This window comes from Bombina bombina, chromosome 7, assembly GCF_027579735.1.
Source record: "Bombina bombina isolate aBomBom1 chromosome 7, aBomBom1.pri, whole genome shotgun sequence".
NCBI lineage: Eukaryota > Metazoa > Chordata > Amphibia > Anura > Bombinatoridae > Bombina > Bombina bombina.
The window spans coordinates 307,586,207-307,730,385 of record NC_069505.1 but is presented as its reverse complement, the minus strand read 5'-3'; the positions used below and the strand labels follow the sequence as shown (position 1 = coordinate 307,730,385).

The 144,179-nt window shown below is 41.2% G+C and overlaps 2 protein-coding genes across 2 annotated transcripts; one reads left to right on the top strand and one right to left on the bottom strand.

The window, feature by feature from the left end:
* Window positions 1-40,628: 40,628 nt before the first annotated feature.
* CHCHD4 (coiled-coil-helix-coiled-coil-helix domain containing 4) lies at window positions 40,629-52,382 on the bottom strand. The gene is made up of 3 exons (XM_053688980.1): window positions 52,299-52,382; window positions 50,239-50,337; window positions 40,629-41,556 (listed from the first exon to the last, which is right to left on the bottom strand). The coding sequence occupies exons 1-3, from the start codon at window positions 52,318-52,320 to the stop codon at window positions 41,258-41,260; spliced, it is 420 nt and encodes a 139-aa protein (XP_053544955.1). The 5' UTR covers window positions 52,321-52,382; the 3' UTR covers window positions 40,629-41,257.
* Window positions 52,383-52,654: 272 nt separating this feature from the next.
* Window positions 52,655-124,159, top strand: TMEM43 (transmembrane protein 43). The gene is made up of 12 exons (XM_053720922.1): window positions 52,655-52,747; window positions 59,672-59,815; window positions 76,325-76,459; window positions 77,277-77,371; window positions 78,809-78,858; window positions 78,996-79,065; window positions 85,625-85,695; window positions 86,943-87,064; window positions 121,379-121,453; window positions 122,787-122,888; window positions 123,077-123,194; window positions 123,332-124,159. Exons 1-12 carry the CDS (start codon window positions 52,736-52,738, stop codon window positions 123,532-123,534), a joined length of 1,197 nt encoding a protein of 398 aa, XP_053576897.1. The 5' UTR covers window positions 52,655-52,735; the 3' UTR covers window positions 123,535-124,159.
* Window positions 124,160-144,179: the final 20,020 nt, after the last annotated feature.

Here is a 144,179-nt window from a genome sequence, read left to right as displayed (position 1 = left end):
TTAGATTAGGGGTATGTGGGTGGTGGGTTGTAATGTTGGGGGGGGGTATTGTATGTTTTTTTTTTACAGGCAAAAGAGCTGAACTTCTTGGGGCATGCCCCGCAAAGGGCCCTGTTCAGGGCTGGTAAGGTAAAAGAGCTTTGAACTTTAGTAATTTAGAATAGGGTAGGACATTTTTTATTTTGGGGGTCTTTGTTATTTTATTAGGGGGCTTAGAGTAGATGTAATTAGTTTAAAATTGTTGTAATATTTTTCTTATGTTTGTAAATATTTTTTTATTTTTTGTAACTTAGTTCTTTTTTATTTTTTGTACTTTAGTTAGTTTATTTCATTGTAGTTATTTGTAGGAATTGTATTTAATTTATTTATTGATAGTGTAGTGTTAGGTTTAATTGTAGGTAATTGTAGGTATTTTATTTAATTAATTTAATGATAGTATAGTGTTAGGTTTAATTGTAACTTAGGTTAGGATTTATTTTACAGGTAATTTTGTAATTATTTTAACTAGGTAGCTATTAAATAGTTCTTAACTATTTAATAGCTATTGTACCTGGTTAAAATAATTACAAAGTTGCCTGTCAAATAAATATTAATCCTAAAATAGCTACAATGTAATTATAATTTATATTGTAGCTATATTAGGATTTATTTTACAGGTAAGTATTTATCTTTAAATAGGAATAATTTATTTAATAAGAGTTAATTAATTTCGTTAGATTAAAATTATATTTAACTTAGGGGGGTGTTAGTGTTAGGGTTAGACTTAGCTTTAGGGGTTAATACATTTATTAGAATAGCGGTGAGCTCCGGTCGGCAGATTAGGGGTTAATAAGTGTAGGCAGGTGGAGGCGACGTTGTGGGGGGCAGATTAGGGGTTAATAAATATAATATAGGGGTCGGCAGTGTTAGGGGCAGCAGATTAGGGGTACATAAGGATAACGTAGGTGGCGGCGCTTTGCGGTCGGCAGATTAGGGGTTAATTATTGTAGGTAGCTGGCTGCGACGTTGTGGGGGGCAGATTAGGGGTTAATAAATTTAATATAGGGGTCGGCGGTGTTAGGGGCAGCAGATTAGGGGTACATAAGGATAACGTAGGTGGTGGCACTTTGCGGTCGGCAGATTAGGGGTTAATAAGTGTAGGTAGGTGGAGGCGACGTTGTGGGGGGCAGGTTAGGGGTTAATAAATATAATACAGGGGTTGGCGGTGTTAGGGGCAGCAGATTAGGGGTACATAAGTATAACGTAGGTGGCGGTCTGCAGATTAGGGGTTAAAAAAATGTAATCGAGTGGCGGCGATGTGGGGGGACCTCGGTTTAGGGGTACATAGGTAGTTTATGAGTGTTAGTGTACTTTAGAGCACAGTAGTTAAGAGCTTTATAAACCGGCGTTAGCCCAGAAAGCTCTTAACTACTGACTTTTTTCCTGCGGCTGGAGTTTTGTCGTTAGATGTCTAACGCTCACTTCAGACACGACTCTAAATACCGGAGTTAGAAAGATCCCATTGAAAAGATAGGATACGCAATTTACGTAAGGGGATCTGCGGTATGGAAAAGTCGCGGCTGAAAAGTGAGCGTTAGACCCTATTTTGAGTGACTCCAAATACCGGAGTTAGCCTAAAACCAGCGTTAGGAGCCTCTAACGCTGGTTTTCACGGCTACCGCCAAACTCCAAATCTAGGCCTTAGTTATTAAACTCTCATTGAAATTTTGAACCAGAATAACTCAGCATAACCCACACATATCTGAATGAGTATCTAGCGGCAATTCTAATAATTTAATCTCAGTGTCTCTGAAGAAACCACGTGAAGAATCAAAAAGGCGGTATTAATAATACTAGGAGACACTTTGAATTAATAACTGAATTTCAGATAAAGATTTTAACTTGTTTGTTGTTTCCTATCTTTTAAAAAGGATTAATAAAAGTTATATTTTACTCAACAAGTCTCAGCCTTCCAAATAGTTTGGGCACATAGTGCTAATATAGTATTCTCTTTTGTGGAACTTTGTTCCAATAGTTTTTTTGTATGTTGAATGTATACTAGCACCACTCCTCATTACATCTAACATATCTGAGAGGAATAACAAAACCTCAAGTCATTTATATAACGAGAGGAGCATGCCTTTATAGTGCCCTAGTCCAATTTGTGTGTATAAATCATCTTGTTAAGGGTCTTATCAGACCCCGAGATCTCCCGCCATTCCCACCCCTCCAGACAGGCTGGCACCCCCCATAGTGTCCATAGTCTCATAGAGCCCCAGTGATATAGAGGTGGTGGTTTCGGGGTGATCCTGGGGGAGCAACGGCCCTTCTAGGGTGTTGTTGGAAAGCCCTTGGCCCCCAGATGCCACAGTCCAAAAAGGTGGGGGGCTGGAGCGGCAAATGATCACCCCACCTTGTGCCCTCCCTAGGGGGTACCAATCCCCAAAAGGGTCGCTGGAGAGACCTGGGGTAAAGGTTAGTGGGTATCCGGGGTGGTGCGGCCGGCCGGTAGTTCCAGCCAGAAAGGGGTTAGGCAGTCAGCAATCAGCTCTTCCATGAGGAGGTGCAAATAGTGAAACAAGAGACAGGAAGAGTTTGAGAGATCCCATAAGCCCTAAAAAAGCCAAAACTGGTGTAAAAAAGAGTGAGCCAGGTAGTAGGGGGTGGGGGTAGCCTTGGCAGCCTTGTATCTGTAACAGTGCTCCCCCCTGAAAAGTCTAGCAGACCCGGCTAGATCCACACACGGGTCGGCCTGGGTCTGTCCGGGGAACTCAGTTTTCCGGGAAAGTCCATCAGCATTCCCATTGCTTTTTCCAGGCCGGTATTGGATAGTGAAGTTGAAGGGCTGCAAGGCTAAACTCCACCGCAACAGGCATCCATTGTCCCTAGAGACTCTGTTGAGCCAGACCAAGGGGTTGTGGTCCGTGAGGACTGTGAAAGCCTTTCCATAAAGGTACGGTTGTAGCTTCTTAAGGACCCACACCAGGGTCAGGCACTCTTTCACCACCACCGCATAGCCTACTTCTCTGGGCAATAGCTTCCTACTGATTTAGGCTACGGGCTGCTTATGGCCCTTCTCATCCACCTGGGTCAGCACTGCTCCCAACCAGAACATGGAGGCATCTATATGGACAAAAAAACATTGGATGGAGGGTACACCTTATCTATAAATTGCTGTGGACCGCTAAAAAAGATAGGCCCCCTAAATGGAGAAGCTTTGTTACTATAGCACATACGCTAGCATTGTGGGAAACACTAACAACCAAGTATTCTCTGATACCTAAGGGGTCAAAAGCGACCCCTTTAGTGACACTATCTACCCATTATGACCAGACTACACAGGAGAAGTGGGCAAACAAAGGCCTGTATCGCATTGCAGATACTCTGGTAGGCACCAAGCTTATAACCTTCCACCAATATGCCGAATTAAATAAACAAGAGAGAGTAAGTTGGTTTCACTACCTACAATAAAGAGCGAGAGTAGACGAAATTTTAGGACAAAATCAGCTAACCGTTAGCTCCTATCTAGAGAGACTCTGTCTAGCTACTGAACAGATAAGAGGGGCGATCTCCAACTTATATATATTGTTTAATACCCCACCCAAGCTTAATAAATTACCATTTATGATAAAATGGGAAACGGAATTTAATTTTACATGGACCGCTGAAAAGTGGTGCGATATTTTAAAGTCTGGCACTTCTTTTTCTATCTGTGCACATTTAAAAGAAAACTTTATCAAAGTAGCTTATAGATGGTACTTTCATCCCTCGAGAATTCATGCAGCACGCGCGAACACAAGTTGTTTACGCGGTTGCAATGAAAGCGGCACATATGCACATATGTGGTGGAACTGTTGTCATGTTTCACGCATATGGTCCCAAACATCAGAGCTCCTAAGTGAAATCCTGGATAGGCAAATTAACTTAACTCCATCTCAGGCACTGTTACATGAGCCTCTTCCAGATTTCTCCCAAAAAGCAAATAAGTTGGTAGCACTGATTTGCACTGTAACCAAGTTAACTATTGCAAGGTACCCTCTTTTTTAATAATCAAGAATAAAGTTGACTATTATTACCAAATGAGCAGCGCCTCCGCAGATATTTTAGACAATAAAGAACAGTTTTTACTAATGTGGGAGCCCTGGATAATGTACACTAAGGCCAGAAACAGATAGGAGAGCGCAGAGGGACTAAGATAGGGGTTATGGACACAGCCCCTGCCACCTCCGCTCCTACCCAGCTAGTCTGGGTGGGTCACAACACATTTCCCTCTCCCCTCTCTTAGAGTTGAATCCAATTTCCCCGTAGCAGGGGCTAGAAGTCTGGGGATAATGTTCAGGCCGTACATGCTGAGCCAGGTCCTCCTCTACAGAGGTTCTAAATGAAGCAATAAAGTGTTTTAGGATTAGGGCCGTTAACTAACGGTCGCATTGAGCTTATTTACTCATTATTTATTGTCTGTAGTTTGGTGGTCTTTTTGTTGCATACCTTTAGTCACAGTGTTTAGTGGCAAGAAGATTTGTAAATCAATTGAAATTGTAACACAGTTGGTCTGACTTTATACAAAATGTTGAAAAATCAATAAAAAAAAATTTAATTAAAAAAAAAACATTGGATGGGTTATGAGTGGCCAGGATAGGGGCAGAAGTTAGAGCTGTTTTGAGGTTTTGGAAGGCGGCCTCATACTTGAGGGACCACAGGACCTGTCACGGGGCAACTGTTTGCGGGTCAGGTCAGTCAGGGGCTTGGCCAGGGCACTGTAGTTGGGGACAAACTTGTGGTAGTACCCTGCGGTCCCTAGGAAAGCTAAGACCTGAGTCCTGGTTTTGGGGGTTGGCAAGTTCGCGACTGCCTCAATTTTTGCTGGCTCTGGCCACTGTTTCCCACAGCCTACTTGGTGCCCAAGGTACTGGACCTCCGAGCGCCCTACCATACATTTGTCTGGCTTAAGCGTCAGACCTGCAGCCTTGATGCGGTCCAGAACGATGCCTACATGAACCAAATGCTCTTCCCAGGTATCGCTGTCGTCCAGGTATGAGCAGGCATAGTCCAGGAGGCCATCAAGGAGGCGATCAACCATCCTCTGGAAGGTCGCCGGAGTATTCTTCATCCCAAACAGCATGACCTTAAACTGGTATAGGCCGAATGGTCTGATGAATGCCGACTTTGGAATGGATTCCGGGTCCAGGGGGATATGCCGGTACCCCTTGAAGAGGTCTAGGGTGGTCAGGAAGTTGTCGCGGGCGATGCGATCTAGGAGGTCATCTACCCGGGGCATAGGGTAGGCATTGATTGTGGTTCTGTCATTGAGCCTATGGTATTCTATGCAGAACTGGGTGGTCCCATCTTGTTTGGGTACTAGTACCACTGGGGATGCCCAGGGACTGTTGGACGGTTCAATAACGCCTGTGTCAAGCATCTCCCTAAGCTTGCTGCGCCTATTATCTCTAACTGAAATGGGGACCTGGTATACTGGTTGCCGCAGGGGTGCCTGTCCCAGAGTCTCAACCTGGTGCACCGCTACTGTGGTATACCCAGGGTCAGTGGAGAACATGTCTTGCCAGCTCTCTAGCACCTGTCTGACTTGCTCCCTCTGCCTGGTCCCTAGCCTCTTGTCTAGCTTTATGTCACCTATGTCTGTGGGTGCCGTGTTTCACCCGGGTAGCTCCAGCATGGGGAGACTTTCTAAGTCCTCCATAGCCAGAGCACATATGGCGGCTACTTCCTCTGGCCTCTCCTGGTATGCCTTCAGAATGTTCACATTCAAAGGTCCGGTGGACCCAGTCATCTGAGTCACCTTGTCTTCACCTCACCGGGTTCACCGATCTGTCCAGAAGAGCTCCTCCGATGTCCTGATCCAAGCCCAAGCGGGGGGCTGAAGAGGTCCATGATCCGGCTGAAGTCTTCATCCAAGCGGGGCAGAAGAGGTCTTCCATCCGATTGAAGTCTTCATCCAAGCGGCATCCATCCGGAGCCGAGCGGCAGCATCCTGAAGACCTCCGACACGGAACATCCATCCTGGCCAACGACTGAACGACGAATGACGGTTCCTTTAAATGACGTCATCCAAGATGGCGTCCCTCGAATTCCGATTGGCTGATAGGATTCTATCAGCCAATCGGAATTAAGGTAGGAATATTCTGATTGGCTGATGGAATCAGCCAATCAGAATCAAGTTCAATCCTATTGGCTGATCCAATCAGCCAATCAGATTGAGCTCGCATTCTATTGGCTGTTCCGATCAGCCAATAGAATGCGAGCTCAATCTGATTGGCTGATCGGATCAGCCAATCGGATTGAACTTGATTCTGATTGGCTGACTCCATCAGCCAATCAGAATATTCCTACCTTAATTCCGATTGGCTGATAGAATCCTATCAGCCAATCGGAATTCGAGGGACGCCATCTTGGATGACGTCATTTAAAGGAACCGTCATTCGTCGGCCAGGATGGATGTTCCGCGTCAGAGGTCTTCAGGATGCTGCCGCTCGGCTCCGGATGGATGCCGCTTGGATGAAGACTTCAATCGGATGGAAGACCTCTTCTGCCCCGCTTGGATGAAGACTTCAGCCGGATCATGGACCTCTTCATCCCCCCGCTTGGGCTTGGATCAGGACATCGGAGGAGCTCTTCTGGACAGATCGGTGAACCCGGTGAGGTGAAGACAAGGTAGGAAGATCTTCAGGGGCTTAGTGTTGGGTTTATTTAAGGGGGGTTTGGGTTAGATTAGGGGTATGTGGGTGGTGGGTTGTAAAAAAGAGCTGAACTTCTTGGGGCATGCCCCGCAAAGGGCCCTGTTCAGGGCTGGTAAGGTAAAAGAGCTTTGAACTTTAGTAATTTAGAATAGGGTAGGGCATTTTTTTATTTTGGGGGGCTTTGTTATTTTATTAGGGGGCTTAGAGTAGGTGTAATTAGTTTAAAATTGTTGTAATATTTTTCTTATGTTTGTAAATATTTTTTTATTTTTTGTAACTTAGTTCTTTTTTATTTTTTGTACTTTAGCTAGTTTATTTAATTGTATTTATTTGTAGGAATTGTATTTAATTAATTTATTGATAGTGTAGTGTTAGGTTAATTGTAGGTAATTGTAGGTATTGTATTTAATTAATTTATTGATAGTGTAGTGTTAGGTTTAATTGTAACTTAGGTTAGAATTTATTTTACAGGTAATTTTGTAATTATTTTAACTATTTTAGCTATTAAATAGTTCTTAACTATTTAATAGCTATTGTACCTGGTTAAAATAAATACAAAGTTACCTGTAAAATAAATATAAATCCTAAAATAGCTATAATATAATTATAATTTATATTGTAGCTATATTAGGGTTTATTTTACAGGTAAGTATTTAGCTTTAAATAGGAATAATTTATTTAATAAGAGATAATTAATTTCGTTAGATGTAAATTATATTTAACTTAGGGGGGTGTTAGTGTTAGGGTTAGACTTAGCTTTAGGGGTTAATACATTTATTAGAATAGCGGTGAGCTCCAGTCGGCAGATTAGGGGTTAATGTTTGAAGTTAGGTGTCGGCGATGTTAGGGAGGGCAGATTAGGGGTTAATACTATTTATTATAGGGTTAGTGAGGCGGATTAGGGGTTAATAACTTTATAATAATAGCGGTGCGGTCCGCTCGGCAGATTAGGGGTTAATAAGTGTAGGCAGGTGGAGGCGACGTTGTGGGGGGCAGATTAGGGGTTAATAAATATAATATAGGGGTCGGCGATGTTAGGGCAGCAGATTAGGGGTACATAGGGATAATGTAAGTAGCGGCGGTTTACGGAGCGGCAGATTAGGGGTTAAAAATAATATGCAGGGGTCAGCGATAGCAGGGGCGGCAGATTAGGGGTTAATAAGTGTAAGGTTAGGGGTGTTTAGACTCGGGGTACATGTTAGAGTGTTAGGTGCAGACGTAGGAAGTGTTTCCGCATAGCAAACAATGGGGCTGCGTTAGGAGCTGAACGCGACTTTTTTGCAGGTGTTAGGTTTTTTTTCAGCTCAAACAGCCCCATTGTTTCCTATGGGGGAATCGTGCACGAGCACGTTTTTGAGGCTGGTCGCTTGCGTAAGCAACTCTGGTATCGAGAGTTGAAGCTGCGTTAAATATGCTCTACGCTCCTTTTTTGGAGCCTAACGCAGCCTTTATGTGGACTCTCAATACCAGAGTTATTTTTATGGTGCGGCCAGAAAAAAGCCGGCGTTAGCTACGCGGGTCCTTACCGACAAAACTCTAAATCTAGCCGTATGTTTCCTCCCTTGTACGAAGGTTTAACCACAATGTCTTCCCAAGAATTTATCTCTTGGAGTGCTTGTAATTCTTCCTTGCTTACATTGGCTTTGCCAGTTTCTCTTATTTTTAAAAAATCAGACATGACCATTTTGAGGAATACTTCGATTTGAGGGATCTTGTTTAGAGGAGGCATATATTGAGATTTGAGTTTAATCTTTTTATCCAAAAAGATTTCAGTTTCAGTAGAATTTCCTTCCTCATTCTCATTCCATAACTCAATGAGTGTGTCGAGTGTTTTTAATTCGTCAGTCAGATTATCATTGTGATTGGTATACATTTTTTTAAGGGCAAGTTTTCTACAAAAAAGATACAGATCTTTTATTAATTCAAACTTGTCAAGGTTAGGAGTGGGGGAAAATGATAGTCCTTTTGATAGAATTTGTTCATGTATTGGGGTCAAAATTCGGTTAGAGATTAATTATCTGCAGTCGGTCAGAGCTATCAACTACCATTTCTGTCTCTTGCCCCAATCGTCTCTCCTCCTGTAACTGTCCGTCCTGTACCCCCATTTGGCTCTGTCCCTTAAATTCCTGGTTCCCCCTTTGGCCTCTGCCCCTTCTGGTTTGTCTTTTATGGCCTTCTCGAGGTAATCTGTACCTCTCCCTAAAAAACTGTTCGATCTAGTTTGAGTCAGTATATTCTCAGAGTCACTGTCTTCAACTGCAGAGGATTCACAGTCTGATTGATTAGTACTTAGGGATGGCGGTAGACTGTTTATGGGTCTCCGTCTAGCTTGTTTTTCATCCCAAGTAAATATTTTTCCCTTCTCAAAATCTTTTAAGTCTTGTTTCATTTTTGAGCACTTGGTCTGAATAATTTCTTTTTCTTTATTGTCTAGTTCATCCCGCATTTCTTTATATGCCTTCTTAAAATTGTCTAGATTCTCAAATTTCTGTAGCTTAATGTTAAAATCATTAATTTCTGTGTCTAATTCGGACATTACTTCGGTCTCATAATCAGACAAGATTGCTACCAGAACCTCTGAACAGTTTATAAGGGCTTGCTCCCATCTATCTTTATAAGAGTCAATGTGGAATGAGAAGCTAGGAAATAAACGGACCCGTAAGCCCCTAGGTATTATATGTCGTGCTAGGTATTTGTCATAGGAACTCTTGTTCCAGAAGGACCTTGTATGTTTTTTAATGAGATAGCTTAAGGATTTTAGTCCCTCTTCCCAATTGTTAATTTCAGTAGGCGTAGGAGTGTCATTATCACAAAAAGAAGCGAAAGTTTTATCAATGTCTCGCATTCGTTGTTCCAGTCTGTTCCTGAAATCTTGTGACAAACTTGAGGACGTCATACTTAGATATGCCAATGTACGTAATAGTAAATATCCCAAAGAAAAAACTGTCATAAACAGCAAAAACCAATATGTTATATAATAAAGATAGGGATAGTTGGTAATGGAAGTTGTATTTAATGATTCCCCGTCAAGTATTAGCTTACCACAATTTAACCAATAAAAGTAGTCACCCAAATTGGGGACAATAATACTAATATCTGATATAATGAAGTATAGACTAGTAATACCAGGGGAGGGTGCTCACTGTTCAAGTAAATGTAGAAAAAATCGGAGACAAGCGAACAGAAAGTAGAGCACTCGCAAAGGGAGACTAGTATAAGTGGCTATTCACTTGTTTTGTTTTGTTGTAAGACCCACAGCCGCTCCCCCTATAAACTGTAATTCGTCTCTGTTCCTGGTCATGTGACATTAACTGACCAATTATGGGAGGACACTCTCTATTGGTTCACACGGAGGTGTGAACTATCTACACGATTTGATTGGCTACTTGCCCTATATATACTATGTGGCTACAGTCAGTCCGGTTAGCCTTTGAGAAAGCCAAGCCAGGCGAAATCTACATCAGGGAATCTTCCTACGGCTGTATCAACCACTAAGTGTAACTATGCAAGTCACATTACAATGTGTTTATTATAACATATCTATAGAATCATATTACCTTTCATTGATCGTATTTTTGGTTTAATTTGTGCTTGTGAACACTTCACTCTTGCCTATACAAATGGGTCTGTGTAATATGCTGAATGTATGGACAATGTGAATCTTGCTACCTACACTTCCCCTCTTAGTCACTATACTAATTTTGTCATAGGGATTATTTTGGACAGACCTACACCGGTCCAGTATTGCACTAGATAGTATAATTTTGTTTGAGGTCAATCCTCTTTTTTAGATAGATTTTGGTGCAATCCATGAACCATTTTTTGGTGTATATCTGCCTAAAAATCCCTCCTACTCTATTCTGCGTTTCTATGGTATACATTCTGGGGTCATTGTGGATATACAGCCGTTTATTATTTGTTTGTGTTTTAATCTAAGTATTAATCACTACTTATATAGTAGTTTTTTTATCATTTTTTCTTGAATAATAAATGTTAAGTTTTAATATTATATACCCACTGAATAGCCACTTATACTAGTCTCCCTTTGCGAGTGCTCTACTTTCTGTTCGCTTGTCTCCTATTTTTTCTTCATCCACATACCAGAATGATGAAGAAATTAAAATACATATTAGCAGAACAAAAATATTACAGACCACTACATAAACGTGCATCCCTTTATCAATAAGAAGAGGTTGAGCTGGGTGAGTTCTAGGGCTAACCTAATAGCGAACAAAGCTATATCTAAAGTTGTAGCCGTCTGCGAAGTATTATTGGGATTCACCAAAGGGGACAAACATGAAAGGGCAAGACCATCAAATAAGTTCCATTCCTGTGTGGTAAACTGGTTTGGATGCAGATAAATGAGACTTCTTTTTTGTATTATATTACTAAATAAATGAAAATGTTCCTCCCATTGCTAGAGAGGTCAACTTTTGGACCTAAGTTCTCTAATAAAAGTAGGATGTGGGAGGAGAGCTTATGAGTTGGCCACTCTCAGACCAAGGTATAAAGAAGGGAAAAGGAGTGCAGCGGGCAAAAGCCGCTCTTGATAGAAAAAAAAAAAAGGAGGGGGGGAGGAGGGACGGAGCTATCTTGAATGACCATATTAGTTTTTAAGGTGATAAGTTAGGGTCAGAGGCTTAGTTCTTTATAGGAGTACATATTGCAATAACATAGATGGATTCCTATATCAAAATAGATTAGGAGAACAATCTAGCTTAAATATTTGGGTCAGGTATATAATAGCGGGGGGGTCTCTATCTTCTTATAGGTGTAACGGAAGGACTTAGAGGATTATACCTATTCTTAATATGAGGTGTGTGTGTAAATACCCACGTGGCACAGATTAGATATGCATTTAGCTCAGGTTCTTTGCCATGGCTATGTCTTCCTCTGAAGGACCACGAGATGAACTTTGTATCTCCAATTATATCTTCTAGAGACAAGGTTAGATGACTATAGACACAGACATTAGGAGGTATAAGATATTGCAGTCTCTGATGTTTTAGGTTCTGCAAGGCAATAAGGCAGGGGTTAGCAGATAGGGCCACTTTAAAGTGTACGGTGTACCTTAAATGAGTAGTAAGGGGCTATGTAGCCTCTGACTTTATTAGTCACGTAAGTAAGGGCAGTATATGGGGGGATAAACTAACTAATGTAGCTGGAGCCTCTAAATGAAACATTCAAAACCACCTTAGTTATAGCATGTAATTCTTGTGCACTAGAGGACACTTTAAATACAGGGACCAAAGAGGAGGGTTAGCTTCTGGGAGGTTCCCTCATGGGCCTTGGGAAAGGGAATGTAGTACAAAATGAGGGAATTAACATAGAGGGCGCTTTGGAAGAGTGGCGACCTGATATGTCTACTTTAAGTCAGAGCAAGGTTGAGGTCAAACAGAAATGGTTTACTAGTCTGGGGACCATCTTATCTGATTTCTTTCTTAAACCTGGGTTTGTTCTATAGTAATTATCAGTTGCTAATGCTTAAGTATATAGATAGACAAATTATTCAACATGCACCAAGGTAACTTTAGATGTAAACAGGTTGCTTAATAGTAGTGATACGATTATGTTATGAGCTATATGCTTAAATGAAAGAAATGTGTATGGTTATATATTATCAAACACATCACATTAGACAGAGCTTCTCAAGTAAAAGTGATGTGGTACAAAACATATTAGTAAGTCCTCTATAATTGTCCCTTGCTCGGTATCCAAGAAATCTTACTCAGTAGATATAACACCTTGTGATAACTAAATAGGTACCTATGTATAAATCAGCATGCCATATAACTAGAAAATCTAACTATTTAAAACTAGGTTGTAAAACTTGCAACAAACAGAGAAAAAATAAAGTCTCAGACAAAGTTATTCTACCCTATTCCCAGCCTGCAGCATGAAGCAATCCGAATGGCTCCCAGATCTCTCACCCCTGTTACAGGTGGCTGTCTCGGTCTTCTTGAGGCTGTGGCGAGACTAGTCAAGTGTGCTGCTGCTAGGAGGCTCAGACGGTGTCAGGTCTGCAGTGGCCCCAGGGAGGACTCATATAGCTCCCCCGTGGTTAACATATTGATCAGGAACTCCATACAAGTGTGTATGTCCGAGGGGCTAGGTGACAGTGATGCCTCCGCAGGACATGTGGAAGTGTTGGGATCAGCGGTCTCTGACATAAGTAAGGTGAGAGCATCCCGCTCCATATAAGTGCCGGCTCCTGAAGCGATGTCCGCTTGCGATCTCAGCCCGCTTTCTAGGGCATAGCTGGGGGGAATGGTGGTGATCTTTTCACATGTACCGCTGACTAAGAGGCCCACTGTTTCTTCCTGCTCTGCAGGATGTTCACCTCTGCCAGAAGTAGGGTCATGAGTCGGTGTGGAAGAAAGCGTGTTCCTTTCAGGCTAGGCGACCCCTTCTAGATGGATAGGTTGATGAGCGGTCACAGCTGGATGAGTGAGGCCCATGTCAAGCTCGGACCCTCGTGGTTGAGAAGAGGAGGAGGCGGCGGCGGCAGATTGCTTAATGCAGGAACCGCATTTTCCTCCTACAGTATTTCTCTCTAGAACCAGCTCCTCTCGCAGCTGAAGGAAGTGAGAGTCTAGTTTGGCTGCAAGCTGTTGTAGTAAGCGTAAGGGTGTCGCCATTTTGAAAAAGTCTCAGCTCTCGTGATTGTCCCTCAGAAAAAGTGTAAATTCTCCTCTAGGCCACTGCTTCCCCTGCTGTTCCTCGGCCCCACAGCTCCTGCTATCCCTTCTGGGGTGAACGTTATAAATTTGATGCTAGTTTTTGGGAATAATAGCTAATGTATAGTAAATAGTGTCAGGAGCTTCATCGGAACATGTCCTGCTTCTTCAGTGGCTAGCTCCGCCCCCCTCCAAGATAATTTAATATCAATGGAATGCATAGGTTCAAATGGAACCCCTTGACTTAAGAACTAAATTCAAACTCCAAGGAAGAGCAATAGGTCTAAACACAGGCCTGATTCTAGTCAGAGCCTGACAAAAAGATTGAACATCCAGATATCTGCCAGACATTTGTGTAGCAAAATAGATATAGCAGAAATCTGTCCCTTTGAGGAACTTGCTGATAACCCTTTCTCCAAACCTTCTTGGAGAAAATCCTAGGAATCCAAATCTTGGATTCGCACCAATAAAGATATTTACACCATATCTTATGGTAAATCTTTCTAGAAACAGGCTTACGTGCCTGAATCAAGGAATCAATGACCGAATCAGAGAACCCTCGCTTAGATAAAATCAAGCGTTCAATCTCCAAGCAGTCAGCTGTAGAGAAACTAGATTCGGATGATGGAAGGGTCCCTGAATGAGAAGGTCCTGCCTCAATGGAAGCTTCCACGGTGGCAGAGAGGACCACCAGATCGGCATACCAAGTCCTGCGAGGCCACGCAGGAACGATTAAAATCACCGAAGCCCTCTCCTGTTTGATCCGAGCAATCACCCGGGGAAGGAGAGCAAACGGTGGAAACACATAAGCTAGGTTGAACGACCAAGGCACTGCCAAGGCAACTATTAGTTCGGCCTGATGATCCCTGGACCCGGATCCGTATCTTGGTAGCTTGGCATTCTGACAAGATGCCAGAAGATCCAGCTCCGGTCTGCCCCATCTGAAAATCAGGGTGGCAAAAACCTTCAGATGGAGTTCCCATTCCCCCGGATGAAACGTCTGTCTGCTCAAAAAATCCGCTTCCCAGTTGTCCACTCCTGGGATGTAGATTGCTGACAGATAACAAGAGTGAGCCTCCGCCCACCGAATTATCTTGGATACTTCTGTCATCGCTAAGGAACTCCTTGTTCCTCCATGATGATTGATGTGAGCCACAGTCGTGATGGTGTTCGATTGAAATTGGATGAATTGTGCTGAAGCCAACTGAGGCCAATCCTGAAGCACCTTGAATATTGCTCTCAACTCCAGAATATTGATTGGAAGTAGAGACTCCGACCGAGCCCACACACCCTGAGCCTTCAGGGAATTCCAGACTGCACCCCATCCTAGTAGACTGACGACTGTTGTCACTATCACCCATAAGGGTCTGCAGAAACATGTCCTTTTGGACAGATGATCCGGCGACAACCACCAAAGAAGAGAGTCTCTCGTCTCCTGATCCAGATCTATCTGAGGAGACAAATTTGCATAATCTCCATTCCACTGCTTGAGCATGCTCAGTTGTAGAGGTCTGAGATGAAAACGAGCAAACGGAATGATGTCCATTGCCGCCACCATCAATCCAATTACCTCCATGCACTGAGCCACTGATGGCCGAGGATTGGACTGAAGGGATCGGCATTGTATTCAGAATCTTTAACTTTCTGACTTCCGGCAAGAAAATTTTCAAGGATATAGAGTCTATTAGAGTTTCCAGGAAAAGAACCCTTGTCTCTGGAATTAGTGAACTTTTTTCTAGATTCACCTTCCACCCGTGAGTCCTTAGAAAGGATAGAACAATATCGGTATGAGACTTTGTCAGTTTGATAAGACCACATCTGGATCAGAATATCGTCCATATAAGACGCCACTGTAATGCCCCGCCAGCAGAAACCCTAGAACCTTCGTGAAGATCCTGGGTGCCGTGGCCAGCCCGAAAGGAAGGGCCCCGAATTGAAAAGGTTTGTCCAGGAAGGCAAATCTTAGGAACTGGTGATGATCTCTGTGGAAAGGAATATGAAGATATGCATCCTTTAAGTCCACAGTATATATATATATATATATATATATATATATATATATATATATATATATATATATATATATATATATATATATATATATATATATATATATATATATATATATATATATATATATATATATATATATATATATATATATATATATATATATATATATATATTTTGACCCTCCTGGATCAATGGAAGAAATGTCCGAATAGTCTCCATCTTGAAGGATGGAACTCTGAGAAACCTGTTTAGACTCTTGAGATCTAAAATGGGTTGGCACGTTCCCTCTTTTTTGGGAACTACAAAAAGAGTTGAGTAAAGCCCCAGTCCCTGTTTTGGAGCGGGACAAATTACTCCCATAGTGGAGAGGTATTTTACACAACGTAAGAACGCCTCTCTTTTTATTTGGTCTGCAGATAATGAGAAAAAAGAAACTTTCTTCTGGAGAAAGAATTTCGGAATTCCAGATAGAATCCCTGCAACACAAAATCTACTGCCCAGGGAACCTGAACATCTCCCATCCAATCCTGAATGAAAAAAAAACCATCTGCCCCATACCAGAGCCAGTCCCAGATCGGGGCCAGCCCTGCATGCTGACTTGGAAGTAGCAGCAGATACCTTGGAACGTTTACTCTTGTTCCAAAACTGATTGGGTTACCGGGTAGCTTAGCTAGTGGAAAGTTCCCCTCCTGCTTAGAGGAAGAGGGAGTTCCTTCGAATTTTTAAAAGGAACGAAAACCACTCTGTCGTCAGAAATAGCCGCAGACCAAAATCTCAACCAAAAGGTTCTGCGTGCTAAGATGAAGAACCCCGACTCTTAGCCACAAAATTGGTAATCAGCACAGAAACGTTGGGATGAATGAATTAGCTGACTCAAAAGGTTTATGAATCGCTTCCAAAGAAGACTCAGACTTAAAAGACTCTTCCAGAGCAGCAAACCAATAAGTAACTACACTTGGAACCGTAACAATGCCACCTGCCGGGCACAATAGCAACCCCTGAAAAACCTAGAATTTCATAAGGGGACCCACTAATTCCAAGTCCTCTATTCTTGAATGCGTTTGTTGCATCTTTCAGACATATAAGAAGAACTAACAAACAAACAGCTGAAAATCACATATTACAATGTACACAGAGCTAGACGTTACTGTTTCTTTAAATCTCAAAGTAACTTATTTCTTCTGTGTTTTTGTACCATCCTATGACACAAAGGATGAATTAACAAACAGCCACAATACTTATAAGGAAGACCCAGTAAAAACTTTACTGTCACTTCCAATTTGCATGTAAACCTTGCTGGAAATAGACGTTGCTATGAACATTAAAGCAACCATGTCCTGTGCCCACAATTCCAAATGAAAAATGCAAGGAACCGCAGAGCACCACATGTGGGCCAGAAAAAAGAAAAATATATTATGTGTGCACTTGTTGTGAAATACCAAGCTGAATTTCAAATAACAATAACCCCACCAACAAAAAACGGTACTGACTCTTAAAATGGAGAAGAACCTTATCTGTATTAGTGTGTCACTGTCTCCTTAAAAATTAAACTAAGAATATTTATTTTCTTGCAAACAGGAGAATATATCCACACAGAAGAGTCAGAGCAACTACGGACATTTCCGATAAGCTTGCTGGGTTGAGGCAACACAACATAAACAATCCATACTGAAAACGTCATGTATGTAGCAACATGACTTAAATTCAAAATCAAACATAAGTGTTTGTACAAAGGGTCTTAGAATGATATGACACACGTTACACGACTCTTCCAGTTGTAAAGAGAAGTAGCACCTTATTGTATACAAAGTGCAAAAACAGCAATATGAAGTGTGCTCTACTCTTTCATCTTAACACACGCATCAATTGCACAACTCCCCGAGAAGGGGAAGAAAAAGGGTGCGCTATGAACAGCGCAATCTTAAGGGCCGCCCATCGTGGGCGTTTACAATGTATAGCCAAACACTACGATGTAAGCCAAATACCGAGTGCCTAATTACGCTCAAAAAGAGCGATATGAGCCCAGAGAATGTCGGCAGATAGGAAGCTCCCGGTCGGCACGTATTGAAATAAAACCGCCGGGAGAACATGCCCCATATATGTGAATACAGTGGAACAGTACAAACAGTTGCCGCAAATAATATAACAAACTCCCGGTCGGCTTGTATCAGATAACCGCCGGGAGAACATGCCCCATATGATTGAATAAAGTAAGCCCATCAAACTTATGTGCGCTCTACTTTTTACAACCAGTTGCCGTGCAGTAAAAAACTAATATAACAAACTCCCGGACGGCTTGTATTAATAGATAACCGCCGGGAGAACATGCCCCATGTGTTAGTGTAAAACAAGCCTAACAAACAGAGGAATGTTGCTGCATTACATTGAAAATGACCATGTGGTTTATCTAAGGGACGCATACAGTGAAACAAACGGTTTGCCTGCTATAGTCAAACACTGAGTTCACACAAATACCGGAGACGAGCTCCATCCAGACCATAAGCGCTCCCACATATTTACATAAATGTGCCCAGAGCGATACAGACAATCCACCCCCACTACCTCCACCTTACTACAATGGAAGACCTGGGTAAAATAAGGGGCTTGCAGAGAAAAGGTAGCAGCGACTCCAGAGTTAATTCTGTACCAGGAAAAAAGGAGCTGCACATACCTTGTTGCTGATCGACAGCATGAAAAGACCCACAGCTATAAAGAAGTCTTCATTATCTTCTTGTCATTCTGTGGAGACATACCGGCCTTAGTTATGCATGTCTAAGACCATATTGCAAAAAGGGCAGCCTGTAGTATGGGAGGCGCAGTGAGAAATTAATCCCACCAGTTCCCAATGCCTTAAAGCCATCTGTAGTTTGCTAAAAAGAGGCTGATCAGGTCCTGGCTACACCCTGTAAGAAAATAGTACTCACAGGCACCATTTAAAAGTAATAAACTCTTGATTGAAGAATCTAGACTAACACCTCACTTTACCTCTTCCTATCACTAACACAGGCAAAGAGAATGACTGGAGTGGGAGGGAGGAGCTATATATATATATATACAGCTCTTCTGTGGTGCTCTTTGCCTCCTCGTGCTGACCAGGAGGCGATATCCCATAAGTAAGGATGAAATCCGTGGACTCGTCATATCTTGTAAAAGAAAAAACAAACAAAAAAGTCAGGTAGAGTGTCTGTAAATATTAATAATAAAAAAAACAGAAGGTGAAAAAAAACAACAACAAAAAACGTATGCGTTCCTTAACATAAGTTTATAGAAGTGGGCTTGTTAAAAATGTCTTTAGAGTTTACACACATATATTATATATATATATATATATATATATATATATATATATATATATATATATATATTAGTGTAAGGACTTGTTTGTGAGGATCAGACAGCAGAGGGGGAGTGGGTGTGTGGCCAAAGGTAGAGGAGCTGCTGTACTACAAAAAATGGCCCGTGTACACAGGCTTTAGGACTAATAAATATATATATATATGATGCTCAAATACCAAAGTATTGCAATATGCAGTGATACCTTTTTTTATTGGACTAACATAATATTTCAAAGACAAGCTTTCGAGAGTTTCCCTCCCTTCCTCAGGTCTGAAACAATACGGATCAATCTGATATAGAAACCCCCCACTACACACAACAATTGGAAGGGAGGGGGTGAGAGGGGTGTAAAAAAAAGCAGAGGATGTGTCTGAAGGAGAATATAGCGGAGAAAAGCCAGAAAGAGTAAATAAACAAAGTAGAGTACATAAGTAAGATGAGAGGAAAAACAAAAAAGGAAAAAGGGGGGGGGCATGGCATACACAAATAGAGCTACAATCATGAATGAAAACAAATGTATATAACAAAGGTGAAACGAGAATGTAGAGAAAAAAAAAAAAAGATTCTACATAAAGTCCTTCATTTCTGGTGGTGAAATGTGTGATAATTTTTATCTCAAAATGTCTTTCGTTCATGAGAGTCTTTGAAATTCCCTTTAAGAACTTTAATCCTGAGCTTTAGGATGGAGTGACCAGTCTGGGTGAAGAGATGACCAATGGGGGTACAATATTCGATTTCTTTGTGGTTCTTGATCGAGTGTCTGTGTAGATTCATTCTGAGATGCAGCTTTAGGCCAGTTTCTCCAATGTAGCAACCTCTGTCACATGCTGTACAGTTATCATGTACACCACATGAGCACAAATAAGATCCTTTAACATTGTATGATGTGTTATTGTGTCTGGCTGTGTTGTTGTCACATATATGTTGACACAGTTTGCAGAGTAATTTGTTGCATCGTGCAGTGCCATTCTGTGTAAGCTTCTGTTCTGTGGTTAATTTGCTGCGGACCAATCTCTGTCTCCGGTTAGGCAGTTGTTTGAATGCTAGTATAGGGGATTAGGAAATATTTTTTTGAGTGTGGGGTCCTCTGAAATTAGTGGTTGCAGCCCCTTAATAATTTTGCGTACTCCTTCCAGAGTAGGGTTGTGACTACTAGAGGGGTTCTTGTTTTGTTTTCCTTTTCTTTGTATTGTAGGAGCCTTTCCTGTGGTGTTTTTAGGGCAGAGTTTTTATTTTCTTAGGTATTGTCCTTTTCTTTTAGCCCTTTTGCCTAAATGGCTGACAGTGTACTCAGGTGCTGATCTCTGTCTTTTGTGTCAGAGCAAATGCAGTGATATCTGATCGCCTGGCTGTAGACGTTACCTTGTTTGGTAAGATTGGGCTGGAAGCTGGAATTGTGGAGGTAGCTGTACCTGTCTGTGGGTTTTCTGTATACAGATGAAGGATGCCATTGGTGACAATTATTGTGCAGTCCAAGAAATTCACACTATGATTTGAAAAGTCCATTTTAAGGTTTTATTGACAGGTGAAATGAATTAAATGATTTGTGGAAATCGAAAAGGCTTTCTTCTCCTTCTGTCCATATTATGAAAATATCATCGATGTAACGATAATATGTATAAGATTTGTGGGGCTGAGTAAATAAGAATCTGTATTCTAAGTAATCTATGAAAAGATAAGCGTTTTGGGGTGACATTTTTGTGCCCATCGCTGTCCCTGTCATTTGTAGGTAGTAATTGTTGTTAAAACTGAAAAAGTTGTGTGCAAGTGATTCTATAAGCTGGACAATAGTTGCACTATGATATTTGTGTGTTGGTTGGTGAGATGAGAGAAATTTACTGCAGGCCTCAATATCATCCTTATGAGGGATATTGCTGTATAAGGATTCCACATCAATAGTAACTAGTATAGTGTGTCCAGGAAGTACATTTATCTGGTTAAGTTTAATAAGGAAGTTTGTAGTGTCCTGTATAAAGCTATCAGTCTTAATAACTAGAGGCTTAAGAATGTTTTCTATTAGGTCAGATATTTGTTCAGTGAGTGTTCCCATACCTGTTATAATGGGCCATCCTGGGTTCCCTGGCTTGTGGCTTTTGGGTAGCATGTAGAAGGTACCCATCTGAGGATTGAAAGATACCAGAATTTCTAATTCTTGCTTTATGTGTTTTGGAAATGTTCTGAAAAGTTTTGTGAGATTAGCTAAATATTCCTTGGTGGGGTCCTAGTCCAGTTTTTTTGTAGTAGTTTACATCAGACAACGGTCTATAACCTACTGTAGTCCTGGGTGTTCATGATAACTACTGATCCACCCTTGTCTGCTGGCTTGATGATGATGATATTATTCATCAGGTTTCCCAAGGCATTTCTTTCCATAGGTAAGAGGTTGTAATTTTTTTTTCTCTCGTGTGGCGACTAGGGATGCCACTTTCAGGCAAAAACTTTCAATGTAACTGTCCAATTTGATGTTACGTCCTGCTGGTGGTATAAAATATTTGTTCTTTTTCCTACCATTATTATCCTTGTTAAGAGTGGTGTTTTTTGGCATAAAAGAATTCCTTAATTTCAATCTTCTAAAAAATTCTTCCAAGTCTGAATATAACTGGATGTGATCCAGATTTGTGTAAGGACAGAATGTTAGCCCCTTATTAGATAAGACTGATTTTTCAGGTGTTGATTAGAGAGGTTTAAAATCCCACTATTGTCCGTGAATTGTTCTTGGTAGTTAGCAGGCTCAGTTTGGTTTGGGGCATTGGTAGTTCTGGTTGGGGTTAGTTGGTTTTCAATGGAGCAATCAGTGGATTCTTTCATTAGGGCTTTCTTTGTGATGCGTGATGCCATCCAGTTTCTTATTCTTTTTCCTGATGAGATTCTGTTTCCTGTAGAAGTAATCCATTTCTATTTTCATTGCTTTGGTTTCGGATGTGACCTGTTGAAGATCTTGAAATAAGGACTGCTTATGACATAGTAATGTTTGTTTTCTGTCATAAAGTTGGTGAATTAGGTTGTTGTGTAGTTTCTCACTAGTCCGTCTGCAGATTCTCAGCGTATGGCGAGTTGTGGGTAGTAGAAAGTGGGTTCTTAATTTGAAGTCAATTAGGGATTAGAAACATTTTCTTACAACGTGTAAGAAAATATGTCACTGTTAGTTTGTGTTTCTTTTCTAATCAGTTTGATCATTTGCTTATTTATACAGCTGTATACGGTATCTGCCACAGTAGTGAAGATTGGATTAGCCGTATTAGTCCTGTAGATAAGTTGCTCAAATACCAGAGTATTGCAGTATGCAGTGATACCTTTTTTAATGGACTAACATATTTCAAAGACAAGCTTTTGAGAGATGTCCTCCCTTCTTCAGGTCTGAAGCAATACTGATCAATCTGATATAGAAACCCACTACAGTACACACAACAAAAGGAAGGAAGGGAGGGGTGTCATAAAAAGCAGAGGCTGTGTCTGAAGGAGAATATAGCTGAGAATAGCCAGAAAGAGTAAAACAAAAATAGAGTATATAAGGAAGATGAGAGGAAAAACAAAAAGGGAAACAAGAAGGGGCATGGCATGCACGAATAGAGCTACAATCATGAATGAAAACAAATGGATATAATAAAGGTGAAACGAGAATGTAGCAACAAAAAATATCAAAATTTCAAGTCCTAACCTAATAGCCAGGACAAAATGTTACTCGCCACTTCTAAGCCCACCCACACCACTACTTCCCCCCCTCTTTGCATATGTTAAGTCATTGTGAAACATTTTGTAATATTGTGTTTATATTATATCATAAATTAGATAGTGCTACATACAGTAATTAACAAAAAAAGCTCATAGCAGCTAGAAGTTCTGGAGAAGACAACAGCTGGATAGAAAAGGGATTTTTTTTTTTTTTTTAAATAATGATCACCTCTCCCTTCTACTATACTTAAAGGGACAGTATACACCAGAATTTGTATTGTTTAAAAAGATAGATAATCCCTTTATTACCCATTCCCCAGTTTTGCATAACCAACACTGTTTTATTAATACACTTTTTACCTCTGTGATTACCTTGTATCTAAGCCTCTGCAGACTTCCCCCTTATATCAGTGCTTTTGACAGACATGAAGTTTAGTCAATCAGTGCAGACTCCTAAATAACTCCATGGGAGTGAGCACAATGTTATCTAAATGACACATGAACTAGTACTGTCTAACTGCAAAAAACTTTCAAAATGCTCTGAGCTAAGGGGCGGTTTTTAAGCTAGGCTTAGCTTTTCAAAAATACCACCAAGGGAACAAAGCAAATTTAATGATAAAAGTCAATTGGAAAGTTGTTTAAAATTACATGCCCTATCTGAATCATGAAAGTTTTTTTTGGACTTGACTGTCCCTTTAACTATCTTTCTCGACTCCCTCCTATCTTCAATCTCTTTTTACCCTCTTCCCTTCTCTCTCAGGCTATATCCTCTTTACACTCTTTCCCCTCTCTCCTATCTCTTCACTTTTTCTCTATTCTCTCAAATCTACCTTCTCCAATCTTTCTTTCTCTGCCCCCTTTATCCTCTCAGAAGTAACATTCTAAGGACTAATGGGGTCCCTACAGCCCACTGTCATGGCTATTTAATATACCTTTAGATATTTTTTGTACATAGCACAAAATGTGTGTTTGTCACTGCTGCAATAGGAATGTACAGTCTACAAATGCAATGTGCCAACTTTGCTACTTACAACATGCCACCAGACTTCAGATTCAACTGATATGGCTAGTGGGAATTTTAGGAATATATATTTAGACACCAATCAGCAAGAGCTACCCAGGTGCTGAACCAAAAATGGACCGGCTCCTAAGCTTACATTCTTGCTTTTTAAAATAAAGATACCAAGAGAATGAAGAAAAAGTCATAGGATTAAATTAGAAAGTCGTTTCAAATTACATGCTCTATCTAAATCATGTGCAGATATCTAGACTATCCCTTTAACTGGTCTATAGCCTGGATATCTGCACTAGTTTGTCACTAGCCAACAAGCAGGGTCAGGTGACTCACTAGTCCTCTCACTGCCCCACTTCTCACATTCCAGTATATAGGCGTTTACTGGACTTGCACATATGAAATCCATGGCCTTGCTCTGTACCAGTGAGCCCATGTGTGTCATAAAAACATACCTACATGACTTGCTTGCATCAGACCCCTCAGCTGCTGCCCGTACCACCCTTTAGCACTTATTTTCTCTGCAGTTATATAAAAGATGCCATAGTACTGGGCAACGAGTTGCACAGAGATAGATAGATATATTTTCATTAAAATTATGGGGGGAGATAAAAAAAAATGAAATTAAAATGCTCCATGTCTCAAAATTAAATCAATGTAAATATTTGCATAGGAAAACAGAATTTATGCTTACCTGATAAATTACTTTCTCCAACGGTGTGTCTGGTCCACGGCGTCATCCTTACTTGTGGGAATATCTCTTCCCCAACAGGAAATGGCAAAGAGTCCCAGCAAAGCTGGCCATATAGTCTCTCCTAGGCTCCGCCCACCCCAGTCATTCGACCGACAGACAGGAGGAAAAAATAGGAGAAACCATAGGGTGCCGTGGTGACTGTAGTTAGAGAAAATAATTCATCAAACCTGATTAAAAAACCAGGGCGGGCCGTGGACCGGACACACCGTTGGAGAAAGTAATTTATCAGGTAAGCATAAATTCTGTTTTCTCCAACATTGGTGTGTCCGGTCCACGGCGTCATCCTTACTTGTGGGAACCAATACCAAAGCTTTAGGACACGGATGAAGGGAGGGAGCAAATCAGGTTACCTAAATGGAAGGTACCACGGCTTGCAAAACCTTTCTCCCAAAAATAGCCTACGAAGAAGCAAAAGTATCAAATTTGTAAAATTTGGCAAAAGTGTGCAGTGAAGACCAAGTCGCTGCCTTACATATCTGATCAACAGAAGCCTCGTTCTTGAAGGCCCATGTGGAAGCCACAGCCCTAGTGGAGTGAGCTGTGATTCTTTCAGGAGGCTGCCGTCCGGCAGTCTCATAAGCCAATCGGATGATGCTTTTAAGCCAAAAGGAAAGAGGTAGAAGTTGCTTTTTGACCTCTCCTTTTACCAGAATAGACGACAAACAGAGAAGATGTTTGCCTGAAGTCTTTTGTAGCTTCTAAGTAGAATTTTAGAGCACAGACTACATCTAAATTATGTAGCAAACGTTCCTTCTTTGAAACTGGATTCGGACACAAAGAAGGTACAACTATCTCCTGGTTAATATTTTTGTTGGAAACAACCTTTGGAAGAAAACCAGGCTTAGTACGCAAAACAACCTTATCTGAATGGAACACCAGATAGGGCGGAGTACACTGCAGAGCAGATAACTCAGAAACTCTTCTAGCAGAAGAAATAGCAACCAAAAACAAAACTTTCCAAGATAACAACTTAATATCTATGGAATGTAAAGGTTCAAACGGAACCCCTTGAAGAACAGAAAGAACTAGATTTAAACTCCAGGGAGGAGTCAAAGGTCTGTAAACAGGCTTGATCCTAACCAGAGCCTGAACAAATGCTTGAACATCTGGCACAGCTGCCAGTCGTTTGTGTAGTAAGACAGATAAAGCAGAAATCTGTCCCTTTAGAGAACTCGCAGATAATCCTTTATCCAAACCTTCTTGTAGAAAGGAAAGGATCTTAGGAATTTTTATCTTATTCCATGGGAATCCCTTGGATTCACACCAGCAGATATATCTTTTCCATATTTTATGGTAAATTTTTCTAGTTACCGGTTTTCTGGCTTGAACCAGAGTATCTATCACAGAATCTGAAAACCCACGCTTTGATAGAATCAAGCGTTCAATCTCCAAGCTGTCAGCTGGAGGGAGACCAGATTTGGATGTTCGAATGGACCCTGCACAAGAAGGTCCTGTCTCAAAGGTAGCCTCCATGGTGGAGCCTATGACATATTCACCAGGTCTGCATACCAAGTCCTGCGTGGCCACGCAGGAGCTATCAAGATCACCGAGGCCCTCTCCTGCTTGATCCTGGCTACCAGCCTGGGAATGAGAGGAAACGGTGGAAACACATAAGCTAGGTTGAAGGTCCAAGGCGCTACTAGTGCATCCACTAGAGTCGCCTTGGGATCCCTGGATCTGGACCCGTAGCGAGGAACCTTGAAGTTCTGACTAGACGCCATCAGATCCATATCTGGAATGCCCCATAGTTGCGTCAACTGGGCAAAGATCTCCGGGTGGAGTTCCCACTCCCCCGGATGGAATGTCTGACGACTCAAGTAATCCGCTTCCCAGTTTTCCACACCTGGGATGTGGATCGCAGATAGGTGGCAGGAGTGATCCTCCGCCCATTGTATTATTTTGGTCACTTCTTTCATCGCCAGGGAACTCCTTGTTCCCCCCTGATGATTGATATAAGCAACAGTCGTCATGTTGTCTGATTGGAATCTTATGAATCTGGCCCTTGCTAGCTGAGGCCAAGCCCTGAGAGCATTGAATATCGCTCTTAGTTCCAGAATGTTTATCGGGAGAAGAGACTCTTCCCGAGACCATAGTCCCTGAGCTTTCAGGGATTCCCAGACCACGCCCCAGCCCACTAGACTGGCGTCGGTCGTGACGATGACCCACTCTGGTCTGCGGAAGCTCATTCCCTGGGATAGGTGGTCCAGGGTTAGCTACCAACGGAGTGAATCTCTGGTCTTCTGATCTACTTGAATCAATGGAGACAAGTCTGTATAGTCCCCATTCCACTGTTTCAGCATGCACAGTTGCAATGGTCTTAGATGAATTCGCGCAAAAGGAACTATGTCCATTGCTGCAACCATCAACCCTACTACTTAACTATTATATATAAAAATCAGTGCGCCAAATCCCAATATATAAATTGGAAGAAACAAACCAACAGAGTATCAAAATTAAAATTAAAAACACCTATGCAGATATATACAAAGTGACAACTGCAAAAATAAAAACAGTGTGATTAAAAACCCAATCAAACCAATATTGTAAATGGTGGAAATATAGTGTTGGACAGTTCATCTAGTCCATAATCCAAATCCTGAAATCTGGAACGGATGGCAGGCTACTTCTTCGAATTTCTTGTTGGTGTCCCAAGATGTTAAACTCTGCAGAAGTGAATGATAAAAAAAAGAAGGCGCCACCATAGTGCACAATCAGATGATAATAACACGCCAATAAAACAAGTAAGACCGTACTTACAAGCTGTATGACACTTGAGAAGTGTCACAAACGCCTTCTGGACTGTTAGGAGTCGTCCAGCTAACTCACACTGATGGATTTCAGAATTCCTCTGGGGTGTGAGGGCGGCGATGGTCAAAAGCAAAACAGCATCCAGCAACAGAGGTTTCACAGAGCCGGCTCGTCTTGTACTATCCACTGTTATTGTAGGTACATTGATGGATACAATGTAACAGATGGATCAATGAGATGAGTAAATGAATGAATAAAGGAAAATTCGTGGCAAAAGTCTTGTAAAAGTGAACAGACTTTATTTAGAGTACATAAGCACAACGTTTCTCGGTCTCTCCTGACCGTTTCCTCAGGTGCAATATACATAAGTTAAAACCACAAACTTTTATTGCCGAGTTCTCGGCGTCTACTAAAAGGAACTGCGCATGCGTGAAGGTGTGACCACTATTAGAGCTACCATTGGTCGCTGATATCCAATGGTAAGAGGAAATAGTATTCATGCCTCTGTGTGAAATAAACAGCGTGAGTAAAAAACTGCTATCAATGGCAGACAACCACAATCAGGCCGTACAGGGCTCAACTAACCGAGCATATCAAAAGATTGTGTATATTAAAATATGTATCAAAAAATATATTTTGAATAAGTGAATATATATAATATATACACAGCGTAAAAAATAAATAGATCTAAAAAATATATATATATTCATTCCCATTAGGTCGCTCTTAGTGGTGACACCCACAGCGCAACTCAAATTCTACAGCTAAACAAGTTGAACCAGAGTATCTCTCAGTCAAGATGTAAATGATCTAAAAAAAACACTATTACTTAATATATAATATAAAACTGTAGATCGGAACCTCATATAAAAAGCCTATATAATACAATTCATTCAAAAACATATATACATGTTTCTGAAACATAGACAGAGTTCAAAATTAAATAAAAGCACAAATGTGTCATAACTGATTATTGGACTTAATAAATATATGCAAATATAACCCACTCTGAAGACATATATAGAAATGTATATATACACATATGCATATACACTGTATGTAGATGTATATAAGGTTATAAATATAACCATACATGCATATATGCACATACACACATCACATACCCACTGAGTACCGGTTAGTCAACAATACATGTGGTATCACAAATGAAATACAATATGCCTGTCATATAACAGTCATAATACATCTGTACTGTTAACACTTAGTGTAATCCACGTCCCAAAAGGCAATAGTGATAGATATATCCACAAAAAGCCCTATCAATATAATCATCATAGTATAAACTAACAAATGTTAAAAGATATAATATAAAAAAAAATAATATAAATAATATTAAAATTTAGTTAGTTAAAAGCTGCCATATCGATGTTGGCATTAAGTCCACCAGGGGACAAGCTTTTGAGTTTTCATATCCAAAAGGTCTCCCTTTGTCTTAAATGTAGAAACCTATTTCTGCCCCACTTGGGTAGGATCTGTTCTAATGGAAATATGGAAAAACTATCAGATGGTGTGGAATGGCAAAGACTAGCATGTTTGGGGACACTGTGGTTTTTTATATTGTTTTCTATGTTTCTTTTGTGTTCCCCCCACCTCTTTTTTAGGGGTCTGGAGGTCCTCCCCACGTATTGGACCCCACATACACACTCCAAGAGATAAACGACAAAGGGAGAGTCACACGTAAAGTGTGAGTTAATATTGAATTTTTCTTTGGTTGTAAATGAAATAAATTCAGTTCTGTTTGGATTTGTAAAAGCACATAGGCCACAATGCGCCTGGTTTGCCTAGTGCTGTAGAGTCCCTATTTCTAAGGCTGCATCCCTTGGCTTTGTTTTTCGGCTGATGTACTTTCATCACTACTTTGCTGGGTGCCAGCTTATTTTTTAAAGTGGGCGCTCTTCTGAAAGTGCATATTGGTTGCTTGCTCAATGTACTGGTAAGAAGTGGATCATTCTCCAGGATGTACCAATATTTTTCTAAAATGCCTTTGATCTTGTTATGGTTATTGAATTGTGTTACAAATCTAACCCCCGTATTACTTAGCTTAGTAGGAGTTTTTGGCCTATCTTCTTTGTTGGTCACTTTATTTGCCCCTGTATATTTAATAAAAAAATCCTCTCTACATTTTTTTCTGGCTTCAAAAAAGCTGGTCTCGATTAAACTGCTAGGGAAATTTTTCTCCAAAAACCTTTCCTTTAAAAGGTTGGCCTGTATATCAAAAGTTTTTAAATCAGTGCAGTTTCTGCGCAACCTACAGAACTGGTTGTATGGTATATTCTTTTTCCAGGGTAAGTAGTGGTTGCTTTTAAAGTTAAGATAGCTGTTAGCATCCACTGATTTGAAAAAAGTTTTAGTAGAAATATTGCCTAGGTTATCCCATTCGAGTATTAAATCCAGAAAGTCTATACTTGTTTCATCCATTTTGGATGAAAAATGCAGACCCATATCGTTATCATTTAATCTATCAACAAAATTTTGGGCCTCTATATGGGTACCTTCCCAGATAAACAAGAGGTCATCAATGAAACGGCCATAGAAGACCAGATTCGCCACCGAGTCGGAGGAATAGATGTATCTGTCCTCAAACATGCCCATAAATAGATTGGCAAAGCTCAGGGCTTCCATGCACTGAGCTATGGAAGGACGTGGAACAGAATGAAGAACTTGACAAGCGCTTAGAAGTTTTGACTTTCTGACATCTGTCAGAAAAATCCTCATTTCTAAAGAATCTATTATTGTTCCCAAGAAGGGAACTCTTGTCGACGGAGACAGAGAACTCTTTTCTATGATCACCTTCCAACCGTGAGATCTGAGAAAGGCCAGAACGATGTCTGTATGAGCCTTTGAAAGGGACGACACTTGTATTAGAATGTCGTCCAAGTATGGTACTACTGCAATGCCCCTCGGTCTTAGAACCGCTAGAAGGGACCCTAGTACCTTTGTGAAAATCCTTGGAGCAGTGGCTAACCCGAATGGGAGGGCCACAAACTGGTAATGTTTGTCCAGAAAGGCGAACCTTAGGAACTGATGATGTTCTTTGTGGATAGGAATATGTAGGTACACATCCTTTAGATCCACGGTAGTCATAAATTGACCTTCCTGGATTGTAGGTAGAATCGTTCGAATGGTTTCCATTTTGAACGATGGTACTCTGAGAAATTTGTTTAGGATTTTTAAATCCAGAATTGGTCTGAAGGTTCCCTCTTTTTTGGGAACTACGAACAGATTTGAGTAAAATCCCATTCCTTGTTCCGCCATTGGAACTGGGTGTATCACTCCCATCTTTAACAGGTCTTCTACACAATGTAAGAATGCCTGTCTCTTTATTTGGTTTGAGGATAAGTGAGACATGTGAAACCTTCCCCTTGGGGGTAGTTCCTTGAATTCCAGAAGATAACCCTGAGAAACTATTTCTAGCGTCCAGGGATCCTGAACATCTCTTGCCCAAGCCTGAGCAAAGAGAGAGAGTCTGCCCCCCACTAGATCCGGTCCCGGATCGGGGGCTACTCCTTCATGCTGTTTTGTTAGCAGCAGCAGGCTTCTTGGCCTGCTTACCCTTGTTCCAGCCTTGCATCGGTTTCCAGGCTGGTTTGGTCTGTGAAGCATTACCCTCTTGCTTAGAGGATGCAGAATTAGAGGCCGGTCCGTTCCTGAAATTACGAAAGGAACAAAAATTAGACTTATTCTTGGCTTTGAAAGGCCTATCTTGTGGGAGGGCGTGGCCCTTTCCCCCAGTGATGTCTGAGATAATCTCTTTCAATTCTGGCCCAAAGAGAGTTTTACCCTTGAAGGGGATATTAAGCAATTTTGTCTTGGATGATACATCCGCTGACCAAGACTTTAGCCAAAGCGCTCTGCGCGCCACTATTGCAAACCCTGAATTTTTCGCCGCTAATCTAGCTAATTGCAAAGCGGCATCTAAAATAAAGGAATTAGCCAACTTAAGTGCGTGAACTCTGTCCATAACCTCCTCATATGGAGTCTCTCTACTGAGCGACTTTTCTAGATCCTCGAACCAGAACCACGCTGCTGTAGTGACAGGAACAATGCACAAAATGGGTTGCAGAAGGTAACCTTGCTGTACAAAAATCATTTTAAGCAAACCCTCCAATTTTTTATCCATAGGATCTTTGAAAGCACAATTATCCTCGATAGGAATAGTAGTGCGCTTGTTTAGAGTAGAAACTGCCCCCTCAACCTTAGGGACTGTCTGCCATAAGTCCTTTCTGGGGTCGACCATAGGAAATAATTTCTTAAATATAGGAGGGGGGACAAAAGGTATGCCGGGCTTCTCCCACTCCTTATTCACTATGTCCACCACCCGCTTGGGTATAGGAAAAGCGTCGGGGTGCACCGGAACCTCTAGGAACTTGTCCATCTTGCATAATTTTTCTGGAATGACCAGGTTGTCACAATCATCCAGAGTAGATAACACCTCCTTAAGCAGTGCGCGGAGATGCTCTAATTTAAATTTAAATGTCACAACATCAGGTTCAGCCTGTTGAGAAATTTTTCCTGAATCTGAAATTTCCCCATCTGACAAAACCTCCCTCATGGCCCCTTCAGATTGGTGTGAGGGTATGACAGAGCAATTATAATCGGCGCCCTCCTGCTCTTCAGTGTTTAAAACAGAGCAATCGCGCTTTCTCTGATATGCAGGCATTTTGGATAAAATATTTGCTATGGAGTTATCCATTACTGCCGTCAATTGTTGCATAGTAATAAGCATTGGCGCGCTAGAAGTACTAGGGGCCTCCTGCGTGGGCAAAACTGTTATAGACACAGAAGGAGATGATGTAGAACCATGTCTACTCCCTTCATCTGATGAATCATCTTGGGCAATTTCATTATCTGTGGCAGTACTGTCCTTACTTTGTTTGGACGCTATGGCACAATTATCACACAATTTTGAAGGGGGAGACACATTGACTTTCATACATATAGAACATAGCTTATCTGAAGGTACAGACATGTTAAACAGGCTTAAACTTGTCAATAAAGCACAAAAACCGTTTTAAAACAAAACCGTTACTGTCTCTTTAAATTTTAAGCAGAGCACACTTTATTACTGAATATGTGAAAAAGTATGAAGGAAGTGTCTTAAAGCATTCAAAGTATTGCACACCAATTTTCAGAGCTTTAACCCTTAAAATAACAAAACCGGAGCCGGTTACAGTTTTAACCCCTCTACAGTCCCAGCTACAGCCTTTGCTGCGACTTTACCAAACCCAGGGGGGAATAAGATACCAAATGAAGCCTTCTAGGAACTTTTCCAACTACTTTCAGATCCTCACACATGCATCTGCATGTCTTGCTCTCAAAAGTAACTGCGCAGTAATGGCGCGAAAATGAGGCTCAGCCTACAACTGGGAAGGCCCTTCCTGACTGGAAAAGGTGTCTAACACAGTGCCTGACGTTAAAAAACGTTCCCCAAGTTTATAAGTGTGAATAACCAGCATAAACATGTATAAAATGCGCAAATAAAGCAATCGATTTTGCCCATAAAAGTGTCTACCAGTTTTATAGCCCATATTAAGCCCTTTATTCTGTTTGAGACTAAGAAAATGGCTTACCGGTCCCCATGAGGGGAAATGACAGCCTTCCAGCATTACACAGTCTTGTTAGAAATATGGCTAGTCATACCTTAAGCAGAAAAGTCTGCTAACTGTTTCCCCCAACTGAAGTTACTTCATCTCAACAGTCCTATGTGGAAACAGCAAACGATTTTAGTTACTGTCTGTAGGGATGCACCGAAATTTCGGCCGCAGAAAGTTTCGGCCGAAAATAGCATTTTTTGTTATTTCGGTTTTCCTTTTTTTTTGCCTTTTATTTTCGGCAAAATTATTGTGTAGCATATTTTAAATTTGATGCCAGCCTAGAGCTGCTGTTTGAGTTCATTACTTGACTTACTGTTTTGCATATAATAGTTTTCTAGGACTATACTTTATTTTGATAATTGGTAACGAAACATAAACGGTTAAATGTGATTCTGTTACACAGAACTAAATAAAGAATAATACTAGCGATGCACCAAAATTTGGGCCGCCGAAAATGTGCAATTCCAATTTCGGCCCAAAGAGGACCAAAATGGCTAAAAATGTACAGCCCTCCCCTGTTCTATTGAGTTACATGTCTATCCTTAGCATAAGGTGAGCAGCACAGCAATGGCATGGTACACAGAGCACACACATAAGTACCATTACATGATGATATTTGAAACTAGCAGAGAAGGAAACCAAAGTTCAGAATAGTGAATACAAATATCAAAGGAGGATAAGTAACATGTTTATAAACACTTGATATTATCAGACACAGCCCTAAGCACACACAGTGAATATCTTTAAAGCCTTATATACAGTGCTCATACATCAGCCTCTTGTGCGTAGACATTCTATTCGCCTGAGGCAAATATGCGTGCACACTTTATAAGCATAAGCCCCAAGCTCGCACACAGTTGGTACAAATTAGCACCCACCAGAAAGTGTAAACAAAAAAGCACGGTAACTTTCTATAACCACCTTGCACGTAAGGTTGTAGCTAAGTCCAGTGGTCCTGGTGATAGGTGACAGGCAGACTCCATTTGGGGCTCTGGACATATAATCTGACGGGTCAGTGTGAGACCCGAACCAGGAACTAGGCAGAGATACGATGAGAGACGATCAGGTGCAGCCACGCTCATCGCACGGATAACTACACCCAAAAACAAAACACATGTCCACCTCGTATTGTTGTCTGGCTATAACCACGCTCTCCCTTATAGAGCTCCAGTTTCACTGCAGATCACGCCCTACTGTACAAGTGACCATGTCCATTTATTGGAGCTTTCCCGCCTACAAGCTCTCTCAGCTACACACACACACACTGTAGTTAAAAAAGAAAAAAACAATTTCGGTTTCGTTTCGGTTTTCGGCCAGGATCATCCTGAATTTTCGGTATCGGTCCAGAATTTTCATTTCGGTGCATCCCTGTCTGCTAAAATCATCTTCCTCTCACAAACAGAATTCTTCATCTTTTTCTGTTTCAGAGTAAATAGTACATACCAGCACTATTTTAAAATAACAAAACTCTTGATAGTAGAATAAAAACTACAACTAATACACCACATACTCTTAACCATCTCCGTGGAGATGTTGCCTGTGCAACGGCAAAGAGAATGACTGGGGTGGGCGGAGCCTAGGAGAGACTATATGGCCAGCTTTGCTGGGACTCTTTGCCATTTCCTGTTGGGGAAGAGATATTCCCACAAGTAAGGATGACGCCGTGGACCGGACACACCAATGTTGGAGAAATTAGCACATCTAGGCAAGTATCCCCGCTTGCTTTTCCCCAGAAATTGTGAAAGAATTGTGGGTAAGATTTGCAAATTCTCAGTTTTTTTGCTTCAAAAACAGAATTTATGTTTACCTGATAAATTTCTTTCTCCAACGGTGTGTCCGGTCCACGGCGTCATCCTTACTTGTGGGATATTCTCTTCCCCAACAGGAAATGGCAAAGAGCCCAGCAAAGCTGGTCACATGATCCCTCCTAGGCTCCGCCTACCCCAGTCATTCGACCGACGTTAAGGAGGAATATTAGCATAGGAGAAACCATATGGTACCGTGGTGACTGTAGTTAAAGAAAATAAATTATCAGACCTGATTAAAAAAAAACCAGGGCGGGCCGTGGACCGGACACACCGTTGGAGAAAGAAATTTATCAGGTAAACATAAATTCTGTTTTCTCCAACATAGGTGTGTCCGGTCCACGGCGTCATCCTTACTTGTGGGAACCAATACCAAAGCTTTAGGACACGGATGAAGGGAGGGAGCAAATCAGGTCACCTAAATGGAAGGCACCACGGCTTGCAAAACCTTTCTCCCAAAAATAGCCTCAGAAGAAGCAAAAGTATCAAACTTGTAAAATTTGGTAAAAGTGTGCAGTGAAGACCAAGTCGCTGCCCTACATATCTGATCAACAGAAGCCTCGTTCTTGAAGGCCCATGTGGAAGCCACAGCCCTAGTGGAATGAGCTGTGATTCTTTCGGGAGGCTGCCGTCCGGCAGTCTCGTAAGCCAATCTGATGATGCTTTTAATCCAAAAAGAGAGAGAGGTAGAAGTTGCTTTTTGACCTCTCCTTTTACCTGAATAAACAACAAACAAGGAAGATGTTTGTCTAAAATCCTTTGTAGCATCTAAATAGAATTTTAGAGCGCGAACAACATCCAAATTGTGCAACAAACGTTCCTTCTTTGAAACTGGTTTCGGACACAGAGAAGGCACGATAATCTCCTGGTTAATGTTTTTGTTAGAAACAACTTTCGGAAGAAAACCAGGTTTAGTACGTAAAACCACCTTATCTGCATGGAACACCAGATAAGGAGGGGAACACTGCAGAGCAGATAATTCTGAAACTCTTCTAGCAGAAGAAATTGCAACTAAAAACAAAACTTTCCAAGATAATAACTTAATATCAACGGAATGTAAGGGTTCAAACGGAACCCCCTGAAGAACTGAAAGAACCAAATTGAGACTCCAAGGAGGAGTCAAAGGTTTGTAAACAGGCTTAATTCTAACCAAAGCCTGAACAAAGGCTTGAACATCTGGCACAGCTGCCAGCTTTTTGTGAAGTAACACCGACAAGGCAGAAATCTGTCCCTTCAGGGAACTTGCCGATAATCCTTTTTCCAATCCTTCTTGAAGGAAGGATAGAATCCTAGGAATCTTAACCTTGTCCCAAGGGAATCCTTTAGATTCACACCAACAGATATATTTTTTCCAAATTTTGTGGTAAATCTTTCTAGTTACAGGCTTTCTGGCCTGAACAAGAGTATCGATAACAGAATCTGAGAAACCTCGCTTCGATAAAATCAAGCGTTCAATCTCCAGGCAGTCAGCTGGAGTGAAACCAGATTCGGATGTTCGAACGGACCCTGAACAAGAAGGTCTCGTCTCAAAGGTAGCTTCCAAGGTGGAGCCGATGACATATTCACCAGATCTGCATACCAAGTCCTGCGTGGCCACGCAGGAGCTATCAAGATCACCGACGCCCTCTCCTGATTGATCCTGGCTACCAGCCTGGGAATGAGAGGAAACGGCGGAAACACATAAGCTAGTTTGAAGGTCCAAGGTGCTACTAGTGCATCCACTAGAGCCGCCTTGGGATCCCTGGATCTGGACCCGTAACAGGGAACTTTGAAGTTCTGACGAGAGGCCATCAGATCCATGTCTGGAATGCCCCACAGCTGAGTGACTAGGGCAAAGATTTCCGGATGGAGTTCCCACTCCCCCGGATGCAATGTCTGACGACTCAGAAAATCCGCTTCCCAATTTTCCACTCCCGGGATGTGGATAGCAGACAGGTGGCAGGAGTGAGACTCCGCCCATAGAATAATCTTGGTCACTTCCTCCATCGCTAGGGAACTCCTTGTTCCCCCCCTGATGGTTGATGTACGCAACAGTCATGTTGTCTGATTGAAATCGTATGAACTTGGTCCTTGCTAGCTGAGGCCAAGCCTTGAGAGCATTGAATATCGCTCTCAGTTCCAGAATATTTATCGGTAGAAGAGATTCTTCCCGAGACCAAAGACCCTGAGCTTTCAGGGATCCCCAGACCGCGCCCCAGCCCGTCAGACTGGCGTCGGTCGTGACAATGACCCACTCTGGTCTGCGGAATGTCATCCCTTGTGACAGGTTGTCCAGGGACAGCCACCAACGGAGTGAGTCTCTGGTCCTCTGATTTACTTGTATCTTTGGAGACAAGTCTGTATAGTCCCCATTCCACTGACTGAGCATGCACAGTTGTAATGGTCTTAGATGAATGCGCGCAAAAGGAACTATGTCCATTGCCGCTACCATCAACCCGATCACTTCCATGCACTGAGCTACGGAAGGAAGAGGAACGGAATGAAGAATCCGACAAGAGTCCAGAAGCTTTATTATTCTGGCCTCTGTTAGAAAAATCCTCATTTCTGAGGAATCTATAATTGTTCCCAAGAAGGGAACCCTTGTTGACGGGGATAGAGAACTCTTTTCCACGTTCACTTTCCAGCCGTGAGATCTGAGAAAGGCCAGGACGATGTCCGTGTGAGCCTTTGCTCGAGGGAGGGACGACGCTTGAATCAGAATGTCGTCCAGGTAAGGTACTACTGCAATGCCCCTTGGTCTTAGCACCGCTAGAAGGGACCCTAGTACCTTTGTGAAAATCCTTGGAGCAGTGGCTAATCCGAAAGGAAGCGCCACGAACTGGTAATGTTTGTCCAGGAATGCAAACCTTAGGAACCGATGATGTTCCTTGTGGATAGGAATATGTAGATACGCATCCTTTAAATCCACCGTGGTCATGAATTGACCTTCCTGGATGGAAGGAAGGATAGTTCGAATGGTTTCCATCTTGAACGATGGGACCTTGAGAAATTTGTTTAAGATCTTGAGATCTAGGATTGGTCTGAACGTTCCCTCTTTTTTGGGAACTATGAACAGATTGGAGTAGAACCCCATCCCTTGTTCTCTTAATGGAACAGGATGAATCACTCCCATTTTTAACAGGTCTTCTACACAATGTAAGAACGCCTGTCTTTTTATGTGGTCTGAAGACAACTGAGACCTGTGGAACCTCCCCCTTGGGGGAAGTCCCTTGAATTCCAGAAGATAACCCTGGGAGACTATTTCTAGCGCCCAAGGATCCAGAACATCTCTTGCCCAAGCCTGAGCGAAGAGAGAGAGTCTGCCCCCCACCAGATCCGGTCCCGGATCGGGGGCCAATATTTCATGCTGTCTTGGTAGCAGTGGCAGGTTTCTTGGCCTGCTTTCCCTTGTTCCAGCCTTGCATTGGTCTCCAAGCTGGCTTGGCCTGAGAAGTATTACCCTCTTGCTTAGAGGACGTAGCACCTTGGGCTGGTCCGTTTTTACGAAAGGGACGAAAATTAGGTCTATTTTTTGCCTTGAAAGGCCGATCCTGAGGAAGGGCGTGGCCCTTACCCCCAGTGATATCAGAGATAATCTCTTTCAAGTCAGGACCAAACAGCGTTTTCCCCTTGAAAGGAATGTTTAGTAGCTTGTTCTTGGAAGACGCATCAGCCGACCAAGATTTCAACCAAAGCGCTCTGCGCGCCACAATAGCAAACCCAGAATTCTTAGCCGCTAACTTAGCCAATTGCAAAGAGGCGTCTAGAGTGAAAGAATTAGCCAATTTGAGAGCATTGATTCTGTCCATAATCTCCTCATAAGGAGGAGAGTCACTATCGAGCACCTTAATCAGTTCATCAAACCAGAAATATGCGGCTGTAGTGACAGGGACAATGCATGAAATGGGTTGTAGAAGGTAACCCTGCTGAACAAACATCTTTTTAAGCAAACCTTCTAATTTTTTATCCATAGGATCTTTGAAAGCACAACTATCCTCTATGGGAATAGTGGTGCGTTTGTTTAAAGTAGAAACCGCTCCCTCGACCTTGGGGACTGACTGCCATAAGTCCTTTCTGGGGTCGACCATAGGAAACAATTTTTTAAATATGGGGGGAGGGACGAAAGGAATACCGGGCCTTTCCCATTCTTTATTAACAATGTCCGCCACCCGCTTGGGTATAGGAAAAGCTTCTGGGAGCCCCGGCACCTCTAGGAACTTGTCCATTTTACATAGTTTCTCTGGGATGACCAAATTTTCACAATCATCCAGAGTGGATAATACCTCCTTAAGCAAAATGCGGAGATGTTCCAATTTAAATTTAAATGTAATCACATCAGATTCAGCCTGCTGAGAAATGTTCCCTAAATCAGTAATTTCTCCCTCAGACAAAACCTCCCTGGCCCCCTCAGATTGGGTTAGGGGCCCTTCAGAGATATTAATATCAGCGTCGTCATGCTCTTCAGTAACTAAAACAGAGCATCCACGCTTACGCTGACAAGGGTTCATTTTGGCTAAAATGTTTTTGACAGAATTATCCATTACAGCCGTTAATTGTTGCATAGTAAGGAGTATTGGCGCGCTAGATGTACTAGGGGCCTCCTGAGTGGGCAAGACTCGTGTAGACGAAGGAGGGAATGATGCAGTACCATGCTTACTCCCCTCACTTGAGGAATCATCTTGGGCATCATTGTCATTATCACATAAATCACATTTATTTAAATGAATAGGAATTCTGGCTTCCCCACATTCAGAACACAGTCTATCTGGTAGTTCAGACATGTTAAACAGGCATAAACTTGATAAGAAAGTACAAAAAACGTTTTGAAATAAAACCGTTACTGTCACTTTAAATTTTAAACTGAACACACTTTATTACTGCAATTGCGAAAAAACATGAAGGAATTGTTCAAAAGTCACCAAACTTTCACCACAGTGTCTTAAAGCCTTGAAAATATTGCACACCAATTTTGGAAGCTTTAACCCTTAAAATAACGGAACCGGAGCCGTTTTAAGCTTTAACCCCTTTACAGTCCCTGGTATCTGCTTTGCTGAGACCCAACCAAACCCAAAGGGGAATACGATACCAAATGACGCCTTCAGAAGTCTTTTATAAGTATCAGAGCTCCTCTCACATGCGACTGCATGCCATGCCTCTCAAAAACAAGTGTGCAACACCGGCGCGAAAATGAGACTCTGCCTATGCTTTGGGAAAGCCCCTAAAGAATAAGGTGTCTAAAACAGTGCCTGCCGATATTATTATATCAAAATACCCAGAATAAATGATTCCTCAAGGCTAAATAAGTGTTAATATCAATCGATTTAGCCCAAAAAAAGTCTACAGTCTAAATAAGCCCTTGTGAAGCCCTTATTTACAATCGTAATAAACATGGCTTACCGGATCCCATAGGGAAAATGACAGCTTCCAGCATTACATCGTCTTGTTAGAATGTGTCATACCTCAAGCAGCAAAGGACTGCAAACTGTTCCCCCAACTGAAGTTAATTGCTCTCAACAGTCCTGTGTGGAACAGCCATGGATTTTAGTTACGGTTGCTAAAATCATTTTCCTCATACAAACAGAATTCTTCATCTCTTTTCTGTTTCTGAGTAAATAGTACGTACCAGCACTATTTGAAAATAACAAACTCTTGATTGAATAATGAAAAACTACAGTTAAACACTAAAAAACTCTAAGCCATCTCCGTGGAGATGTTGCCTGTACAACGGCAAAGAGAATGACTGGGGTAGGCGGAGCCTAGGAGGGATCATGTGACCAGCTTTGCTGGGCTCTTTGCCATTTCCTGTTGGGGAAGAGAATATCCCACAAGTAAGGATGACGCCGTGGACCGGACACACCTATGTTGGAGAAATACTGTTTTGACACAGCAATCCTTTTAACAGTATTATTAAAGCAAAAACTGAGAATTTGCATATCTTACCCACAATTCTCTTGTGCATTGGTAACATTGTATATTAAGAATTTCTGGGGAAAAGCAAGCGGGGATACTTGCCTAGATGTGCTAATTTCCTTGGATAGAGGAGATTATATATATATATATATATATATATATATATATATATATATATATATATATATATATATATATATATATATATATATATATATATATATATATATATATATATATATATATATATATATATATATATATATATATAATAGATGAGAAATGTAACCATACAAGTTGCAAAGGATACTTAACACAGTGACACTTCCATAACACAGACACCTGTCCTCACAGGTTTATTTAGTTATTATTTAGTAAACTGACTGAGGTCTGCATAAAGCTGCCTTGTGCCACAAAAACAAGACTAGACGTCTTACAAGAAGGTAAAAAGGTCTTTAATGTGTTCCAGCTGCACATATCTCTGGATAAGGACACAGCGCCGATGTCAACGCATGCCCAAAGGGTTTAGGCATCACAGGATAGTTACAGGTCTGAGGCACTAACAGCAGGTGAGGTTGTGTCCGTTGTGGCTTTGCCAAGGGAAAAAGACATTTTCATGCACAAGCTACAAGTTTCAGACAGCCTTTGCCCTGAGTTACATAGTTGCTCCCTTGTTACACCAACCAGAGAAAGGAAAATTATATAAATTAGTTATTTAATAAGGCTGGAGCTGGGCATAATCTGGGGTAACAAGACTGCGGTGTGTGGCTTTGGGCTTTCATAATCACACGTAACATTCTTATTAAATAGGGGGACACACAGAAGTAATAGTGCCCGGACTGGCAAGTGTATTCTACCGCACATAACCAGGGTAGTCAGTTACTGGCATCAATAAACACGGGTATCTGTGAGTGCGCGCAATGTCAGCAAAGCCTGCTCATTCAGACTGCCGTGTCAGAGTTGCTGCAGGCATATCACTACAATATATTATATAGATCTGTGCCAGCTCCAAGCCTAGTGTGGTCCATAGTGAGTAGTGGAGGCAGCAGCCCCCTCTCTGTATTAGCTGCTCTCTCCCTCTGTGATAGCAGGGTCCACAGGCGGAGCCGGCTGCCCATCACTACTTTGCTGGTTTTTCTCCTCCTCTTCATCATCATCCTCCTGAGGATACAGCTCGGGGTATTTCTGCATACACTCCTGCATCGCACGGAACTGCTCCAGGCAATCCGAACCTTTGATCTCTTCTTCACTGTAGTGAAAGCAGGAGAAGGCCGACTTGAACTGCTCCCCACAAGGTCCACTGGCCATGCCCCCGAGGCACGGACAGTTCCAGTTAATATCTCCATTTGGTAAGATCAACCCTAGACAAAACAGGGAACACAACATTAGAGGCTCTGTGTAGTGTAGCATGCAGACTAGGCACTAAATGCAATACAGAGAAGACAGCAGTGACCTGTATGGAGTAGAGTCCTCCACCCAGATAGTGCTAGAGGTGTGCACAGCCAAATACATCATACTGAAGTTAATTACTCTACATGTGCGAACACAGCAATTATACATATTAATATTTTTTGTATGTCAGACAAGAGCCACGCCCTTAACAATGCTGGCACCTATTATATTATTAATACTGATAATTGAATAATGTTTACTACTGATATTCTCTTGTAGATTTTTACACCAGCCTACTGTATAACTGGCCATTTTGGGTTATTCTCATATCTATATACAAATACCACTGTCTGTCTGACTCGTAAATTTTTTAAAAAAATGTGTCGAGCCCTGCTTGACCAACTCTTGATATAGCAGCTTTTCTACAGTAACGTACGGATCACACCTTACAGATGTGATGTTGAGTACTGGCCTGTGATATTTTATGGTGCTGTACATAGTGACTAACATACTAAACACGTCCATGTTATGTTCTTATAAAAATGCAATAAACTTAATACAAATCCATATTTATGCCTCTTTATCCAACTCACACCTGCTTTCTTTGTAATATTGTTATGCTGTTCTATTAACCCTTAGTTCCTGTGTATACTGTATTTATTGCTGGGTAGGGCATGGGCTTTCACAATCATCTACAGTTACTGCACAAGCTTTTTTGTTTTTACTAATGGAGAACACTGACCTGACATATCACACAGTACAGTCTAGTTAGATTATAAACTCACAAGTATGGCATATTTATGGATTTGTATGTAACGGGTAAAAGGCAATGTGTACACTTTTTTCCTCCCTTCCATATAAATGTATTGCATGTTTCTACAAATACATTATACTTTTGTTCCAAGCAGAAAACCCTGTTCTTACCAGAAACATAGGATTTGACGGTAGATAAGAACCAAAAAGCCCATCAAGTCTACCGATATTACATGTTACCGTTTTCTTAGGATAGCCTTGTGCATGTCCCATCAAGTCTACCCATATTACATGTTACTGTTTTCTTAGGATAGCCTTGTGCATGTCCCAATAAAGTCTACCCATATTACATGTTACCGTTTTCTTAGGATAGCCTTGTGCATGTCCCATCAAGTCTACCCATATTACATGTTACTGTTTTCTTAGGATAGCCTTGTGCATGTCCCAATAAAGTCTACCCATATTACATGTTACCGTTTTCTTAGGATAGCCTTGTGCATGTCCCATCAAGTCTACCCATATTACATGTTACCGTTTTCTTAGGATAGCCTTGTGCATGTCCCATCAAGTCTACCCATATTACATGTTACTGTTTTCTTAGGATAGCCTTATGCATGTCCCATCAAGTCTACCCATATTACATTACTGTTTTTCTAGGATAGCCTTGTGCATGTCCCAGGCATTTGTGTTTTTATTCCTTTACAGTGCCTGTGTTTACCAACTCTTTTGGAATTTTGTTCCAGGAATCCACCACCCTTTCCGAAAGAGAAAAAAAAAAAAAAAAAAAAAAAAAAAAAAAGAGAAAACAAAAAAAAAAAAACCTTCCTTACATTTCTCCTGAATCTGCTACTCTGTAACTTATAGGAATAGTCTAGTCAAAACTAAACTTACATAATGCAGATAGAGAATGCAATTCTAAGCAACTTTTTCTTGGCTTTCTTGGTATCTTTATTTAAAAGGGATAGTAAAGTCCAAATTAAACTTTCATGATTTAGATAGGGCATGTAATTTCAAACAACTTTTTAATTTACTTTTATCATCAATTTTACTTTGTTCTTATGTTATTCTTAGTTGAAAGCTAAACCTGGGTAGGCTCATATGCTAATTTCTAAACCCTTGAAGACTGTCTGTTATCTAAATGCATTTGACAGCTAAAGGGCATTAGTTCATGTGTTCCATATAGAAAACATTGTCCTCATGCACGTGAAGTTATTTAAGAGTCAGTACCAATTGCCTATAATGTAAGTCTGCCAAAAGATCTGAGATAAGGAGGCAGTCAGCAGAAGCTTAGATACAAGGTAATTACAGAGGTTAAAAGTATATTAATATAACAGTGTTGGTTATGCAAAACTGGGGAATGGTAAATAAAGGGATTATCTATCTTTTTAAACCATAACATTTTTTGGCGTTTACTGTCCCTTTAAAAAAGCTGTAATGTAAGCTTAAGAGCCGGCCCATTTTGTGTTCAGCACCTGTGTAGCACTCGCTGGTTGGATGGCTTCATTTAAACACCAATCAGCAAGCGCTGGGCTGGTTTTTAAGCTTCAATTCCAGTTTTTTTTAAATAAAGATACCAAGTGAATAAAGAAACATTAATACAAGTAAATTAGAAAGTTGCTTAAAATTACTTGCTTTATCTGAATGATGAAAGTTTAATTTTGACTAGACTATCCCTTTCAGATTGTGACCCCTTATTTTGACATTTTTGGGGGAAAAGGCTTCCAGTCTCAACTTTATTAAAGGGACACTGAACCCAATTTTTTTCTTTTGTGATTCAGATAGAGCATACAATTTTAAGCAACTTTCTAATTTACTCCTATTATCAAATGTTCTTTATTCTCTTGGTATCTTTATTTGAAATGCAAGAATGTAAGTTTAGATGCCAGCCCATTTTTGGTGAACAACCTAGGTTGTCTTTGCCGATTGGTGGATAAATTCATCCACCAATCAAAAACTGCTGTCCAGAGTTCTGAACCAAGAAAAAAAGCTTAGATGCCTTCTTTTTCATATAAAGATAGCAAGAGAACGAAGAAAAATTGATAATAGGAGTAAATTAGAAAGTTGCTTAAAATGGAATGCTCTATCTGAATAACAAAAAAATTTTTGGGGTTCAGTGTCCCTTTAAGTCCCTTGATATATTTGAAGGTTTCTATAATGTCACCTCTTTCTCTTCTCTCCTCTAAACTATACATATTTAGGTCATAGCGTCTTTCTTTGTACGTTTAATATTTTAGACTGTGTACCGTTTTAATAGCCTCCTTTGGACAGTTTCTAGTTTATATATTTCCGAAAGATATGGTACACAGTATTCCAGATGAGGCCTAACTAGTGATCTGTAAAGTGGCATAAGAACTTTTTCTGCTACTAATACCTCTCCCAATGCAACCAAGCATTCTACTGGCCGCATTGCTTATTGAATTTTATATAATCTGAAATAATAATTCCCAAGTCCCGTTCCTCTTTAGTTACAGTCAGTAACGTACCATTGATTCTACACACTTAAAGGGACACTTAACCCAAATGTTTTTCTTTTGTGATTCAGAGAGCATGCAATTTTAGGCAACTTTCTAATTTACTCCTATTCATTTTTCTTCGTTCTCTTTCTATCTATATTTGAAAAAGAGGGCATCTAAGCTTTTTTTGATTCAGTACTGTGGACAGCATTTTTTTATTGGTGGATGAATTTATCCACCAATCAGAAAGAACAACCCAGGTTGTTCACCAAAAATGGGCCGGCATCTAAACTTACATTCTTGCATTTCAAATAAAGATACCAAGAGAATGAAGAAAATTTGATAAAATTAAATTAGAAAGTTGCATGCTCTATCTGGATCACTAATGAAAAAATTTGGGTTCAGTGTCCCTTTAATCTTAGCATCTACGCCAAGGCAATACATTTAGAGTAGATGCTTGTTCCTTTTCACAATTAGTGGTAGATTCTATCAGCCAATAAGCATAGATATCTAAGTATGCAACAAGCACGGCCTTCCAGTATTTATTTCAACTGGTTTTATTTTGCTGCCATGATAGAAAATCTGTCATGCGTTAGCATAATTCATATAATGTATGTTTGACTATGTTGCTTTATACAGAGCACTGAAACTAAAAAGGGACAACAAGGTTCCTATCATGATTCAGATAGAACATAGAATTTTAAACAACTTCGCTATTTACTTCTATAATAAAATTTGCTTCAATCCTTTGTTATTCTTTGTTGATGAAGCAACACTACTGGGAGCTAGCTGATCAGGTAACCCAATGACAAGAGACCTATATGTGCAGCCACCAATCAGCATCTAGCTCCCAGTACTGTATTGCTGCTCCTACCTATGTATGCTTTTCAATAAAGAGTAACAAGAGAACAAAGCAAATTAGATAATAGACGTAAATTGGAAAGTTTTAATCTGTATGTTCCATCTGAATTATGAGAGAAAAATTTGGGTTTCATGTTCCTTTAAGTATAAATGCAAACTAATAGCAAACACGTCTGCACAGAATGTATACTGCAGTACTAATGATCACTGGCTCAGACATGTCACATGTCTACTGGAGAAGAGTCAAAACCAGTAAAAAAATACTATTAAAACAGGGGCACTTTCATTCATGAAACTTTACATTGCAGCTTTTTAAAAAAAATGTTTTAAATAGCTCTCTCTTCAGCAAAGCCGGACCGGCGATCCCCCCTGCCCGCTTCTCATGCTGTACTTAGCACAGCAATGACGAAACCGGTTTCCTCCAATCACGGCGTGGCCTCTCAAGATAGACGGTCTGGAGTGCCCGCCATGATTGGAGGAGGCCGGTTTCGTCATTGCTGACCTAAGTACAGAGGAGCTGCAGGTCAGGCTTTGCTGAAGAAAAAGGTAAGTATTTTAAAAAAAAAGTTTCATAAATGAAAGTGCCCCTGTTAATAGTATTTTTAAAAAACGGGCACCAATTCATGAATCCTTTACATTCACTTTAATATAGAGCCAAAAGGAACAATAAATCTATCCCCATTTACACAGAACTAAACTGTGTGCCAAGCGTAGAGTCAGTCCTGGGCCTGACCGCAGAAGAGTTCACATAAAGTCACAGCACCAGGGAACAGCGCTAGTCATGCCAAGACCTTTACTGAGAATCTTGTTAAAGGATTACTTTCTGTTATAATTTTTAAGCTAAACAACTAACATATTAAAGTTAATAAACATTAATTAAAACTTACTGACCTATATTTTCTCCAAAACGAAGTTTCATAACGTTCTAAAAGTTATATCTTTTATTCGCCCACTATTTTCAGCACTGCATGTTCAAAATACTTAAACCAATAACTTTGTGTTTAAAGCGCCATTTTGAAACCTAGGTATTGTAAACGGATTGGTACAGAGCAAAGGATACCCACGGAGTGGGTTTGGAAAACAATTAAATTTGCAGACAAGATTTCTCATAAACGGTAGAGATATGTTAATGAAATGCAATTGATAAAAAGCGTATTTGGGGTAGTTAGTTAGCAACAGGCATAGAAAATATTTACTTACAGTGGCCCTTTAACTTAATTCTCCTATGTCTAAATGTTGTAGAAACAATCTCAGCTAATAGGGTAGTTAACTCACTCAGTAGCACAGCACTACTGTCAGATGCAGGAGGCCAGTACAAGGGTGCTGTAATCCCTTGACAGTCACAAATCCCCAAACGGCAGCACCTTATAGCAGATAAAAATCTTTATTCCATCATACCTGGGTTAAAACAGAGTGATGTTTTCCGTACATACGATTACGATTGTATGATTAAGGGTTATGCACTCGAAACGTCACTCTGTTTTAACCCAGGTATGATGGAATAAAGATTTTTATCTGCTATAAGGTGCTGCCGTTTGTGAATTTGTAGTTAATAGGGTAGTGATATAATATATCAACCTTATATTAAATTACCACATGCAGCGTTATAACTGGCTAATACAGGACGACGGTACAATAAATGCTCAGTAACCACGTGCAGCGCTATAACTGGCTAATACCGGGGGGGCGATACAATAACCGCTCAGTAAACACGTGCAGTACTATAACTGGCTAATACAAGGGGACACAACAATAACCTCTCAGTAACCATGTGCATCTCTGTAACTAATACAGAGGGACGCAACAATAACCTCTCAGTAACCATGTGCATCTCTGTAACTAATACAGAGGGACGCAACAATAACCTCTCAGTAACCATGTGCATCTCTGTAACTAATACCGAGGGACGCAACAATAACCTATCAGTAACCATGTACATCTCTGTAACCAATACCGAGGGATGCAACAATAACCGCTCAGCAACCATGTGCATCTCTGTAACTAATACCGAGGGACGCAACAATAACCTCTCAGTAACCATGTGCATCTCTGTAACTGACTAATACCGGGGGACACATAACAATAACCTCTCAGTAACCATGTGCATCTCTGTAACTAATACCGGGACACACAACAATAACCTCTCAGTAACCATGTGCATCTCTGTAACTGTCTAATACCGAGGGACGCAACAATAACCGCTCAGGATGTCCGCTTTGAGTGTTTCATCAGGCTCTGTAAATATCTGTCCCAGGGTATACAGGTTCTGCCATCACCACATTCAGCACCAGGCCGAAATTCATTAAAGCAGGACTTTAAAATACTGGGCACTGATAATACAGGCTTTGGTACCCAGCAAGTAAAATATCCTTCTGTCCCTGGGTACGTGGGTGAAGGGCAGTTCTCTAAGTGTTTAGGCACCAGCACAGCACATCACATAAGTTCTGCATGACGAACAGGCTCACCTCTCTCTTCTGCCCACCCAGAACTGAGGCATAAGTTAAGGGGCAGCAACCAGCAGGGTAACATCAGTGTTCTCCACAGAAAACTTTGCCAGGTGGGGGTAGTGTAATATTTTCTAATATATCATTTTCTGCTAGCCAAAAGGACAAATTGATCATCATTAAGCACATTTATGTTAAAGTGATTGTAAAGTCAGCCTTCTGTCTAAACAGCTGTGTAACAGTTATCACGAAAAAACTTGAGTTTCATTCATCAAATTTTAAGATTTCAAATGGATACCTGTATTTTCATTATTTTCTATCAATTTTCGGCTAAATCATCCTCCTCCCGGCATTCGCGCTCCGTTGCTGTCCTTTTTGATGGACGTCTTAATAGCCAATAACGGCTCTAACCACGGGGGAACCCACCCTCTTATGACGTAATACGTCCTTATTGCGCATGCGTTCATCTTCGGTGCAGAGCTAATCTATTGTAAGCTTGTGCACATTTCGCGTATGCGCAATAGTAGTAAACACGGCGTAGCAATAGAATGTTATACGGAGTCCTGTAATTTCCTCTGTATTGTAAAGCTTGGATTAGTGGATCTGAAAGGGCTCCGTATATAGGTTAGATTGTTTTATTTATCTTATCTATGTGACAACTATGTTATAAAGCGGAAACAGCAGTAACGCATGCGCAATTGGAAAATAGACACGGGAGCGCGCAGTGCCGATATGTAAACAGCGGGTGGGAACGCTGTTTGCGTAATATGGAGGAAAATTAGCAAACAGTGAGTGGGAGGAGCGGGTAAGTGAATGAGCGATATTGAATATATAACATAAAAAAGAAATTAAACATTTTATTAAAAAGTTCTTGTAGCGGTATGCTTAAATCGGATGATTCGCTACCAAACTATATTAGACAAACATGAAAAATTTACATTCACTTTAAATTTTGCAATTTGTGCACTAAACATTGAACATTTTTTAATATTGGCCAATTTTAACTTTATATAAAATTTTAGCCAGGTCAGTAAAATTATCTGGGTGGGGCCCCCATTTAAAGGGTCCTGAAGAAAATACTGATCTTGTTGTGCATAGTCTGACCAATCATTGCTGCTCTTACACAGCAACAATTTAACCCAATGCTTGCTCCATAGAAATACTACACCTGATCAAAGAACACGGACATCTCACTTCCCTCTAGGCATGGCATATTACAGTACTGAGAAAGGACTGTGCAAATCTTATAAAGGTTAATGTTCCTCACTTTGTATTGTTTCATGCTGCAATATTCCATAGTTACGCAAGAAGTAGGCACATAATATACTTCTCCAAAACAGTAAATAGTAAACAGTGGGATAGAGCTAATCCCCATGCGTGTTTTGTCCATAAGTACGTAATTTTACAGGAGGTGCAGATCACTGACTGCTACACTTGGAGCTACAATCTACTAGCCTGCAAGTAGAGGCAATGCACAGCCCTTCATGGTACAGTCAGAAAACTGTATGCAGAGTTGATGCATGATGTGCAGCTGACCTATGGAAGACAAATGTGCATGATCAGTTTGTTTACCAAAAGCGAATGGTCATATTTATACTGAGCCGTTAGTTGTGTACTCTACAGCAGCACACAGACGGGTGTGGTACAGTATCAACAAAAAGCTAGGGACAAACAGTATAGTTTTACTAAGCACAGAAGCACGCTGGTTACACACATACACACTGCAGTGTATTTATACTGAGCCGTTAGTGTACCCTACAGTATCAGCAAGTAGCTAGGGGTACACAGTATAGTTTTGCTAAGCACAGGGAGCTGGTTACACATATACTGCAGTGTATTTATACTGAGCATTTAGTGTACTCATGATGAGCCAAGGGTTAAACAAGGGTCACAAGTCCAAAAATTGGCCTTTAGGGGATTCTTTCAAGGCACCAAACTATGTAAAAGACAAAGTATACAGGATGTCGCTACACTTTAGTGAATAAACTTTATGAGGCTGCCGTTACTGGAGTGAAATGTCACATGATTCTAGGCAAAATGGTTGCCAAGTGAAAAGGGAGCACACAACAGATATTAGGCAAGTGCGCTGAACACAGAAGGTCGGCAATACTGCGCTACTCATCTCATACGCATGACTTACCATGGTCTTCATATGGGTCATTGGGGTCATCTGCAATAAGCTCAGCGCTGCTTGGAGTTTCATGGTCCTCTTTGGTGACAAAGATAATTTTGTCCTTTCCTAGCAGGGGAAGAAAGTGTTTGTTTTTTTTAATATGAGTGTTTCCCTGTTGAATTGTGAGATACGTCTAATATTTAGTAAACAAGACAAAAAAAAAAAAAAAGTTACTCCATGTGCCCTCCCCAGCTGTGCTGCTTGTGGTGCACTGTACGTGTAGTCACGTATTACCTTACAGAGTATCACACAGGTTACATGCCCTCCCCAGCTGTGCTGTCTGCAGTAGATACTAAACCTTATGCACTGTACGTGTAGTCACATATTACCTTACAGAGTATCACACAGGTTACATGCCCTCCCCAGCTGTGCTGTCTGCAGTAGATACTAAACCTTATGCACTGTACGTGTAGTCACATATTACCTTACAGAGTATCACACAGGTTACATGCCCTCCCCAGCTGTGCTGTCTGCAGTAGATACTAAACCTTATGCACTGTACGTGTAGTCACATATTACCTTACAGAGTATCACACGGGTTACATGCCCTCCCCAGCTGTGCTGTCTGCAGTAGATACTAAACCTTATGCACTGTACGTGTAGTCACATATTACCTTACAGAGTATCACACAGGTTACATGCCCTCCCCAGCTGTGCTGTCTGCAGTAGATGCTAAACCTTATGCACTGTACGTGTAGTCACATATTACCTTACAGAGTATCACACGGGTTACATGCCCTCCTCAGCTGTGCTGTCCGCAGTTCACTGTACCTGTAGTCACGTGACCTTACAGAGTATCACACGGGTTACATGCCTTCCCCAGCTGTACTGCCTGCGGTGCACAATACCTATAGTCACATGACCATACAAAGTATCACATGGGTGACCTCAGAGCAGCATTAGAATAGCACATGTAAGGTGCACACAAGTCTAAGAGAGGGGATGCTAATTGTACAGGAGCACAGACATGCAGCTGATTCACGGTGACCTCAGGGTGACTTGTGACACACATGACTATAACTTGCCCTAAACAATAAGACTCAGTGTCAAGGTCACTTCTTATTAATATATCAAAGGTGACTGACCCTCACATAATGACACCACATGGTGCTCTCATGCCCTTCCCAGAAACCCCAATAGTAAAGAGGCACACAAGGGCCTGTACTGTCTGTTTCACTTATACCTTTGTCAGTATCCTCCACAAAAATACTGGATAACACGTACACGATTGGGCAAAAGTGGTATGTGGGTCACACAATGGCCCAGTTCCAAGGCTCTGTTAGGCCCCATCCATTTTTAACCTCTTAGCTGACAGTAAACACAAACTAAAGTGATCTAAACCCTCCACTGACCTTTGCTGCCAGTAACACACAGAGCAGTGGTTTATAACATTAACTGTGGAAGCAAGTAAAAACCACAACAGAGCACGTACCTCCCCCCCACCGGTGTCCACAGATAATACACAGCACGTACCTCCCCCCCACCGGTGTCCACAGATAAGACACAGCACGTACCTTCCACCCCACCGGTGTCCACAGATAAGACACAGCACGTACCTTCCCCCCCACCGGTGTCCACAGATAAGACACAGCACGTAAGCCCCTCCGTGTCCACAGATAAGACACAGCACGTAAGCCCCTCCGTGTCCACAGATAAGACACAGCACGTAAGCCCCTCCGTGTCCACAGATAAGACACAGCACGTACCCCGTGGTGACTACTGATAACAGAAACCACAGGTATGTCTGGTGACTACAGATATAAACATAGATAATACACAGCACGTACCCCAGTGACTACTGATTATAAACAGCACGTACCCCAGGGACTACAGATAATAAAGAGTACCAATGAGTGTTGATGACTAATAAGATAGACCATTAATATGCAGGTGCCATTCAGAAGACAAGTGTGCAATATCTATGTAGTACTGAGATAGCGGACACTTGGCTACTGTCGTATACCCAGAGCGCGGTTAGCTCGTGCACAGTCGGTAAAAAAAAAAAAAACCTGCGTCCCGTCACTCACCTTCCTGCCGGCAGTAGGACATGGCTGCAGCTCACACGGCGCCCAGCACAACTCGCGCACGCTGATTACGTCACTTTCGGCGACCTGAGAAAAGGATCACGCTTTAGCTGACTCAGTAGAGCCCGGTGTGAAATGACAGTAGCAACATAAACAAAACCTACAAGTGCGAATCGTCACTAAATATACAATGTTGTGTGTAAAGATGACTTGTTACAGCATGTCAGAAGCTTCTACAGCTTACTCACCGAGAGGCGTTACTCTGGCACAACACAAGACACCTATACCCGGCAACTGGAACACCTGAACTACATTTCCCGAAAGGCAACTATTAGTTGTGGTTTTACACATGCGCAGTGCTGCAACGTGTCAGGGAGGCAACTTTTTAGCAAGAGGAGCAAAAAAGTAACACAAATTGTGACAGCAGCGCGAGAGCAAGCATGGCTGGAAAGGTAACGTTCGCGTGTAGTGTTTTCGTTTGCACTGTATTATATGTATGTACTTTGTGTGTGCAATATGTGTATACTGTGTGTACTGTATATGTGCAATATGTGTGTTTATGTGCAATATGTGTGTATGTGCAATTTGTGTGTAGTGTGTATGTGCAATATGTGTGTGTGCGTGCAATATGTGTATTATTATCGGTGTATAGGGATCAAACGGTAGAGTGCCCTGCCAAGAGTCGCACTGTTGTAGTCTGCTCTTAAGAAGGTGATCTACAAACAGCTGGACTCTTAGGCTTATGTGCTAAGGGGGTTCAGGGGATAGCAATGGAGGAGAGCAACTGGTATAAAGAATGTTTGGTGTAGGTTGTATGCATCCCTGAACAATGGAGTCTTTAGGGAGCACTTGAAGTTTTCAAAACTAGGGGAGAGTCTTGTGGAGCGAGGCAGAGAGTTCCACAAGATGAGAGCCAGTCTGGAGAAGTCCTGTAAACGGGAATGTGGGGAGGTAACAAGGGAGGAGGAGAGTAGGAGTAGCCTCTAAACTTCTCTCACTCACAAACTCCTTTAGTCTCTCACAATCCACCCTATTCCCTACTCACCGTGACAGACACTCTCTTGATCTGGTATTCTCCTACCTCTGCTCCTCTTCTAATGTCACCTGTCACCCATTTCCCATCTCAGACCACCATCTGCTCACCTATAATCTCAATGTACATGCTAAACCTATTTCTCCCCCCCCCCGCCTCCGCACCTGTAGAAATCTGCACACTGTGGATCCTCTCCAACGTTCTAACCTTATTCAAAAACGCCTTCCCCACACTTCCACGGTATCCTGCCAATTCATCCGCAAACTACCGCCCCATATCACTACTTCTGCTAGCTTCTAAAGTCCTGGAAAAACTAGTTTTCGATCACCTAACACACTTCCTATCCTCCAACTCATTGCTTGACCCCCTGCAATCTGGCTTCCGTCCCCAACACTCAACTGAGACTGTCCTCACCAAGGTTACTAATGATCTTCTTTCTGCTAAAAACAATGGCCACTATTCTATACTCATGTTACTTGACCTATCTGCTGCCTTTGACACTGTTGACCATCCCCTCCTCCTACGGACTCTCAGCTTCCTTGGGCTCTGTGACATTTCCCTCTCCTGGATCCACTCTTATCTCTCTAATAGGTCCTTTTCTGTCTCATTTGCTGGCGACTCCTCCTCTCCATTGCCTCTGTCTGTTGGAGTACATAAAGGCTCTGTTCTAGGCCCTCTACTCTTCTCTATTTATACTTCCTCACTGGGTAAACTTATCAGTAGCTATGGCTTCAGCTATCACCTCTATGCTGATGATACTCAGATCTACCTATCCACCCCTGCACTCTCTCCTTCTGTCCTTTCCCACATCAGCGACTGCTTATCTGGCATTTCCCCCTGGATGGCCTCTCACCACCTAAAAATCAACACGCCCAAGACTGAGCTTCTTCTAATACCCCCCCATCTAACTCTACTCCAGTTTCTAACTTTACTATCACTGTTGGTGACACTACTATCTCCCCATCACCCCAAGTCCGCTGCCTAGGAGTTACACTTGACTCCAATCTGTCCTTCATACCCCACATCCAATCTCTCTCTTCATCCTGTCGCAACCACCTACGCAATATCTCAAAAATTCGTCCTTTTCTGAGTGCTGAAACTACTAAACAGCTAATCCATTCCCTAGTAATCTCCCGGCTTGACTACTGTAACAACCTACTAACTGGCCTTCCTCTCTCCCGTCTCTCCCCCCTTCAATACATCCTAATTGCCTCGGCTAGGCTAATCCACCTCTCCCGACGCTTTGTATCCGCTGCACCCCTCTGTGAGTCCCTTCACTGGCTCCCCATTCACAGCAGAATTAAATTCAAAATTCTCACTCTGACCTACAAAGCCCTTACCAATGCCGCCCCCCATACCTGTCCTCACTCATCAACATATATACTCCAGCCCATTTACTAAGATCCAACAACGATCTACTCCTTGCCTCTTCTACCATCACCTCCTCTCATGCTAGACTACAGGACTTCTCTCGTGCGGCACCAACACTCTGGAACGCACTTCCTCGAGCTGTCAGACTTTCCCCCAACCTCTCCTCCTTTAAACGCTCCCTAAAGACCTTCTTGTTCAGGGAAGCCTATCACCAAATCAGTAACTAATAAATTCCACTTGCTTAATAGTTGCCCTTATCTAACTCCACACTAACATCATTCCCACCTTTGCAGTCCCCACCTCCTGTTTCTCACCCTCCTACCCATTTAGATTGTAAGTTCCCATGGGAACAGGGCTCCCAATTCCCCCTGCATTTGTTTGTTAAAATTTTGTCTGGTATTGTCCTTTTATCTTTGTTACCCATGGACAGCGCTGCGGAATCTGTTGGCGCTTTATAAATAAAGAATAATAATAAGAGGTCATGAGCAGAGCGAAGAGGGCAGGAGGGAGAGTATCTGGAGACAAGGTCTGAGATATAGGGGGGAGCAGTGCAGTTGAGGGCTTTGTATGTCAGAGTGAGAATTTTGTGTTTAATCCTAGAAGCAAGAGGAAGCCAGTGAAGGGATTGACAGAGAGGTGCAGCAGATGAAGAGTGATGTGTAAGGAAGATGAGCCTGGCAGAGGCATTCATTATGGATTGTAAAGGAGCTAGGCGGCAGCTGGAGAGACAAGAGAGGACAGAGTTGCAGTAATCGAGGCGGGAAAGGATGAGAGAATGGATTAAAGTTTTAGTTTAAGGAAATGTCTAATTTTAGAGATGGTTTTTAAGATGGAAGCGGCAGGCTTTAGCCAAGGACTGAATGTGAGGAGTGAAAGAAAGATCTGAGTCAAATGTGAACCCAAGACATCGGGCAGGCGTGGTAGGGGTAATGATGGAGTTGTCGACAGTTATAGAAAGATTGGGGGTGGAGATTTTGGAAGAAGGGGGGAAAATAAGGAGCTCAGTTTTGGAGAGATTTAGCTTGAGGTAGTGAGAGGACATCCAATAAGAGATGTGAGAAAGACAGTTAGTGACATGGGTTAGCAAGGAAGGAGATAGGTCTGGTGCAGAGAAGTAGGTTTGGGTGTCATCCGCATACAAATGATATTGGAAACCATGGGACTTAATTAGGAAACCTAATGATGACGTGTAGATTGAGAAGAGAAGGGGACCAAGGACAGAGCCTTGCGGTACCCCGACAGAAAGTGGTGACGGGGCAGAGGAGGACCCAGAGAAGGCTACACTAAAGGTACGGTTTTACAGGTAGGAAGAGAACCACAAGAGGGCTGTGTCACAGATGCCGAAGGATTGGAGGGTTTGGAGCAAAAGAGGGTGGTCAACAGTATCAAAGGCTGCGGACAGATCAAGGAGGATAAGCAGAGAGAAGTGGCCTTTTGATTTTGCTGTAAGTAGGTCGTTGGTAACCTTAACAATTGCTGTCTCTGTGGAGTGATGGGGACGAAATCTAGATTGCAGTGGGTCAAGGAGGGAGTTTAATGTAAGAAGGGAGGGAGGAGGGAAATAGGGCGGTAGTTGGATGGGGAGGTTGGATCAAGGGAACGTTTTTTGAGGATAGGTGTGACCAGTGCATGTTTCAGAGATGAGGGAAATCTACCGGTGTTGAGGGAGAGGTTTAAAATGTGTGTGTGAGTATAGAGGTAAAGGTAGAAGAGAGGCAGTGGAGTAGCTGTGAAGGGATAGGGTCAAGGGGACAGGTAGTGAGGTGAGAGCGCAGTTTAAGTGCAGAAACTTCTCCCTCAGTAACAGGGGAGAAAGAGCTAAGTTTATGGCTATGTGGGTTGTGGTTGATTGCGAGCGTTTGAGGGGGTGAGAGAATGGAAGTATGTTGAGAGCTGATTTTGTTTCTGATGGAGTCGATTTTTATTGAAGTGGCTGGCAAAGTCTTGAGCTGACAGAGAAGTTGTATTTGGAGGTGGGGTGGGTGGAGAAGAGTATTGAAAGTGGAGAACAGACGTTTTGGGTTTGAAGAAAGATTAGAGATAAGAGTAGAGAAGTAATGTTGCTTATAGAGATTAAGGGCAGAATAGTAGAAGTTCAAGATGAATTTGTAATGAAGAAAATCAGCTGAACTCCGAGATTTTCTCCAGTGTATAATGTGTATACTGTGTGTGTATGTGCAATTTGTGTGTGCAATATGTGTATACTGTGTGTGTATGTGTACTGTGTGTGAAATATGTGTATACTGTGTATTGGAAAATTTAAAAAGCAAGAAGCGCTAAACTTCAACTATCAAATACACTCACCCAACTAGAAATGGGAATATATACATATAGCTCAATAGCTCCCAACAAATTTAGCAAGCGATACACACAGAACAATTTAATATTATGAATTCATTTTTAAAGGTATAAATTGCATAGAATGTTTAATTTTTAGTTGTATTGTGACACACAAAAAGAATCTTAATTTAATATTATTTTGTGGCCGTTTTTTAATTTTTTATTTACATATAGCTGTTGAAAATTATAATCAAATATTGTAATCCACCTTTAAATTAAGAAAACATTACAGATCCACCTTTACAAATGAGAAACCACCTTATAGCTTATAGATCACCATTAAAGATATCAAGAATACCACCTTAAATAATGAAGGAGACATTACCACCTTAAATGCAAAAGAATCATTGGAGGATTTTTGCACAAATGAGAACCCAGGGTGGGGTATTTAAATCCAGCAAACATTCCCTTTGGATAGCAGTCTTGAAAAAGCCTAGTTATAGGCAAAACGTATTGACGTTATTCCAGGGGTCTCAAGAAACTCACACAGCATTGAAAGAATTTTTTCAGTCTCTATCTGACAACTAACACTGCGCAGAGTATAGGAAGAGATCACAAGGAAAGATTAAAGGAGACCACGACAACTATCTGGTCATAACAGATGAACACACACGAAAGTGGAGGTGAGAAGAACCGGTAGCCCTGGTATACCCGTCACCTTTGTAAGACCTACGGCAGATTTGAAATACCAGCATTTCATATGTGACGTTGTCACACTCCAAGGGGTCAGAGGTGAGATCAGAAGTTCAACGGTCCAAGGTTAGACCACAAACGTGTTAACAACACGCCATCTAATTCTGAAACAGAAATAGCAAAGAGACCGGTTACGTATCTCCACTACACCTAGCAGTGTGTTCACGGTATTGTGTTTATGGGCATATTACGGATAGCACATTTAGCAATTATTGCAGTATATAACTGTAACAAATCAGTGTATTACGCATAAAGTGTGATTTGTCAAAAGCCCTGAAGTTACAAAGTACTCTGGACTAAAGAATATTATGATTGACATATTGCATAAGTAAGCCTCCTACGACAAGTGAATTGTGAAACATTGTAACAAGTAATATTGAAACAACTATAAAGTTTTAAAGGTGGTATTGATTTTTTAAGGTGGTAACAAACTTCCAAACAGCTGTATGATCAGTAGTATATACAAGTTTTCTGGTTATTGTCACCAAGAGGAGATGTCCTCATATAAAAATAATAGTGTACGCTTTTTTATCATATGGTTTGTTTATTGTATGACTTTTATTGTATAATTTTTATTGATAAGATTTTTATTGCTAAAATTTATTCCATGCACCTATATTATACGTTTTAGATAATAAATTCTATTTTCATTTTTGACCAAGTTATGGTGGTATATTGTGTAATTTATAAGAATAATATATCAGAGACAATAATTGTTTGATGCACAACCCTAGCTTTCTAATACTTCTAGTATTTTGTTTAGCGCTGTTTATTTTTTCCTTTTTTGTGTATACTGTGTGTCTGTGTGTCTGTCTAATATGTGTATAATGTGTGTAATATGTGTATACTGTGTGTAATATGTGAATACTGTGTGTGTGTAATATATGTATACTGTGTGTGTAATATGTGTATACTGTGTGTGTGTGTGTAATCTATGTGTGTGTAATATGTGTATACTGTATGTGTGTGTAATATGTGTATACTGTGTGTTTGTGTGTAATCTATGTGTGTGTAATATGTGTATACTGTGTGTGTGTGTAATCTATGTGTGTGTAATATGTGTATACTGTGTGTAATATGTGAATACTGTGTGTGTGTAATATGTGTATACTGTGTGTGTGTGTGTAATATGTATATACTGTGTGTGTAATATGTGTAATCTATGTGTGTGTAATATGTGTGTACTGTGTGGGTGTGTAATATGTGTGTACTGTGTGGGTGTGTAATATGTGTGTACTGGGTGTGTGTAATATGTGTGTACTGGGTGTGTATGTATGTGTCACTTTAATCCTATGAACTGTACAGCTGAAATACCTTAATAAACTGCCAGGGTAATGCTTCAAGTTATCTCATTTATTTATATTTAATTGTGATTAAAACTATTTGTAAATTCTGCTACCGGTTCTTTGCTCCCTTCCCAGACAATGAAAATAATTTCACAAAGCTAAGCCAGGCGGCCACGTGTCTCCATCCAAGTTAGATAACAAATGGATCTATTAAATGTAACAGGCATGTGGGGGCACACGTGGCACAGACTTGTCTATAGTACCATGCATTACTTAAAAACTTTATTTTGAAGGGCAAATTTGAAAAAGAAAATGACAAAAACAGTATTTATTAGCTCTACAATACCAACAAATATCATGCTGCATTTAGTCCTTTTTCATGTGGTATTGAAGAGTAAAGAGATTTGACATCTAAGGGTCTGTTCTTCTCAAACCATTATTTGTATATTGGGCATAAGGCAGAAGGGAATACAGATACAGCTGTAAAAGGAAGTTAACACTTATCCCTTGGGTAGGAACACCTATGTGCAAGATAATCTGCCTCTCTGGGGTCATAACATATGTTTATTTAACTTGGGTATGCACTGAAAAGTTGGAGTTTTATTTGAAAGCTGGTACTGATCTTTAATATTAAGTTGCCTGTGATTTGTCAGACTACAGACAGCGTACGGGGACACAGCACTGTGACTAGCGTGCAGAAGCCAGGCTTCCTTGAGCGTCTCAGTGACACAGCTGGAGGCATGTTAGTCGGCCTGCTCAGTTTCACTCTGTCATTCTACCTGCTCTTTACCAATGAGGTGAGTAGGGTGACTCTGGGAACCGGGTCTGATTTGTATGTGGCAATTAACACAAGAAATTAGCCTATTGTATCCTATATGTTGCATAAAGGAAACATATACAGAACAGTGTAGATATAAATAGATGCTGCAGCAGTACACCCTAATGGTGTTTACCTTGTTATGTTTAGATCATTCATACATATTGGTATAAGACAGGACAAGCACAGCACTTAAAGGGACGGTCAAGTCCAAAAAAACCTTTCATTTTTCAAATAGGGCATGTAATTTTAAACAACTTTTCCAATTTACTTTTATCACCAATTCTGCTTTGTTCTCTTGGTATTCTTAGTTGAAAGCTAAACATAGGAAGGCTCATATGATAATTTCTAAGCCCTTGAAGGCCGCCTCTAATCACATGCTTTTTTAATTTGCTTTTCACAACAGGGGAGAGCTAGTTCATGTGAGCCATATTGATAACATTGTGATCACTCCCGTGGATTGTGGCAGACACTGCACTAATTGACTAATATGCAAATCAATAGATAATAAATAAAATGTCATGTGATCAGGGGGCTGTCAGAAGATGCTTAGATACGAGGTAAAAAGTATATTAATATAACTGTGTTGGCTGTGCAAAACTGGGGAATGGGTAATATAATAAGGGATTATCTTTCTTTTAAAACAACATCAATTCTGGTGTAGACTGTCCCTTTAAATTAATAAAGTGTTGTTGTGGATATAGCGCCAGAGCTGAAGTGCACCTGTGGCTCTGAACAGAAGATAACTAGCTAGCCTCTGTCATCCTTGTTATTGATTTTATACATTTGTTTATTAATTGGACTTTCATCTTTGTTATTGATTTTATACATTTGTTAAACATTGATTTTATACATTGTTGAATACTGTAAAACATTTTCTATTGTTGATCCACATTTTTATTTAATTGCATTTTTAACTTAACTGCCTTATTGTATGTTTGCATATTTATGCCACTTCAAATTCCATATGTTTATTAGGGAAGTTTGTAATTAAACCTGTTTTTAATACATCACTCGCCTCCATCAACACCTAGCCCACTCTGAGGCGCTCTGAACACACACACACCCATTGCTGCCCCTTTAAATTAACCAGTATAGAAAATACTGACCTGTACTTTGTTTGAAATAAATAGATGTAAGATCCACTGATGTTGAAGTAGAAAAACAGTACATCTGACAGCCTTACACAGTCCTACAGCTCACCATAAGCAGGTCATATCCAGTACATCTGACAGCCTTACACAGTCCTACAGCTCACCATAAGCAGGTCATATCCAGTACATCTGACAGCCTTACACAGTCCTACAGCTCACCATAAGCAGGTCATATCCAGTACATCTGACAGCCTTACACAGTCCTACAGCTCACCATAAGCAGGTCATATCCAGTACATCTGACAGCCTTACACAGTCCTACAGCTCACCATAAGCAGGTCATATCCAGTACATCTGACAGCCTTACACAGTCCTACAGCTCACCATAAGCAGGTCATATCCAGTACATCTGACAGCCTTACACAGTCCTACAGCTCACCATAAGCAGGTCATATCCAGTACATCTGACAGCCTTACACAGTCCTACAGCTCACCATAAGCAGGTCATATCCAGTACATCTGACAGCCTTACACAGTCCTACAGCTCACCATAAGCAGGTCATATCCAGAACATCTGACAGCCTTACACAGTCCTACAGCTCACCATAAGCAGGTCATATCCAGTACATCTGACAGCCTTACACAGTCCTACAGCTCACCATAAGCAGGTCATATCCAGTACATCTGACAGCCTTACACAGTCCTACAGCTCACCATAAGCAGGTCATATCCAGTACATCTGACAGCCTTACACAGTCCTACAGCTCACCATAAGCAGGTCATATCCAGTACATCTGACAGCCTTACACAGTCCTACAGCTCACCATAAGCAGGTCATATCCAGTACATCTGACAGCCTTACACAGTCCTACAGCTCACCATAAGCAGGTCATATCCAGTACATCTGACAGCCTTACACAGTCCTACAGCTCACCATAAGCAGGTCATATCCAGTACATCTGACAGCCTTACACAGTCCTACAGCTCACCATAAGCAGGTCATATCCAGTACATCTGACAGCCTTACACAGTCCTACAGCTCACCATAAGCAGGTCATATCCAGTACATCTGACAGCCTTACACAGTCCTACAGCTCACCATAAGCAGGTCATATCCAGTACATCTGACAGCCTTACACAGTCCTACAGCTCACCATAAGCAGGTCATATCCAGTACATCTGACAGCCTTACACAGTCCTACAGCTCACCATAAGCAGGTCATATCCAGTACATCTGACAGCCTTACACAGTCCTACAGCTCACCATAAGCAGGTCATATCCAGTACATCTGACAGCAGTAAACAGTCCTACAGCTCACCATAAGCAGGTCATATCCAGTACATCTGACAGCAGTAAACAGTCCTACAGCTCACCATAAGCAGGTCATATCCAGTACATCTGACAGCAGTAAACAGTCCTACAGCTCACCATAAGCAGGTCATATCCAGTACATCTGACAGCAGTAAACAGTCCTACAGCTCACCATAAGCAGGTCATATCCAGTACTTCTGACAGCAGTAAACAGTCCTACAGCTCACCATAAGCAGGTCATATCCAGTACATCTGACAGCAGTAAACAGTCCTACAGCTCACCATAAGCAGGTCATATCCAGTACATCTGACAGCAGTAAACAGTCCTACAGCTCACCATAAGCAGGTCATATCCAGTACATCTGACAGCAGTAAACAGTCCTACAGCTCACCATAAGCAGGTCATATCCAGTACATCTGACAGCAGTAAACAGTCCTACAGCTCACCATAAGCAGGTCATATCCAGTACATCTGACAGCAGTAAACAGTCCTACAGCTCACCATAAGCAGGTCATATCCAGTACATCTGACAGCAGTAAACAGTCCTACAGCTCACCATAAGCAGGTCATATCCAGTACTTCTGACAGCAGTAAACAGTCCTACAGCTCACCATAAGCAGGTCATATCCAGTACATCTGACAGCCTTACACAGTCCTACAGCTCACCATAAGCAGGTCATATCCAGTACATCTGACAGCCTTACACAGTCCTACAGCTCACCATAAGCAGGTCATATCCAGTATATCTGACAGCCTTACACAGTCCTACAGCTCACCATAAGCAGGTCATATCCAGTATATCTGACAGCCTTACACAGTCCTACAGCTCACCATAAGCAGGTCCAATCCAATACATCTGAAAACCTTACACAGTCCTACAGCTCACCATAAGCAGGTCATATCCAGTACATCTGACAGCAGTAAACAGTCCTATCGCTCACCATAAGCAGGTCATATCCAGTATATCTGACAGCCTTACACAGTCCTACAGCTCACCATAAGCAGGTCCAATCCAATACATCTGACAACCTTACACAGTCCTACAGCTCACCATAAGCAGGTCATATCCAGTACATCTGACAGCCTTACACAGTACTACAGCTCACCATAAGCAGGTCATATCCAGTATATCTGACAGCCTTACACAGTCCTACAGCTCACCATAAGCAGGTCCAATCCAATACATCTGACAACCTTACACAGTCCTACAGCTCACCATAAGCAGGTCATATCCAGTACATCTGACAGCAGTAAACAGTCCTATCGCTCACCATAAGCAGGTCATATCCAGTATATCTGACAGCCTTACACAGTCCTACAGCTCACCATAAGCAGGTCCAATCCAATACATCTGACAACCTTACACAGTCCTACAGCTCACCATAAGCAGGTCATATCCAGTACATCTGACAGCCTTACACAGTACTACAGCTCACCATAAGCAGGTCATATCCAGTATATCTGACAGCCTTACACAGTCCTACAGCTCACCATAAGCAGGTCCAATCCAATACATCTGACAACCTTACACAGTCCTACAGCTCACCATAAGCAGGTCATATCCAGTACATCTGACAGCAGTAAACAGTCCTACAGCTCACCATAAGCAGGTCATATCCAATACATCTGACAACCTTACACAGCCCTACAGCTCACCATAAGCAGGTCAAATCCAATAGATCTGACAGCCTTACACAGTCCTACAGCTCACTATAAGCAGGTCATATCCAGTACATCTGACAACCTTACACAGTCCTACAGCTAACTATAAGCAGGTCATATCCAGTATATCTGACAGCCTTACACAGTCCTACAGCTCACTATAAGCAGGTCATATCCAGTACATCTGACAGCCTTACACAGTCCTACAGCTCACTATAAGCAGGTCATATCCAGTACATCTGACAACCTTACACAGTCCTACAGCTCACCATAAGCAGGTCATATCCAGTACATCTGACAGCCTTATATAGTTCTACAGCTCACCATAAGCAGGTCATATCCAGTACATCTGACAGCCTTACACAGTCCTACAGCTCACCATAAGCAGGTCATATCCAGTACATCTGACAGCCTTACACAGTCCTACAGCTCACCATAAGCAGGTCCAATCCAATAAATCTGACAACCTTACACAGTCCTACAGCTCACCATAAGCAGGTCATATCCAGTACATCTGACAACCTTTCACAGTCCTACAGCTCACCATAAGCAGGTCATATCCAGTACATCTGACAGCCTTACACAGTCCTACAGCTCACCATAAGCAGGTCATATCCAGAACATCTGACAGCCTTACACAGTCCTACAGCTCACCATAAGCAGGTCATATCCAGAACATCTGACAGCCTTACACAGTCCTACAGCTCACCATAAGCAGGTCATATCCAGTACATCTGACAGCCTTACACAGTCCTACAGCTCACCATAAGCAGGTCATATCCAGTACATCTGACAGCCTTACACAGTCCTACAGCTCACCATAAGCAGGTCATATCCAGTAGATCTGACAGCCGTACACAGTCCTACAGCTCACCATAAGCAGGTCATATCCAGTACATCTGACAGCCTTATATAGTCCTACAGCTCACCATAACCAGGTCAAATCCAGTACATCTGACAGCCTTAAACAGTACTACAGCTCACCATAAGCAGGTCATATCCAGTACATCTGACAGCCTTTATATAGGTCATATCCAATTATAGATTTTGTTTATAGTTAGACTTACACACCTTGTTAACCTCTGCCTCTTCTGGTGGTCCATTGGACTTTGTAAGGCTGTCAGATCTACTGGACATCTACTTCAACAAAATCAGTGGATTTTACTTCTGTTATTTAAAGTGTAGGTCAATATTTTCTCTATTGTTTGAGTTGTGTTTTATATCTCTGATCATAAAGGTTTTTCTTTTTTGACTGAAAATGAATTGCTAGTTGTTGAGCTGCAGCTCACGGAAAGTTCTGAGTATTTGTAAATGCAATAAATGAATGTTACACAATGTGCTGAGTCTTGTTGTTGTATTAGCTCCATGTATAAACACTGGCTGAGGCAGATATTGCACTTGAGACAGACACAGCACTTACTGAGCTACAGCGGTAGCCTATTAAAATAAAATTATTAACTACACAAGCACTAATGACTATACACAGATGACAGTTTTGGATTCCAGTTAGGCACAATCCTTACAGGAAGTAACCCATTTTCAGTAGACATTAGGAATGGGGGGAACCTGGTATTACCCAGATGCACTCAGCCATTACTGTGATGAAGTGTACTATATAGAATAAGACAAAACAAAGGGGCGCCTCATGTGTGGTATCATTAAGTATAAACACAACCACAAAGTATTATGAGCCAAATGGATACTCACATTACTAAAAAGCACACCTATGTGCTTGTAGGAACAGGCTGCAGATTTAAAAGGTGTGGCAGCTCACCCAAATAGGCAATCAATCGTTGTCTGCAGTAAGAGATGAAGCACAAAAACAAGCACCAATTGTGCAGATCACTCAGGATATACTTTATATTCACTTTACACAGGTGTAAAATGGGTACTCACATGTTAGATGACCACACCAATGTGCTAGTAGGGACAGGCTGGCAGATATTAATGTGGTGTGTCAGCTCACCGCAAAGGAACTTTTCCTCAGTGTGTAGTTAGTCAGACTCCCATTAAGGCAGGTGCAGGTAGAAAATACCACTCCCAAAAAGTATTAAAACATACTATTTATTATATAAAAACAAATCAGATTAAAAATATAAATGAGTGGATTCCGGGTGTACAATCTTGCCCCCTAAAAATGCGACCCGTTTCTCGGCACACACGCCGTTTCCTAAGGCCTAGTATTTTTTAATACTTTTTGGGAGTGGTATTTTCTACCTGCACCTGCCTTAATGGGAGTCTGACTAACTACACACTGAGGAAAAGTTCCTTTGCGGTGAGCTGACACACGACATTAATATCTGCCAGCCTGTCCCTACTAGCACATTGGTGTGGTCATCTAACATGTGAGTACCCATTTTTACACCTGTGTAAAGTGAATATAAAGTATATCCTGAGTGATCTGCACAATTGGTACTTGTTTTTGTGCTTCATCTCTTACTGCAGACAACGATTGATTGCCTCTGTGGGTGAGCTGCCACACCTTTTAAATCTGCAGCCTGTTCCTACAAGCACATAGGTGTGCTTTTTAGTAATGTGAGTATCCATTTGGCTCATAATACTTTGTGGTTGTGTTTATACTTAATGATACCACACATGAGGCGCCCCTTTGTTTTGTCTTATTCTATATAGTATACCTAGATCTGTCGGTGAGGAGGTGGCTGCCACTACCTGGGAAGAGGATATACCCCACATTGTGGATTTGAACTTTCCTTGCATAGACTTGCTGGGACATTTGATTGTACTTACAAATCTGTGTATATATACATGGTGTTTAGATGTTATCAAAAGTTATAGATTAGCGCCCCCTATTTTTGTATTTGACTGTGATGAAGTGTCCTGTCTTCCTACCCAAGAAGTAGATATTTAGCTACTCAAAAGGATAGTAAACACCAAAAATGTTATTGTTTAAAAAGATAGATAATCCCTTTTATTTACCATTCCCCAGTTTTGCATAACCAACACTGTTATATAAATATACTTTTTACCTCTGTGAATACCTTGTACCTAAGCTTCTGCAGACTGTCTCCTTATCTCAGATCTTATGACCGACTTGCATTTCAGGCAATTAGTGCTGACTTAAAGGGACACTGAACCCAAAATTTTTCTTTTGTGATTCAGATAGAGCATGAATTATTTTTTTTTAATTCAATTTTTCTTTTATTTAAATCCAGCAAAAAAACAGAAAGAAAAAAACATCACAATACAAACTCATGAAGAGAAGGGACATACTCAATAATTTTGTTCCCTTCTTATTTTTTGCACCACGCAGGGTCAAGACATTATAAATTGTACAATCACATTACATATACAGAAAAAGTATTATGACTTTATAATGTTTCCCGAAAAAAAACAATTTACATGCTGGACTTTAATTTTTCCTTTTCCCTTGGAAGGGGGAAAAGGTGAGGGATCAAACAAGCAACCAAAAATAAAGAACAAACAAAAAAAGGAAAGAAAAGAAGAAGAGAGAGAGAAAAAAAAAAAAAAAAAAAAAGGGCAACTTCCCCTCCCCCCCCCCCCCCCCCTTGCAACCTACCCGGTCTTGCACTTTCAGAAATCTTGATTCCATGTCTGGGGGAAAACATTTAATAGGGTCAATTCAGCAAAACTAATTGATTGCAAAAATGGGTGGAGAATCCGTTTTTGAAGGGGTCTTGCATAAGTTAAGATAGGGGGAGTCCATCTCCATAGAAAATTCTTAATCCTATTTTCTGTCGCATCTTTGAGATGATATGATTCAAAAACTATTTGTTCCTGAATACATTTAAAAATCAAAGACAGCCCTGGTGCATGCTTAGCCTTCCAATTTTTGAGCAAACAAGCTCTAACCAACAGTATAATGGTATTAAGGCTATTTATAGTACTGTTACTGATATCATTTTGGGCAGGCACTAAGAGCAGAACATCCTCCAAAGACAATCCTATTGAGACTTTATATAGTTTATTGAACCAGAAAATTATCTTGATCCATAACTGTCTCACTTTGGGACAAGACCAGAACATATGGCCTAGATCCGCTTTATTATTTGAACAACGTGGACACCTACTATCTGATATCACATAGAATCTAGATAATTTAAGCGGGGATAGATAAAAATTATTGATTAATTTCATGTGAGATTCCTTTATACCCATTGATACTTTACATTTAAGAAGAGAATTAAAGCTCTGTTTTATTTTTTTGTGGTCAGATGAAGGAATTAATGAAGACCAAGAGTTACAAATGTTATCTAAATATAGCAAGCCTTGTTTATTCAACATAATATCATATAACAGAGAAATCGAAGCATCTCCTGCCAAAAACTTTTTAATACATAGTTTAACATCTGACCATGCAATTGAGAAGGGAAAAAGCCAATTTTGTGAAGTGAAGAAATGACGAATTTGGAAGTATGCAAACAGATTCACTTTAGGCAACTCATATTTATTAAATAGAGACCCAGACGTCTGAATTTGATAATTTTCGTCTAATAACTGGTTCACAAAAACTAAACCTTTCTGTGCCCACTCTTTAAATACTTTCTGATACATCCCTGGTAAAAAACTGGGATTACCAACAATAGGTAAAAATTCAGAAAATGTAAAATCTATACCTAGATATTTACAAATCTTTTGCCACGCAATAATTATATTTTTAATTGTGAAAAGTCCACATACATTCTGAGGTAATTTATGTGCAGGAAAATGCAGAATGGCCTTCAAAGAGAATGGTGTAACCAAAAAAGTTTCCAGGTCTTCTGATGAAACAATATTCGTTCCAGCTAGCCAGTCTATCGCTATTTTACCCAATGCCACTAAATTGTATAATTTAAAGTTAGGGAGAGCCAGGCCAGCCGATTCAAATTTTTGCATAAGTCTAAGGAGGGATATACGGGGTTTCTTATTGTTCCATATGAATCTAGAAAACTGTGAATAAACCTTCTTTAGATCTTTATTTAAGATAAACAATGGGAGATTCTGAAGAGGGTAAAGAAGACGTGGAAATATAATAGTTTTTATTAAATTAATCTTAGCCGTGATAGACAACGGGAATACGGCCCATATCTGCAAATCCCTTTCAATTTTTTGAAACAGTGGCTCAAAATTCGCTTTATACCATTGAGTCGGATTTTTATGTAAAACTAACCCCAAGTACTTAATAGTATCCACCACCTTAAACGGTATATTAAGTATAGAGGAAGTGTTGCCTATGCACATTAAATCGCTTTTTTCTAGATTGATCCTATATCCTGAGAAAGAGCTAAAGTCGTCAAGAACTTGCAAAATATCCGGTATAGATTGTTGAAAATCAGCTAGAAAGATCAAAACATCATCAGCATAAAGTAGAGTTTTAAGTTTCTGAGAACCCATCTGAACTCCTATCAAGATATCCCTAAGACGTATTGCTAGTGGTTCAAGCGCAATATTAAATAATAACGGCGATAACGGGCAGCCCTGTCTAGTGCCACGCTGTAAAACTATCTTAGGAGACAATAATCCATTAATAAGTAGGAATGAAACTGGTTTTGAATATAATCTCGCTATAAATTGCGTGAACTTACCTTTAAACCCAAAATTATCTAAGGCCTTAAAAAGGTACTGCCATACAATTGAGTCAAATGCTTTGACTGCATCCAGTGATAAGATCGCTACATCACTCAATAGAGGTTTTTTACTATTTTGATCTATATTCCAAGCGTAATCAAGAAAGTTAATAAGCTTACGGATATTTTTTGTAGAGTTCCTAGCAACCATAAATCCTGTCTGATCAGGATGAATAATTTTATGAAGACAAGAGGAGAGCCTGGCAGACATAATGGCCATTAAAATCTTGTAATCTGAATTAAGCACCGAAATTGGCCTAGAAGAGGCAGGATCTTCTGGGTTTTTACCTTTCTTTAGGACTAGGGATATATTGGCAGCAGAAAAGAAGCTCGAAATCGTTTCATCCGACAATAGATAATAATTAAACAATTTTTCCAGCGTTGGCATAAGATCTTCACCAAGACATTTATAGAACTCTGCTGGCAGCCCATCCGGCCCTGCTGCTTTATTCAGTTTAAGATTATCTATCGCATTTCTCAGTTCGTCTATCGAAATAGGTGCATTGATTAACATTAAATCATCAGGATGTAGTTGGGGTATCTTTATCCTAGCCCAAAATCCCTCTTGATTGGACTCATTTGATTCTATTCTAGAATAAAGTTGCTGGTAGTAGGGAAAAAAGACCTCAGAAATTTCTCTAGATTCCGTAAAACGCACATTAGAAGTGCGGATAGCAAGAATCGTATTTTTTTTCTTCCTTATTTTAATTAACCTGGCAAGATGTTTAGCTGAACACCCATGAAAACCTTTAAAATGTAAACTAATTTTAGCTTCTTCCTCTAGCGTTTTTTTCTTTAAGAATAAGTCTCTTTCTCTTCTATTTTCCAAGTACTTCTTCCAGTTAACTGATGAACGATCTGAGCAATATCTTCTGAAAGAATTCCTTACTTTATTAGTAATCTGGACTTCCCAATCTCTATTCTGTTTCTTAACTAAACTTATATAAGCCTGGATTTCTCCTCTAATCACTGCTTTAAAGGCCTCCCAAAAAACTTCGGGTTTTTAAGCATAATTCATATTATAATAACAGTATTCCTGCCATATAGATTTCAACTTATTGATAAATTTCGGATTGGAGCATAGATATCTGGGGGAAAAAGAATCTAGATATAAAAGGCCTATTTTCAGTTATTGGGATGAATAAGGAAATAATCGCGTGATCAGATATTATAATGTCTCCCACTTCTGCTTCTAGTTTGTGAACCACAAGAGTTTCAGATATTAAGAAAAAATCTATTCGAGAAAATGTTCTATGTACTTTTGACTCGCATGAGAAGATCTGCATATCAGGATTCTTGATTCGCCATACATCAACCAATTTTAAAGTTTGGCAGAATTGCTTCAAAAATTTTGCATTTCTATTATATTGTATTCTATTTTTGCTGGAAAGCCTATCTAACGTAGGGCATAAGGTCGCATTAAAATCTCCTCCTAATATTATAACATCCGAAGTAAAGGGAATTAGTTTTGCTCTTATTTCCTCCCAAAATATTCTAGAAAATATGTTTGGAGCATAAATATTGCATAACACAAAATTCATGTTTTTGATTTGAATTTGCATCAGAATAAATCTAGCAGCTGGATAGAGCATGAATTTTTAAGCAACTTTCTAATTTACTCCTATTAACAACTTTTCTTTATTCTCTTGGTATCTTTATTTGAAATGCAAGAATCTGAGGCCTCGATTTGGAGTTCGGCGGTAGCCGTCAAAACCAGCGTTAGAGGCTCCTAACGCTGGTTTTGGCCGCCTGCTGGTATTTGGAGTCAGTGATTAAAGGGTCTAACGCTCACTTTTCAGCCGCGACTTTTCCATACCGCAGATCCCCCTACGCCATTTGCGTATCCTATATTTTCAATGGGATCTTTCTAACGCCGGTATTAAGAGTCGTTTCTGAAGTGAGCGTTAGAGCTCTAACGACAAAACTCCAGCCGCCTGAAAATAGCAGGAGTTAAGAGCTTTCTGGCTAACGCCGGTTCATAAAGCTCTTAACTACTGTACCCTAAAGTACACTAACACCCATAAACTACCTATGTACCCCTAAACCGAGCTCCCCCCACATCGCCGCCACTCGATTAAAATTTTTATCCCCTAATCTGCCGACCGCCACCTACGTTATACTTATGTACCCCTAATCTGCTGCCCCTAACCCCGCCGACCCCTGTATTACATTTATTAACCCCTAACCTGCCCCCCACAACGTCGCCGCCAGCTACTTAAAATAATTAACCCCTAATCTTCCGACCGCAAATCGCCGCCACCTACGTTATCCCTATGTACCCCTAATCTGCTGCCCTAACATCGCCGACCCCTATATTATATTTATTAACCCCTAATCTGCCCCCCTCAACGTCGCCGACACCTGCCTACATTTATTAACCCCTAATCTGCCGAGCGGACCTGAGCGCTACTATAATAAAGTTATGAACCCCTAACCCGCCTCACTAACCCTATCATAAATAGTATTAACCCCTAATCTGCCCTCCCTAACATCGCCGACACCTAACTTCAATTATTAACCCCTAATCTGCCGAGCGGAGCTCACCGCTATTCTAATAAATTGATTAACCCCTAAAGCTAAGTCTAACCCTAACACTAACACCCCCCTAAGTTAAATATAATTTTTATCTAACGAAATAAATTAACTCTTATTAAATAAATGATTCCTATTTAAAGCTAAATACTTACCTGTAAAATAAATCCTAATATAGCTACAATATAAATTATAATTATATTGTAGCTATTTTAGGATTAATATTTATTTTACAGGCAACTTTGTAATTATTTTAACCAGGTACAATAGCTATTAAATAGTTAAGAACTATTTAATAGTTACCTAGTTAAAATAATAACAAATTTACCTGTAAAATAAATCCTAACCTAAGATATAATTAAACCTAACACTACCCTATCAATAAAATAATTAAATAAACTACCTACAATTACCTACAATTAACCTAACACTACACTATCAATAAATTAATTAAACACAATTCCTACAAATAAATACAATTAAATAAACTAGCTAAAGTACAAAAAATAAAAAAGAACTAAGTTACAGAAAATAAAAAAATATTTACAAACATAAGAAAAATATTACAACAATTTTAAACTAATTACACCTACTCTAAGCCCCCTAATAAAATAACAAAGCCCCCCAAAATAAAAAATTCCCTACCCTATTCTAAATTAAAAAAGTTACAAGCTCTTTTACCTTACCAGCCCTGAACAGGGCCCTTTGCGGGGCATGCCCCAAGAATTTCAGCTCTTTTGCCTGTAAAAGAATAAATACAATACCCCCCCCCAACATTACAACCCACCACCCACATACCCCTAATCTAACCCAAACCCCCCTTAAATAAACCTAACACTAAGCCCCTGAAGATCTTCCTACCTTGTCTTCACCATCCAGGTATCACCGATCCGTCCTGGCTCCAACATCTTCATCCAACCCAAGCGGGGGTTGGCGATCCATAATCCGGTGCTGAAGAGGTCCAGAAGAGGCTCCAAAGTCTTCCTCCTATCCGGCAAGAAGAGGACATCCGGACCGGCAAACATCTTCTCCAAGCGGCATCTTCGATCTTCTTCCATCCGGTGCGGAGCGGGTCCATCTTGAAGCAGGCGACGCGGATCCATCCTCTTCTTCCGTTGTCTCCCGACTAATGACGGTTCCTTTAAGGGACATCATCCAAGATGGCGTCCCTCGAATTCCGATTGGCTGATAGGATTCTATCAGCCAATCGGAATTAAGGTAGGAATTTTCTGATTGGCTGATGGAATCAGCCAATCAGATTGAGCTCGCATTCTATTGGCTGATCGGAACAGCCAATAGAATGCGAGCTCAATCTGATTGGCTGATTGGATCGGCCAATCGGATTGAACTAGATTCTGATTGGCTGATTCCATCAGCCAATCAGAAAATTCCTACCTTAATTCCGATTGGCTGATAGAATCCTATCAGCCAATCGGAATTCGAGGGACGCCATCTTGGATGACGTCCCTTAAAGGAACAGTCATTCGTCGTTCAGTCGTCGGTCCGGATGGATGTTCCGCGCTGGAGGTCTTCAGGATCCTGCCGCTTCGCTCCGGATGGAAGACCATAGAAGATGCCGCCTGGATGATGACTTCAATCGGATGGAAGATCCTCTTCTGCCCCGCTTGGATGAAGACTTTGACCGGATCATGGACCTCTTCAGCCCCCGCTTGGGCTTGGATCAGGACATCGGAGGAGCTCTTCAGGACGGATCGGTGAACCTGGATGGTGAAGACAAGGTAGGAAGATCTTCAGGGGCTTAGTGTTAGGTTTATTTAAGGGGGGTTTGGGTTAGATTAGGGGTATGTGGGTGGTGGGTTGTAATGTTTGGGGGGGGTATTGTATTTATTCTTTTACAGGCAAAAGAGCTGAAATTCTTGGGGCATGCCCCGCAAAGGGCCCTGTTCAGGGCTGGTAAGGTAAAAGAGCTTGTAACTTTTTTAATTTAGAATAGGGTAGGGAATTTTTTATTTTGGGGGTCTTTGTTATTTTATTAGGGGGCTTAGAGTAGGTGTAATTAGTTTAAAATTGTTGTAATATTTTTCTTATGTTTGTAAATATTTTTTTATTTTTTGTAACTTAGTTCTTTTTTATTTTTGGTACTTTAGCTAGTTTATTTAATTGTATTTATTTGTAGGAATTGTGTTTAATTCATTTATTGATAGTGTAGTGTTAGGGTAATTGTAGGTAGTTTATTTAATTTTTTTATTGATAGGGTAGTGTTAGGTTTTATTATATCTTAGGTTAGGATTTATTTTACAGGTAAATTTGTTATTATTTTAACTAGGTAACTATTAAATAGTTCTTAACTATTTAATAGCTATTGTACCTGGTTAAAATAATTACAAAGTTGCCTGTAAAATAAATATTAATCCTAAAATAGCTACAATGTAATTATAATGTATATTGTAGCTATATTAGGATTTATTTTACAGGTAAGTATTTAGCTTTAAATAGGAATCATTTATTTAATAAGAGTTAATTAATTTCGTTAGATGTAAATTATATTTAAGTTATGGGGGTGTTAGTGTTAGGGTTAGACTTAGCGTTAGGGGTTAATCCATTTATTAGAATAGCGGTGAGCTCCGCTCGGCAGATTAGGGGTTAATAATTGAAGTTAGGTGTCGGCGATGTTGGGGAGGGCAGATTAGGGGTTAATACTATTTATGATAGGGTTAGTGAGGCGGATTAGGGGTTAATAACTTTATTATAGTAGCGCTCAGGTTCCGCTCGGCAGATTAGGGGTTAATAAGTGTAGGCAGGTGTCGGCAACGTTGTGGGGGGCAGATTAGGGGTTAATAAATATAATATAGGGGTCGGCGGTGTTAGGGGCAGCAGATTAGGGGTACATAGGGATAACGTAGGTTGCGGCGGTTTACGGAGCGGCAGATTAGGGGTTAAAAAAATATGCAGGGGTCAGCGATAGCGGGGGCGGCAGATTAGGGGTTAATAAGTGTAAGGTTAGGGGTGTTTAGACTCGGGGTACATGTTAGAGTGTTAGGTGCAGACGTAGGAAGTGTTTCCCCATAGGAAACAATTGGGCTGCGTTAGGAGCTGAACGCTGCTTTTTTGCAGGTGTTAGGTTTTTTTTCAGCTCAAACAGTCCCATTGTTTCCTATGGGAGAATCGTGCACGAGCACGTTTTTGAGGCCGGCCGCGTCCGTAAGCAACTCTGGTATCGAGAGTTGCATTTGCGGTAAAAATGCTCTACGCTCCTTTTTTGGAGCCTAACGCAGCATTTGTTTGAACTCTCGATACCAGAGTTAAATTTATGGTGCGGCCAGAAAAAAGCCCGCGGAGCGTTAACAGCCCTTTTACCGCCAAACTCCAAATCTAGGCCTAAGTTTAGATGCCAGCCCATTTTGGTGAACAACCTGGGTTGTCCTTGCTGATTGGTGGAAAAAATCCATCCACCGATCAAAAAGTGCTGTCCAGAGTTCTTAACCCAAAAAAGCTTAGATGGCTTTTATTTCAAATAAAGATAGCAAGAGAATGAAGAAAAATTGATAATAGGAGTAAATTAGAAAGTTGCTTAAAATTGCATGCTCTATCTGAATCACAAAAGAAAAAAATTGGGTTCAGTGTTCCTTTTAACTTCACGGTGATCACGTTATCTATATGAAACACATGAACTAACGCCCTCTAGCTGGGAAAAAGTGTCAAATGCATTCAGATAAGAGGCGGCGTTCAAGGGCTTAGAAATTAGCATATGAGCCTACCTAGGTTTAGCTTTCAACTAAGAATAACAGGAGAACAAATCAAATTTGATGATAAACGTAAATTAGAAAGTTGTTTAAAATTACATGCCCTACCTGAATCATGAAAGTTTAATTTGGACTTTACTATCCCTTTAATACAAAACTCACATGTCACATAATGTGCATTTGTAACAGTTGTGATGGGCTTTATCTGCACAGAAACCTTTAGTCACCCTCAGATTCATTACACGTTACATTTTATTTCTATCAAACACTCACCTTCAGCTGTTAAAGTGCCATAAAAGATGTTGAGATCTGTTCATATCCTAAAAGAGCTAATTTAAAAATTGCTGGCAAGTATTTTAAAATCATTTTTAAAAATAAGCAAAATTATTTACATAGCCATGCTGTCTGGAGTAGTCTTATGCACCCCCTTATCAGTGTTTAGCATCAGAAACACGGGCATTGTATTTCAACTGAGTGTGGGGGGGGGTTAAGGTTAATGGTGAGGCACTGCAGTATAAATTTGCAGGTAAAGTAATTAAAGTACATATTATGTTTTGTCTCCATCCCAACTTGTTTTATGTCTCTTTAATGCCTTGCAGGGCCGAGCTGTGCAGACTGCGCTGTCCTTGGAAGAGGGTCTCTCTCTAGTGGTTCCCATACCAAATATACACGTTGTAGACTTCAAAAACGAAGCCAACTTGGTGCACGTATCAGGTGCTCTCCGTACTGCCAAGGTCTGTGGGAAGTGCATGCTGCACAGTTATCATGGAGCTGTGGTCTGCAGCCCTAGATACTGGTGTATAACTGTGTCTGTCAGATAGTGAGGGGTCTCTATGGTCTGCAGCCCCCAGCTACTGGGTATTTATCTGTGTCAGATAGTGAGGGGGTCTCTATGGTCTGCAGCCCCCAGCTACTGGGTGTTTATCTGTGTCAGATAGTGAGGGGGGTCTCTATGGCCAGCAGCCCCCAGCTACTGGGTATTAATCTTTGTCAGATAGTGAGGGGGATCTCTATGGTCTGCAGCCCTCAGCTACTGGTTATTTATCTGTGTCAGATAGTGAGGGGGGTCTCTATAGTCTGCAGCCCCCAGCTACTGGGTATTTCTGTGTCGGATAGTGGGGGGTATCTGTAGCCTGCAGCCCTCAGCTACTGGGTACTTATCTGTGTCAGGTAGTGAGGGGGTCTCTATGATCTGCAACACCCAGCTACTGAGAACTTATCTGTGTCAGATAGTGAGGGGAGAATCTCTGGTCTGCAGCCCTCCGCTACTGGGTACTTATCTGTGTCAGGTCATGAAAGGGGTCTCTATAGTCTGCAGCCCAAGCTTCCTGGATATTTATCTGTGTCAGATAGTGAGGGGAGTCCCTATGGTCTGCAGCCCCCATCAACTGGGTATTTATCTGTCAGATAGTGAGGGGGGGCTCTGTGGTCTGTTTCCGCAAGCTACTGAGCTACTGGGTATTTATCTGTGTCAGATAGTGGGGTTATCATTGGTCTGCAGCCCTGACATTCTATAGGGTTTATATTAACTGTATTCTTTTTTTTATGCAGCCGCTGTATGACCCAAACTATGGGATTTCAATCCATTGCGTGAAGCTTAAACGCCAGGTTGAGATGTACCAGTGGGTGGAATATGAAGATTCCAAGTAAGTGTTTTATACAGAGCTTGATGAAGCTGCATTTGCACTAACTGATGTTCCTGTATGTTTCATGTGCCAGTAGCTTGCGATGCCCAGCTTAGGTTTACATGATGAGAGATTTGAGGCGTATATACGTCTTAGTATGTTCTTCAGAGCATCACGTGTGGTAACTAAAATGCATAACAACCTGCACGTAACTGGCTCCTCAAAAAATGTGGATCTGTATAATGTATCACAGCAGTTACCACACGCAGTGTACGTATAGTGACAAATAACAATATAAACAGAGACCGTAGTGTACTGTCCGAAACACTCGCCAGCTCTGTGTGTGGGTAGGTGATGCTGCTTATCAAGCAAACACACTATCCGCTGCAGCATGGGGAAATTGACTATATAGACACCACACAGTGGAGCAAGCAACAAGCAGCTGAATAAATCAAAAGAATATACGTTGCTGTACTCAAAAAAATGCCAAAGATCTTACGCGCTTTGCACCTGTTACTGCCGTTTACACAGAGATGATGCAGTGGCGCCACACTTGCTGCTGATATATTGTTGTTAAACACTGAGAGCTCTGTTTAAAAAGGAATCTCCATCTGCAAGCAAAACTTTGTTGTAGTAGGCTATTTAGCATCTTTATATGAGACATGCATAAGGCTTTCCTAAGGAAACGGTAACATGTAATATGGATAGACTTGATTAGCCTTTTGGTTCTCATCTACCATCAAATTCTATGTTTCTATGGTACCATACTAATGTAGCAGATGTTAACTAATTATTTGTAGCTTCAAATATCTGGTAGATCTATCCAATAATTCTATAGTGGATCATAGTAGTTTATTTCATTACTACTAGGCTATGTAATTTGAGTAGGGTTGTCCACATATATTTAGGTTACTTAACAGCTACAAGTGTTTATATGAAAATAAAGTGATTGATATACAAATAACACACAACAAATTGAGTTGAACACAACAAGAAGTTATTATACAATTTATAATGACACTGTGAGAACTCAATGTTTAACATATTCATTGTCATTTTAAAAAAAGTTATATTTTAATATTTAGTTTGTCACTTTTTGTGTGTCAATGCCAGAGTGCTATAAGTGTATTATTGTCTCTCTTTTTCAAGCTGATACCATTAATACACAGCACCACTCCCAATATATACATAAATACTGAGGACTAATGAATATGTCAATGTGTGGCATATGTGGGTATGCACCACTTTAAATCATAGGGAATCTGCATATATGTCAGAGACCTTACGTAGTGCCTTTGTGTATATTGTGGTTGTTGTTTTATAGCTGATACCTCTGTCTCCCTATAAAGAAGGAGCTCTGAATGTGTGTAGTTGCAGGGTCTATGTAGGGCTGAGTTATACAGAGCGCTGACCGTGGGGAGGAATGCATACATTTTGAGAATCTTTTTTTGCCAATAGGGAATATGAAGAAAACGGTGAAGTGAAGAAGGAGACCAGATACACTTACAGTAAGTAGCCCACTCACTTGGCGGGTGGGACGGATAATTCATCCATAAATACCCCCAACTTCTAGATGCACAACATGTGACAGTAGGGAGCAGTCAGACACTGCCTGATGTTTGATCTTTTCCTGTCCTTTCCTCAGACACTGAATGGAAATCGGAGGTGGTGAGCAGCCGACACTTTGACAGAGAGATTGCACATCGCAACCCCAGGTTGGTCAGTTATTATTTTCTGCAGCTTGTGATGCTTTATTGTGGGCAAATGCAGTTATGGGAACAGATGCTGCTGGCCGCTCGCTCACAGGTGCACATGTGTGTAATCTACAGACACTCTAATGTGCACACACAAAAAGTAATAGTGTTATACCTGGTGATATGTTACATTAGTTAAAGGGGTGTATACTGTCAGCCTTCACTGCTTATGTGCATATTATTTGCTTATTCTACCTGCTTGACTAGGTTCCATTACTGTCTTAGATACATTTGAATGTTTTTATAATGGTACACATACAATATTATTTTGTACATGCAATGTTTCTGAATTAGAGGGAAGATTAGTTGTAATGTATCATGCTAACATCTGATATTACACTAACAAGTCTGATATTACTTCCGACATGTGATAGTACACGAACGTGATAATACTAACATATGTGATCTTACACTAACGTCATATTACTTCTAATATATGTGATATTACACTAACATGTCTGATATTACTTCTAACACTTGATCTTACTTCTAATATATATGATATTACACTAACATGTTTAATATTACTTCTAACATATGTGATATTACACTAACGTGTAAATACTCCTAATGTATGTGATATTACTTCTAACATGTGATGCTACGTCTAACGTAATATTAGTGATCTTACTTCTAACATTTGTGATATTGCTTCTAACGTGTGACATTACACTAACGTGATATTACTTCTAACATGTCTGATATTACACTAACAGATATGGTATTACTCTACCATGTGTGATATTACTGCTAACGTGTGATATTACTCTACCATGTGTGATATTACTGCTAACGTGTGATATTACTCTACCATGTGTGATATTACTCTACCATGTGTGATATTACTGCTAACAAATCTGGTATTACTCTACCATGTGTGATATTATCTGGTATGAGAGTGACTGTTTCTTTAGAGCTTTAATATGCTTAAGTATATTGAATAAACCACTGACGATACACTTAAGAATTTGTAAGAAAACAAAATAAGTTAATTGCCCACAATACATGTGGTGCAGATTTGCAAACAGTTTATTCCTCGTAAAACAACTTTCAACAAGTCAGACAACGGTTGTCATGGTGACTGATAAATATTTATACTGATGCAACCAAAACCTGCTGACTTGTGTGTGTGTGACTGAAGCATCAGCTTTATTTGTAACAGTCATGTTAAACAAAACCTGTACATTCTCTAAGCAACAGAGACACAGAGAAACAATACACATGGTTACCTGTATACCTCCTGAGTAACAGACACACAAAGTAACAATACACCTGATTACCTGTTTACCTCCTGAGTAACAGACACCAGAGTAACAATACACATGGTTACCTGTATACCTCCTGAGCAACAGACACAGAGACTAACAATACACATGGTTACCTGTATACCTCCTGAGTAACAGACACACAGAGTAACAATACACATAGTTACCTATATACCTCCTGAGTAACAGACACGTAGACTAACACTACACATGGTTACCTGTATACCTCCTAAGTAACTGACACAGAGACTAACATTACACATGATTACCTGTATACCTCCTAACAGACATGGAGACTAACCATACACATGATTACCTGTATACCTCCTAACAGACATGGAGACTAACAATACACATGATTACCTGTAAACCTCCTGAGTAACAGACACGCAGAGAAACAATACACATGATTACCTGTAAACCTCCTGAGTAATAGACTCGCAGAGTAACAATACACATGATTACCTGTAAACCTCCTGAGTAACACACGCAGAGAAACAATACACATGATTACCTGTATACCTCCTGAGTAACAGACACGCAGAGTAACAATACACATGGTTACCTGTATACCTCCTGGGTAACAGACACGCAGAGAAACAATACACATGGTTACCTGTATACCTCATGAGTAAACGACACAGAGAGAAACAATACACATGATTACCTGTATACCTCCTAACAGACATGGAGACTAACCATGCACATGATTACCTGTTTATCTCCTGAGTAACAGACACGAAGACTAACAAAACACATGATTGCCTGTATTCGTCCTGAGTAACAGAAAATCAGGGTAACAATACCCATGGTTACCTGTATACTTCCTGAATAACAGACACGCAGAGAAACAATACACATAGCCTCTAAGTAACAGACATGCAGAGTAACAATACCTATGGTTACCTGTATACCTGTGCTGAGCTAACACACAGATTTAAAGAAAGTAGCATTTGTTTAGAGGTATGTAAAAGCAGAAAGAGGGCGCCTCATAGTGAAATCCGTCTCATACAGTATATAACAGTTGTAAATGTGCTTACCAGATGTATAGGCACCATACTGTGACCGGTGCAATGGAGCAGGCTAGCACTCAACAGTAGCTAGTACACTGAACGGGATCTCCCTGGTAGGTTTCTCCCTGTAGTCCTGCAGTGCACGGCTCCCAATAATGATATAAAAGGGTTATCCATATCAACCCGTGGGGAAAAGGAATAAAAGTAGGAGGACAACTTCCAGTAGATTAAAAAAGTGAAAAACGCTTTATTGTTACAAAGCAACGTGTTTCTCGATCAAACACTGGTCGTTTCTTCAGGCAATAAAAAGCGAATACAAAATCATTACAAAGGGTAAAATTATATACACTTGTGATCGATAAAAACGGAAGTTGTCACTTATACAAAAGACCAATAGAAATTGAACATGCAGACTCAAACCTAAAAGCAAGAAATCATAGAGTGAACGTTGTAACAGGTGCTGCTTATTGTATGAATATACTTCTGACTTAAAGGTTCTATTTTAAATGATTCTAAAAATGTAGAATCACAGAGTCTCGCATTATAATCAATGCATGTATCAATAAATTGTCTATGTCTAAAAGATATCACGTAATAAAAAATGCAAAACAAATTTGTAATAGTTGTCCACAAAGGGTTAAAGGGACACTGAACCCAATTTTATTCTTTTGTTATTCAGATAGAGCATGACATTTTAAGCAACTTTCTAATTTACTGCTATTATCAAATTTTCTTTATTCTCTTGGTATCTTTATTTGAAATGCAAGAATGTAAGTTTAGATGCCGGCCCATTTTTGGTGAACAACCTTGGTTGGCATTGCTGATTGGTGGATAAATTAATCCACCAATAAAAAAGTGCTGTCCAGAGTACTGAACCAAGAAAAAAGCTTAGATGCCTTCTTTTTTCAAATAAAGATAGCAATAAATAAAGATAGCAAGAGAACCAAGAAAAATTGATAATAGGAGTAAATTAGAAAGTTGCTTAAAATTGCATGCTATATCTGAATCATGAAAGAAAAAATTTGGGTTCAGTGTCCCTTTAATTGATCCTTCAAAGACGATCACATCATCAACCCAAAAGGAAAGGGTTAATATTAAAATCCTTGCAGAGGATAAATGATGTTGGTTAGTGAGAATTTATTACATGTGTTATTTGCTGAGTGAGATGTTGGTGAGGATAATCCTCATGTCGTAATTAAAGTATAAAACATTAGTGACTGTTTCAATATTGAAATGGCCTAGAAAATTCTAATCCGCATGGATATTTCACTTGTTTGTAAATAGACTAATATGTAATTAATATACAAAGGTACAAAATGATATACCAATATCCCTGATCATATTTATATTGGTCAAAAACATGATGTATGATTTTAAAAACTTTAAGTGTGTATGTATAAATTTTACAGTTAAAGTGCAGAAACAGTTTATGTTAAGTGTGTATGTATAAACACTCTAAAGGGCTTAATCATTTATGATGGGTATGTGTAGCCAGATTGTAACTAACTGTAGTATTCTACAAAGCAAATTAGATGAAAATTGCGTGATTTGTATAGAGAATATATAAACAAATTGATGATACCTGTGTAGAAGCATAGTAAACTATAGAGTGGTGTTACACACATACACCACAAGTTTCAATCTTCACTATATATGGGCTAACAAGAAGTCTGATATATTTGCCCACTAATTTTTGATTGGGCTTATAATAAATTTTTATACAAATTAATTATAGTTATTAAATTATTATTATGCTATTATGTTATTTGCTTTGTAGAATACTACAGTTAGTTACAATCTGGCTACACATACCCATCATAAATGATTAAGCCCATTCTAGTGTTTATGTTACATTTAAAGTGCAGAAATCAGTTACTGTGCACATTAACTAGGCTGATCAGTTAAACTGCAGAAAAATTGTTTCATTTCTCAAATTACCTAGGTAATCTGCAAATTACCTAGATAATCTGCACATTACCTACTAGGCACTAGTTAAAGTGCAAAAAATGCACTTTAGCGGTAACATATATATAAACTAAAGGGAGTCCCATGGTTTTTCCTATGATAATCAGTTCATATTACTTTTTTTTTAGAGAGCCTGGGGCACTTTCTTCTGAAAATGGAGGTAAAAACTAAATCTTAAAGGGCAGTGCGGCGCACTTTATGCATCATTCATTGCCCAGACACACTTCAACTTCTTAACAAGTTTATAGTAGTTTTCCCAAGGGTATAACAACTGCTCTCACTCTGTTTTGGCAATTATTAGCATCTTGGCCTCTACACTTCTAAGCATTGTATATTTCCCATTCTGTATTCTGAATTGTTACAGAATCGACTTCCCTGCAATCCATTGTGGAATTATGCAATGAGCACTAATAAATGTAAGAACATCGTACTGAGAATATGAAATATCTGCCTTTCTAGCTGTAATGTATCTGTGATAATACAGTTGGAAAAACAAATAATACACTTTCAAGCACTTTAGCTTGTAGAAAAGTTTGTTTCTCTCATGTAAACTGTTTATTGAAAAAGAAGCCGAAGAATGTTCCGATTTCGGCCGAGGGCAGATACGCTCCAGAGTGCTCTGTTCTAATCAGAGCTTCGGGCGCCGCAACTGCCTCTGGGAACCTTACCATGGGTCCCAGCCCGCACGTCTTGAAATTCTTTGTCTAGGAAATTATCTATCAAATCTATAATAAATAGGTGATTAGAACAGAGCACTCTGGAGTGTATCTGCCCTTAGCCGAAATTGGAACATTCTTCGGCCGAGGGCAGAAACAAACTTTTCCAACTTTAACTACACGGAAGCAGTTAATATGCACCTTACCTAGGTAAAGTGCAGATTCTGCACTTTAACTGAGCAAATCCAGTTAATCTGCAGATTAGCTAGGTAATGTGCACATTAACTGTTTCTGCACTTTAACGGTAACATTTATACATACACACTTAAAGTTTTTAAAACCATACATCATGTTTTTGACCAATATAAATATGATCAGGGATATTGGTATATCATTTTGTACCTTCGTATATTAATTACATATTAGTCTATTTACAAACAAGCGAAATATCCATGCGGATTAGAATTTTCTAGGCCATTTCAATATTGAAACAGTCACTAATGTTTTATACTTTAATTACAACATGAAGATTATCTTCACCAACATCTCACTCAGCAAATAACACATGTAATATATTCTCACTAACCAACATCATTTATCCTCTGCAAGGATTTTAATATTAACCCTTTCCTTTTAGGTTGATGATGTGATCGTCTTTGAAGGATCAATTAACCCTTTGTGGACAACTATTACAAATTTGTTTTGCATTTTTTATTACGTGATATCTTTTAGAATATATTTCTATTGGTCTTTTGTATAAGTGACAACTTACGTTTTTATCGATCACAAGTGTATATAATGTTACCCTTTGTAATGATTTTGTATTTGCTTTCTATTGCCTGAAGAAACGACCAGTGTTTGATCGAGAAACGCATTGCTTTGTAACAATAAAGCGTTTTTCACTTTTTTAATCTACTGGAAGTTGTCCTCCTACTTTTATTCCTTTTCCCCATGGGTTGATATGGATAACCCTTTTATATCATTATTGGGAGCCTGCTCCATTGCACCGGTCACAGTACGGTGCCTATACATCTGGTAAGCACATTTACCACTGTTATATGTCACATTATATGAGGCGCCCTCTTTCTGCGTTTACATCCTTTTAGATCGCCCTGTACACCGGGTTCAAGAGGAGCTGCCCTGCTACACATTAAGGATACTATCCATCACAAAAGATCCTGCATTTGGGACTTTTAGAAACATTTATCACTAACCACCTTCTGGTAACATTTGGATATCATATCCCCTTTCTTTAGCGTGCCTCTATATGATTCCCTCCTGGGATCTTTTTCTTTATATTTGTTTAGAGGTGTTGAGGTTTATACATTTATTGTATGGTTAGAGTCTGTTGGTTATGATAAACATAAAACTATATCTATATTGTAAACATCTAGTAATGTTTTAGTGTAAAACAATCTTAGTTATTGTAGTGTACTATGTATTGTGTGTGCACTGTGCAGACTGGCACAAAGGATGGCAGTGACTGACAGCTGTATCCTGCCCTGTTTATTAGAAAACTCATTAACCCCTGGCATATCCATCTGTGTAGCTCAGTTATTCATCAATGTATTTATACACTTTTTTTGACGCTTCAAATACAACTCACATCTCTCTCTTTCAGCGCCATGGCTGTAGAATCTTTCACTGCAGTTGCAACAGATGTGCAAGTTGGAGAATACTTTTTATCCAAAGGTAAGAACACTTCATGAGCACAAGTGAGGTTACCAGGACCCTATAACTACAGCCACTGCTGAGATGCATGATGGCTCTTGGTACTGTATGTTTGTATAATAACGTGTGTTGTGCTTTGTTGTCATATTGCATTTATATGGAGCACTGTGCATAATGCTGGCACTGGATAATTAGTGTAGGATAATAACATAACAAACCCATTGTTACTGTGGTTGTGTATACGGATGCTTCATCATAAGCCTGCCTCTCCACCTACTTTCTGAGCCTACAGCGCCTGCTGTCTCTGCACCTATGTTCTGTAACCTACTGCACCTGCCCCTACTGTCTGTAACCTGCTGTCCCTGTACCTATTGCACCTGCCCCTACTGTCTGTAACCTGCTGTCCCTGTACCTATTGCACCTGCCCCTTCTGTCTTTAACCTGCTGTTCCCGCACCTGCGCCTACTGTCTGTAACCTGATGTCCCTGTGCCTACTCTGTGTAACGCGATATCCCTGCACCTACTGCACTTGCACCAATTATCATTCCACCTACTGCCATTAACCTGGTGTTCTTGGACCTACTGTCTGTAAACTGCTGTGCCTTCTGTCTGTAACCTGATGTTCCTGCACCTACTGCACTTGCACCTATCATCACTACACCTACTGCATCTACTGTCTGTAACCTGCTGTCCCTGGACCTACTGCATTTGCACCTATTATCACTGCACCTGCTGTCTGTAACCTGCTGTCCCTGCACCTGCACCTACTGCACTTGCGCCTATGGTCTGTAACCTGGTGTTCTTGCATCTATGCCTTCTTTCTGTAACCTGGTGTTCTTGCACCTACGTATACTGTCTATAACCTGCTGTCCCTGCACCTACTGTGTGTAAACTTCTGTCCATGCACCTACTGCACCTGTGCCTACTGTGTTTAACTTGCTGTCCCTGCACCAGAACTTACTGTCTGTAACCTACTGTCCCTGCACCTACTCATACAAACTGTAACCTGCTGTCCCTTAACCTGCCCCTACTTTCTGTAACCTACTGCACCCGCGTCTATGATCTGTAACCTGCTATCCCTGCACCTACGGCACTTGCACCTATTATCACTCCACCTACAGCACCTGCTGCTATTGTCTGTAACCTGCTTTCCCTGTACCTACTGTGTGTAACCTGCTTTTTCTGCACCTACTGTCTGTAACCTCTTCTCCTTGCACCTGCGCCTACTGTCTGTAATCTGTTGTCCCTGCACCTTCTGTTGTTTATAGGTCTTGTTGATCAGATCGATAATTTCAAGCAGAAGATCCTGTCCCAGATTGGGAATCCTCATGCCGATGTCACAACCGAAGGAGATTATTTCTATCACAGTGCAAACCCCAAAAACCCAGAGGTAAGTGCAGAACCACCCAGCAGCACGGGGAAGTGAAGCATGAATAGCTACAAACCACTACTGTAAAATAAATTGTAGAAACCAATGTCAATGTTGAAAGTGTTTGGGCAGCTATAGAAACTGAAGGGAAACAGGTGTTTAGATTATGGGTAGTATATAGGCCTCCATTACAGGATGAAGGATTAGATCCACTATTAACTGATGAAATTGCCAAAGTTACAACAAAGGGCAAAGTTATAGTAGTGGGGGACTTTAATATGCCTGACTTAGTCTGGGAGGTACCAGATGCTAAATCAACTAGTAAGTATATACTGGAATCGTTTCAAGGGGAATCTCTTGAACAACTGGTAAAAGAACTATATTAGATTTAGTACTTACAATAATAGAATATCTTAAGTCTCTAGGGATGAGAACTTAGGTGCTAGTGATCATCAGTCTGTATAGTTTATTATTCAGGCACAGGTACTGTGCAACCATAGTAAAATGGAAAGTTCAAATTTTAGAAAGGCTGATTTCTTTCATACAGGTGGTGAGAGTCCACAATCCATCCCTACCACTAGGAAGAGGCAAAAGATTCACAAACCACAAGAGCTCTATAAAACCCCTCTCACCTCAAAGGAACCTCAGTCTTGTTTGTACCTCTGTTGGAGGCTGTCATGGAATGAGGTGCATAGGAGTCTTCAGTGAGAGGGGCTTTCAGTCTATGTTGAGGCCCATTTCCCCTCAGAGTACAGTGCTTGTCAGAGGGATGTATATGGGGTATGGTTTGTGACTATCTTTTTTTCACCTCATAGAAAAGTTGTCACAAACTTCCATAGTGGTCGCAGGGACTTGTCTTTTGCCTCCTCTTATGGATCTACAATATACTACTATTCCATAACCTCTGCTGATATGTTTCAGTTCTGGTTTGGCTATTCACTTTACTAGTAGATGAGTGGCTGTTGGTAAGTATCATATTTTTATTTATATGACACTCTGTAGCCTAGTTTGGACATTTATAATGACATACTTATTTGATACATATAGCGTTGGGAAAAAATCCTTATATTTGTATTCCCCTTTAATCTTTTTACGTGCGTCAGATTTTACTGCATGTTGGGATACCGCACTTGAGCCCTCGTGATTGTGCACATCAGGGCTTTTTGGTGTGCTTAGGGGAGTTCATTTTTTCCTGTGTCTCCTCTTTCAGGTCAGTGCACGTTGGGTTTGCTGTGCTAATCTCCCTTTTTAACAGCTTAGTTTTGTGTGCATGTCCATCTATTCTTGTGAGCGCTATCCAGGCTTTGGGTATGGAGTCTACTTGTCTCCTACTTTATTTTTGTTTCAGCTTAGCGCACCTTAGACCTGTAAGTTTTATTGAACTTCTTTTAGAGGAGGTTAGTTTTCCATTACTCAAGAGCTTTTTAAAGTGGATATAATTATTTATGCTATTGTGTATACTATAATAGAGCTTTCTGATTATGTACCTAAATCTACAGTAGAAGCTGGGTCCTCTGAACACTTTCCTAACAATGTTAAGTGGGTGTATTGTAAAAAAAAATAAAACAAAAAAATAAGCTGAAGTATCTCCTCCAGCTTTTTATGTGACTCATGTTTAAAAATATTAATGCAATCTAATCAACCTAATGCTGCTTCTATAGGTATTACTGGTCCTTCTGTTTGTTCCTTGTCTTCAGGTGTGAAACATCTCATCAAATCTGCTGTTTCTGAAATGTTGGCAGCTCTCCCGCCTTCAAGTAAGTGTAAAAGGTCAGTTCAGAATTTACCTTTACTGGTGCTATGCCCGCTGAGGCTAGGGATAATCCTGTTGTGTTTTCAGAAGGAGAAAGAAGATTCCTCTGCTGATGAGGAATCTTTTGATGTTGAACATGATTTATCCTCTTTTATTTAAAGTTGAACATATTTGTTCCCTTTTAAAAGAGGTTTTGCTTTCTTTAGGGCTTAAGGACTCTGAGGGTTCTGAAAAAAAGCCTTTTAGTCTTTAAAACTGTTGCTAAAACCCATTAAGTTTTTCCTTTTCCAGATGCTGTTTCTGAAATAGTTTCTAGGGAATGGTCTAAACAAGGTAATTATTTAAATCCTTCTGCAAGGTTTAATAAGTTATACCCCTTACCTGCCTCTAATATTGAGCTGTGGGAGACTGTCCCTAAAGTAGATGGGCGTAATTTCTACTCCGGCTTAGCATACTAATATATCTTTGGAAGATGGTACTTTTTTTTTTTTTTTTTATTATTATTGGTAAATTTACATAAATGAACAATACAATAATATTTTTTTACATTCATGATTGCATACATCTTCAATAGTTTACATAAAATTTTTTTTAAACAATATTGTATCACTTTCAGTATATATAATACTGGGGTCTCTCTTTCTCTTGTTAAGTGTATCCAGTCCACGGATCATCCATTACTTATGGGATATTCTCCTTCCCAACAGGAAGTTGCAAGAGGATCACCCACAGCAGAGCTGCTATATAGCTCCTCCCCTAACTGTCATATCCAGTCATTCTCTTGCAAGCCTCAACCAAGATGGAGGTCGTAAGAGTAGTGTGTTGTTTTATACTTAGTTTATTTTCAATCATCCAAATCTAATTTCTCTGAGACTGACTGCATGGAGATTGAACGCTTGATTCTATCAAAGCGTGGCTTCTCCGAGTCAGTCATTGATACCTTAATACAGGCACGAAAGCCTGTTACCAGGAAAATCTATCACAAGATATGGCGTACATATCTTTACTGGTGTGAATCCAAGAATTACTCATGGAGTAAGGTTAGGATTCCTAGGATATTGTCCTTTCTCCAAGAGGGTTTGGACAAAGGATTATCAGCTAGTTCCTTGAAGGGACAGATTTCTGCTCTGTCTATTCTTTTGCACTAGCGTCTGGCAGAGGTTCCAGACGTCCAGGCATTTTGTCAGGCTTTGGTTAGAATTAAGCCTGTGTTTAAACCTGTTGCTCCCCCATGGAGCTTAAACTTGGTTCTTAAAGTTCTTCAAGGAGTTCCGTTTGAACCCCTTCATTCCATTGATATTAAGCTTTTATCTTGGAAAGTTCTGTTTTTGATGGCTATTTCCTCGGCTCTGAGAGTCTCTGAGCTATCTGCCTTACAATGTGATTCTCCTTATCTGATTTTTCATGCAGATAAGGTAGTTCTGCGTACCAAACCTGGGTTTTTACCTAAGGTGGTTTCTAACAAGAATATCAATCAAGAGATTGTTGTTCCATCATTGTGTCCTAATCCTTCTTCAAAGAAGGAACGTCTTTTACATAATCTGGACGTAGTCCGTGCCTTGAAGTTTTACTTACAAGCTACTAAAGATTTTCGTCAAACATCTTCCCTGTTTGTCATTTATTTTGGACAGAGGAGAGGTCAAAAAGCTTTGGCAACCTCTCTTTCCTTTTGGCTTCGGAGTATTATACGCCTAGCCTATGAGACTGCTGGACAGCAGCCCCCTGAAAGAATTACAGCTCATTCTACTAGAGCTGTGGTTTCCACCTGGGCCTTTAAAAATGAGGCCTCTGTTGAACAGATTTGTAAGGCCGCGACTTGGTCTTCGCTTCACACTTTTTCCAAATTTTCCAAATTTGATACTTTTGCTTCTTCGGAGGCTGTTTTTGGGAGAAAGGTTCTTCAGGCAGTGGTTCCTTCCACTTAATCCTGCCTTGTCCCTCCCATCATCCGTGTACTTTAGCTTTGGTATTGGTATCCCATAAGTAATGGATGATCCGTGGACTGGATACACTTAACAAGAGAAAACATAATTTATGCTTACCTGATAAATGTATTTCTCTTGTAGTGTATCCAGTCCATGGCCCGCCCTGTCCTTTTAAGGCAGGTCTAAATTTTAATTAAACTACAGTCACCACTGCACCCTATGGTTTCTCCTTTCTCTGTTTGTTTTCGGTCGAATGACTGGATATGACAGTTAGGGGAGGAGCTATATAGCAGCTCTGCTGTGGGTGATCCTCTTGTAACTTCCTGTTGGGAAGGAGAATATCCCATAAGTAATGGATGATCCGTGGACTGGATACACTACAAGAGAAATAAATTTATCAGGTAAGCATAAATTATGTTTTTTCTCTTACAAGGTGTATCCAGTCCACGGATTCATCCTTACTTGAGGGATATTCTCATTCCCTACAGGAAGTGGCAAAGAGAGCACACAGCAGAGCTGTCCATATAGCTCCCCCTCAGGCTCCGCCCCCCCCCCCCAGTCATTCTCTTTGCCGCTCTAACAAGTAGCATCTCCACGGGAGGGTAAAGTGAATGTGGTGTTAGATTTGTAGTTTTTATTTCTTCAATCAAGAGTTTGTTATTTTAAAATAGTGCCGGTTTGTACTATTTACTCTGTGGCAGGAAGTGATGAAGATTTCTGCTGAGAGGAAAACGATTTTAGCATGTTGTAACTAAAATCCATTGCTGTTCCCACACAGGACTGGGGAGTACCAGAAAACTTCAGTTGGGGGGAACAGTTTGCAGGCTTAACTGCTATAAGGTATGCTCAGTCATTTTTTCTAACAAGACTTGGTAATGCTAGAAGACTGACAAGAATCCCCATGTGGGGAAGGTAAGCCATATTCTGAGACTTAGTATAGAAGGAAGGCTTATTTAAAAGGGCTCAAAAGACTGGTGGACACTGTTAAGGGGCAATCGATTATTTTATAACAAAAATCTGATCTTTTTACAAGTTTTTATTACATTTGGAACATTTTTATGGGGTTTATTCCACATGGCATATATTTGGACGCCTATTTAAGCTTGTGAAGGCCCCACAACTCCAGAGTGGAGAGGGAGGGGGCCTAAATTTCGCGCCTCAATTGCGCAGTTGTTATTGCAGACAGCTTCATGCAGCTTCACGTGGAGGGTCCAAAGATTACTTGAGGACTTTATAGAGGCTTATTTTCAATCAAAACTAATCCCCAAGGAAGGTAGGGCCACAGCAGATTGCTGTGCATGGTGCTGTAGTTTGCTAACCGGTTGCCAGCTTTACTTTGCTCCGGTTTGGCGATTAAGGGGTTATTTGACTTGAAATTCACTGTGCAATCATTTCAAAGCATTAGGAACATATGGTGAAAATTTCATAAAGATTGGGTTATTTTTTGAGATTTAGTAAAAAAAGTGTGCGCTTTTTATTATTTAAAGGCACAGTACTGTTTTTTCTAAAATTGTATTTTTCTGTATTTGAGTGCTGTCTCAGTCTGTTTAACATGTCAGAGCCTTCAGATAGATGTTGTTCTATGTGTTAATAGCCATGGCGGAACCCCCTTTACATTTGTGTTTAAAGTGTGCTAAGGTATCTAAGCATTTTAAAGACCATGCAGTGACACTTAAAAATGTTGCACAAGATGATTCCTTAACAGAAGGTAATGAGGATAGTCCACCTTCCTCTCCCCATGTGTCGACACCAGTTACGCCAGAGCAAGCGATGCCTAGTACCTCTAGCGCATTGGCCCCTATTACATTACAACAATTAGCAGCAGTCATGGATAATTCCCTTGCGGCCTTTCTATCCAAACTGCCAGTTTTTCCTAAAAAGCGTGATAGCTCAGTTTTAAGAACAGAGGATGAGCAATCAGAAGCTTTGGATGATTTATCCGTTGTACCCTCACAACACTCTGAAGTGGCAGTGAGGGATGTGCTGTCCGAGGGAGAAATTTCTGTCACAGGAAAGGTTTCTCAGCGGGCAGAATCAGATTCCTTAGCGTTTAAATTTAAGCTGGAACACCTCCGCGTACTGCTTAAGGAGGTTTTAGCTACGCTGGATGATTGCGACCCCATGGTGGTCCCAGAAAAATTGTGTAAAATGGACAAGTTTCTAGAAGTCCCTGTATACACTGATGCGTTTCCGATCCCGAAGAGGGTGGCGGATATTGTAACTAGGGAGTGGGAGAGACCAGGTGTACCTTTTTGTTCCCCCCCTATCTTTAAGAAAATGTTCCCCATAACTGACCCCAGGCGGGACGCGTGGCAGACGGTCCCTAAGGTAGAGGGAGCAGTTTCAACACTAGCCAAGCGCACAACCATACCAATAGAAGACAGTTGTGCTTTCAAAGATCCTATGGATAAAAAATTAGAAGGTTTACTAAAGAAAATATTTGTTCAACAAGGTTTCCTTCTTCAACCGATTGCCTGCATTATTCCTGTAACTACTGCAGTGGCTTTTTGGTTAGAGGCGCTGGAGGAGTCGCTCCAGAGGAAGACTTCATATGACGAAGTCATGGATAGAATTCATGCCCTAAAGCTGGCTAATTCTTTTATCACAGATGCCGCTTTACAATTAGCTAAGTTAGCGGCGAAAAATTCTGGTTTTGCCATTATGGCGCGGAGAGCGCTTTGGCTCATATCATGGTCGGCTGACATGTCGTCCAAAACAAAATTACTAAATATTCCTTTCAAGGGAAAGACCCTTTTCGGCCCCGAGTTGAAAGAAATTATTTCGGATATCACTGGGGGAAAGGGCCATGCCCTCCCGCAAGATAGACGTTTAAGGCCAAAAACAAGGCTAATTTTCGCTCCTTTCGCAACTTCAGGAGCGGCCCTGCTTCAACCTCTGCAAACGCAAAGCAAGAGGGTAACGCTTCACAGCCCAAAGCAACCTGGAAACCCTTGCAGGGCTGGAACAAAGGTAAACAGGCCAAGAAGCCTGCAGCTGCTACTAAGACAGCATGAAGGGGTAGCCCCCGATCCGGGACCGGATCTGGTAGGGTGCCGACTCTCTCTCTTCGCTCAGGCCTGGGCAAGAGATGTTCACGATCCCTGGGCTTTAGAGATTGTTACCCAGGGATATCTTCTAGAATTCAAGGACTCTCCTCCAAGGGGAAGGTTCCACATTTCTCGTTTGTCTTCAGACCAGACAAAGAAACAGGCGTTCTTACGCTGCGTAGAAGATCTACTAAAGATGGGAGTGATATATCCAGTTCCGATTGCAGAACAAGGACTGGGTTTTTACTCAAACCTGTTTGTAGTTCCCAAAAAGGAAGGAACTTTCAGGCCAATCCTGGATCTAAAAATCCTAAACAAATTCCTCAGAGTTCCATCATTCAAAATGGAAACCATTCGGACAATTTTGCCCATGATCCAGGAAGGTCAATATATGACTACCGTGGCATCTAAAGGATGCGTACCTACATATTCCTATCCACAAAGATCACCATCAGTTCCTAAGGTACGCCTTTCTGGACAAGCATTACCAGTTTGTGGCCCTTCCTTTCGGGTTGGTCACTGCTCCCAGAATTTTTACAAAGGTGCTAGGGGCCCTCCTAGCGGTACTAAGACCGCAGGGCATTGCAGTAGCACCTTACCTAGACGACATCTTAATACAGGCGTCGTCTTTTCAGAGCCAAGGCTCATACGGACATTGTTCTGGCCTTTCTAAGGTCTCACGGGTGGAAGGTGAACGTCGAAAAAAGTTCTCTGTCCCCGCTCACAAGGGTTCCCTTCCTGGGAACACTAATAGACTCGGTAGAAATGAAAATATTTCTGACGGAGGTCAGGAAGTTAAAGCTTTTAACTACTTGCCGAGTTCTTCATTCCATTCCTCTGCCTTCTGTAGCTCAGTGCATGGAGGTAATCGGATTAATGGTTGCGGCAATGGACGTGGTCCCTTTTGCCCGAAATTCATCTCAGACCACTGCAACTGTGCATGCTCAAACAGTGGAATGGGGATTATGCAGATTTGTCTCCTCAAATACTACTGGACCAGAAAACCAGAGATTCTCTTCTCTGGTGGTTGTCTCAGGATCACCTGTCTCAGGGAATGTGCTTCCGCAGACCGGAGTGGATCATTGTCACGACCAATGCCAGTCTGTTAGGCTGGGGTGCGGTCTGGAACTCCCTGAATGCTCAGGGCCTATGGTCTCGGGAAGAGTCTCTTCTCCCGATAAACATTTTGGAACTGAGAGCGATATTCAACGCTCCAGGCATGGCCTCAACTAGCGGCGGCCAAATTCATCAGATTTCAGTCGGACAACATTACGACTGTAGCGTACATCAATCATCAGGGAGGAACAAAGAGCTCTGTAGCGATGAAGGAAGTAACCAAGATCATCAAATGGGCGGAGGATCACTCCTGCCATCTATCTGCAATTCACATCCCAGGAGTAGACAACTGGGAGGCGGATTTTCTAAGTCGTCAGACTTTCCATCCGGGGGAGTGGGAACTCCACCCGGAGGTTTTTGCTCAGCTGACCCAGCTATGGGGCATTCCAGAATTGGATCTGATGGAGTCCCGTCAGAACACCAAACTTCCTCTTTACGGATCCAGGTCCAGGGACCCCAAGGCGGCACTGATAGATGCTCGAGTAGCGTCTTGGTCCTTCAATCTGGCTTATATCTTTCCACCGTTTCCCCTTCTCCCTCGGCTGGTAGCCAGAATCAAACAGGAGAAGGCCTCGGTAATTCTGATAGCACCTGCGTGGCCACGCAGGACTTGGTATGCAGACCTAGTGGAAATGTCATCTGTTCCACCTTGGACACTGCCATTGAGGCAGGATCTTCTAATTCAGGGTCCATTCAAGCATCCGAATCTAGTTTCTCTGCAACTGACTGCTTGGAGATTGAACGCTTAATTCTATCTAAGCGAGGGTTCTCTGAATCGGTTATAGATACTCTGATCCAGGCTAGAAAGCCTGTCACCAGGAAGATTTGCCATAAGATATGGCGGAAATATCTTTGTTGGTGTGAATCCAAGGGTTACTCGTGGAGTAAAATTAGGATTCCCAGGATATTGTCTTTTCTCCAAGAAGGATTGGAGAAAGGTTTGTCAGCTAGTTAAGTTATTATCTTGGAAAGTTTTGTTTTTGGTAGCTATATCTTCTGCTCGAAGAGTTTCAGAATTGTCTGCTTTGCAGTGTAATTCACCCTATCTGGTGTTCCATGCAGATAAGGTTGTTTTGCGTACCAAACCTGGTTTTCTTCCTAAAGTTGTTTCTAATAAGAATATTAACCAGGAAATCATTGTTCCCTCTCTGTGTCCTAATCCATCTTCAAAGAAGGAACGGCTATTACACAATCTTGATGTGGTTCGTGCTGTAAAATTCTATTTACAAGCAACTAAAGATTTCAGACAAACATCATCCTTGTTTGTTGTCTATTCTGGTAAGAGGAGGGGTCAGAAAGCGACTGCTACCTCTCTTTCCTTCTGGCTGAAAAGCATCATCCGATTGGCTTATGAGACTGCTGGACAGCAGCCTCCTGAACGAATTATATCTCATTCCACCAGAGCTGTTGCTTCCACATGGGCTTTCAAGAATGAGGCTTCTGTTGAACAGATTTGTAAGGCAGCGACTTTGTCTTCACTGCATACTTTTGCCAAATTTTACAAATTCAATACTTTTGCTTCTTCGGAGGCTATTTTTGGGAGAAAGGTTTTGCAAGCAGTGGTGCCTTCCGTTTAGGTTACCTGACTTGTTCCCTCCCTTCATCCGTGTCCTAAAGCTTTGGTATTGCTATCCCACAAGTAAGGATGAATCCGTGGACTGGATACACCTTGTAAGAGAAAACAGAATTTATGCTTACCTGATAAATTACTTTCTCTTACGGTGTATCCAGTCCACGGCCCGCCCTGGCATTTAAGTCAGGATTAAGTCAGTAGTTTAAAACTACAGTCACCACTGCACCCTATGGTTTCTCCTTTTTCTCCTAACCGTCGGTCGAATGACTGGGGGGGCGGAGCCTGAGGGGGAGCTATATGGACAGCTCTGCTGTGTGCTCTCTTTGCCACTTCCTGTAGGGAATGAGAATATCCCACAAGTAAGGATGAATCCGTGGACTGGATACACCGTAAGAGAAAGTAATTTATCAGGTAAGCATAAATTCTGTTTTTTCTTTTGACAGACTTGATACAGGCTAAAACCAGCCTTACATATATTAATTATACTAGGAGAGAAACAAAAGCATACTTTTAAAACAGGGCTTTCCCCTTGGGATACAACAGAAATAACCCCTTCATGTCTTTAAAGATATAATATAATTCTCTAATTCATCCTATTCAGAATGATGGGTCAGTGGGGCCATAACTCGATTTCTTACATGCGGATCTAATGCATCAATAAAGTCTCCCCATTTTTTAACTCATTGAGTCTTATTTCTCTATCATATAATTCATCAAAAATGTTGTTAATCATTTGATCTAAAAGGGCAGATTGAAGATCCTGAATACTAGGGGATTGCTTTAACAGCCATTTTTTCAAAATACATTTTCCTGCCATCAATATAAACATTGTCATAAGTATAGTTTTCTTGTTTTTGACTTGATTATTATAAGCAAATATACAATTTAAAAAAATTAAATTGACCTTTGCTTTAAGAACTTTTGAGGCCCAAAAACTCACTTTTGACCAGAATTGTATAATTTTGGGACATTCCCAGAGTAAATGTTTCAAATTGGGGTCATAAAAATTAAATTTTAAACATATTCGTTCACAATTGGACCAACTTGCTGCTATTTTCGATGTAACAGAGAATCTATGCAGAATTTTCATTTGTGATACCCTAAAGTATGAGTCTCTAGTGCTAATAAAGATGTTTTTTTAAGCTTTTTTTTTATCTCTATTTCTTCTAAAACTATAGATGCTGCTAGCCCTCATCCCATTTACCCTTGATTCCAATAAGGCCTTATATAGAGTAAAAAAGCATCCTTTCCAAAAACTTTCTACCATTCCCTGTAATGGATGTGTGGGTCCCATAAGAAAATATTCTTATTTATAATCCCATTTATGTATTGCGGCCTACAATCAGGATGTTGCTTAAAACACAATAAAAAAACAGTAAGTACCTTGAAGCACTGCTCTTGTTACAGGGGTTTGGGCACACACCGGGCTTCCTTGAGACTCCGCTGGCCGCCGCTGACAACCAAAGCCCCTGCAGGGACTATGAGCATGACACCCCTAACTCGGCATATGTAGTTTGCAGACTACTGCTCTAGCTGATGCTTTACCACTTACCCGGCTCCTCTGAGTGTTGAATATCAGCCGTAGGTACAGTAGCAACTCAAGCTTCCGCTTCCTCCATGCTCGCCTCCCACGCCAAGCCCCAAGAGCCCATATCTGGGACACACCACGCCAGCATACCGCTGCTGGAGAAGCCCACAAGTTACCGGTGGTATTGTACATCCCTGGGAGGCATCCGTAGCTCCCCACATTGACTTGGGAGTTAGTGCAGAGGGCGTCTCATCGTTTTAAGTCATTTTGTCCCTGTCAGTCATCTTTAGCTCTGCATGCTGACTTGGGAGCCATCACAACTTTCCTGACAAGTTTTATTACTTTTACTTAATCTTTTTACCTGTGAGGGTTACCAGTATTTCTTGTGAGTAGTACACTGTGTGGGGCTCAATACATGTATCAGTATTTTTATCCTCTACACTTGAATCTGGAGAAGCCCACTGCCCAAGATGTGAGGAGCTCAGTATGTGAGTGGGAGGGGCTTAGATGAGGGTTATCGGCTAAGGGTGAGAAGGGATGTATGATAAGTGTGAGGGGAGGTAGTTTAATACTACCTCCCCTCACACTGAGCTGAGGGGAGGTAGTTTAATAGGCTGAGTAGTGGACACTGAGGGAAGGAGGATGAGTGGGTTAAAGGGACATTAAGAGAAAGCAGTCTGTGAGGGTTATTAAGGGGCTGTGTGTGTGTGGAGGGGGGTAAGGACAATGTTATCTGTCAGAGAGGGATGGGAGGCCAAGAGATTTAGGAGGTGTCTGTGTGTGAGAGGGAGATAGGGGGCTGAGAGAGGGGAGGATGAGGGGGCTGTCTGTGAGAATAAGATTAAAGAATGAGGCTGAGAGTATAAGGAGGGAGGGGTGTGTATGAGGGAGAGGGGGCTGAAAGGGTCAGGGTGTGCATGAGGGAGAGGGGGCTGAGAGGATGAGAAGGGGCTGTGTGAGGGAGAGGTAAAAGAAAAAAAATTAATTTCTTTAAAATGGCACCAAACTTCAAAAATTCTATGTAAATGTATTTCTTATATAAACAATAGCATATTATCCGCGTACAAGGAAAGATGATATTTTCCACCCTCTATCTCCATACCTGAAAAAATGTTCCTTAATTTAATCGCTAATGGTTCCAAGACCAGATTAAACAAGAGGGGATACAAGGGACAACCCTGTCTAGTCCCTCTACCCAAACTAAATCTAGGGGACATCTCTCCATTAACAATAACTGATGCAGCAGTATTTGAATAGATGTTCTTAATGAAATTCCTAAAGGGGCCTTTTATATTAAAACTTCCTAAACATAACAGGTAGGGCCACTCAACCCTGTCGAAGGCCTTTTCGGCATCAAGGGCCAGCAACAGTGCATTCGGTCCAGATTTTCTTTCTGATTCGGGAAATGTGTTGCCTCAGACGGTCTCGGACGTCATGTCCTTTAGATTTAAACTTGAACACCTCCGCCTGTTGCTTCGGGAGGTTTTAGCGACTCTGGATGATTGTGACTCAATTGTGGTACCACCAGAGAAATTGTGTAAGATGGATAAATACTTAGAAGTGCCTACTTACTCTGATGTTTTTCCGGTTCCTAAGAGAATCTTGGATATTATTACACGGGAATGTGAAAGACCGGGTATCCCGTTCTCACCTTCTCCTAATTTTAAGAAAATGTATCCCATATCTGACACTATTCGGGACTCGTGGCAAACAGTCCCAAAGGTGGAGGGATCTATATCTACCCTGGCTAAACATACAACTACAGTATTCCTATTGAGGACAGTTGTGCTTTCAAAGACCCTATGGATAAGAAACTGGAGGGTCTTCTAAATAAGTTATTTATTCATCAGGATTTTCTTTTACAACCGACAGCCTGCATTGTACCAGTTACCACTGTGGCGGCCTTCTGGTTTGACGCCTTAGAGTCTCTTAAGACTGAGACTCCTTTAGAGGAAATTATGGATAGAATTAAGGCGCTTAAGCTGGCTAATTCTTTTATTACGGATGCCGCCTTTCAGATTGCCAAGTTGGCGGCTAAGAATGCCGGATTTGCCATTTTAGCGCGTAGAGCGTTATGGTTAAAGTCTTGGTCTGCTGATGTGTCATCTAAGTCAAAGCTTTTGGCTATTGCTTTCAAAGGGAAAACCCTATTCGGGCCTGACTTGAAATAAATCATTTCTGACATTACGGGAGGTAAGGGTCATCTCCTACCTCAGGATAAAGCAGCTAAACTGAGGGGTAAACAAAATAATTTCCGTTCCTTTCGGAACTTTAAAGGAGTCCCCGCTTCTTCTTCCGCTAAACAGGAAGGGAATTTTGCGCAAGCCAAGACCGTCTGGAGACCCAACCAGGCTTGGAATAAAGGTAAACAACCCAAGAAGCCCACTGCTGCTCCCAAGACAGCATGAAGGGGCGGCCCCCGATCCGGGACTGGATCTAGTAAGGGGCAGACTTTCTCTTTTTGCCCAGGCTTGGGTTAGAGATGTTTAGGACCCCTGGACATTGGAAATCGTGTCCCAAGGGTATCAACTGGAATTCAAAAATTCTCTCCCAAGGGGGAGGTTTCTTCTTTCACGATTGTCTGTAGACCAGATAAAAAGAGAGGCGTTCTTAGACTGTGTAAAAGACCTCTCTACTATGGGAGTAATTCGTCCCATTCCAATACTGGAACAGGGGCAGGGGTTTTACTCCAATTTTTTTGTGGTTCCCAAAAAAGAGGGAAGTTTCAGACCCATTTTAATTCTCAAGAGTCTAAACAAGTTTCTCAGAGTCCCATCCTTCAAGATGGAGACCATTCGAATAATTTTACCAATGATCCAGGAGGGTCAATATATGACTACCGTGGACTTGAAGGAAGCATACCTTCATATTCCTATCCACAAGGATCATCATCAGTACCTAAGGTTTGCCTTCCTGGACAAACATTTTCAGTTTGTGGCTCTTCCCTTCGGGTTGGCCACAGCACCCAGGATCTTCACAAAGGTTCTAGGGTCCCTTCTAGCGGTTCTCAGGCCGCGGGGTATTGCAGTGGTGCCTTTTCTAGACGATATTCTGATCCAGGCGTCGTCTTACCATCTGACAAAGTCTCATACAGACATGGTTCTGTCCTTTCTGAAGACCCACGGGTGGAAGGTGAATCTAGAAAAGAGTTCACTAATCCCACAGACAAGGGTTCCCTTCTTGGGAACTCTGATAGATTCTATTTCCATGAAAAGTTTCCTGGCAGAGGTCAGAAAGTTAAAGATTCTGAATACTTGCCAAGCCCTTCAGTCCAATCCTCGGCCATCAGTGGCTCAGTGCATGGAGGTAATAGGATTGATGGTGGCGGCAATGGACATCATTCCATTTGCTCGTTTTCATCTAAGAGCGCTACAACTGAGCATGCTCAGGCAGTGGAATGGAGATTATTCGAATTTGTCTCCTCAGATAGATCTGTATCAGGAGACAAGAGACTCTCTTCTTTGGTGGTTGTTGCCAGATATTCTGTCCCAAGGGACGTGCTTCCGCAGACCCTCATGGGTGATAGTGACCACGGACGCCAGCCTACTAGGTTGGGGTGAAGTCTGGAATTCCCTGAAGGCTCAGGGTGTGTGGACTCGGTCAGAGTCTCTTCTTCCAATCAATATTCTGGAATTGAGAGCAATATTCACTGCGCTTCAGGCTTGGCCTCGGCCAAGTTCATCCGTTTTCAGTCGGACAACATCACGACTGTGGCTTACATTAATCATCAGGGAGGAACAAGAAGTTCCTTAGCGATGACAGAAGTATCCAAGATAATTCGGTGGGTGGAGGCTCACTCTTGTTATCTGTCAGCAATCTACATCCCAGGAGTGGACAACTGGGAAGCGGACTTTTTAAGCAGACAGACGTTTCATCCGGGGAGTGGGAACTCCATCCGGAGGTCTTTGCTGCTCTGATTCTCAGATGGGGCAAACCGGAATTGGATCTGATGGCGTCTCGTCAGAATGCCAAGCTCCCAAGATATGGATCCAGATCCAGGGATCCTCAGGCCGAACTGATAGATGCCTTGGCAGTGCCTTGGTCGTTCAACCTAGCTTATGTGTTTCCACCGTTTGCTCTCCTTCCCCGGGTGATTGCTCACATCAAACAGGAGAGGGCTTCAGTAATTCTAATCGCACCCGCGTGGCCTCGCAGGACTTGGTATGCTGATCTAGTGGACATGTCCTCTCTGCCACCGTGGAAGCTTCCATTGAGGCAGGACTTTCTAATTCAGGGGCCTTTCCAACACCCAAATCTAATTTCTCTGCAACTGACTGCTTGGAAATTGAACGCTTGATTCTATCTGATTCTGATTCTATTTCTGATTCGGTCATTGATACTTTGATTCAGGCACGCAAGCCTGTTACTAGAAAGATTTACTATAAGATATGGAGTAAATATCTTTATTGGTCCGAATCCAAGGGCTACTCATGGAGTAGAGTTAGGATTCCCAGAATTCTGTCTTTTCTCCAAGAAGGATTGGAGAAAGGATTGTCAGCTAGTTCCTTAAAGGGACAAATTTCTGCTTTGTCAATTTTACTACACAAACGTTTGGCAGATGTTCCCGACTTTCAGTCTTTTTGTCAGGCTCTGACCAGAATCAAGCCTGTGTTTAGACCAATTGCTCCACCCTGGAGTTTGAATTTAGTTCTTAATGTTCTTCAAGGGGTTCCGTTTGAACCCATGCATTCCATAGATATTAAGTTGTTATCTTGGAAGGTTTTATTTTTGGTTGCTATTTCTTCTGCTCGTAGAGTTTCTGAGCTTTCAGCGTTACAATCTGACTCGCCTTATCTTATCTTCGATTCTGCTAAGGTGGTTTTACGTACCAAACCTGGTTTCCTACCTAAGGTTGTTTCTAATAAGAATATTAATCAGAAAATTGTTGTTCCTTCATTATGTCCTAATCCTTCTTTTAAGAAGGAGCATCAGTTACATAACTTGGATGTGGTCCGTGCAGGCGACTAAAGAATTCCGTCAATCATCTTCATTATTTGTTGTTTTCTCTGGAAAGCGTAGGGGCCAGAAAGCTACGGCTACCTCTCTTTCTTTTTAGCTGAGGAGTATCATCCGTCTGTCATATGAGACTGCTGGACAGCAGCCTCCTGAAAGAATTACGGCTCATTCTACTAGGGCCGTGGCTTCCTCGTGGGCATTTAAAAACAATGCTTCTGTTGAACAGATTTGCAAGGCTGCAACTTGGTCGTCTCTTCACACTTTTTCCAAATTTTCCAAATTTGATACTGTTGCTTCTTCTGAGGCTATTTTTGGGAGAAAGGTTCTTCAAGCAGTGATGCCTTTCATTTAGGTTCCTGTCTTGTCCCTCCCTTTCATCCGTGTCCTATAGCTTTGGTATTGTATCCCATAAGTAAGGATGAAATCCGTGGGCTCGTCGTATCTTGTAAAAGAAAAGGAAATTTATGCTTACCTGATAAATTTATTTCTTTTACGATACGACGAGTCCACGGCCCACCCTGTTTTTCTAAGACAGGTTTTTATTATTATTATCATTATTATTTTTTATTCTTTGTTAAACTTCAGTCACCTCTGCACCTTGGCTTTTCCTTTCTCTTCCTAACTTCGGTTGAATAACTGGAGGTGGGAGGGAGGGGAGGAGCTATATACAGCTCTGTGGTGCTCTTTGCCACTTCCTGCTAAACAGGAGGCGATATCCCATAAGTAAGGATGAAATCCGTGGACTCGTCTTATCGTAAAAGAAATACATTTATCAGGTAAGCATAAATTTCCTTTTTCTGTTTAGACTTTAAAGATAAAAAATGTTTTCTTGAATTTTGTACTTTTACCAAAGATGCCAGGAGTTTCCCTGACCTATTCCCAAACCTATACATTTTTCCCTTTTAGCTTTCTAATATCCCTTAATGCCTGCTTTGTCGCATAAATATCCATTTCCTTTTTATCTACCTATCTTTCCACCTTCAATATGCCGCTCTGGTTTCTATATAATTACTATATAAGTTAGTTACCCTCTCGCTCAATTCTTTATATTGTTTCTGAATCACTTTATTATGCTTTATTACATAGGCAGTGATCTCCCCTCTAATCACTGCCTTCCCTGCCTCCCATAAAATTTGTGTATTATAGCAGCTCTCTTTATTATGATTTAAGTATTATTCCCATTTTAGCTTAATAAAATCTCTGAAATGGTCTGAGCCATACAGAAATTTGGAGAATTTAAAGCTTGTGGAGCTAAATTGTTGCCTTCCCATGAAGTTTTTCCTTTTCCAGATGCTGTTTCTGAAATAGTTTCTAGGGAATAGTCTAAGCAAGGTAATTATTTTAATCCTTCTGCAAGGTTTAATAAGTTGTTCCCCTTACCTGCCTCTAATATTGAACTGTGGGAGACTGTCCCTTAAATAGATGGGGGTAATTTCTACTCCGGCTTTGCATACTAATATCCCTTTGGAAGACAGTACTTCTCTTAAGGACCATTTGGCTAGGAAGTTAGAATCCTTTCAAAGAAGGGCCTTTCTGCAAGAAAGTTATTTGTTTAGGCCAACTTTCTCTATTGCTGATGTAGATGCTGCTTCTTACTTGTTAACTAATCTTTCAAAGCAGTTTTCTAATGATTCTGCTAATTGTGCTAATTCCTTTATTTGTCCTTGGCAGTTCTTTTAAGAAGAGCTTAAGGGCTTAAGTCCTGATCTACTGATATGTCTCAATCCAGACTTTTATTTCTTTCTTTTCAGGGAAAGAAATTGTTTGGTTCCGATTTAGATTCTATAATTTCTACTAGTTTCTGGTGGAAAATAACTTTTCTTCCTAAATACTAAAAGTCCAAGGGCAAATCTAAAGCCTTCAATCATTTTTGTTTCTTTCATCAGAACAAAGAACATAAAGTTGATTCCTAGTCTCAGACGCAAAGCACCTTCTGGCCCAGTCTAGAGACCTAAGCAAGCCACAAAATCCACCCCTACATCTAAGTCTGCATGAAGGTGCGGCCCCTGATCCAGAGGCTCTGGTAGGGGGCAGGTAATGTCCTTTTCAGGAGTCTTGATTTCAGTTTGTTCCAGATCCCTGGGCTCTGAATATAATCTACCATAGATAGGCTTTTCTGTCCAATGTTTTTTCAATCAGTTTCAGATCTGGAAGTTCTGGGAGTGATTGCTACAGTTCCTTTGCAGGAACAGGGGATGTGATTTTACTCAAATCTCTTCTTTATTTCAAAGAAGGAAGGTACTCCTAGAACAGTTCTGGATCTGAAAGCTCTGAACAAGTTCGTCAAATTCCTACTTTCAAAATGGAAACTATTCAGACTATTCTGCGTTTTGTTCAGCAAGGTCAGTTTTTGTCCACAATAGATTTAATGGATGCAACCCTTCATGTTCCAATTCACAGGGAACATTATCAGTTGTTGAGTTTTGCCTTTCTAGACCAGCAATTTTAGTTTGTTTCAGGTTTGCCTTTCACAAAGGTTCTGGGTGCACTTTTGTCTGTGATCAGATCTCATTGTTTCCTTACATGGACAATATCTTGGTTCAAGCTCCATCTTTTCTTTTAGCAGAATCTCACACCAACAGTTACAGTTATCATCTCTCTGTGCTCATCGTTACGTGTATTGTTACAGTTATCACCTCTCTGTGCTCATCTGTACACGTATTGTTTCAGTTATCATCTCTATGTGCTCATCGTTACGCATATTGTTACAGTTATCACCTCTCTGTGCTTAGCGGAACGTTTATTGTTACAGATATCACCTCTTTGTGCTCATCGGTATGCATATTGTTACAGTTATCACCTCTTTGTGCTCATCGGTATGCATATTGTTACAGTTTTCACCTCTCTGTGCTCAGCAGTACGCGTATTATTACAGTTATCACCTTTCTGTGTTCAGCGGTACGTTTAATGTTAGTTATCACCTCTGTGCTCAGCGGTACGCGTATTATTACAGTTATCATCTCTCTGTGCTCAGCGGTACGCTTATTGTTACAGTTATCACCTCTCTGTGCTCAGCGGTACGCGTATTATTACAGTTATCATCTCTCTGTGCTCAGCGGTACGTTTAATGTTAGTTATCACCTCTGTGCTCAGCAGTACATTTATTGTTACAGTTATATCCTCTGTGCTCAGCGGTACGTGTATTGTTACGGTTATCATCTCTCTGTGCTCAGCGGTACGCGTATTGTTACAGTTATCACCTCTCTGTGCTCAGCGGTACGCGTATTATTACAGTTATCATCTCTCTGTGCTCAGCGGTACGCGTATTATTACAGTTATCATCTCTCTGTGCTCAGCGGTACGCTTATTGTTACAGTTATCACCTCTCTGTGCTCAGCGGTACGCTTATTGTTACAGTTATCACCTCTCTGTGCTCAGCAGTACATTTATTGTTACAGTTATATCCTCTGTGCTCAGCGGTACGTGTATTGTTACAGTTTTCACCTCTCTGTGCTCAGTGGTACGCGTATTATTACAGTTATCACCTTTCTGTGTTCAGCGGTACGTTTAATGTTAGTTATCACCTCTGTGCTCAGCGGTACGCGTATTATTACGGTTATCATCTCTCTGTGCTCAGCGGTACGCGTATTATTACAGTTATCATCTCTCTGTGCTCAGCGGTACGTGTATTATTACAGTTATCACCTCTCTGTGCTCAGCGGTACGTGTATTGTTACAGTTTTCACCTCTCTGTGCTCATCGGTACGCGTATTATTACAGTTATCATCTCTCTGTGCTCAGCGGTACGCGTATTATTACAGTTATCATCTCTCTGTGCTCAGCGGTACGTGTATTATTACAGTTATCACCTCTCTGTGCTCAGCGGTACGTGTATTGTTACAGTTTTCACCTCTCTGTGCTCAGCGGTACGTGTATTGTTACAGTTATCACCTCTCTGTGCTCAGCGGTACGTGTATTGTTACAGTTATCACCTCTCTGTGCTCAGCGGTACGTGTATTGTTACAGTTATCACCTCTCTGTGCTCAGCGGTACGTGTATTGTTACAGTTATCACCTCTCTGTGCTCAGCGGTACACTTATTGTTACAGTTATCACCTCTCTGTGCTCAGCGGTACGTGTATTGTTACAGTTATCACCTCTCTGTGCTCAGCGGTACGTGTATTGTTACAGTTATCACCTCTCTGTGCTCAGCGGTACGCGTATTGTTACAGTTATCACCTCTCTGTGCTCAGCGGTACGTGTATTGTTACAGTTATCACCTCTCTGTGCTCAGCGGTACGTGTATTGTTACAGTTTTCACCTCTCTGTGCTCAGCGGTACGCTTATTGTTACAGTTATCACCTCTCTGTGCTCAGCGGTACGCTTATTGTTACAGTTATCACCTCTCTGTGCTCAGCGGTACGTGTATTGTTACAGTTATCATCTCTCTGTGCTCAGCGGTACACTTATTGTTACAGTTATCACCTCTCTGTGCTCAGCGGTACGCTTATTGTTACAGTTATCACCTCTCTGTGCTCAGCGGTACGTGTATTGTTACAGTTATCACCTCTCTGTGCTCAGCTGTACGTGTATTGTTACAGTTATCATCTCTCTGTGCTCAGCGGTACGTGTATTGTTACAGTTTTCACCTCTCTGTGCTCAGCGGTACGTGTATTATTACAGTTTTCACCTCTCTGTGCTCAGCGGTACGCGTATTGTTACAGTTTTCACCTCTCTGTGCTCAGCGGTACGTGTATTGTTACAGTTATCATCTCTCTGTGCTCAGCGGTACGTGTATTTTACAGTTTTCACCTCTCTGTGCTCAGCGGTACACTTATTGTTACAGTTATCACCTCTCTGTGCTCAGCGGTACGCTTATTGTTACAGTTATCACCTCTCTGTGCTCAGCGGTACGTGTATTGTTACAGTTATCACCTCTCTGTGCTCAGCGGTACACTTATTGTTACAGTTATCACCTCTCTGTGCTCAGCGGTACGTGTATTGTTACAGTTATCACCTCTCTGTGCTCAGCGGTACGTGTATTGTTACAGTTATCATCTCTATGTGCTCATCGTTACGCATATTGTTACAGTTATCACCTCTCTGTGCTTAGCGGAACGTTTATTGTTACAGTTATCACCTCTCTGTGCTCAGCGGTACGTGTATTGTTACAGTTATCACCTCTCTGTGCTCAGCGGTACACTTATTGTTACAGTTATCACCTCTGTGCTCAGCGGTACGCTTATTGTTACAGTTATCACCTCTGTGCTCAGCGGTACACTTATTGTTACAGTTATCACCTCTGTGCTCAGCGGTACGTGTATTGTTACAGTTTTCACCTCTCTGTGCTCAGCGGTACGTTTAATGTTAGTTATCACCTCTGTGCTCAGCGGTACGCGTATTATTACGGTTATCATCTCTCTGTGCTCAGCGGTACACTTATTGTTACAGTTATCACCTCTCTGTGCTCAGCGGTACGCTTATTGTTACAGTTATCACCTCTCGGTGCTCAGCGGTACGCTTATTGTTACAGTTATAACCTCTCTGTGCTCAGCTGTGTAAAAACAACATTTATGCTTACCTGAAAAATTATTTTCTTTCCTGGCATGGAGAGTCGATGATTCCAATTCATTATTGTTGGGAATTCAGCTCCTGGCCACCAGGTGAAGGCAAAGACACCCCAGCAAAGCTTAAGTATCGCTCCCACTTCCCATAATCCCCCAGTCATTCAGCCGAGAGGAAAGAAAAAGAGGAGCACAAGGGGTATAGAGGTGCCTGAAGATCATGAACATAAACGCCGCCTTTAAGTGTATAAAATGGTGGGTCGTGGACTCTCCATGCCAGGAAAGAAAATAATTTATTATCAGGTAAGCATACATTTTGTTTTCTTTCCAATGGCATGGAGAGTCCACGATTCCATTCATTACTGTTGGAAAACCAATACCCAAGCCAGAGAGGACACAGAATGGATAGGGAGGGAGAACTAAAGGCTGGCGGGCCTAAACTGAAGGCACCACCGCTTGAAGCACCTTTCCCCCCCAAAAAAAAACCTCCCCAGAGGCCAAAACATCAAGGCTGGAAAAAAATTAAAGAGGACTAAGAAGCTGCCTTACAGTTTTGTTCCCTGAAGCAAAAAAAAAAAACCTGAATAAGAAACAGCACAGGTAGAGAAGCCAAAAACCTTTTGGGAGACAGCTGTCCAACTGTCTCATGGGTCAAACTAAAAACAGCCCTCAGCCAAAAAGGAGGAGTATAGACAGAAACCTCTAGGTCCCTGCGCCTACTGGAATTAATAACAGACAATGACAAAGATTGTCTAAACTGCTTGGTAACTTGGAGAACTTGAGAGTACGAACCTCATCCAGGTTGTGAAGTAAACGTTCCTTCTGAAAAGAAGGAATAGAACAGAAGAAAAGGAGCTACAATCTCCCGATTAACAGTGCAGTAAGAAACCACCTAGAACCGGAGACCTAACTTGGCATGGAAGCAGCCGTTCCGACAAAAAACAGAACATTCTAAGATAAAGATAAATATCAACAGAATGAGTAGGTTCAAATATGAAGAACCAGATTAAGACTCCAGGGAGGAGCAACAGGCAGAAACACAGGCCTGATACCAACCTGGGCCTAATCCAAAAGTATACAAGGTACCAGCACTGTATGTAAAGAATAGTATAATCTTTATTAAAGACCCATTAAAAGTAGCGACGTTTCGGGGATTAACCCCTTAGTCATGCTATCTGTTACATATAAACATTTCCTTTCTTTTAAACACTTTCTTGTTCGCGCAAACAATTTCCTAGGTGGAACATTAGGCCCCATCTAGTGGCCACTCTTTTACATTAATTTTAATAAAAGCTTTTTTACAAATTTATGTAACAATTTCTTTTGCATGATGTCCACGGATCATCCTTACTTGTGGGATATTATCCTTCCTAACAGGAAGTGGCAAAAGAGAGCACCACAGCAGAGCTGTCTATATAGCCCCCCCTTAACTCCACCCCCAGTCATTCTCTTTGCCGCTCTAAGCAGGAAGGGTAAAGTGAAAGAGGGTGTTAAGCTGTAGTTTATTTTTAACTACAATCAAGAGTTTGTTATTTTTAAATGGTACCGAGTTTGTACTATTTACTCTCAGGCAGGACATAGATACAAGCGTCTGGCAGATGTTCCAGACGTTCAGCGCTTTTTGTCAGGCTTTAGCTAGAATTAAGCCTGTGTTTAAATCTGTTGCTCCGCCATGGAGTCTAAATTTAGTTCTTAGAGTTCTTCAGGGGGTTCCGTTTGAACCATGCATTCCATAGATATTAAGCTTTTTATCTTGGAAAGTTTTGTTCCTAGTTGCTATCTCTTCAGCTCGAAGAGTTTCTGAACTATCTGCATTACAATGTGACTCGCCTTATCTTGTGGTTCCATGCTGATAAGGTGGTTTTACGTACCAAGCTGGGTCCTACCTACGATTGTTACTCAACAAGGAATTCAATCAGGAAATTGTTGTTCCTTCTCTGTGTCCTAATTCCTTCTTGTAAGAAGGAACGTCTGTTGCACAACTTGGACGTGGTTCGTGCTTTGGAAATTTTATTTGCAGGCAACCAAAGATTTTCGGTCAAACATCTTCTTTGTTTGTTGTCTATTCTGGAAAGCGTAGGGGTCAAAAGGCTACGGTGACTTCTTTCCTTTTGGCTGAAAAGCATCATCCGTTTGCTTATGAGACTGCTGGGACAGCAGTCTCCTGAAAGGATTACAGCTCATTCTACTAGAGCGGTAGCTTCCACATGGGCTTTTAAAAATGATGCTTCTGTTGAACAGATTTGTAAGGCTGCGACTTGGTCTTCGCTTCATACCTTTTCCAAATTTGATACTTTTGCTTCTTCTGAGGGCTATTTTTGGGAGAAAGGTTTTGCAAGCATGTGGTGCCGGTCCATTTAGGTTTCTGTCTTGTCCCTCCCTTCATCCGTGTCCTAAAGCTTTGGTATTGGTATCCCACAAGTAAGGATGAATCCGTGGACTCGGTACATCATGCAAAAGAAAACAAAAATTTACGCTTACCTGATAAATTTCTTTCTTTGCGATGTACCAAGTCCACGGCCCGTCCTCGTCTATTCAAGACAGATGGTATTTTTTATTAAAAACTTCAGTCACCTCTGCACCTTATAGTTTCTCCTTTTTCTTCCTTGGCCTTCGGTCGAATGACTGGGGCGGTGGAGTTAAGGGGGGAGCTATATAGACAGCCTGCTGTGGTGCTCTCTTTGCCACTTCCTGTTAGGAAGGATAATATCCCCACAAGTAGATGAATCCGTGGACTCGGTACATCGCAAAAGAAAGAAATTTATCAGGTAAGCATAAATTTTGTTTTTAAAAACAATGTATCACCATGCATAACAGTATAATAGAGATGTACATAATTTCCTTTCAACTAAATACCTAACTTAATTTACTTATATAATATTGATATTATTCTGCTCACATTACAGAATATTTCCTGTTTATCACAGTGTAACTAAAGCCCATATTACAAAGTACTAGGTGAACAATTCTTCCAGTAAGGCTAATTTTTCCTTATTTTCTAAAGGAAACGGAATACACTTTGCACCAAAGGGCCTAAACCGTGATTTTGACTTATCCTGTTTCCGTGTATACTATTCTTTACATACAGTGCTGGTACCATTGTATACCTATACAAAAGACGTCTGACAAAGACCGGCTAACTCCTTGTACAACAAAAACTGAAAAAAGATCTCTCTTAATAAGAACTATCAGAGAGACCTAGAGAAACAAAAGAATCAGAGGATTCGTACCTTATGCCAAGAAAAACCTTGAGACACAAACCACGAGAGACAGGTTCACAGACCTTTAATACATTTGGCGAGGTCCACGGCGTATGCGTCCGTATAAGAGGGACAAAGCCCCTATCTGAAAACTCTCACTTAGAGAGGGACTAAGTGTCAAACTCCACACAGGTCCGTTTTAGGAGGAACTAGATAAAGACCTTAAAATAGAAGATCAAAGAAAAGCTGTAACTCCCAGGAGGGAGGACGAGCAGCATTACCTGATTCTGTGCTGCCCGCCGTAGAAAAGAATAGGATCAACCGAGATCCGCTCCTGGTTGATGCGGGACTATGACTATATCTCGTATAGAACTGCTAGTGCAGCCACTAGTACAGTCTGATAGTCCCTCAATCTAGGTCCGTGTGTATGGGCAATCTTAGATAAAGAAGAGAAGCCAAGAGCACTATCTCCGAAACACTCCCACTGAGGGATAGCTCAGAGAACCTTACAGCAAGAACGCCTGTCTGTTAGACAGTCGCTTCCCAGGGATCATTCTCAGGAAAATAATGGCCCAAGAGAAACAATATAAACTCAGCACACCGAAGGATGCGAGAGACTATTCACATCGTCAGTCCTGGATCTTCCTTAAGGACTGAAGTAAGCCACAGAATTATGGCTGATTTGAAGTCTGAGAAATCGGACAAAGCTTAGATGAAGCCACAACTGAAAGAAAAGTATAGATGGCTCCCAGCTCCAATGTTCTTTGGAAAGAATACCTGAGCTCTAAGAACCCCAAACATCCCCAGCCTGAGAGGCTGGAATCAGAAAACGCCATCTTCCACGATGATTAGTGCTTAGGAATGGAAGAACCTGACAGAACCACCAGGAGAAATCTCACGTGTGGCTGTCGAGGACGATGAGCTTATACGGGTCTGAATAAATGCAGTTCCAAAGACTGATCATACATAGTATGAAAGGTCTTGAATGGAAGAGGACAAAAGGAATAAAGTCCATGCAGATACAAATGATACCATTAACTTCTAAGCACTGTGCCAATGAAGGGCTTGTCGAGGACGTGAAGGAAGAGAAAAGCAGAGAGAAGAGAGGATACGGAGAAGCACCATTTGTATCAAGTCAAAGGCCACACAGACCTAAAAATAGGTTGAGCAAAATTGACAAGATGCTTAAAATGACATCAAATGTCAGCATAAAACAGTTAAGGAACAGGAAATAAACCTGAACGAAATAAACATATGATACACACCCGGAATGTGGATCGCTGACGGCGAACAGCTGTGGGCCTCCACCCAATCCAGAATCCGATATACTTCCCTCATTGCTAGGGAGCTTCTCGTTCCACCCTGATGGTTGATGTAAGCCACCGAGGTATATTGTCTGATTGGGAATCTGATAAACTGGGACGAACCCAGAAGGGCCCAAGCCTTCAGAGCATTGAAGATTGCCCAACGTTCCAGAATGTATGTTGATCGAAAGGGAGCATTCCTCCTGAGTTTCTTGGCACCCCAAACAGCTCCCCATCCTGATAGGCTTCCGTCCGTAGTCACAATCTCCCAAGATGGACTTAAGAAGGATGTCCCTCGGGACAGAGCCACCAAGAGAGCGATTCTCTCGACTGGTTGTCCAGAGAAATCTGTTGAGACAGATCCGAATGATCGCCGTTCTACTGCCTCAGCATGCACAGCTGCAACGGTCTGAGATGGAACCTGGCAAAGGGAATGATGTCCGTGCTGGACACCATGAGATCAACCACCTCTATACACTGAGCCACAGAGGGCCTTAAGGAGGTCCGGAGGGCAAGACATGCCGAAGCTAGCTTGCAATGTCTCTCGTCTGTTAGAAATATCCTCATGGATATAGAGTTTATTATAGTACCCAGGAATTCCACCCTGGTACTTGGGATAAGAGAACTCTTTTTTTTCTAGGTTTATCTTCTATCCATGAGATCAAAGAAGAGAGAGAAGAGATTCCAAATGGTCCTCTGCCAGACGAAAAGATGGTGCTTGTACCAGAATATTGTCCAAGTAGGGAGCTTTTGCTATACCCCGGGTTCTGGCAACAGCAAAAAGAGCCCTGAGCTATGACCACCAGGACCCATGGATCCTGCACGTCCCTGAACCAAGCGTCTGAAAAGAGCAACAGTCTGCTCCCTACATGATCCAGAGCTGGATCGGGGGGGCCCATCCTTCATGCCGATTTAGTCTCAGCGGGCTTCTTGCTCTGCTTGGACTTATTCCTGGACTGAGCCGGCTTCCAAGTATTCTTGGTTTGCTTGGGCTTTATCAGAATTAAAATTAGAAACTTGTCCTTAGACTTATTTCTTTTTATCTTGCGGTAGGGAAGGCACCCTTGCCCCCTGTAACCATAGCGATAATGGAGTCCAGGCCTGGACCAAATAAAAAACTTTCCCTTAAAGGGGAGGGAAAGAAGTAATATCCGCAGACCAGGACTTCAGCCAGAGCGCCCGACGAGCCTGAACGCAAAAACATTAGCATTTAGGCAAATAATCTGCATGTTTGCATCACAGAGAAAAGAATTAGAAATTCTCAAGGCCTTAATTCTTTCCTGAATAACGCCAAGGGGACCCTCCACCTCGATTAATTCTGATAAGGAGTCGCACGAGTAGGTAGCTTCTCCAGCAACCGTGGCAACAGCCGCTGCCGGTTGAAACAAATATTCCATATATTTAAACTTCTTTCTTAGAAGAGTTTCCATCCTTTTTATCCATCGGCTCTCTGAATGACGAGCTATCTCAAGTGGGATAGTAGTGCGTTTGGCAAGAGTGGAGATAGCTCTATCCACCTTAGGGACAGAACCCCACAACTCCAATTGAGAGTCCGGGGACCGGAAATCATTTTTTTTTTTTTTTAATATTTTTTTTTATTGAGGAAATATGCATACATGAATAACAAGTACAAAAGAGGAAAACCAATATATGACAGATGTTGGTGCATGTACAAGCACAGTATATTGCTGAAGCAGTCCTCATTTTTGTCCCATGTAACAAGTTTAAGGAATATGTTTCCAAAAGAAAATGGGATTGTTTAAACTAGATACAAAACATTGTGAAATAAACAGAAACAGAGCTAGACCAGGTCTGAGCCGTCAAGAGCCATCTCATAAATATAAACAGATTGCGTCCCGCACGAGTAATGTTAGTACATGGCAAGAGAGCTTGTTAGTAAGTAAAAATGGAGTGTACATGGATATTCCTTTCCCTGACATATAATGTGTTTTTGGAAATACTATCGGGCCAGCATCATTCAATGCACTACCTAGGAGATGTGGGGGCATAACAATACTTTACATCCTCTAAGGGTGGTTAATCCAGACGTTAACTCTATTGCCCTCTCTATAACCCCGGCCAAAGGTCACAGAGTAAAGGCCAGCGACAACCCATGCGGGTGGTAATGATAGTTTGGGATTAATACTCCCAGAGACCGTGGGCTGTATAAGGCATGGGGTTGTGTATAAGCTATTATGAAGCAGGGCATTCCTTTACATTATATAGGCAACTACAATCCAAAACAAGTGCCGTGCATTAGATTGCCGTTTGTAAGGTGCAAAGTGTGAATAAGTGTCCACAGTCACTTCACCGTCAGTCACACAAATATCAATCTTGTGCTCCTAGATATTATATTAGTGCCTGAAAAGTTAGCATCTACTATAAATTAGGTCTCTACTTGCAGGGTATACTATGGGAATAGGTTTTTTGCTGGACTACCAATGGTATGTTGGCAACCACCGTTTTGCTAGAAGTACATACAACGTAAAAACATTTTGGGGAGCTTATAATATACTTATATAAACATAACACAACATTTCAAAACAACAAAGAATTTCTTAGGAACATTAAAGGGACATGCCACCCACATTTTTTCTTTTATGATTTAGAAAGAGAATGCTATTTTAAACATCTTTCTAATTTACTTATATTATCTAATTTGTTTTATTCTCTTGATATTCTTTGATGAAAAGCATATCTAGATATGCTCACTAGCTGCTGATTGGTTTGCTGCACATAGAAGCATCGTGTGATTGGCTCACCATGTGCATTGCTTTTTCTTCAACTGAGGATATTTAAAAAAATGAAGCAAAATAAATAATGGAAGTAAATTGTAATGTTGTTTAAATTTCTATTCTCTATCTGAATCATGAAAGAAAATTTTTGGGTTTAGTGGCCCTTTAACGTGAGTTCCAATGAACAGGGAGATACACAGACAATTTTATTATAGCTCTTTTTGCTTTTTGTCAGCCCCCTGAGTCTACTTGCAATCTGGGCAGCATCCCTTTGTGATTACTCAGTTTGCGTGGCCATAGAATAATGCAGTCTTTCCCATACACAGCCTTTTCCTTTAAGTGCAAAGGGGGACATGATTTCTCATATACAATCTCCCCAGTCTCAAGTTCAAAGGTAGTATTCCCACAGGCTATTAGCTGGTGTATATTACCCATTGCGTGACATTTTTGATTAGGCTTGGTATTTATATATGTCCCAGTGTCACCAAATGCCACCAGCGCTTTTACAATGAAAGTTTTTGGCGCCAGCATTATCTCTTTAATGTCAATGACAGAGTCTATCTGTGTGTCCGAGCCGATCAGAGCCAACTTACTGGCATCTGGAGGGATAAGAATGCTCCTACTGGAAAGCCGAAGAGTATATTCTATTCTTGTAGCCGCGCCAGGGCCCTTCTGCGCGGGCTGCAAATTGATGCCATTCAGGGCTGCCTCCTTGCTGCTAGGAATATGCCTGTCGGCTTGTACTGTTGTGGGAAGTTCCCTCTTCTTCAGCTGTATCGGAAGATTTTCTGCGTGCTGAGGTGCACTCTCTGCCGTAATTTCTCTCCAGTCGCCATCTTTGTTTGGGTGTGCTATAGGGATCCGTGTTGGTTCTTCCATAGTTATGTTGTTTATCGTTGGTAGGGTGCTCTGAGTACGGTCTAATGGGAGTGATCGATGATAGATTCTGAGAAGTAGATTCTCCAATTTAGCAAAGCGCTGATCTAGCTCCTGCTCCAGGCTCATCTCCCATGCGGTCGCCATCTTGAAAGCAATCTCATGTGCGGCAACTTAAGGACCCGAACCCTTACAAGATTGTTGGCTGTAAATTATTTATTCTGCTTAGCGATGTTTTAAAGAACAGTAAGGCAGAAACCTGCTGCCAGCACTGGTAACCCGGAGGAGCCGGGGGGGAGTCGCTACCTATAAATAGGCCACCGCCTTAGGTCTTAGTCTTCCGAACTGTGGCTCTTGGGTCATGGAAACAGCTGTCGAAGATAGAAATATAGCCACTGTTTGTTTGGCAACCATAAATCGTTGAGATATATGTGTATTTTAGCTGTTAGGTTCTCTAAAATCGGTGGATTGAAGAGGATTCTTCTAGAGCCTACAGTAGATACGTCCTATCAAGTACGTGATTCGGACACGCCCCCGGAAATCATTTTTTATAGGAAGACGAAGGGGAAAAGGAAAATCCAATTCTGTCCCATTCGTTCTTAATAATGTTCGCCATCTTTACAGGCACAGGAAAAGTTAAAGGCACTACCCTGTCCTCGTAACTCTGTATAATTTAGGAATCAAAGGTTCATCAGGCAGCTTGGCCTCTGGAACCTCTAATGTAGACAGGACTTCCTTTAGAAGAAAACGTAAGTGTTCAATCTTAAATCTAAAAGGCTGGTTCCTCCGCAGCAGGAGGCTTAGAGGTAGCAGACTCCATCCCCGAAGCCTCAGAGTGCAACTCATCCTCGGATAACTTAGATAGAGCAGTTAAATCCAATTAAATTACACGATGACCCCGGGGCAGGAGAGCTATGTTTAACCTTTCGCTAGCGTTTAGTAAGGCGAGGTAAACCACTGAGGGCCTCAGACACCGCTGTTTTTAACTGCGCGGTTAAAATCTGGTCTTAAAAGGCCCCCTCCAGATGGAGGATCAAGCGTGCTACGGGAAGCTGCGTGTGTAGATGATGTAGGGTATGCACCTCACGGGACGGCGAGTCCTCAGAGATGGACGGCTTAGTAGTACTAAAAGGGTTAACCTTCTTTGACCGAATAACATTGTCAAGGCATGTCGAACATAATTGAGAGGGCGGGCATACCAAAGCCTCCTCACAATATAAACAGGTATTACTATTTGGAATAGAGGGAGTACCCTCTAATATATCAGAATCCTCCATAGCTTAAGCTAATGACAGCGCTAAACAGAAAACCATCTTTGTTTCTCAAAAACGGCACCTTTATTCTCCCAATGGCTGGGGCACTCACCACCTCCTAGGCCCAGACAATACAGAGAAATAGCGTCTTCTCCGACAGCCAGCTCGGTCAGGAAAGAGGAAAAGAAAGCGAGACCACTCCTGGTCACATAGTGCGCAAGGCAGGACTGCCCCCTGCTATGAGAAAAAGCGCACCAAGCTACAAGTTGCGCAGCACTCAAAGTGAAAGTAAAAACCTGTGCATTCCAGCCACATAACAAACAGCCTATGAGCCCAATAAATTTCACACATAAAGCAGCATAAAATCAAAGCATCACATTTGATTAATCCCCATGTTCAATAATCCCCCTTAGGAGATATAAACCCATGATTCTATTAAGATAAAAGGAGCCATACTGTGACCCTGTCTTCTAGCATTTTCAACATATGTAAAAATTGAAACAATCTTACCAGAATCCATGCTGTGGAACAGAAAACACAGCCTCTCAAGTGTGACAGTCTTGTAGCATCGCTCCTGACATGAACTTAAGTGAGAAAATAAGCAGGCATGTGAAACTTGTCAACACTGATTGCTTAGGAGCAGTCTGGATGCGTTTGCAGAAAGACTCTCCTGCATCTCCAGACTAACTTTCGTCAATGCTCTCACTGAGAGGCTGACAAGACTCCAGTCCCATATCGAAAGGCAGATACCCTTCCTAAGGAACTACTTCAAAATCTTCTGACACTTCTCTGCCATCCTCCTGTGACGAAAGGCAAAGAATGACTGGGGGATGCGGGAAGTGGGAAAGGTATTTAAGCCTTTGGCGGGGGTGTCTTTGCCTCCTAGTGGCCAGGTTCAGTATTTCCCAACAGTAAGGAATGATGCAGTGGACTCTCCTTATATTAAGAAGGAAATATTGATTCCCTCTACATAAGAAGGGCAACAAAAAGGTATACATATTAGAGTCCGAGATAACCAGGAAATATGTATATGATATCAAGGACAATAAATGTCACAAATATGAATGGAAATCACCTCAATAACAGAGAGTATAATATTGTGTCCCTATACAAAAAATAGCGAAACATGAAAATAAACATTATTGTCCTGTCGCAGAGATTAGAAGAGATCACTTCAGTATGAGAGATATCTCCATATACATAAAACCGGGGAACATGAGAAATAAAAAATATGCAGTCCCATGAACACTAAGATATATATATATATATATATATGAGACATAATAAAAGACACAATATCAGACAGAAGTAAAAATCACCTCAATATGAGGGAGATATATCGTAGTGCCCATATACCTAAAAATAAGTACATAATAAAACATAATAAACATATTGGTTGTCCCAATATCACTAATAGATATACAGTATGTTGCATAGGGGTAATACAATATGTCACAGAGAGATTATATTGTAAGGTCCATATACATAGAATAAGGTAACATAAAAGTAACTAAATGTCACCTAGGACACAATGTCATAGACCATCTATAATGTCACCTAGAATACTAGAAATCACCTCAACATGAGAGAGATTACATTAATGAAGGTAACATGAAACAAATCTAGTGCTCTAAGATCACTAAGAAAATATTGCATATATAAAGGACAGCACCTTACAATTAACCTCCACTAGGTGGCAGCAAACACCAGGATCACTACTAGCTAAAACTGTAACCGTATTAAAAATAAAGCATGTGTATAAAGCCACACATAAATCATCTTAGGAATTACCTTAAACATAAAGGCAGTCTCGTTTCCCATATACAAAAGCTCCATCTCCTTGCAAGCTAAATAATAAATAAATATATACTATGTACTAAGTAAAAGTACAAACTAAAAGTACATGCCCAAAAAAGACATATACTCTCCTGGGAAAGTGTACGTGCAGTCCACACTTTAAAACGGAGAGAAAACAACGACAGTAGGATTGTTATTGCCGTTCTCTCGGCTCCACCTATCTCCTCCTACAGATTTAACAAGCGCACCAAAAGCCGGTCCTTGGTGGGAACAAAAAGTGTTAGCCCCGTCACTACTGGAAATTACTGATGCGAAAGAGCATTTCCTAATGTCCCCATAACATAAGGGAGAATGAGGTTTAGAACCGTTAGCCCAAAACACATAAAAGGCACCGAAACAGGCCCATATAAACGTGGCCCTGAGGTGATACAATTCCATTGTAAAGCCGACAGAGTAATAACTCTGTCTGCCACAACTGATCAACGTAAGGCTCTGTGGATACTAGGATTAAATGCTGCAATTGCCTTACTCGTTCCGGTTCAACAATAAAAGGTCAATACCCCTTCAGAACCTGAACGTCAAAGAATTTAAAAAACACCCTCTGAAATATAGCCCACAATTTAACTAGAGCGGCGAGACTAAAAGGTAGTAGTAGTGATTCCCTCAGAGGCTCAGTGTAAAGGGACTAATTCTTCCAAAGAGATGTGAATTGTTTTAAAAAAAGACCTCCTCAGAATCCCACAGTATAAACAGGAGCTCTGATGTCAGTAGGAGAGCACTGGAGAGATCCTGATAGTTAGGGCAAGTCATAGCCCAAAAATCCTGCTCAATTCCTTATGATATCCCTTAAGAAGGATATAACTAAAAAGTCTCAGACCCCCTCTCAGGGAATAAGATGCCACCCGGTCACCTCTCTTCTGAGCAGTCCCTTGATGAGCCCTCCAAATATAATAAATAAAGACAAGGACTTGCCCTCCAGGGTCTTCTGCTGTGGATTAGACACAGTACCTTCAGGTTTAGCCAGCTTCATCCAACATCTGACAGGGACCTGGGTAGAAAGTAAAACCGTGTAAGTGTAACACTGGTTACCTGATGGGGGTGCTGGAGAAATGACAGATACTACTCTGTGACCTCCAGCTGCTAACAGCTATTAATACTCTTACTCAAGAGGATTACATGGACACATCATTAACCCCAGTCCTGTCTTGAAAGGGTGATTACCCATAAAAAGACTTAATTTTCTTCAGAGCATCCATCTTCACCTCCTCCACGTTACTGAGGCAAAGAATGACTGGGGGATTATGGGAAGTGGGCGGGATACTTAAGCTTTGCTGGGGTGTCTTTGCCTCCTCCTGGTGGCCAGGAGTTGAATTCCCAACGGTAATGAATGGAATTGTGGATTCTCCATGCCATTGGAAAGAAAAGGATATAGTATGTGAGATTGTCACCATTTTTATCTGTTTGCTAATATTTACATATGATTTGCACGTAATACAATGATATTAGGCTAAATAAGACCATTGCTAATCAAAAACACCAACTCAAAATGTCATTTTTTTCATTTGCTTACAGTGACTTAGTGTAATTGTTGCTCACAGTTCAGTATTCTCAATCCATGAAATTAGAGTATACAGTACTTGCAGTATGCTTACAGAGATGAAGAGATGGGCTTAATGCAGAACTTAAGTGATTACCATATTTAGCTGCAGGGTTGTCATGTTTCTACTGACCAATGTGTACAATAAGGTTCCTATTTTTTCCTTTAACAGGTTGGAGATCTACGTATTTCTTTCTGGTACGCGGGTGTGGCGCTTGGAGGCTCCCCATCTGGAACAGTGGATATAGTAAGTCACATTTTCCCTTTAATGCTATTATATCCAGCACTAAGCGGAGTGCCATTTATTTCTGGTGTGATATTCTGTAGCAGGGCTGAGGTCAGCAATGTGTTTTACATAATATGTATGTGAACGTGGTAGTGTGTGTGAGACATAATACGTATGTATATGGAGCAGTGTGTGTGACATGATATGTATGTGTGCATAGCAGTGTGTGTGTGACATAATACGTATGTGTGTATAGCAGTGTGTGTGACATAATACGTATGTGTGTGCATAGCAGTGTGTGTGACATAATACGTATGTATGTATAGCAGTGTGTGTGTGACATAATACGTATGTATGTATAGCAGTGTGTGTGTGACATAATACGTATGTGTGTGCATAGCAGTGTGTGTGACATAATACGTATGTGTGTGCATAGCAGTGTGTGTGACATAATACGTATGTGTGTGCATAGTAGTGTGTGTGACATAATACATATGTGTGCATAGTAGTGTGTGTGACATAATACATGTGTGCATAGTAGTGTGTGTGACATAATACATGTGTGCATAGCTCTGTGTGTGTGACATAATACGTATGTCTGCATAGCAGTGTGTGTGACATAATACGTATGTCTGCATAGCAGTGTGTGTGACATAATACGTATGTGTGCATTGCAGTGGGACATAGTACGTATGTGTGCATATTAGTGTGCGTGAAATAATACGTGTGCATAGCAGTGTGTGTGTGACATAATACGTATGTGTGAATAGCAGTGTGTGTGACTAGCAGTGTGTGTGACATACCTATGTGTGCGACATAATACGTATGTGTGCATAGCAGTGTGTGACATAATACGTATGTGTGCATAGTAGTGTGCGGGTGACATAATACGTATGTGTACATAGCAGTATATTTGCCTCATAATAGGTGTGTGTACGTAGCAGTGTGTGTGTAAGTCAAAATACACGTGTGTAAGTAGTAGTATATGTATGTGTGACATAATACGTATGTGTGCATATCAGTGTGTGTGCAACATAATAGATATGTGTACATAGCAGTGTGTGTGACATAATACACGTGTACGTAGCAGTCTGTGTGAGAGACATTATACGTGTGTACATAGCAGTGTGTGTGAGAGACATTATACGTGTGTGCGTAGCAGTGTGTGTGACATAATATGTACTTGTATATAGAAGTGTGTCTGATCCCAGCATGTGTTATGAGGCTCAGCAGCAAGGCTGCACGCTGAATTTCTTTTAATAAAATGTCTGTAAGGTCACTGTTCAGTGTGTGCACATGTACTCCTGGCATGTTGCAGAACCAGTGACTAGTTAGATGTTATATTCTCTTTCAGGTGAGCGTAATCGGTCAGCAGAGAGGCGGGCAACTAGTTCCCTATAAAACCAAGTCTGGGGACATGCTGGGGATACTGCACATGGGGAGTCACACAGCAGAGGTACAGTAGCAAAGTGTGCACAGCTGCAAATGTTCTGAGGTCTCATAAACCTACATCCTCCTGCAGTATGTAGTTGTATTGTCAGTTGTCATAGGTTTACCCTGTGTGCTACAGCCAGTATTAGACGTTCCTTGTTAGAAGCTGCTGAGCTCAGGAGGTGACCTGACTGAGGTCTCCTGTTTCTTTAGGAAATGTTTCATCGAGAACAACAGAGCAATAACATGAAGACGTGGGCACTGCGTGCCGCAGGGTGGCTGCTTATGTTTGTTGGCATCAACCTCATGACCAGGATATTGTACACATTAGGTGAGTAGGTTTGATGTGAGCAGAGGTGTCCATTCTGTAAGTTCCACTGACATAACTGGAGTACACTGTTGGATTGTTCCTGGCACTTTTGCACTCGGTGATTAATGAATGTTTTATCACCACTTCTCTCCTTACAGTTGACTGGTTTCCCATCGTGCGTGACCTGGTTAACCTCGGCCTGAAGATGTTCGCTGTGTGCGTTGCCACTTCCTTCTCTCTGCTGACAGTCTCTGTGGGGTGGCTTTTTTATCGACCCTTGTTTTCTGTGGTGCTGGCGTCTGTGGCAGTTGGCATCATTGTGCTGGCGCGCACGCAAATCCCAGCCAAGAAATACCAATAGAAATTCGGCTTCTCACTGCAGTTGTGTCACCGGTGGCAGACATGATGTATTCACCAGCACCACGTGCACATCACTCAGCAAGTTTAGCTTTCAGCACAGTGGGAAATGCTACGGGAAGTTAGTTTCTGTAAGAGTGTGGTGCCAGCAATAACTGCTTAAGGTGAAGGCAGTAAATCTGAGTATTTAATACCAGATATATGCTGTGTACAAATTGTTTCTTCTTCCCTTATGCCAGAGTGGCAGCACGTTCCAGCGAAATGTTACTGAATTAGCCATGATCGCGTCACACTTTATCTGTATTTCACTCAGTGAATTTATGTTTTTATAGAATCACAGACCCAGGTTTATTTACATAAACTGTTCCTGTGATGTATTTACTGTATAATCAGATAACTAGCGTGTATAGCTCCTGCTAATGTGCTGCACATCATAAACACACCTATCTGCAGAGCAGCGCATCGTCTGTGACCAGGACATATTACACTTAATTCATCCTATCATGCGCTTAGCAGACATGGTCCTTTTATAGCTTGTAGTGAGCTACAGGGAACAGGAATATAATGGCTTTGTAAGGAAATCATATTTTGTTACACTTTTGTTATTCTATTAAAAATAAATGTTGTGAGCCTGTGTTGTCTTTATAGAACCTCTTGGCTTATATCCAATCCAATTTAATGCACAGAATGAAAAATACAAACTCACAAAATTAGATTTTAAGGGACATTAAATTTAAATGAAATTCCCGCCAGCATATAAATAGAACCAGGCAATGTAAAATTGTCATTTAATTTGCAGCTTTTTTTTTATATATCTGCTTCTTCAGAATTCCTTATAGGTTTGTAATACAAATTGTCAGCAAACTAGAACATGTGTGTTTTGCATTTGAATGTCCCTTAAAAGGACATGATACCTAAATGTTGAAACACTTGAAAGTGATGCAGCATAGCTGTAAAAAGCTGGCTAGAAAATATCACCTAAACTTCTCTAGGTAAAAAAGAAAGATATCTTAACTCAAAATGTCCTAAGTTTTCATACCCCTTTGTAAAGGGACTTTAAGTATCAAATCAGTATGCCTGTCCCGGGACTTGCAATGGAGTGACCTCATGCACCCTCATGTTATTTCCCTATTCATTTTAAGGAAGTTTAATAAGAAATCTCATGAGTGTTAAGTGAAATCTCACGAGATCACAGTTAAAAGAGTTCATGACCTTAGCATTGCTGATTGGCTGCTTTTCATTTCTTCCTTTTTCTCTTTTTTTATTTTTTTATCTGCAGCTGTGCAGTAACTGAAGGATAACTTTTTACACAGCACTTACTCTGGTGAGCTGAGGAAATTGTGAGGTAAAATATCTTCCTTTTTTACATAGGGATGTTCAGGTGATATTTTCCTATCAACGTTTTACAGTTCTGCTGCATCACTTTCAAGTGATTTAACATATGAGTATTATGTCCCTTTAAATAACGTCTAGAAATATAGACCATTAGTGAAAACCTTAGATATTTGGTTTAAAGGGACATTATGCACTCAAAAAAATATGGGGTATTCAAATAAAGAATAAAAAAAAATAAAGTTTGTAATTGACATGTTTTAGCAATTTTTCTGCTAAAGCTTCTAAAATTGATGATAAAGTGTCACTACATAAGAATACGTTCGTAGGACACACTAGCTACAAAGCAAGGAGTTTTTCCTCGCTCCCTAGCTAGTGTCCTTATAGCCAGCCCCCATGCTGTAGCTGCTAATTCATGTCAATTACAATCCCCTCCCTGACTGTTCAACTGTGCAGGGGAATAGGGAATCTCACTCACTGGGCCCCGTGCCAAGCACCCTGTTCCCCCTTCTAATTGGTTGCTTGCCTGCCAGCTGTCCCCCTCCGTTTTCAGACTGAGCCTCGCAAGAGTAAAGTTCTGCAGGAGTGAGAAAGACAGCCACTGCATCAGGATTTGCCCATTTTTCAAGTGGACTGTCCCTTTAAACTTGCGCCTTACAATCTAACTATGCAGATGAGTTTATCTGCTACTAACAAGATCTTGTTTAGTATTTCTCATAAGCTCTTGTGATGGCTACATATTTTGTGATGTTCTTTCAACATTACAGTAATTAGTATCAGTATTGTTTCTTCTCCGTCTTGTTTTCCCCACTGGTTATCGCTGTACTATTTGTGCTAGCAATCATATTACTGATCAGTATATCGTTTACAGAAGATGGTGGCTGTCAACCTACAAAATCCTTATTAGTCAACATTTACTTTCTTTTATATCTTTATTTTATTTATCGCTAAAAACATTTACCAAACCCATACAGGATTTCTGCATAAACAAAAGTTCTATGCAGTGGCATCTGAGGACTGTCCGTTCTCCTATGGTCCCTAAACAGAAGCTGTGTGTTGACATTTCTGAATTGTGTAAGAATGCCCATATTCATATTCAGCTTCTGTTTAGGGACCATAGGAGAACGGACAGTCCTCAGATGTCACCGCATAGAATTTTTTGTTTAGTAAGATGATTGCTAGCACAAATAGTACAGCGATAACCAGTGGGGAAAACAAGACGGAGAAGAAAAAATACTGATACTAATTACTGTAATGTTGAAAGAACATCACAAAATATGTAGCCATCACAAGAGCTTATGAGAAATACTAAACAACTCATCTGCAAAGTTAGATTGTAAGGCGCAAGTTTAAAGGGACAGTCTACTTGAAAAATGGGCAAATCCTGATGCAGTGGCTGTCCTTCTCACTCCTGCAGAACTTTACTCTTGCGGGGCTCAGTCTGAAAACGGAGGGGGACAGCTGGCAGGCAAGCAACCAATTAGAAGGGGGAACAGGGTGCTTGGCACGGAGCCCAGTGAGTGAGATTCCCTATTCCCCTGCACAGTTGAACAGTCAGGGAGGGGATTGTAATTGACATGTATTAGCAGCTCCAGCATGGGGGCTGGCTATAAGGACACTAGCTAGGGAGCGAGGAAAAGCTCCTTGCTTTGTAGCTAGTGTGTCCTACGAACGTATTCTTATGTAGTGACACTTTATCATCAATTTTAGAAGCTTTAGCAGAAAAATTGCTAAAACATGTCAATTACAAACTTTATTTTTTTTTAATTCTTTATTTGAATACCCCATATTTTTTTGAGTGCATAATGTTACTTTAACCCCTTAATGACCACAGCACTTTGCCATTTTCTGTCCGTTTGGGACCAAGGCTATTTCTCCTACATTGGTGTATCCGGTCCACGGCTTCATCCTTACTTGTGGGATATTCTCAATCCCTACAGGAAGTGGCAAAGAGAGCACACAGCAGAGCTGTCCATATAGCTCCCCTCAGGCTCCGCCCCCCCAGTCATTCTCTTTGCCGCTCTGAACAAGTAGCATCTCCACGGGGGTGGTAAAGAGTATGTGGTGTTAGTTGTAGTTTTTATTTCTTCTATCAAGAGTTTGTTATTTTTAAATAGTGCCGGCTTGTACTATTTACTCTACAACAGAAAGTGATGAAGATTCTGTTGAAGAGGAGTATGATTTTAGCACCAGTAACTAAAATCCATTGCTGTTCCCACGCAGGACTGTTGAAACCAGAGAACTTCAGTTGGGGGGAACAGTTTGCAGGCTTAACTGCTTCATGTATGATCAGTCATTTTTCTAACAAGACCAAGTAATGCTAGAAGACTGTCAGATATCCCTCCTGGGATAGGTAAGCCATTTTCTTAGACTCTGTAACAGAATTAAGGCTTATAGCTAGGGCTCTATGCTGGTTGACACTATTGTGGGCTAAGTCGATTACTTTTTGCACTGTTGTGTCATGTATAAAGTGTTTTTCAAACTTTGAAACACTTATGGGGATTTATTTTACGCCTGGCACTTGTTTAAACACCTAATCTAGTCAGAAAGGCCCCTTCACTCTGGAATGCAGAGGAAGGAAGCCTCATTTTCGCGCCTCAATTGCGCAGTTACTTTTCACTAGGCAGTTCATGCAGCTTCACGTGGGGAGTCCAGAAGCTTCAGGAAGGACTTCAGAGAGGCTTATTTCTTACTTGAATAACCCCTAAGGAAGGTAAACGCCACAGTAGAGACTGTGGCATGGGACTGTAGTGTTTTTAACCGGTTAATTGCTGTTATAGCTCCGGTTTGAGCATTTAAGGGTTAATTTGTTTGAAAATTGGTGTGCAATCTTTTCAAAACTTTAAGACACTGTGGTGAAAATTTCATAAAGATCGGATGTTTCTTTGATGTTTTTCTGATGTTTCAGTAATAAAGTGTGTACTTTTATTATTTAAAGAGACCGTAACGGTTTTGTCAAAAATAATATTTATTGCATTAAAGTTCTGCCTAAGTATGTCTAACATGTCTGAGCCTTCAGATAGCCTATGTTCTGTGTGTTTAGAGGCCAAGGTGGTTCCCCCATTAAACTTATGTGTGAAGTGTGCCATAGCGTCCAAACAGATTAAGGACAGTACTGTCACATTTAAAAATGTAGCCCAGGATGATTCTTTAACTGAAGGTAGTGGGGATAGCTCGCTATCCTCTCCTTCTGTGTCAACACCAGCTTTGTCCGCGCAATCGATACCTAGTACATCTAGCGCTCCAATGGCTGTTACTATGCAGCAATTAGCAGCAGTAATGGAGAATTCTCTAGCAGCCTTTTTATCCAAACTGCCAGATTTTCCTAGAAAGCGTGATTGCTCAGTTTTAAATACAGAAAATGAGCAAGCAGATGCAGAGGATAATTTATCTGTTGTGCCCTCACATCAATCTGAGTTGGCGGTGAGGGAGGGCCTGTCTGAGGGGGAAATTTCTGACACAGGAAAAATCTCTCAGCAGGCAGAGCCTGATACCATAGCATTTAAATTCAAGCTAGAACATCTCCACGCCCTACTTAAGGAGGTCCTAGCTACGCTTGATGATTGTGACCCTTTGGTGATTCCAGAGAAATTGTGCAAAATGGACAAGTTTTTAGAAGTCCCAGTGCACACTGATGCGTTTCCGATACCCAAGAGGGTGGCGGATATAGTGAATAAGGAGTGGGAGAAGCCAGGTGTGCCTTTTGTTTCCCCTCCTATATTTAAGAAAATGTTCCCCATTGTTGACCCCATAAGGGACGCGTGGCAGACGGTCCCTAAGGTAGAGGGGGCAGTTTCAACGCTAGCTAAGCGCACGACTATACCAATAGAAGACAGTTGTGCTTTCAAAGATCCTATGGATAAAAAATTAGAAGGGTTGCTTAAGAAAATTTTTGTTCAGCAAGGTTTCCTTCTTCAACCAATTTCTTGCATTATTCCTGTCACCAACCAAAAAATTTGGGTTTTGCAATAGTGGCGCGCAGAGCGCTTTGGCTAAAATCTTGGTCGGCGGACGTGTCGTCCAAAACAAAATTGCTTAATATTCCTTTCAAGGGTAAGACCCTATTTGGGCCAGAGTTGAAAGAGATTATTTCAGACATCACTGGGGGAAAGGGCCATGCCCTTCCACAGGATAGACCTTTCAAAGCTAAAAATAAGTCTAATTTTCGTTCCTTTCGCAATTTCAGGAACGGACCGGCTCCTAGCTCTACAGCCTCTAGACAAGAGGGTAACACATCCCAGCCCAAACCAGCATGGAAACCATTACAAGGCTGGAACAAGGGGAAACAGGCCAAGAAGCCAAGAATGCTGCATGAAGAGATAGCCCCCGATCCGGGACCGGATCTGGTAGGGGGCAGACTTTCTCTCTTTGCTCAGGCTTGGGCAAGAGATGTTCCAGACCCCTGGGCTCTAGAAATTGTCTCTCAGGGGTATCTCCTAGAATTCAAGGACCTTCCTCCAAGGGGAAGGTTTCACATGTCTCGCTTGTCTTTAGACCAGATAAAGAGACGGGCATTCTTACATTGCGTAGAAGATCTTTCAAAGATGGGAGTGATACACCCAGTTCCAAACAAGGACTGGGTTTTTACTCCAACCTGTTTGTAGTTCCCAAAAAAGAGGGAACGTTCAGACCAATTCTGGATTTAAAGATCCTAAACAAATTCCTCAGAGTTCCATCATTCAAGATGGAAACCATTCGGACAATTTTACCAATGATCCAGGAGGGCCAATACATGACTCCAGTGGACTTAAAGGATGCGTATCTGCATATTCCTATCCACAAGGATCACCATCAGTTCCTAAGGTTCGCCTTTCTGGACAAACATTATCAGTTTGTGGCTCTTACCTTCGGATTGGCCACTGCTCCCAGAATTTTCACAAAGGTGCTGGGGTCCCTTCTATCAGTGCTAAGGCCAAGGGGCATTGCAGTAGCACCTTATCTAGACGACATCTTGATTCAAGCGTCGTCCTTTCACAAAGCAAAGGCTCACACGGATATTGTTCTAGCCTTTCTCAGGTCTCACGGGTGGAAGGTGAACATATAAAAGAGTTCACTGTCCCCGTCCACAAGGGTTCCTTTCCTGGGAACAATTATAGACTCAGTGGAAATGAAGATCTTTCTAACGGAAGTCAGAAAATTAAAAGTTTTAAATACTTGTCGAGTTCTGCAATCCATTCCTCAACCCTCCATAGCCCAGTGCATGGAGGTAATAGGTCTAATGGTTGCGGCAATGGAGGTGGTTCCATTTGCTCGAATTCACTTAAGGCCACTGCAACTGTGCATGCTCAAACAGTGGAATGGGGATTATGCAGATTTGTCTCCCCAAATACAAATGGATCAGCAAACCAGAGATTCACTCCTCTGGTGGTTGTCTCTGAATCACCTGTCTCAGGGAATGAGCTTCCGCAGACCAGAGTGGATCATCGTCACGACCGATGCCAGCCTCTTAGGCTGGGGTGCGGTCTGGGAGTCCCTGAAAGCTCAGGGTCTTTGGTCTCGGGAAGAATCTCTTCTTCCGATAAATATCTTGGAATTGAGAGCGATATTCAATGCGCTCCAAGCATGGCCTCACTTAGCGGAGGCCAAATTCATCAGATTTCAGTCGGACAACATGACGACTGTGGCGTACATCAATCATCAGGGAGGAACAAAGAGTTCCCTGGCGATGAGGGAGGTATCCAGGATAATCAAATGGGCAGAGGATCACTCCTGCCATCTATCAGTTATTCACATCCCAGGAGTAGACAACTGGGAAGCGGATTATCTGAGTCGTCAGACTTTTCATCCGGGGGAGTGGGAACTTCACCCGGAGGTTTTTGCCCAGTTAACTCAACTATGGGGCCTTCCAGATCTGGATCTGATGGCGTCACGTCAGAACTCCAAGGTTCCACGTTACGGGTCCAGGTCCAGGGATCCCAAGGCGACATTGATAGATGCCTTAGTGGCGCCTTGGTCGTTCAATCTGGCTTATGTCTTTCCACCGTTTCCTCTTCTCCCCAGGCTAATAGCCAGGATCAAACAGGAGAAGGCTTCGGTAATTATAATAGCCCCTGCGTGGCCATGCAGGACTTGGTATGCAGACCTGGTGAATATATCATCGGCTCCACCATGGAAGCTACCTTTAAGGCAGGACCTTCTAGTTCAAGGTCCATTCGAACATCCAAACCTAGTTTCTCTGCAGCTGACTGCTTGGAGATTGAACGCTTGATTCTAGCTAAGCGTGGGTTCTCGAAATCTGTTATAGATACTCTGGTTCAGGCCAGAAAGCCTGTAACCAGGAAAATTTACCATAAGATATGGCAGAAATATCTTTGTTGGTGTGAATCCAAGAGTTACTCGTGGAGTAAAATTAGGATTCCAAGGATATTGTCTTTTCTCCAAGAAGGATTGGAGAAAGGATTGTCAGCCAGTTTCTTAAAGGGACAGATATCTGCCTTGTCTATTCTGTTACACAAGCGTCTGGCAGAAGTACCAGATGTTCAAGCGTTTGTACAGGCTTTAGTCAGGATCAAACCTGTTTACAGACCTGTGGCTCCCCCATGGAGTATAAATTTAGTTCTTTCAGTTCTTCAAGGGGTTCCGTTTGAACCTCTACATTCCATAGATATTAAGTTATTATCTTGGAAAGTTTTGTTTTTGGTTGCTATTTCTTCTGCTAGAAGAGTTTCTGAATTGTCTGCTTTGAAGTGTAATTCACCCTATCTGGTGTTTCATACAGATAAGGTTGTTTTACGTACCAAGCCTGGTTTTCTTCCTAAGGTGGTTTCCAATAGGAATATTAACCAGGAAATAGTTGTTCCTTCTCTGTGTCCTAATCCAGTTTCAAAAAAGGAACGTCTGTTACACAATCTAGATGTGGTTCGTGCTTTAAAATTTTATCTAGAAGCAACAAAAGATTTCAGACAAACATCATCCTTGTTTGTCGTTTATTCTGGTAAGAGGAGAGGTCAGAAAGCAACTGCTACCTCTCTTTCCTTCTGGCTGAAAAGCATCATCCGATTGGCTTATGAGACTGCTGGACGGCAGCCTCCAGAACGAATTAGAGCTCACTCTACTAGAGCTGTGACTTCCACATGGGCTTTCAAGAACGAGGCTTCTGTTGAACAGATCTGTAAGGCAGCGACGTGGTCTTCACTGCATAAATTTGCCAAATTTTACAAATTCGATACTTATGCTTCTTCGGAGGCTATTTTTGGGAGAAAGGTTTTACAAGCAGTGGTGCCTTCTGTTGTTCCCTCCCTTCATCCGTGTCCTTAAGCTTTGGTATTGGTTCCCACAAGTAAGGATGAAGCCGTGGACCGGATACACCAATGTAGGAGAAAACAGAATTTATGTTTACCTGATAAATTTCTTTCTCCTACGGTGTATACGGTCCACGGCCCGCCCTGGCATTTAGTCAGGTTTAAATTTTTGTAATCTACAGTCACCACTGCACCCTATGGTTCTCCTTTTTCTCCTAACCGTCGGTCGAATGACTGGGGGGGCGGAGCCTGAGGGGAGCTATATGGACAGCTCTGCTGTGTACTCTCTTTGCCACTTCCTGTAGGGATTGAGAATATCCCACAAGTAAGGATGAAGCCGTGGACCGGATACACCGTAGGAGAAAGAAATTTATCAGGTAAACATAAATTCTGTTTTTTTACATTTTTGCGGTGTTTGTGTTTAGCTGTAATTTTCCTCTTACTCATTTACTGTACCCACACATATTATATACCGTTTTTCTCGCTATTAAATGGACTTTCTAAAGATACCATTATTTTCATCATATCTTATAATTTACTATAAAAAAAAAATATGAGAAAAAAAATGGAGAAAAAAAACACACTTTCTCTTGTTAAGTGTATCCAGTCCACGGATCATCCATTACTTATGGAATATATTCTCCTTCCCAACAGGAAGTTGCAAGAGTCCACCCACAGCAAAGCTGCTATATAGCTCCTCCCCTAACTGCCATATTCAGTCATTCTCTTGCAAGCCTCAACATAGATAGGAGGTCGTGAGAGTCTGTGGTGATTTATACTTAGTTTATTCTTCAATCAAAAGTTTGTTATTTTTAAATGGCACCGGAGTGTGCTGTTTATCTCAGGCAGTATTTGGAAGAAGAATCTGCCTGCGTTTTTCTATGATCTTAGCAGACGTAACTGAGATCCATTTGCTGTTCTCACACATTCTGAGGAGTGAGGTACTTCAGAGGGGGAATGGCGTGCAGGTTTTCCTGCAGATAAGGTATGTGCAGTAAAATATTTTTCTAGGAATGGAATTGACTAAGAAAATACTGCTGATACCGAAGTAAATGTAAGTAAAGCCTTAAATGCAGCGATAGCGACTGGTATCAGGCTTATTAATAGAGATACATACTCTTATATAAATGTGTTTTAAAACGTTTGCTGGCATGTTTAATCGTTTTTTAACGTACATTGGTGATAACACTGTAATGTTGGTATAGCCTTAAATGCAGGAAAAAACGACTGGTATCAGGCTTATTAATAGAGATACATACTCTTGTAAAAATGTGTTTTAAAACGTTTGCTGGCATGTTTAATCGTTTTTTAACATATGTTTGGTGATAAAACTTATTGGGGCCTAAGTTTTTTCCACATGGCTGGCTTAAATTTTGCATAGAAATAGTTAACTGAAGCTTCCCACTGTTGTAATATGAGTGGGAGGGGCCTAATTTAGCGCTTTTTTGCGCAGTTAAAATTACAAAATGAATTATCCAGATTCCCTCAGCAGTCCCATGAATACTACAGGACATTTCTAAAGGGCTAAAAAGACTTCCAAAATCGTTTTTAGGGAAGGTAATCCACAGCTCTGCTGTGGCAGTTTTGTTGTGTCTGTTTTTAAAAAAAAAACAAAAAAAAAAAGTCTGTCGTTTTTTTTATCTGTTTTTTTGCATTAAGGGGTTAATCATCCATTTGCAAGTGGGTGCAATGCTCTGTTACCTTATTACATGTACTGTAAAAATTTTGTTTGTTTTACTGCCTTTTTTCATACGACCTTCCGCAGGTCAGATGGGACAATTGTTACAATGGATGCCAGCCTTTTAGGTTGGGATGCAGTCTTGAACTCCCTGAAGGCTCAGGGATAGTGGACTTAGGAGGAGACCCTCCTTCTAATAACTATTCTGGGAGTGATATTCCATGCTCTTCAGACTTGGCCTCAGTTAGCAACTCTGAGGTACATCATACTCAGTCGGACAATATACACGACTGTGGCTTACATCAGCCATCAAGGGGGAACAGAAGTTCCCTAGTGATGTTAGAAGTCTTACATTAATTCACTGGACAGAGACTCACTCTTGTCTATCAGCTATCCATATCCCAGGTGTTGAGAACTGGGAGGTGGATTTTCTAAGTCGTCAGACTTTTCTTCCGGGGGAGTGGGATTTCCTCCGGAGGTCAAGACCAAGCAGGAGAGGGCTTTGGTGTTTTTTACAGCGCCTGCGTAGCCACGCAGGACATGGTATGCAGATCTGGTGGACATGTCATCCTTTCCATCTTGGTCTCTGTTTCTGAGACAGGTCCCTCTACCTCAGGGTCCTTTCAACCATCTAAATAGAATCAATCTGCGATGGACTGCCTGGAGACTGAACGCTTGATGTTATCAAAGCATGGCTTCTCCGAGTCAGTCAATGATACCTTAAATACAGACATGAAAGCCTGTCTCTAGGAAAATTGAACATAGATATGGTGTAAATATCTGATTGTTATGAATCCAAGGGTTACTCATGGAGTAAAGCCTGGATTCCCAGGATATTATTTTTTCTCCAAGATGTTTTTGAGAAAAGGGTTGTCAGCTAATTCCTTAAAAGGGACAGATTTTTACTCTGTCTATTTTTTTGCACCAGCGTCTGGCAGGTATTCTAGACGTTCAGGCATTTGGTCAGGCTTTGGTTAGATCCAAGCCTGTGTTTAAAACTGTTGCTCCACCATGGAGCTTAAACCTGGTTCTTAAGGCTCTTCAAGAAGTTCCGTTTGAACCTTTTTTGTTCCATAGATATCAATCTTTATCTTGGAAAGTTCCTTTTGGGTAGCTATTTCCTCGACTCGTAGAGTCTCCAAGTTATCTGTGTTACAATGTGATTCTCCTTATCTGGTCATTCGTACGGATAAGGTAGTCCTGCGTACCAACCTGGGTTTTTTCCTAAGGTGGTATCTAACAAGAACATCACTCAAGAGATAGTTGTTCCATGCTTGTATCCTAATCCTTCCTCAAAGAAGGAACGTCTATTACACAATATTGGACGTGGTTTGTGCTTTAAAGTTTTACTTACAAGTTACTACAGTTTTCAACACAAACGTTCACCTTGTTTGTTGTCTATTCTGGACAGAGGAGAGGTCAAAAGACTTCAGCAGCCTGCGCTTCATACTTTTTCAAATTTAACAAATTTGATACCTTGCTTCTTCGGAGGCTATTTTTGGGAGAAAGGGTTTTTTTTTTTTTTTTACAGGCAGTGGTAACTTCCGTTTAAATACCTGCCTTGTCCCTCCCATCATCCGTGTACTTTAGCTTTGGTATTGGTATTCCATAAGTAATGGATGATCCGTGGACTGGATACACTTAACAAGAGAAAACATAATTTATGCTTACCTGATAAATTTATTTCTCTTGTAGTGTATCCAGTCCACGGCCTGCCCTGTCACTTTAAGGCAGGTAATTTTTTCATTTGAACTACAGTCACCACTGCACCCTATGGTTTTTCCTTTCTCTGCATGTTTTCGGTCGAATGACTGAATATGGCAGTTAGGGGAGGAGCTATATAGCAGCTTTGCTGTGGGTGGACTCTTGCAACTTCCTGTTGGGAAGGAGAATATATTCCATAAGTAATGGATGATCCGTGGACTGGATACACTACAAGAGAAATAAATGTATCAGGTAAGCATAAATTATGTTTTTTCTAACTTTGACCCCCAAAATCTGTTACACATCTACAACCACCAAAAAACACCCATGCTAAATAGTTTCTAAATTTTGTCCTGAGTTTAGAAATACCCAATGTTTACATGTTCTTTGCAAGTTATAGCAAGTAGCACTTTGCTATTTCCAAACCATTTTTTTTTTTCAAAATTAACGCTAGTTACATTAGAACACTAATATCTTTCAGGAATCCCTGAATATCCATTGACATGTATATATATTTTTTTTAGTAGACATCCTAAAGTATTGATCTAGGCCCATTTTGGTATATTACATGCCACCATTTCACCGCCAAATGCGATCAAATACAAAAAATAGTTCACTTTTTCACAAATATTTTCACAAACTTTCGGTTTCTCACTGAAATTATTTACAAACAGCTTGTGCAATTATGGCATAAATGGTTGTAAATTTTTCTCTGGGATCCCCTTTGTTCAGAAAGAGCAGACATATATGGCTTTGGCGTTGCTTTTTGGTAATTAGAAGGCCACTAAATGCCACTGTGCACCACACGTGTATTATGCCCAGCAGTGAAGGGGTTAATTAGGGAGCATGTAGGGAGCTTTTTTGTGGTAATTTTAGCTTTAGTGTAGTAGACAACCCCAAGTATTGATCTAGACCCATTTTGGTATATTTCATGCCACCATTTCACCGCCAAATGCGATCAAATTAAAAAAAACTTAAAATTTTTCACAATTTTAGGTTTCTCACTGAAATCATTTACAAACAGCTTGTGCAATTATGGCACAAATGGTTGTAAATGCTTCTCTGGGATCCCCTTTGTTCAGAAATAGCAGACATATATGGCTTTGGCGTTGCTTTTTGGTACTTAAAAGGCTGCTAAATGCCGCTGCGCATCACACGTGTATTATGGCTAGCAGTGAAGGGGTTAATTAGGTAGCTTGTAGGGAGCTTGCAGGGTTAATTGTAGCATTAGTGTAGAGCTCAGCCTCCCACCTGAAACATCAGACCCCCTGATCCCTCCCAAACAGCTCTCTTCCCTCCTCCACCCCATAATTGTCCCCACCATCTTATGTACTGGCAGCAACTCTGCCAGTACTAAAATAAAAGGTATATTTAGGCTTTTTTTTTTTAAAGCATATTTACATATGCTGCTGTGTAGGAGCCCCCAACCTGACTGATCCCCCACCAAACAGCTCTCTAACCCTCCCCCTCTGCCTTAATGGGTGCCATCTTGGGTACTGGCAGCTGTCTGCCAGTACCCAGTTTAGTATAAAATAGTTGCTTTTATTATTTTTTTCCCCTTTTCTGTAGTGTAGCTCCCCCCCCCCTCACCAATCCTAGATAGCTTCGATTTATTTATTTTTTAACTTTTTTTATAACAATATATTTTCTGTAGTGTAGCGGTTCCCACCCGCTCCCGCCCCATGCACGTGTGCGTGCCCCCAACCGCCCCAATCCCACCCCCTCTACATTACCCGGCCCATCGATGGCCACCCACCCGCCTCCCAAGTCGGCTCCCACCTACCAACGATACCGGCCACCGATGTCCGGTGCAGAGAGGGCCACAGAGTGGTTCTCTCTGCATCGGATGGCCAAGGGGTGTTATTGCAGGATGCCTCGATATCGAGGCATCACTGCAATAACCAGAAAGCGGCTGGAAGCGAGCAGGATCGCTTCCAGACGCTTTAAACCCCTAATGTCGTACAGGGTACGTCGCTGGTCTTTTAAGACCAGGTTGTGTGTGACGTACCCTGTACGACTTGCGTCGTTAAGGGGTTAATAAGGAGATTGAGGAGTTGCAGAATTAGCAGAGATTAAGTGTATTTTGTATTTATGGTTATGTGAATGGTTTAAACACACACACACACATCTCTAGAGGGGCTCATTTCCAATTAAACTCATTTGTGAACACATTTCACCTGTTCAGTAAGCACTTAAAGGGACAGTAAAGTTAAATTAAGTAAAAAAATCAAAATGTATGCTTACCTGATAAATTTCTTTCTGGACATGGAGAGTCCACCACATCATTCCAATTACTAGTGGGATTTTCAACTCTTGGCCAGCAGGAGGAGGCAAAAAGCACCCCAGCAAAGCTGTTAAAGGGACACTGAACCCAATTTTTTTCTTTCATGATTCAGATAGAGCAATTTTAAGCAACTTTCTAATTTACTTCTATTATCAATTTTTCTTTATTCTCTTGCTATCTTTATTTGAAAAAGAAGGCATCTCAGCTAAGGAGCCAGCAAATTTTTGGTTCAGCACCATGGACAGCACCTGTTTATTAGTGCTGCCCAATCAGCAAGGACAACCCAGGTTGTTCACCAAAAATGGGCTGGCATCTAAACTTACATTCTTGCTTTTCAAATAAACATACCAAGAGAATGAAGAAAATTTGAAAATAGGAGTAAATTAGAAAGTTGCTTAAAATTGCATGCTCTATCTGAATCACAAAAGAAAAATGTAGGGTTCAGTGTCCCTTTAAGTGTAACTGCCTTACCCATAACCCCCAGTCATTCAACCTAAGGAAATGGAAAGGAAGAAACACAAGGTTGAAAAAATGCCTGAGGTTTACACAAAAAAACTGCCGAATTATAATTAAAAAATTCGTGGACTCTCCATATCCGTAAAGAAAGAAATTTATCAGGTAAGCATACATTTTGTTTTCTTTCCTATGACATGGAGAGTTCACAACGTCATTCCAATTACTAGTGGGAACCAATAACCAAGCTTGAGGACACGGAATAAACAGGGAGGGAGAAAAAGGCAGGAGGACCTAAACAGAAGACACCACAGCTTGAAGAACCTTTCTCCCAAAAGAAGCCTCAGTCGAGGCAAAAGTATGCAAAGAGGACCATGTTGCCGCCTTGCAAATCAGTTCCACAGAAGCTGCATTTTTGAAAGCCCAAGAAGAGGAGACAGCCCTAGTGGAATGAGCTGTAATTCTTTCAGGAGGCTGCTGTCCAGCAGTGTCAGAAGCCAAACGAATCAAACTTCTCAACCAGAGAGGCAGATAAGTAGAAGTGGCCTTCTGACCCTTAGGCTTTCCAGAGAAAAGAACAAACAGGGCAGAAGATTGCCGAAAATCTTTGTAAGTAAAATTTTAGAGCCAGCACAACATCTAAGTTATGCAAAAGACGTTCCTTGTGAAAAGAAGAATTAGGACAAAAAGAAGGAACAATTACCTGATTAATGTTTCAATCCGATACCACCTTAGGAAAACACCCCAATTTAGTACGAAGGACTGCCTTATCAGCATGAAAAATAAGGCAGGGGAATAGCACTGCAGAGCTGAAAACTCAGACACTCTGCGAGCGGAAGAAATAGCGACAAGAAACAAAACTTTCCACAATACCAGTTTTATATCAACAACATGCATTGGCTCAAACGGAGCCTGCTGCAAAACTTTAAGAACTAAATTAAGACTCCCTGGGGGAGGAACAGGTTTAAACAAAGGCCTGATTCTAACCAGGTCCTGTACAAAAGATTGAATATCTGGTAGGTCTGCCAGACGTTTGTGCAAAAGGATAGATAACGCAGAAATCTGATCCTTTAGAGCAGTGATTTTTAACCTTTTTTTTTTGCAGTGGCACACTTTTTTACATTAAAAAATCCTGTGGCACACCACCATCCCAAAATTTAAAAAAAAAATCACATTGTAGCCTAATACAGCATATATATATATATATATATATATACACATACACACAAACACACACATACTGTATGTATTGTGCTGTTATGCCATGCCTCCTACAAACTACCCCTGCACTGGGAGTAATAAACAAGCAAAGTTTAAAAAATATGTCACACTGTTGTCAGTCTACCGTGGCACACCTGAGGATCTCTCATGGCACACTAGTGTGCCACGGCACACTGGTTGAAAAACACTGCTTTAGAGTACTAAAGGAAAACCCCTTGGATTCACACCAGGAAAGATATGGCCGCCATATCTTATGGTTTTTAGAGGGCCTCAAACAGCTCCCCAGCCTGACAGGCTGGTGTTCGTAGTCACAATTTCCCAGGAAGCTCTCAGAAGGCAAGATGCCCCGGGACAGATGTTCCTGTGACACCCACCATGAGAGTCTCTTGTTAGAGAGTGTCCAGATTTATCCTCTGAGATAAATCCGAAAGATCTCCGTTGCATTGACAGAGCATACAAAGCTTCAGCGTCGTAGATAGAACTGAGCAAAAGGAATGATGTCCATGGATGCCACCATCAGACCAATCACCTCCATGCATTGGGCCACAGATGGGTGAAAGGCAGACTGGAGAGAAAGACAGGAAGCAAGAATCTTGTCTTTTCAGACCTCAGCCAGAAAAATCTTCATGGACAGGGAATCTATTATTTTTATAGTCCCTAGGAAACACACTTTGGTAGATGGGACAAGAGAACTTTTCTCCAAATTCACCTTCCACCCCTGGGAACGTAGAAAATACAACAGCATCTCTGAATGAGATTGGGCTAGTTGAAAAGATGACGCCTGAACCAAGATGTCATCCAGAAAAAGCACTACAGCAATTCCCTGAGATCTGATCACAGTCAATAGCGCCCCCAGAACCATTGAGATTGATACAAGAAACTGCAGCAAAAACCATAGAAACTGGAAATTATCCCAGTGAATGGGAACATGTAAATAAGTGCCCTTCAGGTCTATGGAAGTCATGAAAAGAACCTTCCTGGACCAATGGAAAAATAGAACGATAGTTACCATCTTGAGGGACGGAACACTGAGGAATTTGTTTGGAACCTCTAGGTCCAGAATGGAAGAAAAATTCCCTCTTTTTTGGGGAACTCAAAAAGATTTGAATAGAATCCTAGAGCTAGATTCTTTAGAGGGACTGGAACAATAACTACCAGGGAGGATAGGTCCTTCACTCAATTTAAGAAGGCCTTTCTCATTACCTAGTTTGAGGGTAATCTAGACATTAGGAGTCTGCCCCATGGAAGGAAATCCTGGAATCCTATTTAGTAACTCTGGAATACTATGACATGGTGTATCCAAACCTGCCGAAAAAAAGAGAGCCTGCCCCCCACCTGATTCAAACTTGGATCTGGGGCGGACCCTTCATGCCGATTTAGAATCAGTGGAAGGTTATTAGATTTGTTCCAGGGTTGGCTGGATTGCCAAGTGGACCGTGATTGGTCTGGAAGAGGAGGGGAGAATTTCTGTCCTTTAAAGTTGCGAAAGGAACAATCATTAAAAGTCTGTCAACACCTAGGTCTATTCTTCTTGTCCTGGGGTAGGAAAGATCCCTTTTCACCTGTAAACTCAGAAAAGATTTCCGCCAGACCAGGTCCAAACAGATTTCTTATAAGGTAAAGCCAAAAAGCTTCCCAAGATTTTAACCACAGAGCCTTGCGGGCTAGCACAGTGAAGCTAGAAATTTTAGCTCCCAGTCTAATCACCTGAACTCGTCTGAAAAATAAAAGAGCAGACATGTGTACATAATACTTCTAACACTGTTTATTCAGTGAGTACATAATACACATTGTACTGAGTGAACATAATATTCATTACACTGAGGGTACATGAACTTGATTATACTGTATACAAATACTCATTATACCGGGAGTACATAATACTCATTCATATACAGTGGGTACATAGTACCCATTACACTGAGTACATAAAATTAATTATACTGTGTATACATAACACTCATTACATTGAGTGAACATAACTCATGACAGTAAGTACATAATACTAAATACACTGTGTGTACATAATACTCATTATACTGAGTGTACATTATATGCAGCACACTGTGTGTACATAATACTCATACCACTGTGTGGATGTGTGTACATAACGTAATACACTGTGATACATAATGAGAACAAAAACAAATTATGCTTACCAGATAAATTCCTTTCCTGTATGAGGAGAGTCCACGGCTTCATTTCTTAATTGTGGGAAATACTGAACCTGGCCATCAGGAGGAGGCAGAGACACCCCAGCCAAAGGCTTAAATACCTCCCCCACTCCCCTCATCCCCCAGTCATTCTGCCGAGGGAACAAGGAAGAGTAGGAGAAATAGCAGGGTATGAATGGTGCCAGAAGAACAAACAAAAAATTTTGGTCCGCCCAACGGAGAAAACGGGCGGGGGCCGTGGTCTCTCCTCATACAGTTGGAAAGGAAATTATCTGGTAAGCATAATTTATGTTTCTTTTACAAGATACGATGAGTCCACGGATTTCATCCTTACTTGTGGGATATCGCCTCCTTGTCAGCAGGAAGAGGCAAAGGGCACCACAGCAGAGCTGTGTATATATAGCTGCTCCCTTCCCTCCCACTCCAGTCATTCTCTTTGCCTGTGTTAGTGATAGGAAGAGGTAAAGTGAGGTGTTAGATTTTAGATTCTTCAATCAAGTTTGTTGTTTTAAAGTAGTGCCAGTAAGTGCTGTTTTGTTCTGGGGTGTAGCCTAGACCAGATCAGTCTCTACAGGAGAGCATTTGGTGGCTTTAAAGCAATGGGAACTTGTGAGACATAATTCTCACTGCGCCTCCCATCTACTGTTGCTGCCCTACCCGGGGGAAAAAATCTGAGGGATTTTACTCAGTATTTTCCTTGTCATCCTCAGATCCATGTGAGCAGTAGGACTTCACACACCTGGGAGCTGCCTTTGCTGTCGGCAAATTGTGAGGCAAGTGCCATTTTTTATTTCTGGGCATGGAGAAAGAACAGGACTCAGAAGACATTGGCCACTCACATTGTAAATGGGAAGCCCTTAGAGAAACATATGGGCTCTTTCCTCAGGTATGAGTTCTCCTTTCATGGGAGGTAATTCTAGACAGCAAATTGTTCAGTATATATAGTACCTAACAATGCCACGTTTGAGCTTAGGCTCTTTAGGGAGACCTTAATAGAGACAGTAACGTTCTCCCGGCGGTTACATTAAAACAACATGCCGCCCGAGAGATGACTGTGAAACTGGCATTTCCCTAGGTGGGTATGTTTGAACACTTCTGACTTTCACTCTTACGTTATATGGATTAGTGTCAGGGGCAATCTATCACATCTCCCGACGGTTGCATAAGAAAGCATGCCGACCGGGAGATGTCTGTACGACTGTTTAAATGTGCAGGGGTACTTAAGAGTTTTTTTGTAACTGTTAGTATCAGTTAGTCCTAGAAGAAAGGTTCTTCACACGCTCTCACATCTCCCGGCGGTTACAGAAGACATGCCGTCCGGGAGCTGCCTGTATGGTTACGTCTGTGAACGCCCACGAAGGGCGGTCCTTGACAGACACCATTTTCATTGCGTGCCCTTTTTATCTGCAATACCGCCCAGGAGTTAACTGTTGTGACAATGGGGCGGTCCTTGGGGACGCCATTTACATAGCGCACTCCTTAAAATATCACAGCGGTTCAATAGATCTACATGCTGACCGGGAGATATGTTATGTCACCACCCAAGTGGGGTGGTCCTTGAGAGTGTAACACGCCCTGTTTCCCTTTTCTATGTGGCTCAATTCATGTTGGGTCCAAAGAGATATGCTTTCTTTTGTTATAGGCATAATTGGACTGTAGCCTATGTTTTCCCTGTTGCGGTGGGGTTCCGGTTTAGGGAACATACTGCACAGAGAGGTACCTTAGCAGTTTCCTACTGAGGGGTATTGATGCCTGGCAAGTTTATTTACGCTGTTTTGACATAGTGTGGGGGTCCAGTGGCCAGGTACACTGCCTCCCATCCCAAAGGTCGAACCTGGCTACAGCTGCTAATTTTTACTATTTTCTGCAGTTGATACAAAGGAAAAATGTTCTCTTTTTAAAATTTAAAGAGACAGTAACATATTTTCCTGTGTCAAATTTTATTGTACATACTCCTTCTAAAGCGGTGGCTGTTAGGAGTCTGGTGACACCGGTCAATCCCTGCCACAATTTTCTACTTATAGTGTCCAAAATAATTTATGACCCACAGGCAGTGCTCTGAGGTTCTTTGCAAAGACTTTGCTTTTGATGTACATAGCGATGTCTAGTTACAGCAGTATTTATATTGTTATTGGATTGTTTCTACACGACAGAAATAAAACGTTCTTTTAAAATTTAAAGAGACAGTAACATTTTTTTCTGTGTCATTTTTTTTTTTTTTTTTTTCTATTGTCTTGCCTCCTTTTTATTTTTTATTTTAATTTTATTTATTGAGGTTTACCAAGTGGTACATAATAGGCAGATTACAACACACAAGCAAACAGTCTTGAAACACTTACATTAATAAGAAGTTTTAACCATTTTCTAAAAGAAAAAGAAAGCACAGTAATTATGACATTTCAAATTCCACAGTACCATATAACAGGACCTTCTTACTGATGAAAGGGGTCACTCTTGGACCCTATTGATCTCTGGGGAGCTTAATTGAAAGAAGGCAATAGGAATATAGGGGACCACTTTTGGTTACAGATGGATGGTAAAACCTAATTTTTACAATTATAT

Bases quoted from the DNA above. Each gene is read 5' to 3' on its own strand.
- CHCHD4 (XM_053688980.1), bottom strand. From the start codon at position 52,320: ATGTCCTACTGCCGGCAGGAAG. The intron at 50,338-52,298 runs GTGAGTGACGGG...TTCCCCTGCTAG, and splicing joins GTCCTACTGCCGGCAGGAAG to GAAAGGACAAAATTATCTTT. The intron at 41,557-50,238 runs GTAAGTCATGCG...TGTTTTGTCTAG, and splicing joins TGACCCATATGAAGACCATG to GGTTGATCTTACCAAATGGA.
- TMEM43 (XM_053720922.1), top strand. The intron at 85,696-86,942 runs GTAAGAACACTT...TGTTGTTTATAG, and splicing joins AGAATACTTTTTATCCAAAG to GTCTTGTTGATCAGATCGAT. The intron at 121,454-122,786 runs GTAAGTCACATT...ATTCTCTTTCAG, and splicing joins CATCTGGAACAGTGGATATA to GTGAGCGTAATCGGTCAGCA.